The sequence below is a fragment of the Hemicordylus capensis genome, chromosome 4 (assembly GCF_027244095.1).
Source record: "Hemicordylus capensis ecotype Gifberg chromosome 4, rHemCap1.1.pri, whole genome shotgun sequence".
In the NCBI taxonomy this organism is placed as follows: domain Eukaryota; kingdom Metazoa; phylum Chordata; class Lepidosauria; order Squamata; family Cordylidae; genus Hemicordylus; species Hemicordylus capensis.
This window is the reverse complement of record NC_069660.1, coordinates 5,443,066-5,583,373: the sequence shown is the minus strand read 5'-3', so window position 1 is coordinate 5,583,373 and position 140,308 is coordinate 5,443,066. Positions and strand designations below refer to the sequence as shown.

Here is a 140,308-nt window from a genome sequence, read left to right as displayed (position 1 = left end):
CCACCTGCTCCCAAGGGTTTCCGCTGCCTGCTTGACGAAGTCATCGGAGGGGCTCAGCTCCACATGCAGACAGTGAAAGAAGCTTGGCTGTTGAGCATGTGTGACAGGGCCTTCTCAGCCATTGCCCCCAGGCTTTAGAATGCTTTCCCAGTTGGCATCCACTCCTCAGTCTCCAACACAGTTTTTAGAAAATAAGTTTAAAAAATGGTTCTTCCCCCAGACTTTTATATGGCAGAACTGGTTTTTGCTGCAGTTTTCTCTGTGGTCTGTGATTTACTGTTTTATTCAGTATAGGTTTTCAAACTTTTAAATAGAGCTGTATTATTTTTATACTTAAATGCATTACCTGTGCTTCTAATTGCAGCCCCTTTGTCCCAGCTGAAGTGGCCCCTCCCTCCCCCAACTGCCACCACAGAGCGACCAGGGGCCATCTTGCTCTGAGGGGAGGGAAGAAGTGAGACTAGTGGCCCACTTAAAGATGCAAAAGTGTGCTTGATAGAGTGTTCTTTTAAGTTTTTTTGTAAACCATTTTGGGAGATTCGCTTGAAAAGCAGCATCTAAATGCAAAAAACCCAAATGTTGTTTTAATCGTGCATTGTTTTAATTATACCGTAGACCGATTTGGGATTATTTTAATGAAAGGCAGTATACAAACTTAAACAACACACAAGCTGTAGTGCTGTGTGCTCCATCTTGCTGAGGGCCATTGCAGTTTCCTGCCTTAGGCAGAGGCCTGGTAGCCAAGATTCTTGAGTACACATCCAATCCCTTTCAGTGTTGCCTCTGACACAGATTCCCAGATGTTGTTGACTACAACTCCCAGAATCCCCAACTGTAATGGCTTGGAGATTATGGGAGTTGGGGTAAACAACATCTGGGAATCCCTGTTAGAGGGAACACTGATCCCTTTCCACGTCTGGCAAGGCAGCTGATTTATCTTATGATCTGCCACATTTTAAAGAGGTGTGTGGAGCTGCAGAACCGGCTGCAGGGGAGCCCATGTATGTCCACCCCGCCCAGGGGCAGTTCTTGGGCACCACCTTCCCCCTGTCCATACATGAGGAGGCTGGTGAAATGCCTAGAGGCAGCAAAGTGGCATCTGCTGCAGTAGAAGACAGCCAGAGACCTCCATGGAAGTTGAGCAAAATGCCGAAACCCTCCCCAAGGCCAGAAGGGGAGTGAAGATGAGGAGAGAAGACGGGGGGGGGCATTATTATTATTATCTATACCGCCCTTCCAAAAATGGCTCAGGGTGGTTTATACAGAGAAATAAATAAGATGGCATGATGGAGAGAGCCCCAAAGAGACTTGAGGGCCAGAGTGAGGTGCTGGTAACTGTTGCCGAAAACTGTCAAGGAGTCCAATAAACCAGACAATTGCATTCCAGAGTGCCTTCTTCTGATCCTCACGGATAGATCCCGCAGCCCCTTGGGGCTGTTTGACCTAGAACTAACCCCAAGGAAGGGAGGGAGGTGTGCCAAGAAGAGGTAATGAATCCAAAGTAGGGACGGCAGCAAGCATGCAGAATTTTGCAAGTGGCTGCACCTGAAGGGTGAAGGCTCTTGTCTCAGGGCTGGCTCTTCCATACAGTGACCAGAACAGAGCTGTGGCAGGTTTGGGGGGAGGCTGTGAATTTGGAAGTATCTCCCCTGCTGCACCTTCACAGCTGCCACTGCTAGCCTGGAAAGAGCAGAGAGACTGCATCTTTAAAAAAATCTGTACCATGCTCAGACACTTCTTCACAAGTACAGTAAATCAACACTTGACCTCCTGGACAAGACTGCTGCGAGGATTGCCGAGATCGCGTATGCGGAGCATTCTGTAACCATGCAGTACCCTGTTATGGTCACAGTATGCTTCTCCTCCTTGTTCTGCGCTTATCCTGGGCCTAGATTCGCGCAAGTGGCCAGGCTGGCTCAGGGCTGGGGAATGGCACTTTGCACTCGCACAGTGGAAGCCTCGGTGCCCTGCTTCACACATTCGGGCACCCCGAGGAGCAGCAGCCCGTCTGCTTTCACGGCCGGGAGAAGAATGCCGCCGGCCTCAGTCCAGACGGAAGTCCTGCCAGGAAGCGCGGGCCAAGTGTTCCTGCTGGGGCTTGGAAGGAAAGAAGGCAAAACCGGCCCGGGGGGCGGCGGCGGCGGCGGGGCAGAGAAGCACGTGCAGCCTCCTCCTCCCTGGCGGGCTGCTGCTGAGCTGCTCTGCGGCTGCGGCGCGGTGGCGGCCCCGAGAAACCCTCGCAGCCCAAGGCAGGCGCGGGCGAGGCGCCCAGGCAGGCGCGTCGTCACCGCCAACTCCTCTGGGGAGCCGCCGCCGCCGCCTCAGCAGAGCAGCCCGCGCCAGGCAAGCTCCCCGCGGCTCGCCCGCCCCTCCCGAGTCTCGCGACCTCCTCCGCAGCCCTCTTCAGACACAGAGCACACCCCTACCCCCCCACACCCCCCACACCCCCGCGCGCTACTTTCTGCAGAGTGAGCGCCCGCCAGCCCCGGCTCAGGCTGCAGATCCGGGCCAGGGGCTGGGGAGGCTGCTCGCTCGCCTCACCTACCTGGCGAGGCGAGGAGACGGGCGTCTTCGTGGCGCCCTCACCTGACCGCCCCGCCTCCCCCTCGTTCCGGCAGCAAGCAAGCAAGCAGGGCTCGCGCCACTTTCTGCTCTCTTCACAGCAAGCACGCAGCTGCCGGGCAAAAGATGAAGGGCGGCAGCAGGAAGCCGGGGGCGGGGCGGGGTGCCCGGGGTGGGGTGGGCGCGGTCCCGGCCCCGCCGCTAAGCAGGCGCGGCTTCTTCTTCCTGCGTCTTTGGCGGGGAAGAAGGACTCCCTGCGAGTGACACGCGCCAGCAGAGCCGCCGCCGCCCTCCTCCTCCTCCTCCTCCTCCTCAGCGAGGGGTGGGACCCGACGCGGGGGCCCGGCGGCCTGAGGGAGGGAGTGCCTGTTAGAGGCTGTGCCTCTCCAGAAGGCTGCAAGCAGGGTGGATGAAAATCAAGGTTTTAAAGAAATAAATAAAAATCGGATTTTTTAAAATTTAAATCGGATTTTTTAATTTAAATCAAAAAAAAATTCTAATAAGCTGCTTTTTGAGGGGGGAAATCTATCTAAAGATAGTTTTTCCATTTAAGATCCATTGTAGTCCAAAGGTATTCACCATGAAATAAGGATTAGTTTTTAATTATATAGCATGAGGCTGTATATAGGCAATGTTCAATTTTTTTGGTAAATGAATTCTATTAATCCATTCACAATGTCATGTCTGTAAGATTATTTTCTATCTAGAAGAGGACCAAAAATGAAACCTTCATCTGGTTGTGAATATTAAGATTATACTAGCAATAATGAGTCTTTATGTTAAAAAAAAATGATTTAAATCGATTTGATTTAAATCGAATCCACCCTGGCTGCAGGCCTGTGCAGGAGCCTGACCGGCATGGAGGCGGAGAGAGAGCAGCAAAAGACTCCATCCATCTCCTGGGCAAACCAAGCAAGCAAGCACCCAGGACAGCAATGCCTCTGAGTATGTGCAGAATGCAAGCCTTCCATGGCAATGCAGTCATAGCTGCGCAGATCTGGATAAGGAAGAGGCAGGGCCAGATTTAGACATGCTGAGAGACCCCAAGCGGTGTCACACTTTAAAAGGACCCATAGGACTACGAAACGGGTCGGGGTCCCATCCTGGAGCATCCCTCTCACGCACGCGTACACACACATCTCGCCACACTGCTCTTACAGCAGCATTCGGCTGAAGAGGTGGAGACGCCTGTGACAGGGATGGCAGGCCGTGGTGCTTGGTCTAACCTGGGCCCCACTTGGCCCAATGAAATTTCAGTATAACTGCAGTTCTTTCTGCACAGATTTATAAACTCAGTATGATAAATAATTGTGTAGCCATATGCATATATTCTTGTCTTGATTGATCAATTGAGTGCCATCAAGTCTGTGTCTATTCTTCATGACCACATCGATAGATTCTCTCCAAGATGATCTGTCTTCAACTTGGCCTTTAAGGTCTCTCAGTGGTGCATTCATTGCTGTTGTCATCGAGTCCATCCACCTTGCTGCTGGCCGTCCTCTTCTTCTCCTTCCTTCAACTTTCCCCAGCATTATGGACTTCTCAAGGGAGCTGGGTCTTGGCATAATGTTTTAGCCTGGTCATTTGTGCCTCAAGTAAATACTCCAGATAGATCTGTTCTATGATCCGTTTGTTTGTTTTCCTGGCTGTCCACGGTATCTTCAAAAGTCTTCTCCAGCACCAAAGCTCAGAAGCGTCAATGCTTTTTCTATCTTGCTTCTTCAAAGTCCAGCTTTCGCATCCATAGAGTGTCTCAGGGAAAAGCACTGTCCGAACGATTCTAACCTTTGTAGGTATAGACACGTCACAGCATCTAAATGTCTTTTGCAAGGCCTTGATTGCAACCCTACCAAGTGCTAGTCTGCGGCATATTTCTTGATTGCTGGATCCTTTACAGTTGACGGTCGATCCTAAAAGGCAGAAGCTCTCCACCACTTCAATGTCTTCATTATCAGTTCTGAGGCTGATTGCTGTACCCGTTGCCATTCGTTTAGTCTTGTCTTATCAGAACAATAATGTCTGTTTTAGAGTCTGTTTTTCCTTTATTTTACAACCAATTATGTAAAACTTGCAATTTAGTTAATTTTTGGTATTCAAAGACCTCTCACAATGTGAGGCCCAAGCTGTAGCATACTTAAAGTGTGCCCTTGAGTCGGTGTCAACTCCTGGCGACCACAGAGCCATGTGGCTATCTTTGGCAGAATACAGGAGGGGTTTCCCATTGTCCCCTCCCACACAGTATGAGATGATGCCTTTCAGCATCTTCCTCTATCGCTGCTGCCCGATAAAGGTCTTTCCCATAGTCTGGGAAACATACCAGCGGGGATTCAAACTGGCAGCCTCTGGCTTGCTAATCAAAGTCATTTCCCTGCTGTGCGAATAGGTGGCTCTGTAGCATACTTAGCTTATGCCTACATCTAGCCCTGGAAAGAGGGAAGCACCTCTACACGAAGCACCTCTAGGCACAGCTAGAAGGAGGTCTTGGGGTAGCAAGCATGAACTGTCCCCTTTGCTAAGCAGGGTCTACCCTGGTTAGCATTTGAATAGGAGACTACATATGAGCATTGTAAGATATTCCCCTTGCGGGATGGGGCCACTCTGGGAAGTCAGGCTTGCAGGCAGAAGGTTCCACGTTCCCTCCCTGCCATCTCCAAGATAGGCCTCCTGCCTGTAACCCTGGAGAAGCCACTGCCAGTCTGTGTAGACAGTACTGAGCAAGATGGACCAATGATGGAGAGCTGGTCTTGTGGTAGCAAACCATCCCCTTAGCTAAGCTGGATCCACCCTGGTTGCATATGAATGGGAGACTAGAAGTGTGAACACTGTGACATATTCCCCTGAGGGGATGGAGCCACTCTGGGAAGAGCACCTAGGTTCCAAATTCCCTCCCTGGCAGCATCTCCAAGATAGGGCTGAGAGAGAGACTCCTGCCTGCAACCTTGGAGAAGCTGCTGCCAGTCTGTGAAGACAATACTGAGCTAGATCAACCAAGGTCTGACTCAGTATATGGCAGCTTCCTACGTTCCTATGTAATGGCCTGACTCAGTAGAAGGCAGCTTCCTGTATTCCTATGAGGAGGCTATTATTGGCTAAGTGGGAGGCGGGTGCATTTCTGAGCTCACCTTTAATGCCGAGTGAGTGGGTTCATGCTGCAGCATCATCGTGTGTTTTTAGGAACTTCGTCTTAAAGCAGCTGTAGCCACACTTTTGTGTTTGCCATGAGGCTGTAGTTAAATTAAACAGCAAGGCACGAGAGCCTGAATAGAAGCCTTGCCTTCTCAACTGGGCATACTGTGCGGAGAGTGAGCAGGATAGCACCTGCTGCTGTCCGTGCTTCCGGCAGCTCTGTGCAGATCGGCGGAACCTGCGCTCCCACTTCTCACGTGTTTCCATCTGCACAAATCTGAAGGTCGGAGAAGGGCTCTACCTGCAAATGAGACGTATCTTCCTAGTGGCTACGCAAGTGCACTTTGCATGTGCTCAGAGGCCAGTGGTGTCAGCAGAAAAGAAGTGTCCTGCCTCTCCTACTGTCCTTGACCCCATGCAGCCCCACCTACCCACTCAACACTGCTTCCCTCTCCCCCTACCATGCCCCATACACTTTATTTAAAGAGAATTGGTCATAGTATACAATAAAGGGAAGTACCTTTAAGCATGTACAGAGTGCTTCCCTTCCCCAGTGAGCAACAGCAGCCTGTCCCCAGACACCTACCTTTAAGGAGCCAGGTTCCTTCCGGGGCTGATGGCAGGGTCTGCTCACACAGGCCTGGCCGCTCTCTTTTACAGAAGCAACAAGCTCTTCCCCACCACCCTTGACAGAGGATAGAACTACAGTGGGCCTCCTGATTTGGAACTGGGCCTCTTGACCGGGATTCACACCACATCCTGAATGCTTCAGGTGCTCTGTTCAACCTACTGGGCTAAAGAAATGTAGACTAGCAGGTTCTCTGCACAAGAACACAGACACCTGCTAGATCAGAGGTTCTCAACCCTGGATCCCCAGATGTTGTTGGATTGCAGCTCCTATCATCCCCAACCACATTGGATGATGGGTTTTGGAGTCCACCATCTGGGAACCCAGAGTTGAGAAACCCCATGCTAGATCAAACCAAAGATGCATCCAGTCTGGAATCCTGTTTTCAGTGACACCCAATTAGTTGCTTCTAGGAAGGAAGTCCACAAGCAAAGCATAAGGCAGGACCCCTTCCTCATTGGTTGTCCGCCGAGCAACAAAAATTCAGTGGTGTATTGCCTCTGAACGTGGAGGATCCATTTACCTGTCATGGCAATTAAATGACCATTGGTAGGCCTTCACCTCCTCTGTGAGTTTGTCTGATCCAGGGGTTCTCAAACTTGGGCCCCCAGATGTTGTTGGATGTCAGCAGGGGCGTAAACTTCATGCGGGTAGAAGGCTCCGGGATTTCCCGGAGGGGGAAATGACCCTGCCAGGCTGCCAGGTGGGGGTGACGGGGCTCAAGCCCACCTTCAGATTTCCGGAGGCAATCCCACCCCACCCACCCCGGCTGGCAGGTAGCATCAGCAAGCTCTCATGCTCAAGTTCATCGATCAGTTGAACAACACGGTCAGTCCTGTGTTGTCTTTGTAGCAGGTCAGCAATTCTTTGGAGGCACGGCTGCCTCTCTGGGCCCTTTCACTTTACAATTCTCTGATTAGATGGTATAACAAAGAGAAAAGCTAGTGGTGTTCTATGCCTGCAGGTGCTCTGCCCAGAGCAATCCCATCCCCTAAGAGGAATATCTTCCAGTGCTCATATGTAGTTTCCCATTCAAATACAAACCAGGGTGGACCCTGCTTAGCAAAGGGAACAATTCATGCTCACTACCACAAGACCTCTTCTCCCATGTGCCTGTGCCCCCCCCCAATTGAGAAGTCTACACCCCTGGATGTCAGCTCCCATAACCCCCTGCCTCAATGCCCTTTGGTCTAAGTGTTTTTAAAAGCTCTCTGGGCTAGTGGCCATCAACACATCTTGTGGCAGCAAACTCTATAAGTTAGTTTGTTTAGGAAATGTATGCACTGCCACCCTAACCCATTAAAAATCCCCTAGGTGGTTTGAAAAATTTCAAAACTAACTAATTCTTAAGAGTGATCATAAACACATAAAGAAATCAAAACATAAAGCAATATTAGAAGAATAAACATAACAAGACTTCACGCACCACACCAGCAGGTAAAGCAAACTTCTTAATAGCCCGAGCAAAGAAAAACATCTGGATTAATTATGCGTTGAGTGAAAAATCAGTTGCTTCCGCTCATCTTGAATAGCTGCCACTGGACGAGCCCAAATGCTAGAATCGTAGGAACATAGGAAGCTGCCTTCTACTGAGTCAGGCTATTGTTTTATCTAGCTCAGTATTGTCTTCACAGACTGGCAGCAGCTTCTCCAAGGCTGCAGGCAGGAATCTCTCTCAGCCCTCTCTTGGAGATGCTGCCAGGGAGGGAACTTGGAACCTTCTGCCCTTCCCAGAGCGGCTCCATCTCCTGAGGGGAATATCTTCCAGTGCTCACACTCCTAGTCTCCCTTTCATATGCAACCAGGGTGGACCCTGCTTAGCTAAGGGGACAAGTCATGCTTGCTACCACAAGACCAGCTCTCCTCCAATCATGATGAGAAGGGGGGGCAGGGGAGTCCACTTATCCAATATCCATACATTTTGTAAACTTCTATCATTTCATAAGTAGAGGACAGAAAGGATTTTGGGCCTGCAGGATATTAAGATAAACGAGGGAAGGTTCAAGAGGAGGGAGAGCTTTAGGATTTCTCATTTGCTACACGTTTATCACACCATTCATGCCAAGGAACTCGGGGCAGAAGCCAGCCGGTCTCCATCCACCGCTAGGTTCATGCTGAGAGAGAGAAACCCCTTACAGCAGAGCCTTGGGTCCCCAGATGTTGCTGGACTGCAGATGCAATAAGGAACTGTGGCTGGAAATGATGGGAATTGTAGTCCACCCACATCTGCGCTGGAGGCCAGGCTGAGAGAACCCCTGTCTTATGCTTCCAAGCATGCATGCCCAGGATTACTGGACAGAGCAGCTGTACCTCAGTTTTAGAAGAGTCTGAGTCTGCACTCCTGCTTTGTGCATTTAAAACACACCCATGCATCACAGCAGTCTAGCAAAGCAGGCCCTGCAAAGTTATCTCTTGGTGAATATTCCAGTCCCAAATGGCTGCCTTATGTTGCGTCAGACCCTGGGGTGCTTTAGCTCCGTATTGCCTACACGGCTAACCCCTTGCACTGAGTTAACCCCTGCTAACTGGGTAAAGAGGCACCACCTTTTAATGTGGTGATTCTCTTTATTTAGCAGGGGGAGAGTAACTGGCCCTATCCACCCCCAGCACAGGACCTCCCGTGACTGTTGCTGGTGTCTGTCTTACATTTCCTTTTAGATTGTGAGCCCTTTGGGGACAGGGAGCCATCTTATTTATTTATTGTTTCTCTGTGTAAAGCACCCTGAGCCATTTTTGGAAGGGCAGTATAGAAATAGAATAAATACAATTAAAACAAACACCACCACCACCACACTGGCGGGCAGTGGCTCTCCTAGGTTTCCGAGGCAGAAGTCTTCTCCAGCCGTACCTGGAGTGATATTGCCAATAACTGAACCGTGGGCCCTTCTGCATGCAAAGCAGATGCTCCAGCACTAAGCTACAACCTCACCCTCTAAGGGGAATCTCCCGCAGCACTCATTCGTAGTCATTTATTTATTTCCTTGGTACATTTCTCTACCGCCTCATACAAAGGTGTCCCTGGGCAGTTCACATCTGGATTTGGATGGGTCATCCATCCAAATGCAAAGCAGGAGAGAGACCCTGCTTAGCAAAGGGGACAGTTCATGCTCGCTACCCCAGGACCTGACCAGCCTTTCTGCCTTGTTTCATTCTACTCCACGCCACCATGGGTTAAATGGATGAAAAAGAATCCCATTTTGCAAAGTGACTCACCAGAACTAATTAATTATAGCGTGTGTGTGTGTGTGTGTGTGTTGGTGGGGGGCGGGGGGGGCGCATTGAGTCAGCAGCGCTTTGCTTTCCCAACTGGAGTCCCTTTCTGCATGACTCACAGGACTCCCACCCACCATTTCATTTCCACATCCAAGAGGACGGCCACCCACATGCCACAGTTCACTATGGTCCTGGGAGGGGTGAGGTTGGCCTGGAGGCCACACAGGAGCCCAGAAAGGTCAATGCTGGAGCTCTCCAAGCCTTCAGGCAGAGAGAGAGAGTTTTCTCCATAGCTCTCTCCCTGAGTCTTTTATTTGGAAATATCAGGGATTGAATCTGGACTTCTTGCATGTACACTGTACAGCACGTGTTCTTCTGCCACAGATAAATGGCTACTCAGTCTCTCCTGAGAATGAATTTGGAGAAAGGAGCTCCAGACATCAACAAAAGTCCTTTGAGGCCCAGTCTCCCAGCTACTTCTCCAGGTTACCTTCAAGAGCGCCTTCTTCTGCACAATCCCCACCGCACGTTAAGGTCATCTGAGGAGGTCCGTCTCCAGTTACCACCGGCACGTCTGGTGGCGACTCAGAGGCGGGCCTTCTCTGTAGCTGCCCCTGGGCTGTGGAATGCACTCCTGGCAGAAATCTGTAATCTGAGTTCATTGCTTCCCCTCAGGAGAGCCCTTAAAACCTATCAGTTTGGCCTGGCCTTCCAGGGTTTTTAATTTGTTGTAATTGTTTTTAACTTCTTGTCACCTAGTTTTCTGGGGTTTTAAACGGTTTTGAATTTTTATACTGATTGTTTTGTGGTGTTTTATAGTCTGATTTAAATTGTTTTGGTTTTTTTTTTTAATGTAAACCGCTCAGAGCCATTTCTGGAAGGGCAGTATAGAAATCAAATGAATGAATGAATGAATGAATACTGCCACTCCGCAATGGAAAACCCATTCTGGTTGCCTCAGAAGCTTTGCACTGCCAACATGCAAGCAGGCCTTACTCCCATCATTATCCCAGAGGCTGCTGGATACTGAGTCAGAGCCTTGGTCCATCTAATTCAGCACTGTCTACACTGACCAGCAGCAGCTTTCCAAGGTTTCAGGCAGGAAGGAGCCTTTCCCAGAAAATACCAGGAGATGCCAGAGACTGAACCTGGAACCTAGTTCTGCTTGCTGAGCAGAAGGTCTCCACTGAGACCTGAGCATACCTCTCCACTGAACTACACAGACCCCTGGAGATGATGAAGAGTAGTGACTTCTTGGTTCTGGCATCCACATGGTAGAACCCCATTGTCGAGGAACCACATGAATGATGGGAATTAGCCTCCATCATTTTGAAGCGAGAACATCACATCCACAGCATCTGCCAGACCTGCCCTTCGCCAGTCTTCTAATCCTGCCTAGCACAGGATAAATTGACATTGTGAGCCTCACCTGTCGAGGCAGTAATGGAGCACCCTTTGGCACTAGGGCATCTCCCCTCTTCATTGGCTGGGGAGCTGTCAACCTGGCCTACCTCTGATTGGTGGAAAGGGCTCAACACGCTTCCAGGTGCTTTGCCCAAGGCACTCTTTAAAAGCTGTGTGTTGCTTTTGTTATATGTCAGCTGTTTTCCATCTACTTGCTGGACCACCTTTCACCAAGATATGCAAGTGCTTTGCTTTAGACTTTATAACGTGTTAGGAGTAAGAGATGCATTTTGCTTTGTTTTCCTAATGCCTACCTGCTCCCCTACTCACCTTGGTTCCTGTAGATGAATCAAGTGATCTTTGAGAGAGAGAGAGAGAGAGACAGAGAGAGAGAGAGAGAGAGAGTTGACAATCTTGCCTCTTGTGTGCGTTGCTCAGAGACTCTGGAGTTGTGTGGCTCCCCACAAGCTGACCGCTGGGTGGAGCTACTTAAAGGGAAACCTACCCAAAGGGGTGAACTGAGCCTGGCTCCTGCTCTACAGAGACATCCTCCAGAGGTGGGTTCAGACCCAAACTTGAGTTCTCTCTGGAAGCAGAGAGTGGTGGCAGTGACTACACCAGACACTACACTGGAGCAGGGGTGAGTGAGTTACTGCTCAAACTCCTGTGGGTTCCTTTGCACCCAGTGTTGTGGGAGAGGGAGTAAAATTTCTCTCTCTCCACATCATGTCTCCCCTTAATCACCCTTAATCTAAGCTAAAAAACTCCAGATGTTGAAGTGTTGCCTCATAAGGAAGGTGCTCATGTAACCAAGTAGGCTAGCACTATTCCCATTCTGCAGATGACGGGCATTAGGCTTCACGGCTTGCTAGACGTCATCCAGTGATTTAATAGCTGAGTAAGTTGCCCACTTGGACTAAAGCAATTCCTGGAGATTCCTGCCTCAAAACTTTGAGGTTCCTCAATATTTTTCATCATATTAAGCCTTAATATTCCCAGGCTTCCTTTCAAGAATTTTAAGATCTCCTTTCAAGAGGAGATTGATTCGGATTCCAGGCAAGTTCTGTAGGATTGGTGACCTGATTCCAGACTGACGTGAGATCTGGAGCAAAGGTTTCTTGGCTTATTTCCCCAAAGCATCTTTAAAGGTAAGGCAAAGTGTGCAAGTCAATTTCGACTCCTGGCTCCCACAGAGCCCTGTGGTTGTCTTTGGTAGAATACAGGAGGGATTTACCATTGCCTCCTCCTGCACAGTATGAGATGATGATGCCTTTCAGCATCTTCCTTTATTGCTGCTGCCCAATATAGGACCAACGGGGATTCGAATCACCAACCTTCTGCTTGTTAGTCAAGCATTTCCCCCCTGCGCCACTTTACTCAGAAGTAAATCCCACTAAACTTGGCTTCCTCCCAAGCCAGGGTGTAGTGGAGGGGGGGCACGCAGGGGCAGAGGGTGTGTCTGCTTTCTCTGGCTGTTGGGCTGGGCATGGCCGTGGGGGTTGTCATGGAGAGCCCCTTCTGCACTTCCGAATTGGCAACGGCACCCTGTTCCCAAGTAAGTGGGAATGGGACTGCAGCCCGCTTAAACATGGCATGGCATGGCATGACATCATACCCGTGCTCAGTTTTAATGGGGCTGGCAAAAGGAACCAGGCGGTCTTCCTCCTCCCATTTCAGTATTTATCAGTGCTGGAGCCAGGTGTGTCTTGCACTTGGAGAGGAGAAACAACTTCCCAACAGGTCCCAAGGCAGCTCATCCTGCAAGAATGTGGGGTTGGAACTCCTCCAAGCAGGTCTAATTAAGCAGTTTCACTGTGGCCTCGGAGAGGCAGGCAAAGCCATCCGTTAGCACCAAGAACTTTGCCAACCGAAACACCCAGAGCCCAAAAGCTGCCATTTCTTGGCACAGAATTTCAAAACAGGCTGCCCCAAAGGTACCTGCTCACTCCTCCCTCTCACCTAAGCAGTTGGGGCCTCTGCATGCATTAAACAGACTCCAAGACCAACTCTCAACTAAGGATGGGAATATCCACAATATCCGCCTGGGGCGGCCATCCCCCTCCAGGGAGATTCTAAGCCCCCTCCCAAAATTTCCAGCTTGTATTTTAAACAAAGTAAGTTTCTAGTCCTTTTATTTGTGGAGGTGAAATGTGTAGAGTGTCCTTAAAAAAAAAAAAAAACAGACCTAGGGGAAGGGAGAGAGTGGGTGTGACACCCCCCCCCCAAGGCCCCTCCACATGTTGATCATCTACAGCAGCTCTCCAAGGTTTGAGGCAGGAGTCTTTCTCAGCCCTGCTTGGAGGAGATGCTGCCAGGAGTTGAACCTGGGACCTTCTGCATGCACAGACAGCAGAGGCTCCCCCTCAGAGCTACAGCCCCCCTTCCCCAATTCAATGCATTCCCCCATACCTTCTGTGACAGTCAATCATGTAAGACAGCAGCAGGCAAATAGACAGTGTGATGGCACCACACCATAATGTTTGGCTGGTTTGGCTCTGAGAAGGGCTGGCAGCCCCAGAGAGGAGTCAACCTGTGACAGGCGCCCCATGGCAAACCTGTGTTTCCCCCTACTACACATTGCTAGGTGTACTCTTAAAACATCTTGGGCACGATTCAGTCCAAGAGAAGCACTTTTAAGACCGTGAGTTCAGTGAAAGAGCGGCATGTGCTGACATCTCCATCACTGGCTGGAGAGATGGCTGAAGCTCCTGGGTGAACTTTAAAAAGTCCACGGAGGAGATGGGTCTACTCAAGGCCCCTGCTGGCCTCACTGTTCAGGAGCAATCTACCTGGGAAGATCATTTGCTGGGAGGCAACAACAGGGGAGGGCTCTTGCTTTCATAAAGTGCTTGTGAGCTTCCTGGAAGTATTTGGTTGGCCACTGTGGGAAGGAGGCGGCTGGACTTGGATAGGACTGCGCCCATGATGTATGCAACTCAGAAAAAGGCAAAGTGTAAGGGGCCCCCTTGGCACATTACTAGTTTCTGTGATAATAGCAAGATTAAAGGTAAAGTGTGCTGTCAAGTCGATTTCAACTCCTGGCGCCCACAGAGCCCTGTAGAACACAGGAGAGGTTTACCATTGCCTCCTCCCACGCAGTATGAGATGATGCCTTTCAGTTTCTTCCTATATCGCTGCTGCCCGATATAGTACCAGCGGGGATTCAAACTGGCAACTTTCTGCTTGTTGGTCAAGCATTTCCCCGCTGCGCCACTTAAGGTGACAATAGTGTGATAGGCCATCTTTATCTTATGAATAGCAGGGATTTTCCTAAGGAAAATTTAGAACTGCACACTGGGATGTAATATTTGTGCGTGAAGCAAACACTGCTACAACACAGCTGTGCATTTTCCTTCTGTGAGCACACACCTGACCTGATTGCTTTCTTATCACATTGCATGAGATCAGGAAGCCCATACAGAGTGGCCATGGGGGAATGCACAGAACTGGGAATTCGACAGCCCAAAAGTACCCACCTTTCTGTTGGGCTGAGGGATGCAACCAGGCCAGTCCAAGGGACAGCATTAGCCAGCAATGCAGGCCCTCCATTCCTCCAGTTGCTTCCCATGCATTCAGTCAGGGCCATGCCGCCTTGCTGCAGGGAGAGGTGGGGCAGGGCAGCCGTTCCCCACCTGCTGCTTCATTGCTCCCAAATGCTCTGTTGCCCCAGTGGCAACAGAAAAAGGCCACAAGGATTACTATTAACATGGGCTTGTGTGTGACGGGAGAGGAGAGTTGGTCTTGTGGTAGCAAGCATGACTTGTCCCCATAGCTAAGCAGGGTCTGCCCTGGTTGCATATGAAAGGGAGACTAGAAGTGTTTGCACTGGAAGAGATTCCCCTCTGGGGATGAAGCCGCTCTGGGAAGAGCAGAAGGTTCCAAGTTCCCTCCCTGGCAGCATCTCCAAGATGGGGCTGAGAGAGATTCCTGCCTGCAACCTTGGAGAAGCCACTACCAGCCTGTGAAGACAATACTGAGCTAGATAGACCTATGGTCTGACCAATGGCTGTTTCCTATGTTCCTAACGTGTTACTGGACACTCATTCAGCCTGCCTAAACCCGTCTATCAACCTGTCCTTTGCACACAAGATGTTCATGTATTTAAGCAAGATGTTATTGGGAAGGGTTAGGGTTTCTGAACTTAAAAACAACAGCTCTTATTCAGCTTAAAAAAATGTTTCTGATACTAACAGTCGATAGACATAAGGCACATGGACTTGGCGAAAAGAGGTCTCTGAGGAAGTTGGTGACTTTTCCATGGAAATTTTGTCAAAAGCATCGCCTGGAAATGTAGCGGGCCCCTGATAGCAAGGGAGGTGGACATTGGCTCTGCTGTTCCCACAGCCTTGTGGGTTTATCTTGGGGAGGTGGTAACACCAGGAGTTCTCAAATGTTTGCATGGGATTCGCCCTGGTGGTAAGTAAAGTTGTGCCGTTGAATCGGTGTTGACTCTTGGCGACCACAGAACCCTGTGCTTTGCTTGGTAGAATACAGGCGGGGTTTCCCATTGCCTCTTCCCAGGCAGTATGAGATGATGCCTTTCAGCATCTTCCTATATCACTACTGCCCAATATAGGAGTTTCCCATATCCTGGGAAACACACCAGCAGGGATTCGAACCAACAGCCTCCTGCTCTCTAGGCAGGTTGCTTCCCTGCTGTGCCATTAGGTGGCTTATTCTGACATTTTGTGTGTGCCGTTGAGTCGGTGTCGACTCCTGGCTCCCACAGAGCCCTGTAGTTGTCTCTGGTAGAATACAGGAGGGGTTTCCCATTGCCATCTCCCACGCAGTGTGAGATGATGCCTTTCAGCATCTTCTTCTATCGCTGCTGCCCGATATAGGTGTTTCCCATAGTCTGGGAAAGATACCAGCAGGGATTCGAACCGGCAACCTCTTGCTCCCTAGGCAAGTTATTTCCCTGCTGCACCTTAAAACAGACAAACTGGTAAGATTTTTAACAGACCAGCAACCCAATGGCCTGGCTGGGAAGTCTTGTTTCCATAGGACCCGTTGCAGAGAGTAACTGGGAAGCTCTACCCCACCCAAATCAGAACAAGCTCCATCCCTAGACCGGTCAAAGCCCACTGGGCTGGACCCCACCCCAGATCTACTTTGGTCTCCAGCCCAAGGCCTCGCCAGATAGCAGAATCATTGGGACATATGGAGCTGTTTTACACCGAGTCAGACCATTGGCCCGTCTAGCTTAGGGTTGCCTACAATGATGGGCAGCAACTCTCCAAGATTCCAGGCAGAGGTCTTCAGCAGCCCTGCTTGGAAATGCTGCCAGGGGTTGAACCTGGGACCTCCTGCATTCACATGCAGGAACAACATAGGACATAGGAAGCTGCCATATACTGAGTCAGACCATTGGTCTATCTAGCTCAGTATTGTCTTCACAGACTGGCAGCAGCTTCTCCAAGGTTGCAGGCAGGAATCTCTCTCTTAGCCCTATCTTGGAGATGGCAGGGAGGGAACTTGGAACCTAGATGTTCTTCCCAGAGCAGCTCCATCCCCTGAGGGGAATATCTTACAAAGCTCACACTCCTAGTTTCCCATTCATGTGCAACCAAGGCAGACCCTGCTTAGCTAAGGGGACAAGTCATGCTTGCTACCCCAAGACCAGCTCTCCTCCTCCAAGCAGATGCTTTGGCACACTGAGCTACTGCCCTGTGCCTTAAAGGGAATATCTTACAGAAGCCCGTGCTCCTATGTAGTGCACCCATCCAAATGAGAACCAAGGGTGACCCTGCTTAGCAAAGGGACCCCTTCTTGCTCACTGCTGCAAGACCAGCTTCTTTCCCCTAGCTGGGGATGCCAGAAACTGAAGTGGAGCTGATTCCCCCTGATTTAACAGATATGGGTTCCAGCCCTTTCCCAGCACAGCTCTGGAACCAGTTTGGCTCCAGAAGAGGCCTTGGTTGCTGCCGTTCAAGCACGAGACCATCAACAGAGGCGGTGTGGGACACTTCTGTCGGGGCTGTCCCACTTCAGATTAGGGACTCGTGACTGAATGCACCTCCATACAACCCAATCCTCCTGCACAGAGAAAGCTAGCGCACCAGGGAAGGAGGCGAGGCCAGAATCCTTCTTCGGATACACGCATTTTCTATGCATGTGTCCCCCCCCCACCCCCCAGCAGGCGCTTTTGACCATGCAAATCCCCACATGTAGTTATACAGGCCAGAAACAGGTAGTCCACCTAAGCAGCTGGAGATGTGGTCAAAGTCAGAGGTTCCTTCCCAACCTTGGAGCCCCAGATGTTGTTGGACTACCACCACTCCAGCTAGTGTTCTGCTCGTGAGAAGACCCTGTCCACAGGTGCAGCACTGGTCTGCAATCATGGACAGGATTGATAGCAGGGTGGAGCTTCTGCACCGCCGAGCACAGGAAAGAGGACTCGAGAGTGCACTCTCGGGGATGCCGGAGACGAGCACAGCAGCCCCCCTTCCTAGAACCGCAGGGCTGAATTGGTTTTCAGAAGTGGATTCTCTGTCTGTACATGGGGGTTTCCACCTAGCTGTCAGAATTAAAAGCCACCGACAGACCCTCTCTCATCGCCTCTGCGAATCCGTGCCATCTGCCCCCTGACCATCACCGCGATCATGTGGCAGCAAATTCCATAAATTAATTATGCATTGTACGGAAGAGTCCTTCCCCCATCTGTCCCATATACTTGGAATATCAATGCAGCAAAAAAAAAAAAAAATCCTGACCCATAGGAGGGATGAAGGGGAAGGGGAATCACATACCCTTTGCATCTCACAGAAGAAAACAGAGGCACTCTTGTGGAGGGGAACTTGGCACCAATGAGCGCATATGCCGGAAATCCCTTCCTCTGCACAAACACATGCCCTGCTTTGCATTGCTGAAGGCTCTTATCTCTCTGCTGCTCATTGACTCTGAATTGCCTGCCCTGGGCACAGGCTTCCAAAGCAGGGAATTTATCTGTCTGGAGAGGCAATTACGTTATGGGGGATGTAAGGGAAGAGTACCCAGGCATGACAAGTCCATGCTTCCACATTTACGTGCATAGGCAGCGCAGTCAATACAACTTCTAGAAACCTAGGAAGGGGCTGAAGTCTGAACTCCAGAAGCCACGTGAAGCAATTGTTTACAACAGTGCCCCCAGCATCTCCCCCAAGAGCAAAAGAGGGACACATCAGGGACTGTCCTTGCCAAGCAGAGGCCGTTGGAGCAGGGAAACTCTCCCCTTCGCAGTTTTCCTCCCCGGCAGCCCTGCCTCAATGCAGCAGCACCACCTTTGGGCAAAGATGGAGAAGAGCAAGCTACTGCTACCGAAGACGGCGGAGAAAGAGTTGCTGATGATTCCCTGTGGCCATTCTTAGTCCTTCCGCATGATGATGGAGGGCACAGTGCTTTCCCCAGCCCTGCCATGTGCCTTCCGAAAGAGAGGAAGAGACAGTGTATTTGGTGAGAGAACAGGGGGCTGGCAAGGAGGGGGCAACACCCCCCTCTGCCCCAAATGAGAAGCTTCCTCTCCCCATACTGGGTCTCCAGGTGTCATCGGTCAACAATTGCCATCACTCGCAGCCACAATGGGCAAATGTGGGTGATGGGAGTTGTGATCTGACGTCTGGGAAGGGACCCAACTTTGAGAATCCCAGTGGACTAAAGCTGGGGAGACCTGGGTTAAAATTCCCAGTCAGCTATACAGCTCACTGGATCACTATGGGCCTGGCTCATCCAAGCGGCAAACTTGTGACTGGGCAGAATCATTTCCAGAGTGTAGGTGCTGGCTTACATGTTGAAATACTCCTTCATTGGGCCAGGGGTGGGCTGGGGGGAGATATGAGTCTGCCAGGGACCTCCATCTCAGGCCCTGCTCATGACCCCGCCACTAACAGAGGTCCGGTTGGTGGGGACTAGAGACAGGGCCTTTTTGGTTGTGGCCCCTCGGCTTTGGAATGCCCTCCCTGAAGAACTTCGCCATGCTCCCTTCCTCAGTGTTTTTTTTTTTTTAAAAAAAATCTTAACACACACCTTTTTATTTATTTATCAAATTTGTACACCACCCCAAACTTTCATCTCTGGGCGGTTTACAAGGAGGCTTTTTAATGCTCCATTTTTATTATTTTGTAATATCTGGTAGGTTCTTTAGCGTTTTATAATTTTCAGTTTTAATTTGAACCTAATACTTGTGGTTTTTAATCTGACTTTAAAAAAATAGTTAATTTTATTACTTTTATTGTATCTTGTGTCTGTCTTATTGTTGTGAGCTGCCCCAAGCAGTAGTGCACTGGAGGGGCAGGGTATAAATATTGTAAATACATAATTAATAAGAAACTGCCTCCATGCAGATCATTAGTATATCAGGACAAGGACTAAGTTATTGTGGCTGGGATTATGGGAGTTGTAGTACAAAGTAAAGGTTGGGAGCCCGACTTAGCAAATGCACGTATGATGCTTCAGTGTCCAACATGTCCTCCCCACATATATCATTTCAGGGATGCTTCAACATTCAGCAGCAGGCAGCTCATTCTTATGCCCATATTGCAGATGTGGGAGTGAGGAAGAGAACGACTTACATGTCCACCAAGGCAGACACGGGCAGAAGGGAGGAACATCCCAACCTCCCCTTCCCCTGAAATCCCACCATCACATGGCCGCTGACACACTGAAGACAGCTGCACATCACCTTAGGAAGGGGCAAACAACAGTGTCCTGGGTTTGGTTTGGATGTTTAATACTCACAAACTTGTCACAATAATTTACAGAGTTCACCGCCCAACATACGGTGTGGACCCATTTAGCCATGAGAAATATCCACTCCTGGAGTTTCAAGAGCAATAATAACCCAAGGATTTCTGGATGTGGGATCAGCCTGGCTTGGATCCAGCCTCCCTTTCCCTGAAAACAGTCCCGCCTCCTGATGCAAGCGGCTTCTGCTCCCACTGAGAGAACAGCTCCCCCTCCCCAGCAGGGGTAGCCCGAGTGTCTGATCTCCCCAGTGGAAGCCACAGAAGAGGAGCAAAAGAACAGGCCCAAGCTGCAAAAATGGAAACGCTCTCACACCTACTTTCCCTGCAAGGCTTTCATTTCCAAGCAAGGAGAAAGCTCTTCAAGTAGTGCTTGCCTCAGGCATCCTCTGTTAAGGATGAGACAACAATGGCCTCTTTCCTGTTTTCTGAAAAAGCAGGGCCTCGAAGACAGAATTTAGAGCAGGCAGCTGAGGAATTCTTTTTTCTTTTCTTTTAAAAAGAAGTCAGGCACCTGGATCCCAAATTCAAGAAGTACCAGAGATTTCAACTGCAGGGATCTATAGAAAGCATTGAGGAGGAGGAAACTGAGTCACACATTCTGACCACACTCCTTCCTCACCCGTGGGTTTTAAAGCCTGCCACTCAAGTAATGGTCCAATTCATGGGTTCTCAAACTTGGATTCCCAGATGTTGTTGGACTACAACTCCCACCATCCTCAGTGACAATGGCCAAAGGATGATGGGAGGCATAGTCCTACATAATCTAGTTTGAGAACCCCTCTAGTTTTTTCCTTTTATGTCATGTGCCTTAAAAACAAATGGCCACTTCACGTGGGGGAGAGGGGAACACCCTTTAGATGCTGCCTGCACATATAGCATAACCAGTGTTTTTTTAGGGTCTGCTCGTCAGAGAAGCCCTGCTTCCACATGCTACCACACAGCCAAGCAGGGATGGAGAGAGAAGATGGTAAGGAGGCCGTGCTGGTGGTGGTAGGTAGGGGGAGATGTCGGGACATCTAAAGGAGAGCGAGCTTTGGACCCTCTGGTGCCCCACCTTCAATCCACACACAGCACACAAGTACCCACAGGGGCCTTGGTTGGCAACAAAGAACAGAGGCCCCAGCTCAGGGGTTCACTTTATTTAATACACTGAAAAGAGGGAACATTTTTTTGGGGGGGCGACCCCTGGAGCAGGAAATGAGTGTGTGCATGAGGGGAGAACCATGCACTCTTCACCCTCTCCCCCACCCTCCTGCTCAGGACAGCATGGCTATCTGCTCCACCAATTATCCAGTAGGGGTGTGTGGCAGACCCAACAGTATTTCCTTTCAACAGTTTGTGTCTGAGTTAACTTTCTTTGTTTTGTTTTTTTGTTTGTAAAGTCCATGGACCAGCACAAAAAAAGAAACGTGGGAAACGCAACTAAGGAGTCCAACTCAGGAGCTTGGAACCCAGCGCTACGACTTGGCCGTGGCACCACAGACTGCCCCGTGCACACACCCAGGAGTGCTACGCCACGTGGGCATACAAGCTCCGTTATATTCCCCGCTGGACAATGACAGCATTGAGTAGATTGGCTTCCTTCAGGGTCTGGTTGTCGTCCGACAGCTCTTTGTTCGGGAAGGTGGTCATGAGGACAAAGCTGGTGGCAGCCAGTGTGGGCCTGGCATCCACTATGAAGAGCCGGATATCACGGATCCTGCCCAGAGGAAATGAGACAACATGTTGGCCCCGTCGGCCTGATCCCCGGACAAATGGAGAAGGAACTCCCCTGTTTTGCAGAAGGAGCATCCACTCGGGCTTCCATGCACCTGCTCTGCCCTCTCCCATGCCCAACCCACACTTCCCTTCCACCACCCCGCCCCCCCCCACCGTACCTGTGACTGTGGTTGAATTTCTGGACAAGCCGCCCGCCATCTGCAAGCCGGATTTGGATGTTGGTGGTGGGCTCCGACTCATCGATGGTGACCAAGGAGCTGGCTTTGGCTTCGTTTTCAGCCTGCTGGGATGGAGAGCTTGCCCCCATCACTTGGGGGACAGTGCTGAGGACAAGTAGGGAAAAGATCGAAAACCACATCAAGTAAACTGAATAGCACCCCAGGGATATTCCTTTTTCTGCATGTAAACTCTCTTAAGTGAAGAGGCTCTCTCACAGGTCATTCCATCCATGCAGGACGAGAGGCAGAGAGCCTGGTTAACTGGCCAGAAAAACGTAGCCACACAGCTAGAGAAGGTAATTCCCACCAGAACAGCAGGCATTGGGAATGAGATCATCTTACTCTCTGCCTGGCCTGGTTTACTTTGGGCAAAGGCTTTCACAGCTGATGCCCAACCTGTGAGTGCAGCACAAGGGCTTCTCCTTAGTAAAACGTTACATGGAACTGGACAGTCTTATCTCAGTGGGCAGGTCCACACGACTGATCCAGTGCTGGCTCTGTGAGAATCTAGAGGTTCACACTCCTGGAGAGCAACCATATGCACACCTGGACATTCCCCCTGATCTCTGGTTGGCAACATGCCAGCCCGGCATGGAGCCAAAAGGCCCGTCATCTTAGATTTGAGCTCAGCCTGAAGTGGTCAGCTTCATGTCCAGTTGGCACAGTGCTAAGCAGAGAGGATGGGGGAACTTTCTGGGTTTACGTGATTGTTCTGTGGGAGCGCGCAGGCCGCAGGAATCTCTAGATTTCCGTGAAGTCACCATGATGTTGATGGTGTGAAGAGCCCCAGTATTTCAAACTCGGGATTCTCTCATTAAAAGCAAGGACAGCAGACTGGAGCAGGGGTGGAAGAAAAGGAAAACTAAGCAACACTGGTTGTGTAAGAGCAGCCCTGCTGAATCAGACCAAAAGGCCACCGAATCCAGAGTCCTGTTGCCCACAGTGGCCACCTAATGCCTCTGGAAAGCCCACAAGCAGAAGATGAACGCAACATCCCTCCCCTGCTGTTGCCCCTCGCCCCGGCTCAGTATTTAGTACAGACTGCCTCTAAACACGGAGGTTCTGCTTATCATGGCTCATAAGCTCCATGAATTTGTCTAATCCCTTTTTAAAGCCATCTAAGCCCATGGCCATCACATTCAATAGAGTAATGATACGTTGTGTCAAGTAGCCCTCTCTTCTGTCTACTTTTAACTTCCTGCTAATCCATTTCACTGGGTGACTGTAAAGTTCTAGGGGTGGGGCGGGGGGACCCCTCTCTCTCTTTCTACTTTCTCCACATGATGCATAATGGTATATAGAAGATTCACATATGGATTGGGCTTTTCTAACCCACAGGAAGCCACGCCTAGACCTATACGTAGCTGCTACACTCTGCCACAACATGGACTAGAGATGTGCTTTTTTATAATAATAGTAACAATAACTACCACTGCTACAAAAGCTGAAGATTCTCATGCATGCTGGCTGCTCACCTGCCCAGCTTCTGCCCTTCTCCAGTGAAAGCCCTGAAGGCACCTTTGGGTTTCATGAAATCCTCGTCACGGTGGTCCTCCAGATCCAAGTTCACCTGCCCTCCACGTGCCAGCCGACGAAGCTCTGCAGGGACCTCCCTAGCAAAAGAACGTCACGGACTGGATTATACGGGGAAAGGCCTGGCCAATCCATTGGCTCCTCTGCTCCAAGAACAGTGTCTAGCAGGAGGAGGAGGAGGAGGAGGAGGAGGAGGAAGACAGCTCTTTCCATTGGCCTGCCAAGGACCAACTGCCATTTCCTTTGTTAGATATTTCAAACCAAACTCACAACTGACCAGAATACAACACTTAAACATTAAACCCCCCAATAAAAACAAACAAAACTAAAATGTGAGATTTATATCCTGCTTTTTGCCCATCAGGTCCTCCAAGCAGGCTAGGTCTTGAAAGCACGCTCACCCTGGTGGCGCAGTGGTAAAACTGCTGCCCTGTAACCAGAAGGTTACAAGTTCGATCCTGACCAGGGGCTCAAGGTTGACTCAGCCTTCCATCCTTCCAAGGTCGGTAAAATGAGTACCCAGAATGTTGGGGGCAATATGCTAAATCATTGTAAACCGCTTAGAGAGCTCCGGCTATAAAGCGGTATATAAATGTAAGTGCTATTGCTATTGCTAAGACTTCTACGGTCCAGGGGCTGCTCTGCTTGGGGCACCTTCCATCTGGCGCCTATTCCCACCCTGGTCACCAAGGATGGCTCTGTCCTTGATTCTGCAACTACAGCTAAGTATGTGGCATCCAATCATTGAGATCCCTCCCCTTCCTCTTCCTTCCTCTGCTGTCTCTCTTGTGCCTCCTTTTCGCGTGAGGCCCTTGGGATAGTCAACTCTCTTCTCATTCTGTGTAAGCGCCAGGCACAAACGCCCCCATGATGGAAGAGAGTAGGGCTTGTCTGACACTGTGCCTCATCAAGGCCATGCAGGATCTTAGCAAGTGAACAGCCCTGCCTACAAGGCAAGATCCCAGCTGCTCCCAGGCACTGCCCAACATCCCTCTGCACCATCATTACCCTCTGCGGATAGATTCCAGGAACTGGGAGTTGGATGGATCTTGATAGCTCCTCAACTCTCCACTGTCCAGGCTGAACCCGCTCTTCCACAGCTTCAGGACCACATGCACCTGCAAAACACCCCACAGCAGAACTATTTCCACAACCTGCAGGGCCTCTCTGCCAGAAAGACGCTGCTACACTTCAGGGCCAATTCATACTAAGGAGAGAGACTACTCTCAGCACACTGCAGACACCCGGGCAACTCATCTTATCCCAAATCTCTTGCCAACGCAGCAGCCAAATCAATCTATTAAAAAGAAGGAAAAAGACTAAGTCTGTGTGGACTTGGTTATTATTATTATTATTACATTTATATCCTGCTCTTCCTCCAAGGAGCCCAGAGCGGTGTACTACATACTTAAGTTTCTCTTTCACAACAACCCTGTGAAGTAGGTTAGGCTGAGAGAGAAGTGACTGGCCCAGAGTCACCCAGCAAGTCTCCTGGCTGAATGGGGATTTGAACTCGGGTCTCCCCGGTCCTAGTCCAGCACTCTAACCACTACACCACGCTTGGTTAACTCTCATAGTTTGGATTCTACACCAGGCCAATGTACGTTTTAATTTGCAATGTGTTCAAATCACACTACATAGCATTTAGACTGTTATGACTAATGGGGAAAACTGAACTGAAAAACAAAACAGAAGAGAAGTCACACAGGCCATGAGGTTCTCTACCAGAAGCTTCCTCAGTGGCACTTGGACAATCCCCAACCCTGTTTTCTGGGCCTGAGGTCACCAATGCAAATCCTGTTGAAGGGGAGAGGGAGACGCTCTCTTTGGGGAAGGGCACACACTTTGCATGCTGAAGGTGCCCAGTTCAGTGCTCAGCATCTCCAGGGGAACAAGGCCCTTGGGTAACAGGGCTGGGAAAAGGACCTCTACCCAAGACCCTGAAGAGCCAAGTCAGGGCAGACAATGCTGGGCCCTGAACTCAAAGCCTCAAAGGACTCACATCTTGAGCAGCATTCTGTCTCATCTCTCCTGCGACATAAGCAGACTCCTCCTCAGGGGCAGCTCCCAGGCGGTACCCTCCGCCTGCAAAGGGCTGAAAGAGAAAAAGGACCCGTGACTCTTGGAAGCAGCCAGTAGAAGCCAAGTGGGTCACATCTATTCTCAACCCCAATCCAGTGGCACTGATCCGTTCAGGTTCTTTCCTAAAAACTTCCAAGGAAGGAGAGAGCTCCACACTGCCAGGACAGCTATGCTTGAATTCTTAAAGACAAGGGGTACTTTTATTTTTAAAGGGTAGGGGGGGAGAACGGGCATTTAAACTTGATCTGCCTTTTAATTACATCCGCTGCATCATACAATTTCCTCTCCCTCCCACGAAAAGCAGTTTTTTATGCAGGCTAGAACAAACTTTTCAGATCTACATGACAGACCCAAACAGTTAGGTATACTAGTGACTGAGGATTCTGCAGGCCCTAGTTAGTTAGAACTATTTATCTACACTAAACAATAAAAAGGTAGATGTAATTCATTTCTATTCAAAACTCATCTGAGGTGCCGATGTTATCATTCTGGCTCCAGTGTTGAAGCTACCACAGTTTTCTATATCTTTCCATCAGTGTTTCAGTGTTTGTGTGAATGACATCTAGAAGGAACAGGTTACAGGAGGCTAAATGCAGCCACCTTTCATCCAAGCCATCCCAAAGCTACTTTCTATGGACTCAGGACGCCTCAACTAAGTTCAGCTTTAAATTGCTCCCCACCCCTCCTTAAGTGTCCACACCTATACTCCATCTCTGTCAAGATTCTAGTCCTCATTTTCAACGTTTCCCCACTCTCTCCACCCTTTACTATTTCCCTCCCAACTCTTCCACCCATTGCTTTCTCCATGCCTTCAGCCATACTGGTCTCTGGAACCATCTTCCCAATCCACTCCTTGGTCTCCTCCTCCAAGTCCCCCTCCCGCTAAGTCTCATGTCTCTGCCCAGCCATGGTCTTGCTTCTCCACTGCCACTCTGTCTATCCGCACATTTCATTCATAGGTCCCCGACTTCACGCATCCCCATCTTGCTCATCCAGTGTGTAGGCAGTACTGGCTCAGCTCCTGTTTACCATGTCCTGCACAGCACTTCAGCAAGGGGGCCCCAAGTGGGAATAAACAGAAACAGGCATCATCATGAGTGGCTGGATCCACGCAAGACGGATCTCACCCACCCACTTACTTTTGGCCTGCTGGTTTCTCCGGGGCTCTTCGCGGCTCTGTCAACAGCCACCGCTCCGTGTTCTTTGGCCCCTCGGAACAAATCCTCCACCAGCTCGTTGGGACTCTTCTTTCTTGGAGGACCAACAATCTGCTGCCCACTTCGCTCTGAGCCCCCAGCATAGAATCTGAATGGAAGACCACAGACCCTCAGGATCACCCTTCTCCACAGGAGAAGCCATGAACAGCTCTGGCTGAGGCCTAGGCCCATACTTGCGTTTCACCAACACAGCACCGCTCTCCTCCCATGCAGCTACCAGACCACAGTCGTGAGTAGTTTAAAAAAACAAACAAACCAACATTAAAACACAACTAGTATCCCCTCACTTCTACTCTCTCCTGCAGCCACACCCAGCCCTGTGCTTCCACTGGTTCTTGTCCAAAAAACCACAAACCACCATCCACAGTCTGGGTCAAGAAACAGATTGGGCAAACCAGTGCACACACACTTGCGACTTTTAACCGGCCGTTGGCCCACCTGTGGCATCGATGCCAGAAGTAGAAAGGACACGAGAAATGTATGCCTCAGCTGGAGACCGACAGAAGAGCCTGCCTACAGCATACAGTGAGGCCCTCTCTCCAGCCTGCCTCTTCAGTGCTGCTCAGTGGACCAGAGGCAACACTGCAGCCAGAACCGCAGCACACACAAGAGTAGCAAGCGCTCCTCCCGGGGACTTGACTTGGGGTTCACTTGCCAAACCAGGTGGCCACCACCATCCCATCCACTGCGACAGTGTGGTGCCTCTGACTGACCAAGCCTCCCTTCTGGACTGCATGACCCAATGGCTGCATTTGGATGGCAGGTCAACATGGGACAGTAGAGAGCCAAATTCATGGGGGACCAGCCAATAGAGAGGTTTCATCCATTTCTCGGAAGGACTGCTCATATTAAATACAAACCACATTTCTACGACACTGAGGGTTGACACAATGGCCAAGAAGCTGACCTGTGAATCAGGAAACTCTGGTTTGAATCCCACTTCGGTCATGAAGTTAACAGGAGGCCTTAGGCAAGCCCACATCTTTCAGCAAACTGGCCCCCACACAGCGGGGATAATAATACTGATCTACCTTAGAGGTTGTTGGAAGGATTACAAGAAGATGAACATGGGAAGCTGCCTTATGCAGAGTCAGTCCATTGGTCCATCTAGTTCTGTAGTGCCTACAGCTGGTCTGATCAGCTTAAGCCCCCCAGTTGCTTTTGGACTAGAACTCCCATAACCCACAGACAATAGCCAGGGATTATGGGAGTTGTAGGCCAACATCCGCAGGAGGGCCCAGGTCTACAGTGACTGGCAGTTCTCCAAAACTGCAGAGAGGGGCTTCCCCAGCCTTGTCAGGAGATGTCTGGGACCTTCTGGATGTAAATCACATGCTCTACCACTGAATTATAGCCCTTGCCCAATAATGGATACAAAGCACTTTGAACACGTTAAAGCTCAACACACTTTAAAGCCCTGCAGCAATGTTGCTTAATGTTATTAATTTATTCATTCTCCCTTTTTGCAGCAGGACTATCTGAAAATTAGGAACTGACTTGATGTAAGCAAACCCACATGTACATGTTATTGTATATGCATCTACACAATGCACCAGATTTATAAGGACTTTTGCAATGCCCTGGATTATTTTTTTGTTTTGTTTTGGGGGTGGGAGCTCATACTCTACGCTGTTTCAGAATGTTAATGTTGCAGGTCATTCTTAGAGGTACTGTTAGTTCATAGGCAAGGGTGCAAAGAACCTAAAAGGTTCTAAATACCCACAGAAGGAGCCACTGAGCGTAGCTTCCCTAGAATTTCAGCTTTCTTGCTTTTTCTTTTGTATTAAAAGGGAGCACATTTTGAGCCTCTCTTTGCCAAGATCATTTCCGAAGTGTGTGTCAATCAAAGCCTGGTGACTCTGCTGATCCTTTTGGATCTCTCTATGGCTTTTGATACCATCGACCATGGTATCCTTCTGGACAGCCTGAGGGAGGTGGGATTGGGTGGCACTGTTATACAGTGGTTCCATTCCTACCTCTCTGGTAGATTTCAGATGGTGTCACATGGAGACTGCTGTTCTGCAAAGCGAGAACTAAATTGTGGAGTTCCACAAGGCTCCATACTGTCTCCAATGCTCTTTAACATCTACATGAAGCTGCTGGGAGAGATTATCAGGAGGTTTGGTGCTGGGTGTTATCAATATGCTGACGACGCCAAGATCTATTTCTCCATGTCAACCTCATCAGGAAATGGCATATCTTCTCTAAATGCCTGCTTGGAGGCGGTAATGGGTTGGATGAGGGATAACAAACTGAAGTTGAATCCAAATAAGATGGAAGTACTGACGGGGGGGACGGGACTCAAGAGATGGTTTTGGATGGGGTTACACTCCTCCTGAAAGATCAGGTACATAGCTTGAGAGTGCTCCTGACCCCAAAGTTCTCTCTGGTTTCTCAGGTTGAGGCAGTGGCCAGGAATGCTTTTTATCAGCTTCGGCTGATACGACAGCTACGTCCATTTCTGGAGGTGAATGACCTTAAAACAGTGGTACATATGCTGGTAACTTCCAGGCTTGACTACGGTAATGCACTCTATGTGGGGCTGACTTTGTACGTCTTCTGGAAACCACATTTGGTACAGAATGTGGCAGCCAGACTGGTCTCTGGGACAACTCGAAGGGACCACATAACACGTTTTAAGGGAACTGCACTGGCTGTTCTCATAAAGGATGCAGAATGGAGTTTTTCCTGGCACAGAACTTCTTGAAAAAAGAACTGATACATCCAACTCTGCTTAGGCTGGAACAATAAAGCAACGGTCTGTTCCCCGCAACAAAAATGAGTCACTTACTATGCAGGATCTGGGTGTGAATTTGCTTTGAACAAAGGCGGGTGAGGTCACGCCCTCACAAAGCATGAGTCCAGCAGCTGCCTCAACAGAAGGGGCCCTGCCCAGCACAGAGCTTTCTATGGCAGCCTGAGAGCATGAAAACATTTCCAGAGAGACTCTTACAATGCAGACCTTCCCACTCAGAACTCCTCCCCCACCTCCTCCATAAAGAGGAGAGTCAAACAGTCCAGGCATCCAGCCAGAGACAGACCTTTGTCCTTCTTCCTCTTCCTCCTCCTCCTCCTGAGCATGGACAAGGTCCCGGAATGACGTCACCCTGTGGTCACTAGAGGGACAAAGGAAAACACCATACACAAGAACATGAATCCACCCTCTCCAAATGTGTTACCTCTCTCTGCTGACATCTAAAGACCTGATCCTACAGTCTCCTATGCACTTGCAAAAGTGGGGAAAGACTGTGCAATTAGTGCAGCTCAGAGTTATGGAGCGCCAGCAGCAAGAGCATCTTGTACTAATGAGCTGGGGATGGGGGGGGGGTGCAGCAAAGGAGGCACAGCTGCCTCTGCTTCCTGGAGCTCCGTCTGGCCCTCTCAGTTTGCCCGAGAGCCACACTGCCTGCAGGCCTACCAGCTTGCAGGCAGCGCAGCTCTCAATAACACTGGGGTGGGGTGGGGTGGGGTGGGGTGAGGGAGAGAGAGAGAGAGAGAGAGAAGCAAACAGAGCTCCGGGAAAGAGAGGCAGCAGTGCTTCCTCTGACACTCACCCCCATATTGTTAGGATGAGCCGCTCCTGGGCACCAGCACAGCACAATGCTGTTGCAACATCACTGCAATTTGGGACAGCAAAACCACACCTTGCAAACTTTTGCAGGTATCAAATCAGGTCAGAAAGAGTCTAGGGAGAGGCAGGATGGGGGAGAGGCAACGCTGAATGCAATCCGTTCCATGCCAACAGGACCAACAGATAGCCCACCTTCCTTCCTCTTTGCATACTGCTGCAACAGTGTCAAGTATTATTAACCAGACAGACAACTAGAAACAAGATACCAACCAGCTGCTGTGGAGCAGCCTTTTGCAGGCACCCAAAGGATCAGGTTGTAATACACAAGCTGGTCTTGTGGTAGCAAGTACCTTTGTTAAGCAGGGTCCTACCTGGTTGCATATGACTGGAGACTACATGTATGAGCACTGTAAGTTATTCCCCCCAGGGGATGAGATTGCTCTGGGAAGGACAACTGAGGTTCCAAGTTCCCTCCCTGGCAGCATCTCCAAGAGAGGGCTGAGAGAGACTCCTGCCTGCAGCCTTGGAGGAGCTGCTGCCAGTCTGTGAAGACAATACTGAGTTAGATGGACCAAGAGTCTGACTCAGTATATGGCAGCTTCCTACGTTCCAAGTATATAAGTCAGGACACGACCCCTGTTTATGGCAACTGAGTAGCGAAACACCCCATCATTATGAAGGGCAGAGAATGTGCGGGGAGAGCTTCTCTTACAGGGAACATAAGAGCCCTGTCGGATCAGGTCCATTGGACTTGATCCACAGTGGCCAACCAGGTGCTTTCAGGAAGCCCACCAGAAAGGCACGAAGGCCACAGACCTCTCCTGCTGCTGCTTCCCACTAAATAGCATAGGATGGCAGACTGTCTCTGAATGTGGAGGTTGCCCCACCCCATTCAGCAAGCGATGATGAATTCACTGAGAAGTCTAACTAAATCTAAACTAGTGGACATCACATATTGTGTCAGTGAGTGCCATGAATTATTTTTATTTATTTATAAAATATTCCACATTTATATTCCACTCTTCTTCCAAGGTGCCCAGAGAGGTGTACATAGGTACGTTTCTCCACACAACAACTCTGTGAAGTGGGTTAGTCTGAGAGAGAAGTGACTGGCCCAGAGTCACCCAACAAGTATCATCAGGCTGAATGGGGTTTTGAACTCGGGTCTCCCAAGTCCTAGTCCAGCACTCTAACCACTACACCACGCTGGCTCCTAAGGTAAAGTGTGCCGCCGAGTTGATGTCGACTTCTGGCACCCACAGAGCCCTGTGGTTATCTTTGGTAGAATACAGGAGGGGTTTCCCATGGCCATCTCTCGTGCAGTATGAGATGATGCCTTTCAGCATTTTCCTACATCGCTGCTGCCCGATATAAGTGTTTCCCATAATCTGGGAAACACACCAGCGGGGATTCGAACCGGCAACCTCTGGCTTGCTATTCAAGTCATTTCCCCACTGCTCCATTAGGTGAAGCAGTATTTAAGAGCTTGCAGTAGCAAGCATGAATTGTCCCCTTTGCTAAGCAGGGTCCACACTGGTTTGCATTTGAATGGGAGACTACATGAGAACACTGTAAGAGATTCCCCTCAGGATAGGAACATAGGAAGCTCCCTTACACCGAGTCAGACCATTGGTCCCTCTAGCTCAGTATTGTCTACCCAGACTCGCAGTTTGTGTTTCTACTTCCTCCATAGTTCTGCAGCTTGGGATCATATAATACAATTGACTTGCAGCAGATTCAAGACAGACAAAAGGAAGCTAGCTTATTCTGAGTCAGACCACTGGTCCATCAGTATTGTCTTCACAGCCTGGCAGCAGCTTCTCCAAGGTTGCAGGCACGAGACCCTCCCAGCCCTATCTTTCTTGGAGATGCTGCCAGGGAGGGAACTTGGGACCTTCTGCATGCAGTGCTCTTCCCAGAGTGGCCCCATCTCCTAAGGGGAATGTCTTACAACACTCACATGTAGCTGCCCATTCAAATGCAAACCAAGGCAGACACTGCTTAGCAAAGGGGTCCATTCTTGCTTGCTACCACAAGACCAGCTCTCCTCCCATGGAGGATGGGGCCAGTGTTCCCTCTAACAGGGATTCTCAGATGTTGTTGACTACAACTCCCACAATCCCCAGCCAAAGGCCATTGCAACTGGGGATGCTGGAAACTGTAGTGAGAAACATCTGGGACATCCCAGATGTTAAAGGGAACATTGGATGGGGCCACTCTGGGAAGAGCACCTGCACGCTTGCACGTAGAATGTTCCACGTTCCTCCCTGGCATCTCCAGATAGGGCTGGGAGGGTCTCGTGCCTGCAACCTTGGAGAAACTGCTGCCAGTCTGTGCAGACAATACTGATGGACCAATGGTCTGACTCAGAATAAGGCAGCTTCCTTTTGTCTGTCTTGAATCTGCTGCAAGTCAATTGTAATGGATGATCCCAAGTTCCAGAACCACAGAGGAGGTAGAAATGCTTCTGTCTTTCCATTGTTTCCATACTACATATAATTTTATAAGCCTCTTTCATGTCCCCCACTTAAGTTGTCTTTCCCCCAAAAGTTACTTTAGCTTTTCTTTGAATGGGCTCCAACTCCCTGCAACGTGCTTCTGTGCACTTTCAGGATCCCTGCTGGTCAAGGCCAGGCTTCCTAGTGCTTCAGGGCTGGAGGACAGGCCCATCCATGTCCTAAAGGGCAGCACTTAGCTTATGAGGAAGGAGGTAAAGGGGTGAAGGACAACACGAGAGTGCAAGCTAAAGCAGTTCTCTGTCCCTGGTGCCTGCTGCAGCTCCATATAAGCTGCATGCAGGTGCTCTTCCCAGAGCACAGCTCATATAAGCATCGCTTCATCCTGGGTTTTGCTTCTTGGTCACACGAGAGTATGAATGTACTAGCAAACAGACCAACTGGGGCATGCAGTAGACTGTGGTCTACTCTGGGATGGAGACTGCCTTGGTCGGTCTGATGGATGATCTCCAATTGGCAATTGACAGAGGAAATGTGACTCTGTTGGTCATTTTGGACCTCTCAGTAGCTTTCGATACTATCGAAAGTATAGTATAGTACTAGCTTTCGATACTATACCATAGTATCCTTCTGGAACTTAGGGGGTTGGGGGTGGGAGGCACTGTTTTACAGTGGTTCTGCTCCTATCTCTCGGACAGGTTCCAGATGGTGTCGACTGGAGATTGTTGCTCTTCAAAATCTGAGCTTAAGAATTGTGTCCCTCAAGGCTCTGTACTCTCTCCAATGCTTTTCAACATCTACATGAAACCGCTGGGAGAGATCATCAGGGGATTTGGAGCTGGGTGTTATCAGTATGCTGATGACACCCAGATCTATTTCTCCATGTCAACCTCTTCAGGTGATGGCATATCTTCTCTAAATGCCTGCCTGGAAGCAGTAATGGGCTGGATGAGGGAGAATAAACTGAAGCTGAATCCAGATAAGATGGAGGTACTTATTGTGCGGGGTCAGAACTCCAGAGACGATTTTGATCTACCTGTTCTGGATGGGGTCACACTTCCCCAAAAGGAACAGGTCCACAGTCTGGGAGTACTCCTGGATCCACACCTCTCCTTGGTTTCTCAGGTTGAGGCGGTGGCCAGGGGCGCTTTCTATCAGCTTCGGCTGATACGCCAGCTGCGTCCGTTTCTCGAGATCAATGACCTCAAAACAGTGGTACATTTGTTGGTAACCTCCAGACTGGACTTCTGTAATGCGCTCTACATGGGGCTGCCTTTGTATGTAATCCGGAAACTTCAGTTGGTTCAGAACGCGGCAGCCAGGTTGGTCTCTGGGTCACCTTGGAGAGACCACGTTACTCCTTTGCTGATGGAGTTACACTGGCTGCCAATAGGTTTCCAGGCAAAATACAAAGTGCTAGTTATAACTTATAAAGCCCTAAACGGTTTAGGTCCTGGGTGTTAAGAGAGCGTCTTCTTCGCTACGAACCCTACCGCCCATTGAGGTGATCTGAGGAGGTCCGTCTCCAGTTGCCGCCAACTCGTTTAGTTGTCACACAGAGACGGGCCTTCTCAGCTGCTGCCCCGAGATTGTGGAATGCGCTCCCTGCTGAGTTACGATCGTCCCCATCTCTGGCTATTTTTAAAAAACATTTGAAAACCGTTTTTTTTACCCAAGCCTTCTCAGGTTTTTAATTAAAAATACTGTTTGTTAATTTTATGGTTTTTAAATTATTGTATTGTTTTAACTTTTATATATGTGTTATATGTTGCATTGTTGTAATTTTTATATATGTTTTAATTGTTAGCCGCCCAGAGACGTATGTTTGGGCGGGATATAAATTCCATAAATAAAATAAATAATACTCTGACCAACAGCAGCTCCTCAGGATCTCAGGCAGATGTTTTTCCAAGTCCTGTTACCAGAGCAGAGATGTGCCTATCTGAAAATTCCAGGGACTGAAGCTCAGAGGTTGTGCAAGCAAAGCATGTGCTCTGTCACTGATCTAGGACACATTCAATACATATTGAAGTGTGCAAAAGAACTCAAAGAGAGTTAAGCTCTATCATGCTGCTGCTTACAATTTTGCTCTAACATAAACATGTAAAATTTTCTTTTTTTAAAGTGACCTTATAACCACTCCTCCTGAAGTGGTTATTCACTTCAGGAGCATACAACCTCCTGAAAAGGTATGTCTACACCAGTGTTCCCTCTAAGGCATGCGCACATGTGCATGCACTCACAGGTTTTTTGATGTCCACTCAGTTAATTGTAGATCCCGCTCAGGTTGAATCAGGAAGACCCTACTCTGAATGAGTGTGCGCAAACACTGCCTTGATACTGCCATGCAGAACAAAACTCATTCTGCCCACAGATGAAAAAAATTAGAGAACACACTGGTCTACACCATACCATTCTGGCTTAGGATTACTTCCCCCATAAGCCCCAGATCTGGGGAACTGCATAAGGGGCTAGGGCTTTCTAGCTGAGTCAACTTCATACAGTTACAGTTTCCAAGCTTCTTTCTGGAGGAAGAAGCAATAGCAGTTTATACCAGCTTCTAACACTGACATGCCCAAAGGCAAGGCAGTTTGATCTCACCTGGGCGCAGTGCCTCTGGTAACGGAGCTAGCAGTTGGCTGTGGGAGTGTGATGATGTCTTCGTCACCTCCATCTTCATAAAAACTGGCCAAAGCAATCTGAAAGGAAAGATTCATAGCACTTTATGTGAGCTGGCAGAATCACCTAGTGCCATCCAGAAAGAAGGAACCCAACTTTTTAATTACCCTGTGAGAACTGGCAACTTCTGTACTACACACTATGCCAATAGGTAAAATATTACAGACATTCTCTTGGGAAAATCCTGGCCGAGAAAGAACTGAGGAGATTTCCAGTATTCTCACAGCTGCTTTGGTCAAAACTGTTACACCAGAGACTAACATTTTGAGGAAGACTGCAGTGAAGAACCGGCTGATCCAACGGTGGTATTGTAATTCAGCAGCAATGAGTTCTTGACAAACTACCAGTTCGAAAGTGAAAGGGCTTTCACTGGTCAAATATTTTTTAAGTGTTCTCAAGAGAGCAGAGACAAAAAATGATCACAATCACAGCATACAGCAGGCCTGCTCAACTTAGGCCCCCCAGCTATTTTTTGGAATAAAGGTGAAGTTGTGCCATCGAGTCGGTGTCGATTCCTGGCGACCACAGAGCCAATACAAGGTCTTGGTTATAACCTATAAAGCCCCAAACAGCTTGGGCCCTGGGTAATTAAGAGAACATCTTCTTTGCTATGAACCACACTGCCCACTGAGATCATCAGGAGGTTCATCTGCAGTTGCCACCAGCTCATCTGGTAGCTACTCAGGGATGGGCCTTCTCCATTGCTGCCCCAAGGCTTTGGGCTTATTTCACTTACTGCTGAAATAAGAGCCTCCAAATCTCTTATAACTTTCAAAAAGGCAGTCAAAACACATTTGTTCACACAGGCTTTTGATTAGATACTATTTTAATTGTGTTTTAATAGTTTTAATGTTGTAAATTTTAAATTGTTGTAATGTTTTAACCTTTTTATTTGTAGTTTTTATTGTTTTGTTGTAAACCACCCATTTTGTGTTTTGGGCAGTATACAAATGTGTTAAATAAATAAATACATGTGATTTTCTTTGGTAGAATACAGAAGCGGTTTACCATTGCCATCTCCCGCGCAGTGTGAGATGATGCCTTTCAGCATCTTCCTATATCACTGCTGCCTGATATAGGTGTTTCCCACAGTCTGGGAAACATACCAGTGGGGATTCGAAACAGCAACCTCTTGCTCCCTAGGCAAGTTACTTCCTTGCTGCATCCTCCCATAATCCCCAGCCACAGTGGCCAATAGCCAGGGATTATGGGAACTGTAAGCTGTACAGGAGGGCCGAAGTTGAGCAGCCCTGGCATACAGCAATCTTCATTCAAATTCTGGAGGGGCCGGTCCCCCTCCTAACCTGTTGCCTTAAAAGGCCATTACCACCCATGGTCATTATCATCTAATATCTATACAAGTGCCTACACTATTCTAGGTGTTGAACATTGATAAAACAGAGCAGATTCCTGCCTGCAATCTAAATAAAAAAGTACAAGGAAAAAGACTTGGAGGGAAAATGAAACTCTATCCTCATTGAAACTAAAAGAAATATTGCAGAGAATTAGTGTAAAAGACTAATAATCAAAACAGACAATGATCAAAACAGAATAGCAAAAGGGAAATGCAAGCACAAAAGAGGCAAGTTTTTAGTAACATCTTAAAGGAGGACAAAGCAGAGACCTGAAGAATACCAAGAGAGAGTTCCATACATTAGAAGCCAAGAGAGAGAAAGGACAGATGAGCATTAACAAAAGAGAGCTTTTGAAGGAAGATTAGTTTCTGATAAGCAGAAGGAGAGAGAAGAATGGAGAAAAAGCAACTATGACCACGGGAGAGATAAAAGTCAAAAGAAGCAACTTGACATGGAACAATGCTTGAAGTGCCTTTATTTAGGGTGAATGTTAATGCAAAAGTCCATTAATGCAAAAGTTGTTGTTTCCTCAGGATACACTGAGGTACCTGGCTGGGACTGAGGCACCAGCAGCCCCCTTGAACTGCAGAAAAACAGTACAAGGACCACCATGATCAAAGCAGAAACTTTGGAGAGCTGGTCAGAGATGGTCAGAAGGCCTGGTGTGGCTGACAGGCCAACAAGTGGGGGGGACGGGGAACCACATGTACTGGAATCAATTAGGGTCAAAAAGGCAGCTCAAGGCATAAATCCTTATCTCAAATTTAGACTGCTGAAAAGAGAGGCAGATGGTCCATTTCAAGACCTCTGCATTCTTGCATTCTCGTCTGTGCAATGCACAATTCTGGCAACTGTTAGAGACAAGATGCTGACTGGATATGGAAAAATTGGCCCGTATCAACAAGGGCTGATTGATACGATCGTATGTCAGTGGAGATGTCTACAGACTGACATTCTGGCAGGAATTCCAGTGTGATGGGAGAGTCTTGTGAATGCTTCAACCCACATAGATAATTCAGGATTCCCATGTCTTAATTCAACAAACTTTGCAGAAGTGTCCCCAGCCACAAGCCTTAATGGAAGAATTCACAAAACTGGCTGCACACATCAACATCAACATCAACAGAAGAAGCTAATTAAGTGAATGAATTGAGCTTTGAATTCAGTCTGTAGCTTCTTGTCATCATATTGGGAATTAATTGATTAAATGCTGTCAAGTCAGTGACAACTCTTAGCGACCACATAGATAGATTCTCTCCAGGATGATCTGTCTTCAACTTGGCCTTTAAGGTCTCTCAGTGTTGCATTCATTGCTGTCCTAATAACACTCCTATAACTTAGGCGTTATTTCCCCATTATTATTGTTGTTGTTGTTGTTGTTGTTTACACAGTCAGACAGGTGTTATTGACTGGTTTGTATTATTATTATTACTACTATTATTATTATTATTAATGTGTATGGTATGGGCACGTGCTGCATGGAACTCCCAAATGGCCACAGCTTTGTGGGGCATTTCCCTATGAAGGGAAATGGGAGCTGCTTGCTTCCTTAATGCAACGTATGAAATGGTCCCAAAATGCCGGAAAGAAGGAGAGTTCTTTCAAGGTGACAGAAGTTAACAAGTGCCAAGTTATTTCAGCCTTGCAGAAAAAATGTCAGCCACCCACTCACCTGAGGCAAGCAACACTTTTGCCCAGGCAAAGAGCTTGCCAAACTTGCTGCTCAAGCTACTGTATAGTACACTGAAGCACATGAGCAGACAAGTAGCTTCTCCAGCTTTCCTCGGTAGCTCAAGTTGTTGTAGTCTCCAAGACTGTAAGAGTTGTACATATTTTCTGAGTAATGGGTCTATGGCAGGGGCTCCCAGCCTTGGGCTCCCAATGCTGTCCAACTACAATTCCCATCATCCATGGCTGAAAGTGATTGTGGTTAGAGACAAGGAAAGTTATAGTCCAACATCATTTGGGGACCCAAGGTTGGGAATCCCAGATCTATGGAATTTTGCAAAAGGCATCACCAATGTGCAAGCACCTGGCTGGGTGACTCTTGCAGCCTGGCGAACTTGAATAACTGAAACAGTCCCAATCTCCCTGGAAGCTGCAGCACTGTGGATGGAAACCAGTTTTTCCTGAAACACAAGCCTCCACACTGCAACTAGCTGCAATTATAAGAACAGCCCTACTGGATCAAGCCCAAGGCCTATCTACCAGTAGCCACTGATAGATCTATCCTCCATGAATTCGTCTAAGCCCCTTTTAAAGACATACAAGCTAATGATCATCACCACATCCCATGGCAGAGAATTCCATAGATTAATTATGTACTGTGTGAAAAGGTATTTCCTCTTGTTGGTCCTAAATAAATTTCCCAGCCTTCAGTTTCATGGGATGACCCCTGGTTCTAGTGTTGTGAGAGAGGGAGAAAATTTTCTCTCTGTCCACTCTCTCTATTCCATGCATAATTTTATAGACCCCTATCATGTCTCCCTGTAGTTGCCCCTTTTCCAAACTAAAAAGCACCAGATGCTGTAGCCTTGCCTCATGCTCCAGACCCCTGATCATCTTGGTTGCCCTCTTCGACACCTTTTCCAGTTCTACTACAATGTCCTTTAGATGTGGTGACCAGAACTTCACATTGTAGTCCAAATGTGGCCATACCACAGATTTGTATAAGGGTATTATTATATTAGCACTTTTATTTTCAACCCCCTTCTTAGTGATCTCTAGCATGGAATTTGGCTTTTTCAGAGTGGCCACAGATGAGTTGACACTTTCAACAAGCTTTCCACTATGACCCCAAGATCTCTCTGCTGCTCAGTCACTGGCAGCTCAGACCCCATCAGTGTATATGTGAAGGCTGGGTTTCCCGCCCCCAATATGCATCACTTTACACTTGCTTACACTGAACCACATTTGCCATTTTGTCGCCCTCTCAGCCAGTTTGCAGAGATCCTTTTAGCGCTCCTAACAATCTTTTATGGATTCCACTAACCTAAACAGTTTAGCGTCATCTGCAAATTTGGCCACTTTGTTCGTTACCACAACTTCTAGATCATTTATAAACAAGTTAAATCAATGCTATATAGACTAGTGTTCCATCTCTGGCCAGCACCAGAGGACTTGAGGATTGGCAAGGGAACCCCTAAAAGACCAAGAACCAGTGTCCATCCTGCATCAAGACTTCTCTTGGCCCCTACCTTTTCTCTCTCAGGAAATCTGTGCACTAAATTTTCCTTGGGTCCTGATCTACTAGTTGGGAACTATGGTTTAGGTACTAGAATTATGAATTAGTATATTTACCCAAAAAGAAGATGACTCTGAATTAAAGCCATCGTGTCTCAAGGAGGCGGTGGTAAGACCACTATTAAAAAAGCCCTCCCTTGATCCCTCCAACCCGGACCACTATAGACCTGTGTCTAACCTTCCCTTTTTGGGCATGGTGATAGAGCGTGTGGTGGTGTCCCAGCTGCAGAGGGTCTTGGATGATACGGATTATCTGGACCCTTTTCAATCTGGCTTCCGCCCTAGATATGGGACTGAGACTGCCTTGGTCGCTCTAGTGGATGACCTTCGCCGGGAGCTAGACAGGGGGAGTGCGTCCCTGTTGGTTCTGCTGGACCTCTTGGCAGCGTTCGATACCACTGACCATGGTATCCTTCTGGGCCGCCTCTCGAGTATGGGAATCGGAGGTACTGCGTTGCAGAGGTTCCAATCCTTTCTTGGGGGGAGGGTCCAGAAGGTAGTGCTGGGGGACTACTGCTCGGCTCTGTGGCCATTGGCCTGAGGGGTCCCGCAGGGTTCGGTCTTGTCCCCCATGCTGTTTAACATCCACATGAAGACGCTGGGAGAGGTCAACCGGGGACTTGGACTGAGTTGTCAGCAATATGCGGATGACACTCAGCTCTATCTCTCCTTGTCACCTGCTCCTAGTGAGGCGATGGATGTCCTGAATCAGGGGCTGGAGGCCCTGATGGGTTGGATGTGGGTTAATAAACTGAGACTGGATCCAGACAAGATGGAGGTAATGTTGGTCAGTAGGAGAGCCAATCGGGATGAGGTTATTTTATCGGTTCTGGATGGGGTTGCACTCCCCTTGAAGGAGCAAGTACACAGCTTGGGGGTACTACTGGACCCGGCTCTGCTTTTGGAAGCTCAGGTGGAGGCGATGGCCAGGGGTGCCTTTGCACGGCTTCGGCTAGTGCGCCAACTGCGTCCCTTTCTCGAGAAGGCAGATCTGGCCACGGTTACCCATGCCTTAGTCATGTCAAGGCTGGATTACTGTAACGCGCTCTACATGGGGCTGCCCTTGAAGAATATCCAGAAACTGCAGCTAGTGCAAAACGTGGCAGCTAGGGTTTTATCTGGAGCTGCCCGTTGGGATCACATCACACCCATTCTGAAAGAGCTGCACTGGCTACCAGTTTGTTTCCAGGTCCAATTCAAGGTGCTGGTTTTGACCTTTAAAGTCCTTAACAGTTTAGGCCCGGGGTACTTGAGGGACCGCCTGCTCCCAAGGGTTGCTGCCCGCTTGACAAGGTCATCTGAGGAGGCCCTGCTCCAGGTGCCGACAATGAAGGAGGCTCAGCTGCCGTGCACTCGGGACAGGGCCTTCTCTGTTGCTGCCCCCAGACTTTGGAATGCTCTCCCGGTGGCCATTCGCTCCTCGGACTCCATCACAGTTTTTAGAAGGCTTCTTAAATTTTGGCTTTTTATCCAGGCTTTTACATGACTGTTTCTATTGCTGCTTCTATGTGTTTTTATCCATTTATAGTTTTTATGCATGTATTTTAAAGTTTTTAAATTAGATTTGTTTTATGTATTTTTAGCTTAATGTTTTTACTGTCATTTTATTGTATGTTTTTTAACTTTTGTAAACTGCCTTGGGGTTGTTTTTAATGAAAGGCGGTATATAAATTCAACAATCAATCAATCAATCAATCAAGACGACACCCTTAAAATAGGTTAAATTTCAGTTATACCTATATTTACACAAAGGAAGAGGAGTCTGAATTTAAGATGAACCCCCCAATTTCAAACAACAAAGAGCTTGGAAAAAATCTAGTTTGATTCAGGTAAATATGGTAGTTTTAGAGAAGACCAGAAATCCCTGTGTCTCCCATCCAGCATCCTAAACAAGAAGAATGACAGAAGTAACAGACATGCAAAGGGGCAAAAAGAAAAAAATGAACTAATATCTATCCCACACAAGCCTGCATTTCAGTGCACAATGAACGAAGAAACAGGGTTCCCTTTGTAGAATGGGGACAGTTTGCAAGAGCCTGGCCAAGAGCTGGAATCAAGCAAAGGGAAAGTCCCTTCTGAGTGCTGAGAGGGCAAGAACTGGAAAAGAGAAAAAAGAGTGATGGTTTCCACGGGATAGTGTCAGAGAGAGAATGAGTTTTCTGTAGGCAATACACTCAACCTCCAAGTTTGCAAAGGGGAAACTGAAAGGTGACTGGGGTGGGAGGAAAGATAAAGTCTGTTGTAGGCTGAGAAGAAGGCAGAAATAAGGAGAACATATACACCTAAAAGCCATGTGGGATCAGACTAAAAGGTTCACCCACATTCTCTTTCCTACAGTGGCCAGTCAGCTATCTCCAGGAAGCCAACAAGGTCAGCATGAAGGCAACAGCTTTCTCTCAATATTGCTATTCTGAGGTATACTGCTACTGAATACAGAGGCCCTATAGAGCTATCAATGCTAATAGGCCTCGATAAACCTCTCCTCCTCCATGTTTTTTTCTAACCGCCTTTTAGAGCCATCTGAGCCAAAGACCAGAATCAAAGCTGGGGCAACAGATTCCTTACATTAATTCTGCATCTGTCTCGTCTCGCCTGCCCAGCAGCTTCATGAGGAGATCCCACATTACCACAGCAGGGGTGGTCAACCTGAGATTCTCCAATGGCTGCTGGACCACAACTGGGGTTTCCAAACTTGGGTCCACAGATGAGGCTGAACGACAACTGGCCTCTGGCCACTGTGGCTGGGGATGATGGGAGCTGCAGTCCACCAACATCTGGGGACCCAAGCTGGAGAACCCCTGGGACTACGACTGCCAGCAACTGCAGCTGGGGATGATGGGAGCTGTAGTCCAACTGCAGCTGGAGAGCCTCACGTTGGCTACCTTTGCTGTAGTAATTTGGAGACTAGAGAGACCTGGCAGAGAGGGGGAAGGTTCATGAAGGAAGGAGGGAGACACAGAGTTCCCCCTGGGTGGGGGGCAGAGAAATAAGGGGGAGGGGTGGGGGAGGAGCAGCCGGCGGGGGGGGCGGAGGCGGAGCCTGGGGGAGGGTCCCCCTTGGCTCCAGTGGGGAGGAGCCTCTCCCCCCCGCGCGCCATAACATAAAGTGTGGGGGGCATTTCTTCTCTCTCCGTCGCCCCCTCCGCCCGAGTACCTGCAGGTCCCCGCCAGCCGACTCCAGGAAGAAGCGCGCTCGCTCCTCCTCGGCTCCAGTCACGGCTACGAACTCCCTCAGCGCCTCCTCCCGATCCGCCATCTTGCCCGGTGCAACCGCCAAACCGCTCCGGCCGGCCCCCGATGCCGTCTCAGCCTCGAGACGCAGCTTCCGGCCGCAGCGCCAGGAGGAGGGCACAGGCTTCGCTGGCTCCTCTTGGGCGCGTGCTTCACTGAAGCTGCTCCGGGCAGAAACAAAGGCCGAGACCACGCCACCTGCGGGCCTGTAGCAGGGTTGCCGTAGTGAGAATGGTGGGTTGGCGTTGCCTGCTGCCTGGAGGGAAGAGTCCTCTGAGCCGGCTCCACTCCGGGACACGCGTTACGCCCGCCAAGTAACGTGCGTGAGGGCCTCCAAGGCGCTTTAAAAAAATGAAAGATAATAATAATAATAATAATGAAAAAACCGCATTATTTTATTTGCTTGCTTGGGCATTTCCCAAACTTTATTCTATTCTAGTTCTAGCCTGGAAAAACACATAAAGGCATACAAGTACACACGCAGCATTTTGTATTTTTTGAAATTAAGCTTTATTGTTTTTAATGGCGTTTTGTCATGGTTATTGTAAGTGCATTTTACTTGGGGGGGGGGGGTTAACATAGAAAGGCAGTGTAGAAATCATTTACATTAAAACTGATAACCGGACAATTGACTAATTAGATACACAAGATAAAATAATAGCGTTTATAAATTATATCATCCCTGCTCCAAGGAACTCAGGGTGGCAGTATACTGTCTTCTGCCATTTTATAGCAATAGCAATAGCACTTACATTTATATACCGCTTTATAGCTGGAGCTCTCTAAGTGGTTTACAATGATTTAGCATATTGCCCCCAGCATTCTGGGAACTCATTTTACCGACCTCGGAAGGATGGAAGGCTGAGTCAACCTTGAGCCCCTGGTCAGGATCGAACTTGTAACCTGGTTACAGGGCGGCAGTTTTTTACCACTGCGCCACCAGGGGCTCATTTTATCCTGATAACAGCCTTGTGAAGTAGGTCAGGCTGAGACTGACTGCTCCAAAGTCACCCTGTGAGCTTTGTGGCTGCAGCAGTGGTCAGGGGAGCAGGGGAGAACCTGGTCTTCGAGGCAGAAGCCTACCCCACTCCTTGCCCTCGTGCCAGCGGGCTTGGGTGTTCACCCAAGCCAGACAGCATTGAGGGAAACAGAAGGAGCAGAAAAGCAGGACAAAAGTAGAAAACAGAAAGGTTTTGTGGGATGATGGGAAGGCAGGAAGAAGAGGGGAAATGTATTAAAATATACTCCCTGAAGCAAGCAGGAGTGCATTTTAACCCATTATTTTAGTTTTTCCTGGGGGCAGTGCCAAAAGGAGCCCCCTATGAATCAGATTGGCTGGAGCAGCTTGAGTAGCAGCTGTTCCAGCCAGTAAGACCAAAACAAGTTACAGGCAGGGAGGAAAGCCTGGAAGAAGCTCCCTGCTCTGAAGGTTTCCCTGGCTGATGGTAAGTCTGATCCTTTAGCTTTGTTTGTTTGTTTGTTTGTTTGTTTGTTTGTTTGTTGGGGGCGGGAGGCACTGCTCCTCCTGCCCAACCACCACTGGGCTGCTGAGTAATGATTTGGACCCAGGTCTCCACAGTTCTAGTTTAACACTGTCATTCAAACAAATCAATGTAGAATCTTCTTCTGAAGGTGAAAAAAATCTTACCGTGTATCCTAACCCATAACCTCTTTGAACTGCAGCACCATTAACTCCAGCTGCATCAGAAAATCAAAGTCATGTTATCTGCCGCAAGTGCAGCATTTATACACACAGCCCATTAACCTTTGTAAAAGGCTCGTTCACCTGAAAGTGAGCTGGCCAGTTTCACCAGGCATGGACATCATGATCACCTCACTCCCAAGCAGCTAACTCCATCTCCTCCTCCCAATTTCCTGTGCAGCAGTGTGAGCTGCAGAGACAGGGGGCTGTTGGGCAAGACACCCTAAGTGAAAGCCCCTTCCTTCCTAGGTCTGCCTCCTGCTTCTTGCCATGCCTCCTGCTGTCACTCGGGGTCCCATCCACCAATGTGGCCTGCTCACTTGCCAGGGAGGCAAGCAAATGATTAAGCAGGGTGCAGTAAGTCCTTCTCATTGCTTTCAGCCACCTGTTGGGCCAAAGAGTGGGGAAGCAAGCAAGCAAGCAGCTGGAGGGTTGGTGGTAGGCTCCCTGCAGGGGTATGTACCTCAGCAGCTGCCCAATAATGCCAATCAGACACCAGCTCTTGCAAATGGTATACAACAGCCCTCCAATATAGTCCAGCACTGAGGTTCTTATGCACCATCAGCCAGCTGCTGAATCCACCTGCAGCTCCTTTTGTGCCTTCCATCTGGAGGAAAGGGCACGAAACCTGGATTTCATCAATTGCTAGGGACTATTATAACTGGAGCTTTGTATCCATTTTAATTGTGGAAGCCAATTCAGAATTTGGAAGCCAACCTTGGTGGGAAAGTGGGATATGAATTTAGAAGCATATCATTCTAGAGCTGGACGTGACCTTAGTCCAACACAACCACCACCACCCCTGCTCAGGAAACTGCTACAGCATTGCTGGCAGAAAGCCATCCAGCTGGTCTGAAAGTCCCTTGAGAAGGAAAGGCCATTGTCACTGCATGAGGTAACTTCAGGCAAGACATTCTTCCTAATGTGTAGTCTAAATCTGCCTCCTTGTCATTTAAACCCCTTGGTTGTAGTCTGCAGGAGCAACAGAGAACAAGTCCACTCTTCTGTTACAGCCCTTTAGATATAAATGGTTGTAGGCAAGAGATTTAACTCTCAGACCTACTATAAAGATAGGATGATGTCACCAATAGGGGACAGCTTGTTTTTTGTTTTGAGTTGCTGAAATAAAACACTGAGAAAACACTGACCTGTTTCCACTCTCTTTCTCCTGAAAAACACAATAGTAAATATTTAGGAAAACCAAGTACATTGTCACGCTTGCATGCAGAAGGTTCCAAGTTCCCTCCCTGGCAGCATCTCCAAGATAGGGTGGAGAGGGACTCCTGCCTGTAACCTTGGAGAAGCCGCTGCCAGTCTATGAAGACAATACTGAGCTAGATGGACCAAGGGTCTGACTCGGTATATGGCAGCTGCCTATGTTCCTATGTACATAGCCACTCTTATCACTCCGGCAGGGACCAGGTGCCACTTGGTCCTTCATCTCCAGAACTATCTCACACAGTAGCTATTCCACCTGGTCCAACTATCACATCACTTTATACAAGAAATTGGTAACTGAACTGGCTTGTTCTCTTCTTCCTTCCCCATCTGGTTTTCCTGTGTGTCATGCCTTAAGTGGTGCAGTAGGGAAATGCTTGTCTAACAAGCAGGAAGTCGCTGGTTGGAATCCTCACTGGTACTATATCGAGCAGCAGCAATATAGGAAGATGCTGAAAGGCATCATCTCACACTGCAATGGTCAACCTCTCCTGTTTTCTAACAATGAAGACATTGAAGTGGTGGATAGCTTCTGCCTTTTAGGATCGACCATCAACAGTAAAGGAGCCAGAAGTCAAGAAATACGCTGCAGACTAGCACTTGGTAGGATTGCAATGAAGGCCTTGGAAAGGATAGTTAGATGCCGTGATGTGTCTTTACCTACAAAGATTAGAATTGTTCAGACAATGGTTTTTCCTGTGACACTCTATGGATGCGAAAGCTGAACTTTGAAGAAGCAAGATAGAAAAAGCTTTTGAACTTTGGTGCTGGAGAAGACCTTTGAGGATACCATGGACAGCCAGGAAAACAAACCAATGGATCATAGAACAAATCAATCCAGAATTTTCACTCGAGGCACAAATGACCAGGCTCAAACTCTCATACTTCGGGCACATGATGCGAAGATCCAGCTCCCTTCAGAAGTCTATAATGCAGGGTAAAGTTGAAGGAAAGAGAAGAAGAGGACAACCAGCAGCAAAGTGGATGGACTTGATTACAACAGCAATGAATGCACCACTGAGGGACCTTAAAGGCCAAGTTGGACAGATCATCCTGGAGAGAATCTTTCTATGTGGTCGCTAAGAGTCGACACAGACTTGACATGACACTTACTCAATCATCAATCAATTCTACAAAAGAAAACCACAGGGCTCTGCGGCAGCCAGGAGTCGAAATCTACGGCACACTTTCCCTTACTATGCAGATGATGGCCTCCAACACCCATCATCTCCAACTATTGGCCATTGTGGCTGGGTTCAGAGGTGCACCTAGTAGGTAATTTTGGAGCCTGGACCTAAAGATCTTTGGAGCCCGCCCGCAAGTTAAGCATCATACACACACCATGACAAACACAGCATTTTTAACATGTGGGTTCTGGAGGGCACAAACAGCAACTGAACTCACAAGAATGTAAGAATATAAAACAGGCATATTTATGTAAATATGCATTAGCAGAAACATTTCAACCGCAACTTCACATATTCCCATCCCACATATTTCTTTCTCCACTCCCTGCTCTGTCTCTAAAGCACCCGTCTCAAGTCACAATCACACTTGGCCGCCCGGTGCAGTGTGGGTCAGCAGTGACTACACCACCTGGGAAGGTTAAAGAGGATTTGCAGGGGTGGGCAGGGGGTGTGGAGGCCCTGGAGTTTGGCTCCCAAGTCCAGGGGTAAGAGTGCCACTCGCTGGGTTAGGCTTTAAATCTGTAGGGAGAACTTGCATGGCTTCTTCTACACAGTGCCTAGCAAATAAATAAACAGAAATGTGAAGCTTTTCAGCCCATACCCTACAGTTACTATATCTAAGCATGTGTAACTCTCTGTGTGCTTCTGGAATCACAATTCTTCCTATTTACCCCGACTTCAGTTTCTTTCCCTGTTCCTTCGTCTCCCTGTTGTCTATTTTCAAAACCACAAATCTCGGGGATCGAGGCCTGTTACCCCCCACTTAAAAAAAAAAAAAGATTATGCCCTGTAAACAAATCACCACCATGCCTTAGGGATGCTGCAGTGGAAGATATAAAACAAAAAAAGAACCCTACAAAACAGACCTCGTTTTATTTATTATTCATTTATTTAGTTAGATTTATTTTTATTTTTATTTATTTTATTTGTTCGATTTTTAGACCGCCCTTATAAAATAGCTAAGGGCGGTTAACAAACATCAAAGACCCTTTAAAACACTTTAAGAGCACTGGAAGGCCAGGCCGAACAGGTAGGTCTTTAGGGCTCTCCTAAATTCCAATAAAGAATTCAAATTACGGATGTCTTCAGGGAGCGCATTCCACAGTCCAGGAGCGGCTACAGAGAAGGCCCACCTCTGAGTCGCCACCAGACAAGCTGGTGGCAACTGGAGCCGGACCTCCTCAGATGATCTTAGTGCGCGGTGGGGATCAGACCGAAGAAGGCGCTCTCTAAGGTAACCTGGACCTAAGCCGTTCAGGGCTTTAACCAGCACTTTGTATTTTGCTCGGATATATATCGGCAGCCAGTGCAGCTGTTCCAAAACAGGCATAATATGGTCTCTCCGGGTTGCCCCGGAGACCAGCCTTGCTGCCGCATTTTGAACTAACTGAAGTTTCCGAACTATGTACAAAGGCAGCCCCACGTAGAGCGCATTACAGTAGTCGAGCCTGGAGGTTACCAACTGGTGCGCCACTGTTCTGTCATAGGAACATAGGAAGCTGCCATATACTGAGTCAGACCATAGGTCCATCTAGCTCAGTATTGTCTTCACAGACTGGCAGCAGCTTTCCCAAGATTGCAGGCAGGAATCTCTCTCAGCCCTAGCTTGGAGAAGCCAGAGAGGGAACTTGGAACCTTTTGCTCTTTCCAGAGCACCAGCTCCATCCCCTGAGGGGAATATCTTCCAGTGCTCACACTTCTAGTCTCCCTTCCATATGCAACCAGGGTGGACCCTGCTTAGCTAAGGGGACAAGTCATGCTCGCTACCACAAGACCAGCTCTCCTCTCCATGTCACCCTACTCCCATAGGACTCAGGGTGGCTTACAAGTAATAACATACACAGCAACACAATTCCATAAAAATATATCTTACATAACCTCATAAACCATAAACCCCATACAATACTCATTCCACATGACATAAAAAACGTGGATTACAGAATCACTCTATGACCAGCTATCTCAGCGATGGAATGCCCGGCGGAACATTTCAGTCTTACATGCCTTACGAAAGGCCAACAGATCATGGAGAGCTCTGATATTATCCGGGAGACCGTTCCATAGAGCCAGAGCCACCACTGTGAAGGCCCTGGCTCTCGTTGATTGCAGTTTAATATCCCTAGGGCCCAGGATCACCAAGGCATTACTTGTGGCTGATCTCAGGACCTGGCGAGGGACATATCATACAAGGTGGTCTTGGAGGTATGGAGGGCCCATACCATGTAGGGCTTTAAATGTTAAGGTTAATACCTTAAACTTAACCCAGAACTCAAACAGCAACCAGTGCAACAAGGGGCAGAGTCGCCACTGGGCCAACGGGTTCAAAGAACCTGGGCCGCTGCCCAATCAGGGGCCGTGTCCTGCGGCCCCGACATGCCCCCCCCACATCTGACATCAGACGCGGGGGTGCTAGTTTAGCTCCCGAGCAGGGGCCGTGCTGCCCCTTTGGGTGCTAAACTAAGGCTGGCGCTGCATTAGCAGCACCAGCCTAACGGGCTCCTGAAGGGGCCGCGCGGCCCCTTCAGGAGTTAAAAGGCGGGCGCTGCTTTTGCAGCACAGTCCAGGAGCAGCCTGTCTTTTGCAGGGAAGAGCCGCTCCACTGCCGAAGGGGCTACGTGGCCCCTTCGGGAGTTAAACTGCACTCCCGGTCCCGAACGGAGCCTCGAGGCTCCGTTCGGGAACCAGACCACGGCCCCGCACCTGACGTCAGATGTGGGGGCGTGGCTATTCCAGCGTCTGATGTCAGACACAGGGGCGGGGTGAGCAGGGCCGCAGCGGCAGCTGCACAGGCTGCCGGCGGTCCCGCTCCGCCACTGAGTGCAACTGAACGAGCAAAGGTGTCACATGTGTTCGCCAAGGCACCTTAGTAAGGACCTTGGCTGCTGCAGTCTGCAGCTGTTGCAGTCTCCGAGTTAGGCGCAATGGCAGCCCCACGTAAAGCGAGTTGCAATAATCTAACCTGGGAGTGACCGTCGCATGGATCACAGTGGCCAAATCTGGAGGGAACAGTTAGGGGGCCAGCCGCCATATTTGGCGTAACTGAAAAAAGGCCTTTTGAATGAGCTCCATGATCTGAGCCTCCATATTCAAAGAGGCATCAAGAATCACGCCAGGCTCTTCACGGTAGGCTGAGGTATCAAACAAGCACTATCAAGGGTCGGTAATTGAGAACTCCCCCCTGACCTCTTCAGGCCCAGCCACAGGACTTCAGTCTTATCCGGATTAAGCCGTAGACGACTTTGCCTCAGCCAGTCTGCGTCCGCTTCCAAGCACCTGGTCAGCTGAGCTATAGCGTCCTCGGCCCTGCCTTCCATCAGCAGAAAAAGCTGCGTGTCATCCGCATATTGATGGCACCCTAGCCCCAAACTCCTCACCAGCTTTGCTAACGGCCGCATATAATTATTGAACAGCAAGGGCGAGAGAATAACCCCCTGGGGAATGCCACATGTACTTAGTACCTCTCATCGCCCATTGCCACTCTATATCCCTGGTCTTGTAGGAAAGCATGCAGCCACAACAAGGCCACGCCTTGAATCCCAGCATCAGCTACGCGGTGGACCAGAATATCATGGTCCACAGTGTCAAATGCTGCTGTGAGATCTAACAGTAACAGCAGCACCGACCCTCCCCTATCAAGCTGGCGACGGAGATAATCAGCCAGGGCGACAAGGACCGTTTCCACCCCACGCCCAGGCCGAAACCCAGACTGGAAGGGATCGAGAACGGCTGCATCCTCCAAAAACACCTGAAGTTGTACTGCTACCACTCGTTCTATCACTTTACCTAAAAAAGGCAAATGCCGTAATGGGCGGTAGTTAGCTGGCTCCGAGGCATCCAACGATGGCTTCTTCAAAAGTGGCCTAATCAATGCCTCCTTCAGCTCTCCTGGGAAAATCCCCGTCTCCAGGGAAAGATTGATAATATTCCCAAGGGAGGTCTGCAACCCCTCCCGGGCGGCCTTCACCAGCCAGGAGGGGCAAGGATCTAGGGGACATGTGGTAGGCCTCGTAGCCGTCAGAATTTTTTCAACATCAGCTTCTGAAAGTTGGTTAAAATTCCCGAAAATTGGCCCGGTAGGCAACCATGGAGGAGCCTCCAATTCCTCAATTGCATCAAGAGTAAGGGGGAGGTCCCGGTGGAGCAGTGAGATTTTATCTGCAAAAAAGCCCTTAAAAATCTCACAGCCAATACCCAATTCCCTAACTTCATGATCTCTACTAGAAAAACTTGTCAGGGATCAAACTATCTCAAATACTTTAGCCAGCCCTGAGCTTGCGGATACAACGGCAACCCCCCCAAACTCTCTTTTTTCACATCCTTCACCCTAGGACCTCATAAATGATCTATAAGATGATCTCAGCGCTTCGTCCTGGGTGCTCTCCCAGCCCGGCTCTTGTTCTTTCATCTCCCTCCACTCCGGAGTATGCCAGTTTTACTTCAGTTGCCCCCTCCTCCCAAGCCAAAGCCAGCCTTCAGCTCCATTCGGGCTCTAGGTCCTCTCCCCGTGTTCAGCGAAGACTCCCAATTCAACAAAAAGCAGCGGGGACCTGTGTGACTCTCTCTCTTTCTTACTCTATGAAGTTTTCCCTGGAAATCCACACTGTGCACCCCTCTAGCCTCTCAACCGCTCTCTATCTCTATGGTGGAGGTGGCCTGTCCTGCGAGCAGAGCGCGCAGGCGCAATCGGCTGTTTACTGCTCTGGCTTGCGTTCGAGGCGGTTGGTGGCCGTGACGTATCAGCGGGAGGCGCGAGCCCAGGTGGGGCAAGGGAGAGAGGAAGGGGCGGGGCAAGGGAGAGAGGGGGCGGGGCCAGAAGCGGGTGAAGCCCACAACGAAGCCTGTGAGTCCCGGCCGGGATGCTCTTCGGCGCCCGGACACCATGGCCCTGCGGAGGCCGCCGCCGAACGACAAAGGGAGGCGAGGTACGCGCACCCGGAGGCCCTGAGGCTCCGGCAAGGGGTGAACCGTGACGGGGGGGTATCGAGAAGGTGTGGAGGCCTCCGCCGGGCGACGCGGCCCTAAGGAGGGGGGGCAGGGCGGGGCTGGTGAGAGACACGCCCCCGCACCCCTCTCCCCGGGGCAGCAGGAGCCAATCGGGGGCGGCAACTTCGGAGTGGGCGGGGCCATCAGTGATGTGTCCGGTTTCCCTCTTGACTTGCCAGAAGTGGCAGAAGCTGCTGCTGATGGCAGGCAGGCATTCACCAGGTGAAGCCTTCCTCCATACCATCTCTCAGATTTCTCTGAGCTATATCATTAGTACACCTACTGCCAGAAAGAGCCTCAACCTTACTAATTAAATTACTAACTAGTTAAAATAAAAAGTAAATGTTAAATAAACAAAATAATTCCAATCCTAATGATAATTGAGACCATGATGATTGAGGAAAGAAAGAGCAAAGAAAAAGATGTCATCCTTTATCTTCTTTTGGGGAGTGAATTCCAGGATTATTTTGTAGTATTACAACAAAAATCCTGTATAATTGAAAGGAGGAGACGATTGTCCCTTCCTGTTTGTCACTTGAGTGGGGGTAGGCCTATGTGTCTGTTTGTCTCTCCTGCCCCCCCCCGCCCTGTTCACTCTCAAGAATACAGGTTTTTGCAGGCTTATCTGTCACTGGACATTAATTCCATGAACTAGGAATGGGCTAAACAGCATGCTGTTATTTTCTAACTTTCTAAATATATATTTTCTCCATTGACACACTGCAGAAAAGTGCTTGAGGCAATGCATAATGTATTCAAAATATAAATCGAAGCCAGATAAATGTTGATTGAGTGCCATCAGGTCGGTGTCGACTCTTAGCGACCACATAGATAGATTCTCTCCAGGATGATCTGTCTTCAACTTGGCCTTTAAGGTCTCTCAGTGGTGCATTCATTGTAATCGAGCCCATCCACCTTGCTGCTGGTCGTCCTCTTCTTCTCTTTCCTTCAACTTTCCCCAGCATTATGGACTTCTCAAAGGAGCTGGGTCTGTGCATCATGTGTCCGAAGTATGATAGTTTGAGCCTGGTCATTTGTGCCTCGAGTGAAAATTCTGGATTGATTTGTTCTATGATCCATTGGTTTGTTTTCCTGGCTGTCCATGGTATCTTCAAAAGTCTTCTCCAGCACCAAAGTTCAGAAGCATCAATGCTTTTTCTGTCTGGCTTCTTCAAAATCCAGCTTTCACTTCCATAGAGTGTCTCGGGGAAAACCATTGTCCAAACAATTCTTATCTTTGTAGGAATTGACACGTCACGGCATCTAACTATCCTTTCCACGGCCTTCATTGCAACCCTACCAAGTGCTAGTCTGTGGCGTATTTCTTGACTGCTGTATTTTTTTCTGTTGATGGTCAATCCTAAAAGGTCGGTCCTAAAAGGCAGAAGCTATGCACCACTTCAGTGTCTTCATTGTCAATTCTGATTGCTGTACCTATTGTCATTAGTTTAGTCTTCTTTACATTTAATTGTAAAGAAGACTAAAAAATGTTCACTGTGCTCCTGATAAATGTAGTGTGTGTGTATGTGTGTGTGTATAAAGTTATTGGGGGCAGGGGGAGGAACAGTAGTATATGAAAAGCAACGATCAACGATCAAATCCCTCCCCAGTTATGCACCTCAGGGTGACCTGCTGGAACTGATACAGTATAGGATAATGATGAAAATGTCACAGTGGAGTAGAAAGACAAACTTCTCTAGGGAGGGCAGTCCACATCTGGAGCAGCATTGCTGAGAAGTTGTACATGTCTTGTTGCACACACATGATAAGTGGGGACTGAAGAGTTTTCATTATAAGACCAAACTCAATTCTGTTCTATTTAGGCTGAGAATTTTCCTGCTATTCCTCATGTATCCTTTCCCTCTGATTCCTGTGCAACCAAATGTATACTTTAAGGGGAGAAATGGCATTTTATTCTATCCACTGATTCTGCATAGTGCAGTACAAGTCAGGATAGTATTCCCTCTCCTCCCCTTCTGAGGAGTGAGAGAGAGAGAGTTTGCCCTTGCTGTTGCTGGGCCATTGAAGGACCTGTCTTCTGACACCCACGCAATCCAGTAGTAAGGAGGAGAAAATGAAAGAGAGAAACTGTGCTGAAGTTATTTTAAAGTGTGACCCTACTAGCATCTCTTCTGACTAAGTAGCCTAAGCTGAAGTTTGTTGGCTGGGCTTCGTGTGTTGTCATAACTTCAGTGTTTCCTGGTGTGTGTCTGCTCTGATTACACTTTCAATTTCTGAGTCTTTGCTCAAAACAGCTTAGCTCTTTACGGTCTGAACATGCATATGTGTTTCTGGATCTTATATAGCCATTACAGCCATCCAGTTTCCCTTTCCATTGCTTTTTAAAGTTGCATGGGAACCTGCTAAAACAAGTGGAAATATAGTTGTGCTTCATGACTTCATTAGGAGTCTCTCATTAGGAGGCCAGAGATTGTGCCTGACTGCTCATCGACTCTTCTGGCACTATGCAAATGTTAGCATCCTTCTTTGTAATGTGGACTCCTTGGCAGCAGTTTTGTGATGGTGGTGAACTTTCCACTTGCTCTGTCTAACAAGTGCTAAGTGCCATCAACCATCCAATGCATCTTCCATTTCTATTACTGGAATTGCTGGGGTCCACATGACTACTGGAATGCCAGAGCAGCACGTGTTATAGTTACAGCTGAGCCCTCCACAGCCCCTTAGCAATCAGCTGAGCCCTTCACTTGAGAACTAGTGAAAGAGGCCCACTTTAATGCAAAAATCACTTGCATTCTGCCCTGCAGTGGCTTACTTTCAAAAGGACCAGACAGTAAACGCTGACAAGGTCCACCATAACTCTCTGGCTGCCCCTTCTCTTGGAAGCAGCTGGTGTCTGGAAATTGCTTGAAGACTGAGCTGTAACTGTCACTTGAGAAAAGGCTTGAAATCCCTCATTTTCCCCATATTTCTTTTCACATGGGTGCTAAAGTCTCATGTGAAGTTTCTGTGCATTTGGTAGGACGAGCATGCTTGTGGCCCATGGATTTTCCCTCTGGGTAACTGGTTCCTCAGTCCCAAATCTGGTATGGTGATGCAGGGAGCCCTCACTTCATATCTTGGCTTGACATGCACTCCCTAGTTGGCTTCAGGCAAGCCACTTGGTCAGTCTTGGCCTTGCACCCTTATAATAGAGGGGTAACACCATTGTAAGGACTGTTGAAGTAATGCCCAGTAAGCCTAGGAAGCTTTTTGAGCACTTTGGAAATGCACTGAAGTGACTGGCCCCTGCCTAGGGCATTTAAATATATGCTTGAGCTGTGGTTGTTCATTTGCTGGTAGCCATAGGCAGTGCCAGAGGGGGATGAGGGAGGGGTCAAGTCCCCTTCTGCTGAATAGCTTGCCACTCCCATTGCTGAATCATAAACTGGAAATTTAAACTTGGGTGGCAGTTCTAAGCATGCATACTTGAAAGTTAACACCATCAACCAATAGGACTTGCTTTAGAGAAAATATGTTTAGAATGGAATCATTAAAGCAAAATATAGAGTTATTTCTCTTTCAGAAATCTAACATGTGAGCCAATGCTCCCCTTCCAGTGCTCAGCATGAGCTGTAGAGGGAAGTGAGTCTTGCCTGGAGGAGGCCGTTCTCTCCTGCTGTAAGCAGCTGTCACCAAATTGTAAAGCACTTTTTAGAGTGACCAGAGTCTGTAGAATTGAAACAGCAGCTTCAGTGCCCTTGTTTGAATCTCTCAATCCTCCTCCTCCTTCTTGCTCAGCCTACTTATTTTGGCATGTATTTGTGTAGGTTAGTTTAGTGCTCTCTTTCCAAGTTCCAGCATTGTTCTCTTCTCAACGATCAAAACAGCCCTACCATAAATGATTAGAAATGAAGGGTGTGTGTAAGGTCAGTTGTGCTTGTGTGTTTAAGGCCTTTGTGTTTAAAGTCAGTCAGTGTTCTCCAGAATTCCAACCAGAATGATAAGTAGTCCTGCAGAGTTGCCCTTCAAACTGGGATGGCTCCAGTTTGAATTTTAAGAGTGGGCGTTATGATGATGCCAATAGAATGAATGGGGCCTTATGAAAGAGCCCTTTAAATGCAAAGTGGTCATGCTCCCTCATGCTTGGCTCACTGAGACTGTCTCCTGCAGCTTCCTACAGAAACAGCAGCTTGTTGTCATGTGCAAAAAGACCCAGCTGATTATCACCACCCTCTTCGTACATATGATCAGGTTTATAGCAGCAATCACAATGTGCTGTTCGGAACATATTTTGCCAGTATTAAAAGGCCTTCATTGCCTTTCACCTTTGTTTCCAGGTATAATTCAAGGATGGGTGTGTGTTTCTTTAAAAGTTATAAAGCACGATATGGCTTGGGACTAGAGCATATGAAAGAGTGCCTCCTCCCTTATGAAGCTGCCTGTCCATTAAGATCAGAGATCCTGCCAGCTTCAAACATGAGAAGTGCAGACTAGAGACAATTGCCAGTGGTGGGGTCATCCTGTGTGGAGAATGGGCCCGCTTGTCCAAAGTTTGGTTAACCAACTATTGTTTTATATTATTAGGCCCAAAAGCCTTCTGTTGAACCTTGACTAGAGTCAACCATTTTCTCCTGTAAGACTCAATTTCTTGAGAACCAGGGAATCATATTTGCTATTCTTATATCTGTCGGTAATTCACTCCTGGGCAATGGTTGCCAAGGAGGCATCCTGGGGAGACATCCAATTAATTGGTGCAGATTAGCTAACCCCAGCCAAGGGCTTTGTTTCCATACTGAAAGTAAGGAGAGATCCTGGTTGAAACTTTTCAGCCATGTTTGTGTCTCAGAATGCTTTACACATGAACAGAACAGAACCTCCAAATCAAGAGGATTTATCCAGCAGTCTCCCTTCATGTTTTGACTATAAGAAAATTGACTCTGACAAATGGAGCTTTGGCTCTTTCTTCTTGAAGAGGAGGGACTTCAAGGGGACTCTTATGCCAGAGACTACTTTGTTGCTGGTAGGGATGTGCACGAACTGGTTCGGAGGCCCTTTTAGGTTTGAACACTGGGTGGGTTTGAGGTTCAAAGGCGGGTGGGGTCTCGCTTTAAGGGCTGGGGAGTGTGCACTTACCCCTCTCCCCCCACTTTTCCCCCGCCAGCATTCGGTTTTGGTAAAAGCCTTTGGGGTGGCAGTGTATCTCCCTGCCACCCCTTCTTCCTCTTCAGCTGGAAGTAGGGATGTGCACGGTCCGGAGAAGTCCGGACCGGCACCGAAGGGGGGCCTTGTTTTTAGGGCGGGGAGGGCTTGCTTAGCCCTCCCGCCTCCTTGCCCCCGCCAGCGCCCGTATTGTACTGTATAGGGGCGCTGGAAACCAGCCGCCCCCCCCGCCGCCGCGGCGAAATAACCCCTAAAACCAGCCAGCCCTCCCTCCCTCCCAGCTACCTGCCCGCCCGCCCGCCCACCCACTCACCCAGTCGCTCACCCCGGTGAGTCACCCGGTCGCTGGATAAAAAGCGAGAGGAGCTCCGGCACAGAGCTCCTCTCGCTTGGAAGGCCTCCAGCAGAATGGTGGCTTGCGCGCGCCGCAAACCACGCCGTTCTCCGGAGGCCCGGTCTACCCGCCGGGAAAGGGCCGGGTAGACCGGGCCTCCGATCGCTGGGTAGACCGGGCCTCCGATCGCCGGAGGCCCGGTCTACCCAGCGATCGGAGCCCCGGTCTACCCGGCCCTTTCCCGGAGGGTAGAACGGGCCTCCGATCGCTGGGTAGACCGGGCCTCCGGCGATCGGAGGCCCGGTCTACCCAGCGATCGGAGGCCCGGTCTACCCAGCGATCGGAGGCCCAGTCTACCCGCCGGGAAAGGGCCGGGTAGACCGGGGCTCCGATCGCTGGGTAGACCGGGCCTCCGGCGATTGGAGGCCCGGTCTACCCAGCGATCGGAGGCCCGGTCTACCCGGCCCTTTCCCGGCGGGTAGACCGGGCCTCCGGAGAACGGCGTGGTTTGCGGCGCGCGCATGCGCGCGTGCGCAAGCCACCATTCTGCTGGAGGCCTTCCAAGCGAGAGGAGCTCTGTGCCGGAGCTCCTCTCGCTTTTTATCCAGCGACCGGGTGACTCACCGGGGTGAGCGACTGGGTGAGTGGGTGGGCGGGCGGGCGGGCAGGTAGCTGGGAGGGAGGGAGGGCTGGCTGGTTTTAGGGGTTATTTCGCCGCGGCGGGGGGGGGCTGGTTTCCAGCGCCCCTATACAGTACAATACGGGCGCTGGCGGGGGCAAGGAGGCGGGAGGGCTAAGCAAGTCCTCCCCTCCCTTAAAGACATACCCCCCACCCGGACCCGAACCAGGCAGGGCCGGACCGGTCCGGCAGTTCGGCCATTCTTTGGAATGGCTGCCGGACCGGTTCGGACACACCACTAGCTGGAAGTGGCCGGAAGTATCAGACATGCACGCCCATGATGTTTGCATGCGCGCCCGATACTTCTGGCCGAAGAGGAGAAATGAGCGGCAGTGAGGTAACACTGCTGCCCCAAAGGCTTTTACCAAAACCGAGGGCTGGTGGGGGGAGAGCGGGGGGAGGGGTAAGTGCACCCTCCCCCTCCCTTAAATCGAGACCCCCACCCCCTCGAGCCACTCCTGCCCGGTTCCGTGCACCTCTCTAGCTCCTGGTGCGGGACAAGGACAGCAGCTGTGCTTCTTAGGATTTAGACTTTCTTTTTTCAATGTTGAGGTATCTGCCCCTTGATCCAACCACAGCCAGTCCACGTAGGATGCTAGAAATGTATCTTGCTGCTTTGTGCTATTTTCCCTATCTTCATCCTGAACCCTTACTGCCTGTAAACCTTTTCTTTTTTAACGTAAAACCATCATTTTAGCTTTATACTATAATTAGACTGCACTTGAAATTTTATACACTGTGCTAGGCCTGCTTGTGTCCTGCTTAGTTATAAATTATGTCAAGGAGCTTGTTTGGAATCTTCCTTTGGCTCCAGGAGATTCCTGTTCCAGCAGCTGAACACTGCACAGCTGTTTGGGGGGTTCTGGCCTGAGGAGGCATCTAGCCTGCCTGAAAGAGCTGCTGGTGGCAATAAAAAGGTCGTGTTAGAGCAGTGATTCTCAAACTTGGGTCCTCAGGTGTTATTGGACTTCAACTCCCATAATCCCCAACCAAAGGCCACTAAGGCTGGGGATTATGGGAGTTGAAGTCCAATAACACCTGAGGACCCAAGTTTGAGAATCCCTGTGTTAGAGGTTTTAGAGCACACCTGGCATGGACTGGGCCTTGGAGGTGCACGTTGGGTACCTAGGTGGCGGCGGCAGCAGCAGCAGCAGCAAAGCACCCAGCAACCGGGCTGTGGGCAGCATCCCAGTCGGGGGCTGCTCTTTCAAGGGGCATGCAGTTGGTGCTGGGGTTAGGCTGCAATGGCTTTTATTCTCCTGGGCTGAATAATGAATAATTATTCATAAAATGAATAATTTTATGCACTGAATAAAATGATGTGTCTCCTTTTTGTTGCTGTCGTTTTTTTTGTTTTGGGGTTTTTTGTTTTGTTTGCATTAAATGGTTTAAAGAGTTACACTGTTTTAAATTGCTTTTATTTTTCCTTAGCTGCCTTTAGAAGCTTCCGTTGAAAGGTGACCTAGATATAAGAAATATCCGGGGAGCGGGGTGGCGGCGTGACACAGTGGCAGAGCATTTGCTTGCATGCAGAAGGACCCAGGTTAGGTCCCTGGTGGCATCTGCAGGTCGAGCTGGGAAAGGCTCTTGCCCGGAACCTCAGAGAACAATTGCCAGTCAAGGCAGACAGCTGGATGGACCAAGGTTCAGAACTGGTATAAGGCAGCCCCGTATGTTCAATAAAATGCAAATGCAAAAGGTTTAGGCTATTTGGGCTGTCTGCTGTACTGTGTACAGTGCAGTAGTCTGTTAACAACTCTCTGTGTTATTTTACATGTCAGATCACCTTAAGGGTGTGCTGGGTGAAATGCTGCTGGATCTTTGCACAAACCTTTAAAAGAACAAGTTGGCTAATTCTTAGCAACAGTGAAGTTCCAGTAGCTACTGATGCAAGCATTGCCTCCAGTGTGACTCACTGGACTGGGTTTGTGTGTTAGGTTTTGCTAGTCTGCCTGATGCTTGTTGTGTCCAGGTTGCCTTTGTGGTGAGCTGCTTCTTTCAGAAGAACCAGTATTGTTGCTGTACTCTGCAATGTAGGATTGGTGGATGGCACAGGTGTTCCAGGATTCCCAGATATTGACTAGAACTCCCAGCATCCCCAGCTGAAATGGCTCTTGGCTGGGAATTGTAGTCAGCTGTATCTGGGAATCCCGGTTCCAGGGAACCCTGGATGGGCCTCGTGCTAGACAATAATTTCAGTCTCTGCCCCCTGGGCTGCCCCCTTCTTCCACATGTTCCAGCCTGTCTTTGCTGTTTTTAGCTTGACATTTGACTCAAAGCAGAGGCCACAACACAAGGGAGAATAGCGTTAGACTGATTCACTGTTGGGTTTTGTTTCTCTTGCAGACTGTGATTCAAAGAAGAAAAGGAAAGAAGCCGAAATCTACCAGGCCCTGAACAGCAACCCTGTTGATGTTGCTGCCCTCAGACGCATGGCTATCAGTGAAGGGGGTCTTTTGATGGACGAGATCCGATGCAGAGTGTGGCCAAAGCTACTGAACGTGAACACAGAAGACCTGCCACCTCGTCCAGGTGAAGACGCCTGGCTCTTGTTGCTCAGGAAGGCTCAGATAAAGTTCTTCCTTCTGGATGCCCTTGCCTTCCGAGGTGTGGTAGGCATCCAGTAGGAGCAGGGCCTTGTTGTGGTGGCACCACCCTTAGAGAATGCTCTCCCCACAGAAGCACTGTTGACCCCTGTGTTGCTCTGCTTCAGGCATTGTGTTATAATCTGACTTTTTTGTTGTGCATGTAGGGGTAGCTGATGCTTGCTAGCTGCTGTTTTGGTGCTTTAGTTGTGGATTGCGGTTTTAATTGTAGTTGACTTTTCATTCACTGTGGCTTTCATCATGTTTCTGTGTTTTGGAGAAAGGCCATAGCTGAAATTCTGGTTGTCTCCTGATTCCACTTGGATCATTGTAGCTTCTTCGGCCTTGGAACAGAGCAGGAAGGGTTCATTTCGGCATGTGTTGCTCACCTCCTCTCATCAGCCTCTTGCCTGGATGGCTGGGCCTCCCCACTTGACTCCCTCGTGGCCCTTACCTCCCCCTGTGGCGACTGCTCTTCTCCTCCCTTCGCCATCCCTGCTCTCTCCATAGGCCAGTCCAACTCATTCATGCCCTATAGAGAGAACTCTCCAGAGTTCTCAGTCACGCGAATCCTCCGAGCAAGATGCCACCTGGTCGTCCTGTGCCAGCCCCTCCGCCTCAGTGGGCCATTCCTCTTCCTCGTACCTGTCCAGGGAGCCCCTTGGCTGCTTCCGCATCTTTCCGTCTGTCCCTGCACCCTCTGCTGCATCAGTTTGGTATTACTCTCTAAGGACAGTTCTGTTCCCTCAGAACAACCCCTAGCATCTGGATACTGTGCAAAACCAAAACTATATTGAATTCAACTCTGAAGGGCAAAAGGACTGTTTGGGTAGGTGGCCTTGCTGTGCCATGTATTTTGCTCTAAATACTTCAAGGACAGCCAGGCCATATACTGTGTTTCCCCGAAAATAAGACAGTGTCTTATATTAATTTTAGCCCCAAAAAATGCACTAGGGCAATTAGCAGTACATCAGAAATTACTGCTAGGTCTTACTTTCAGGGTAGGTCTTACTTTCGGGGAAACAGGGTATTTTATTTATATATGAAATATAGCTTTCCTTGTGTGCTATATTCAGATTTTAAGGCACAGATGGGCAAAAGCAGTGCAAACTTCTTTCTTTCCTCTCAGTTGGTCAGAGATTCAGGATAGCCCTTATGAATCAGTTTCCATTGGAGGAGAGACCATCAGAAGCTTGTGATATCTTTATCTATTTTGTTTACAGATATGTGAGCCAGTGTGCTTGTATGGCTGCAGCAGCAAGCACACAGGTGGTGCTATTTACAAAGAAGCCTAAATGCTTTCACAAGTATTTCTTAGCAACTACCCTTGGGCCAGATGGATGTGAGTGCCCCACTCTTTGTGGGTGGATGCAGGGCTTCTGTGCAGATATCTGGGTGCATTCCCTTTAAGGGTTCCTTGCTAGAACTAACAGCCCACTTAATATAGACTGTTCTTGTCAGTCAGCAGGTTCTACCATGGCTGAGAGAAAAAGTGGTTCTTGTTTTGCATGATGGCAAAACATGGCATTACAATATCCTTGCCTGGGCAATGCCTCTGCTAACTGGGAAAAGAGGCACCTTTTAAAAGTGGCGAGTCTCTTTATTTAGCAGGGGGAGAGCAACTGGCCCTCTCCATCCCCAGCACAGCATCCTTCCAGTGACTGTTGCTGGGGTCTATCTTACATTTCTTTTCTAGATTGTGAGCCTTTGGGGGACAGGGATCCATCTTTTTTAATTTATTATTTCTCTGTGTAAACCACTTTGGAAACTTTTGTTGAAAAGTGGTGTATAAATTGTTGTTGTTGTTGTAGAGTTGCTGTGATGTTTTCTAGTTGCTAAGAATGAGCATCGTCTGTGTCGCAATGCATCCAGCAAGCCGTGTCTTGAGGAGGGATGAATACTTAAGTACGACTCCAGTCTCTCTGGCTGTGTTGTGTCTCTTCTCGGTTCCTTTGGGGCAGAACCCCTCTCTTGCTTGTGACTAGAATCAGTTTGTAACACTCTTCTGTCTCTGCCAGGAGAGGAGCTCCGGGAAGACAACAAAGACTACCAGCAAGTGTTGTTAGATGTGAGGCGATCCCTTCGGCGCTTCCCTCCAGGTAACAGTCATAAGGGAAGCACTGGGAGTGCACTGCAGAACTAGTTTGGACCGAAAGGCACTTCCTTGTTGTAGCGCCTTCCAAAGATGCTGGTGGCTGCAGTTTTGCAAGGGGTCTGAGCATTTTCTGCCAGATACCCTTGTTCTGTAGAAGGAAGCTAGGGCAGTTGAACTGGCTTATGTGGATGGCTTAGACACGTGTCTTGAGTTGGCCGTAGCAACGCCTCCATGGCCTGGTGCAAGCGGGTCCCCGAGAAAGTCCTCTCCTGTTCCATCTGTAATGCATTTGCTCCACTTCCTCCAGCTGTTGCTTGAATTACGACCTGCTACTATTCAGCCACAAGCGAGAGAGCAGGTGGTTTTTGCCCTCACTCTGTGGAGTCACTTTGCTGAGAACCTCTCTTTACAGAGGGAGGTAAAGCATCCAACAACATGTGGCAGTCCCACTGTTTTTCATGATGCAGGAAAGCATTTTGCATGCTGACAGACTAGGGATGTACACAAATTGCGATTCGAAGAGTGATTCACGGTGCATCCCCAGCACCTTTTTAAAAGGGAGGAGAGCAGGTCCATCCCTGCTCCTTCACCGCTTACCACCGCTTCCCGTTCAGGCTGCGTGCCCCCCAGCTGCCATAGCGTGTACCAGTGGCCACTCTCCCAAGCTGCCCTTGCACGACGGCGGCACGCACATGGCCTCCGAGCATATTTTGTGCACCTTCTCGATAGGAAGGTCATGGGGGTGCAGAGGCAGGTAAAGTCGGTAACTCCATTCAGGAGACCATCCTCAGCCCTGCCTTTCCAGAAGCCATGCAGCTGTGGTTCTTTATGCACGACTTGAGGTGACTGATGCAATGGGGCTGCTGCCCCACTGACCCTCTCCTGCTGCTCTCCTTGCAGGCATGCCCGATGAGCAGAGGGAGGGGCTGCAGGAAGAGTTGATTGACAGCATCCTGCACGTCCTGCAGCGTAACCCGCAGCTGCACTACTACCAGGGCTACCATGACATCGTGGTCACCTTCCTGCTTGTTGTGGGAGAGAGACTGGCAACGGCCCTCGTGGAAAGGCTGTCGACCCATCACCTCAGGTACTCTCGTCTGTGTAGTCAGGCAGCCATTCTGCACAGGGCTGAAAGAGCGTCTGGCTGTCTGGGGCTCTGCCTGGCTTGCAGGGGCCAGATATTGGTTGGCTTTCAGTCCCACGACTAGGGATGTGCAAGCTCCAGCGTGCGGCCAGTCCAGCGGTGGGGGGGATTACCTTAAGGAGCAGGGAGGGTGTGCTTACCACACACCCTGCCGTGTTTCCCCCTGCCGGCGCTCTTGCCCAAACTGTTGGCATGGGGCGGCAGCATACCTCCTTGCCGCCCCGGTCAGCAGCAAACCGGAAGTGTCCGATGTGCGTGTGGGCACTTCCAGTTTGCCGCTGACTGGGGTGGCAAGGAGGTACGCTGCCACCCTGTGCCAGCGGTTTGGGTGAGAGCTCCAGCGGGGGAAACGTGGCGGGGGTGGTGGTAAGGACACCCTCGCTGCTCCTTAAAGGTAACCCTGCCCCCCCCCCCCCGCAGGACTGGCCAAACACCGGACCAGTTCATAGGTTTGGAAAAGGACCTCCGAACTGGTTTGTGCACATCCCTACCCACTAAAGAATGCTGCCTCTGCCTGTAAAATAATAATCATAATAATAATGAGTGGATTGGAAAGAAAGAAGAGCAGCTCCCTGACAGGTCTCCTCTCTAGACAGGTGTGGTGGGGTTTCTGGGCTGCCCCCTAGCAGTGTTCCTTTCCCCTTCCCTCTGCTCCAGTTCACAGCCTGCTGGCACGGGCTAAGCTGTCGGTTCTCTCCTCCCAGCGTCTGCTGGCTGTTCCCCCTGCCTGAAATGAGCAATGAGCCTTTCCAGGTGGAAGCCAGGCCCTCTGCATGCCTCCCACACCTCTTCTGCCAGCTCTGCCTCTCTTGGACTGAGGGCCTGAGAAGTAGCCCCAGGAGCTGAGCTGGGCCAAGCCAGCAGTTCCCCAGAGGGGCCGTGGGTGGGTTTGCTTCAGCTCCTCCTCTTCCCTCTCGTTAGTGCAGCATCTGGATGTTCCTCAGCTGGATGGTAGGTTGCTCCACCCAGGGCCTGGGGTAGGATTGATGCTGTCCTGCCACAGTCTGGCTGGCCAGGGAGCACCACTTATACATGCTCAGGCAGAGAGAAGCATTAGGAACTGGGCACAGGGGGCCTCGAAATGAGCCGCGGGGGGGGGGGGCGGCAGCGGGGAGAGGCTTCTCTTCTTGTGAGCTGCATGCTCAGACTGTGGAGACCAGCAGGCAACAGCTGCTTCCGAGTGACATCCTGACTCCGTACCATGCTTCCCTGTCCCTTTGATATCCGCCATCTCCACTGGATTCTTGTGAAAGAGGATGGTTGAAATCCAGCTCTTGGGCGGTAGACGCTGCCATCCTCCTTGTTGCTTTCTAGACTGTTTAACCTGCAGTGCCGGCCGTGGCAAGAACGACGGTTCTGGGCAAGGATCTGCCGTTTTTGTTGCTTCTCATGGAGTAGGATGTGTTCTGTGGGTCCTTATCCAAAGACAGCAGAAACAGTGCAAGTCATGCAGGGGAAGTGGGATTGGAGAGGAGACTGGATGGATTAGAGATGTGATGCATCTTCTGGGCAGAAGAAAGAGAATAGAGTGGAGCACGGAGCAAAAAGCCCTTTGCTGTGAGAGCGATAGGAAGCCCTCTCACCACTGGGACGGAAAATGATCCCATTTCCCTGACAAGGACAAGATGGGCGACTTTGTGGCTTTTTCCTAAGCAGCCGGCTGGCCGGGCATGTGACTTCATCAGTGGTGTGTTGCACAGGGAGTTTGCTCATTCTACCTCTGTTGTCCGGCAGGGATTTCATGGACCCGACAATGGACAACACCAAGCACATCTTAAACTACCTAATGCCCATCATCGACCAGGTGAATCCCGAATTGCATGACTTCATGCAGAGGTACGTAAAGGTGCGGTGTATTCTTCAAAGGGTTTTTCTTTAGTGGCTCCAATGTAAGTCTCGACCTGGAGAAGCCTCCTTGACTCTAATCCAGCTCTGCTGCTGTGCCCAGGTGGGCAGTGCCTTCTTCAGGGTCCTAAGAACAGCCCTGCTGGGTCGGGCCCAAGGCCCATCCAGTCCAGCATTCTGCTTCACACAGTGGCCCACGGGATGAGAAGTTAAATTTCAGTTAAAATGCCTTGTTTTATTTGGAAGCTATAACCCGATCCCTCTTTCACCCTCCAGAGGGGTGAGAGACTAAGAGAAAGAAGAGTGAGCTAGCAGGAGGCTTTGCTTCATGTCCCAGAACAAGAGGGAAGGTGGCCAGGGTGGGGGGTGTCAGCTTGCCTGTTCGGAAAAGAACGCCCAGAGGAGGTGCCAGTCCACTATTATCCCCCATGTTCCCCCTCATTCTCTAGATCTCTGAATGTTGCCAAGATTTGTTAGTGGCTTTTAAAAAAAAGAAAATTGCTCCCAGGGAATGCTAGAGAAATCCACTGCCTCCTGAGAACTTCGTCGGGGTGCTGAGTGAGAAGTCTGGCTTCCCTCTAGAGAAGGGGAGGCTGGAGAAAGATCGCCAGGCCCTCTTTACCCGTTCTGAACTCCGTTTGCTTGCAGACTGAATCTTCTGAGTCTGCTCAGCCTGCCTAGAAGGACCCTGGGAAATCCGATGACTGGGCTGGCCTTGTTTGTTGGCGATTGGTCAGAATAGGGGCCTGTCAGCTTTTCGGATGATTTATTTGGGGCAGGGCTAGCTGCTGCTCACCCTTGTGGGTGGGGGAGAAAAGAAAGGCTGGTCCTGATTGGTGCTGGGGCACTAAATATGCAACTTGAGCAGTGAGTAAGTTTGTCAATTAGTTCATTTGGGGGCAACTGATCCCACTGAACACTCTAATAGGGAGGAAAGGAATTTAGAAAGAAGACCAACAGCCAGGGCCATCTGCTGGCAAGCGGTAGAAATGCAAGAGCAACATTCAAGCAAGGGACACAGAGAGAAAGACAGAGAGGACGAGACGGTATGTGTGGTGAGAGAATGAGAGGGTGGCATTCTCTACCCTCTTCCCCACTGACAAGAATGTGGGGCTGGCAAGGAGGGGGTCAGTAAGGAGCCTCTATTGCCTGCTGTGGTGCATTCCAGGGCCTCTGCTGGTGGCAGCCAGTCTTCATAGAGTGGAGACAGGGATGCATTCTCTCCATGTGGTGCTGCTGTGGCAAGTGGCCATAGGCATTCTAGACAGGAGGATAACTTGCCCGCACCAGCCTTGTGGCAAATGTAGCAGGGTGGCTCAGAGGTAGAGCATCTGCTTTGGAGGCAGAGGGGCCCAGTTTCCCTCCCTGGCAGCATCTCCAGGTTGTGCTGGGATCAACCCCTGCCTGAGGCCTTGGAGAGCTACTGCCAGTCCGTGCAGACCATACTGAGCTCGGTGGCCCAAGGGTCTGACTTGGGGAATGCCCCCTAGTGAGCTCATGACTGAGCAAGGATCTAGAGTTAGATCTCTGGCATCTAGCAAATAACGTATTGCACCACACTAGTAGAGCAGATGGTGTGCAGGGGCTGGCTGGCAGGCTTCTCCTTGTGGGCCCTCAGTAAAGCTTCCCAGTGTTCTGCCTGAAATATCTTGAGGGCTGAGAGAGCTTCCCTTGCTCTGTTTGAGAAACGTCTCTGTCACAACTTTGCACTGCCATGTGGGCTGCATTATCTTTGCTTTTAAAGGCAAACCGGCTCACATCGCGCTTTGTGGGCAACAGTGGCCGCTGTCCAGCACTCCTTCCCTTGTCTTGGGCAGTATAATTTGCCTGCTTAGCTCTCTTCCAGCAGATTGACATGTGACGCATCCGAGACTTCTTGCTCTCTTTCCCCAAAGCTGAAGCAGAACTGTGGAGAAGGGATGGGGAGGGAGAGATCACAGTCTGCTGCTTGGATAAAATGCTCTGCTTGGCCGGTGGGATGTCCTTTGCAAAGCCCCAGCCCGTGGAATGGTGTGACTGAGTGCTTTTGGCGGAGCAAGCTGTCAGGATTTGGAGTCTGGAAGGAAGGGAGCCTCTGTGGCTTGTCTAGTGCAATCCCGCTTCCCCAGAGAAGCACTTCCTGTACATGAGCTAACTATGAGAAGAGGTTTGCTGGATCAGGCCTAACCTCTCTAGTCCAGCACCCTCTTCCCCACGGTGGCCAGCCAAACTTTTATTTATTTATTTATTCTATCCTACTCTTCCTCCAAGGAGCTCAGAGAGGTGTACATGCTTATTTTTACCCTCACAACAACCCTGTGAGGTAGGTTAGGCTGAGAGATACATGACTGGCCCAGAGTCACCCAGTGAGTTTCATGGTGGAATGGGGATGCAAACTGGGGTCTTCCCAGTCCTATACCAACACTCTAACCACTATGCTGTGCTGGCTCTCAAAGGCCTCTGGGAAGCCCCCCCGCAGCAGATGAAGGCAAGCCCCCTCTCACACCATTGCTCTCCTGCAATAGGGTTCAGGGGCATTCTGCCTCTAAACATGGAGGTAGCATGTAACCATCAGGACTATTAACTGTTCTCTGAGGACTTCTTGTTTTGAAGACATTAGGCTAGCGGCTATTGCCACAGCCTGTGGCAGCTACAATGTGAAACTGTACTTAAGTTCCTTATGTCTGTCCTGAATCTCCTGCCAATCGGTTTCACAGGATGATGCCCTTCTATAGTGTTGTGACAGAGGGAGAAAAACTCTCTCTCCACTTCCTCCTCCTCCAGTATCCCTGCAGGTGCTTGCCTGACCTGTCACTGAAAACAACCTGTATAGAAGATTCGGCGGCCTCTGGGTTGGGAGAAGGTTGATCAAGTATTGGTAGGCGATATCTCAAGTGCAGAACATCCTGTTTCTGCTGGATCAATGGATCTGCCTTCCAGAAAATCCTTGGAGCTCTGAAATCCACAGCTGGCAATGAACTTATAAGCAAGGCCACATTTGCATTGAGCCAGGGTAGGGATGTGCGTGGTCCATGCAGAGGCATGGTCTGCCAGGGGGGTGTGCCGCTTTAAGGGCAGCGGGGGTTGTACTTGCCCCTCCCGCCATTCCCCCCCCCTCGGGCGCTCAATTGTTTAGTGAAATTTTCGGGGTGGCAACGTTCCTCCCTGCCGCTCCTGCCCCCTTGTTGACTGCGAAAAGCTGAAGTAACTTCCGCGCAGGTGCCCGCTGCTGATATGCACACACACCGGACACGTCATATGCTGTGCAGCGTGCACCTGTGCGGAAGTTACTTCCGCTTTTTGCGGTCAACAAGGGGGCAGGGGCGGCAGGGAGGAACGCTGCCGCCCCGAAAATTTCACTAAACAATTGAGCGCCCGAGGGGATAAAGCGCCAGGAGGGGTAAGTACAACCCCCGCCCTTAAAGCAACATACACCCTGGCGTCGAACCAGTTCGCAGGCCTCTAACATAGTCTGCAGACTGGTTCGTGCACATCCCTAAGCCAGGGCTGAGGGCTTCACCTAGAGATTCCTCATTTCCTCCTACAGAAGGATTTTCCTGCAGTGGGGAGCAAGTGCCAGCTCCCTGGTGCCTGAGGCCGCGTGGCAAGCCGTTGCTGCCGCTTCTGCAGTGCACATAGCACACGGTTCAGCAGCTTCCCTCCACTTCATCTCCCCAGCTGATCGCCCCTCCCTCCCTGCCCAAATATTTCAGCCATGGCACATCCATCTCTCTCTCCCTTCCTGAGAGCAGCCGTGCCCTTCTCTTCCTGTCTGACAGTCCCATTCCCTGCCAACTGAAGAAACAGGCTGGGACTCCACACTTCTTCTTCTTCTCGGGGTCTCCCCCTCGGTCATTAAATGGCAGGGAGGAGGACTCTTCCCACTGCCACTTGCTGAGTCTGGGGCAGCTAATGAGATGGTCATTGAGAGGGTGGGCTGGTGGAGGCTGCTGATGGGTTGCCTCTGCCAGTTGAGGCTGCTGCCCCACCGTGCCCCATTAGTGGGCTGGCCACAAGTGAGTGGTGTGTGTGTGTGTAGCGCCCTCTCTTGTGTGTGGTGTGTTCCTTTCCTAATAGGGAATCGTTTTGCTCTCGTTAAGTCTGCATTTTGGTGCTTTCTGTGTTTTGCACAGGGCGGAAGTGGGGACCATCTTTGCTCTCAGCTGGCTGATCACCTGGTTTGGACACGTCCTTTCCGACTTCAGACACGTCGTGCGGCTCTATGACTTCTTCCTGGCATGCCACCCACTGATGCCTATTTACTTTGCGGCAGAGGTGGGTGTCGTGCTGAAAAGCGGATTCCACAGGGATGTGGCTCTTAGGGACGGGCAGCTGGTCCTCCTTGCAGAATTCCAGTCTCAGGCCTCGTGTGAAAAGAGCTGTAGCAGAGCTCATCCTGCCCCCCCCCCCTCCTTGGTCCTTTGAATGGCTTTGCTGTGCCCATGCAGAATGGGGACAGCCGAGGATCAAGGGGGCTTGCAGAAAGCCCTGGCCAGAAGCCCAGACTGGGGGCGGGGGGAGCGCCTGTTGGAGGATCGGGCTGCTGCTTGTCTGAGTGAGCGGACGCATTGCTAAGGGGCTCTCTGTACAGGGCGGGGGCTCTCTGCTCTGTGTCCCTGCATTTTCTTGCGACAGAAGAGTGCCCTTGCGCAGTCATGAGAGGGCTGCATCTAGTTTTCTGGGGACCATTTACTTACCACAGGCGGCTCCTCAAATACAGAACTCCCAGGCTGACACACAGGCTACATGCTGCATCCAGAAAACGATGCCACTCCCAAGCTAAGCATCTCCATGGACAGACATGCCCTTTAGAGAGGAACCCTCCATGTGGCATGATTTGGCAGAGGTATTTGGGTTCCCTGCCATGGCACGCCTGGCTGGGGGCCATGGGGAGAGGCAGTGGCAGTGCCTTCGTCCACCCAAGCCAGGTATCCGCTTGCTTCCTTCCTTCCTTCCCTCTGCAGATCGTGCTCTACCGAGCGCAGGAGGTTCTGGCCTGTGAGTGCGACATGGCCTCCGTCCACCACCTCTTGTCCCAGATCCCACAAGACCTCCCTTACGAGACCCTGATCAGTCGAGCTGGGGACCTCTTTGTCCAGTTCCCGCCGTCGGAACTCGCCCGGGAGGCTGCTCAGCAGCAAGCCGAAAGGTGAGTAGTGCAAGCCTGTGTGGGCAAGCCGTGCCTGATGTGCACACACCCCTAAACCTGCTCCAGTTCTCTGTGGGTGTGTGGCTGGCGATGAGTCTCCCCAGGACCGTCGCAGAAGGAAAGGAGAGTGGCCAGCTCCATGTGATCAGTGGTCCTGTGCACTCGAGCTGTGGCTCGTAACGTGATCTGGGGACTGCTGGTGGTAGAGAGACGCTTCTGCGGCATACAGAAGCAGCAGCAGCAGCAGCCGCCCATTCTTCAGTTCAGGCCTTAAAATGTCAACTGGAAAGGAAACGAACTCCTTTCAAGCTGAAGCCTTTTAAGAGACCTCCTGCAATGTGAGAGAGGCCAAGAACAGACAAACCGGAACAGCAGTCCCCAATACACCCAAGATTTAAAGCACCACTGCATGCTGGGAGTGCTGCTATCCAGTTCTGGGCATCCTGCGTATTCAGTAGTCTCTTTGCCTGCTGGGCAGGGCAGGGCAGGGTTACGCAAGGTTTTGACATGCAGCTGCAGAGTAGCTTGCTCATGTTTGCTGAGCATCATGGCTGCTTCATTGCTGCCATGAACGCATGAAGCTGCCTCTTAACTGGAGCAGACCCTTGGTCAGTATTGCTGACACTGACTAGCAGCATCTGGAAATCTCCAGGCAAGGGACTTCCCCAGGATGCTGGGAATTGAGACTGGGGGCAGCTGCAAGCCAAACAGGTGCTCTGCCACTAAGCGGCAGCCCTTCGCCCGTCTCCGATTTCGGTGGGGACAGTTCTCTAGACCTGTGTGGGAGAAGTAAGATGCATCCAGGAGGACTTGCAGTGGTCTGGCCTGCTCCTCCATGGAATGGATTCTCATGCCCTTGTCTGGGGAGGCCTAATGCCCAAGAAGTGACCTTCCAGTTGTAGAAAACAAAAATGGAGCATGGGTGTGCTTCCACAAGACCACTTCACCAGGTGTATGGAAGCAAAGCAGGTCCTTGGGTTGGTTCTTCATCCCCCCAAGGGCTTCTCAGTCTTGGGGGTCCCCAGCTGTTGTTGGCCTCCTTCAGCCATTGAGGCTGGGGGTGATCAGAGTGGCCGTTGCAGCTCTGTTCTCCCCGGCAGAAAAGCCGCCTCTGTTCTGGGCACAGAGTGCTGATACCCCCTGCCTCCTTTTCTTGTCCCCATCCAGAACCGCTGCTTCCACCTTCAAGGACTTTGAGCTGGCTTCAGCCCAGCAGCGGCCCGACACGGTTCTGCGGCAGCGCTTCCGAGAGCGACTCCGCGCAGAGGAGCGGGCCAACTCCCTCTTGGCGACGAAACCAAGGACCAACCGCTTTGTCAAGCTGGCCGTGATGGGGCTGACCGTGGCCCTGGGCGCAGCAGCCTTGGCCGTGGTGAAGAGTGCCCTGGAGTGGGCCCCCAAATTTGAATTGCAAATATTTCCCTGAGCTCCCTTGGGGAGGGGAGTGAGGAAGACGAGGACGCTCCTCTCCCGCTTGGGGTGGCAGGAGTGGACAGCTGTGCCTGCAGAAGGCAAATCGGTTTCTAACCCCTCTGCTCTCCTCTCTGCCCCCACATCCAGGCAGCCCTGCTGTGAAGCTGCCACGGAAGCACCCAGAGCTTCTTGGGGAAAGCTCTTCCTCCAGGAAAGCTGGCCGTGACTGCTCTGTGTCACCCGAAGGCCAGAGGACTTCCGTTCTGTGGTGCTTCCACAATTCCCAGCCCAGGTGCTGGGCCTGTGTGCCTGGAAAGTAGTTGGGGAGGTGTTGCGCTTTGGAATTCCCTTGTCGCTGCTGGGGGCAGCGGGGAACAAGAGAGGAATCCACTGTGGATGTGTTCAAGAATGACGTTGGTTCCTTCTGCAATATGAACTCAAAAGGAGGCAGAGGGAGGCATGTCGGGGAGAAGTGTCCAGAGACCTCCTTTCCCTGTGGAAAGAGGACAGGCAGTTGTGGGCAGGTCAAAGCACGAGGACCTCCTTAGATTCCTGCTCACTTCTGCTTCTACCTTCTGCAGCCAACTGACCAGTGCTGTCTTGCAGCGGGAGCCGAGACCTGTCCTGGGGGAGGAGTAGCTGTGCTCTAGCCGCCCGGCCAGGATTCTGCAAGAAGGCTGGGGCCTGGCCCACGAGCGCTTGCCCTTCAGATTTCCAGCTGTGAAATCTTACCTGCTGCAGGACCAAAGTTTGTGGTGTGGAGAATGGGCCTTAAGAGTTCCCTTCCACAGCCAGAAACAGAAGCACTGGTCGTGGTGAGTGAAGGATTCTCCCAGTAAACAACTGCATATGAAACCCAAAGTCCCATGCACCCCACAGAGAATCCCCCACACACACACCTCTACCTCCTCCCTCTTCCAAGAAGCCCTTTCACAAGTGCCCTTACCTAACACACACCACCATTGCTCTGATGATAGCAAACCACTCTTGCCCCTCTCTGACCCAAGACAGCCTCTTCAGGCGGCTAGGAATCCTGGGGGTGAAACGAAGGATCAACAGCTCCAACCAGGTCACTGGCCATGATGAAGTGTGTGCTTGTGTAGGCACCTAAATTCCAGCAGTGACTAGCCAGCCGGGCTGTGGGAGCAATAGCTTTGTTTTGACTCCAGTGAGCTCATTCCTACAGCAACAGTTTTGAGTCCGATTCCTACTCCATGTTCGGGACTGGAGGACGAGGAAGAGTGTATTTTGCCATTGAAACGCAGCTTCCAGAGGAAGCCGCCACTGTGCCTGGCGCCCATAAGGACCTGTCCAGTAGAAAGACCTGCAGCTAACCTATGCATGCATTTCTTTGAAACAATTGTCTTGCTTTTACGAGTGCTGAGCCCTGTGGTGCATTGCAAGTTGCATACACAAGAAGCAAGGTGAGAGGAATGGAGAGAACTCTTCCCATGCTGTTTGCTGGGCCCCTCATCTCGACAGCCCTAGTGTTGACCCTAGAAGTGGCTGTTCCTCTGGCTGAATTGTGCCTACTTGTCACTCCCTGCCCCCCAGAAAATATGTATGGCTTCAGCTGGTGGTGGCTCTTGGAGCCCCTGCTCTTGAGATGGAGCAGTGCAGTCCAGCTGTGTTCTGGGGCGGCTCAGCCCACCCTCGCCCCCGGCTTGGGGCACCAACAGCTGCCCCAGGCCATGTGCCCTTGCTGCTAGCAGCCCCGTCCCAGCTGCCAAGTGCTGGGAATGAGGTGCCAGCCATGGCCATGTGTGTCGGAGGCGGGGGGAGGGTACCGGCACACATGCACACACACACACCCACACACATGTCCTCCTCTGGCCTCTTGTAGAGCAGGTGCCTGGAACCAGCAGCCTCTGCAGAGATGGCCCGGGCTCCTCTGTTAACGGGAAGGCACTGGCAGGAAGCCTGTGAAGTATGGCTGTACTTAGCACTTTATCGAAATCTGGGTTAAAGAGGAAGGCCTTCCAGGAGGCCCACCTGCTCCTTAGCGCTTCCCTTTTCTTGCCTTGGTAGGAAGTGGCCTCTGCCCAGAAATCTGGCTCACCTTTTTGCAGGAGGCCCCTCTGAAGAGTGGGTTCTGGCCACTGCCTCCTGACCCGGAGCCTTTTTATAGCATTCGTCTGGGTGGTGGGCAACAGACAGCCGAGAAAGAGAGAGGTTCGGACCGGAGGCCCTCGCCTTTGTAGCTGGCTGCCTGCAGAAGGGCTGGACTTAACAGATACGTTAATGATACAGTTTGTCATGCTGAAATGGAACAGTCATTTCCTTCCCCTTCACCAGCATCTGCCACAACAGAAGCAAATTGTAGCAGACTTAGAAATGATTTGTCGGCAGCATGCAAGTAAATCTATTTATCACACTTGTATACCGCCCAATATTAAATTCTCAAGGCAGTTTACAATGAAACGCTTGCAGCTGCAAGGAGGGGGAAATCTACTTCCTGGCTGATGTTTGCTACTGTATAACGAAGCCTTTTAGGCTGGTTTGTGCAACTGGTAGAATCCAGAGGGAAAGCGTGTGTGAGATGGCTGTGCTGCCGGCTGAATGCTCCTGCCTGTGTGTTTAAATGTAGATAAAAATCCCTGCATGTCGAAAATGAGCATACTCGGGAGACGTTGGCATGCTCTTTTTCTGTCTTTAGGAAGACCCACACACCCATGGAGGGGAATCAAGGCAGAGGGTCCCTTACAGCCTAGAGTGGCAACAGTTGATGACCTTTCTCAGGTGATTCTGCTGCTTGTTCCAACTGGCTCTTATTGCCCCAGAGGAAACGTCAGTCCAGTTTGACTCCTGTCTGCATTTGCTAGAAGGCTGGGGAAAGCTCTTCTTAGAAGCAAAGATGGGAGGAAGACTATGACCGAAGTGAAGGCAGGGGCAAGGGAAGGAAGGGCCTTGCTCCATGCATGTGATGAGATGAACACCACTCCCCCTTCACATGGCTGAATGTGATGGCCGTGTGTCATCCAGTCTTTGTCTTGTGCTCCAAAGTGAGCTGCCAGTGTCCATGGCAGTGAAGCAGGGTGCCCATTGCCTCTTGCCAGGATTGCCAGTCATGGGCGGCGGCTGTAGCTGCGCCACCCACCAAGCCAAATGCAACCTGGCAGGCTTGTAGGGTGACCAGTGAGCTGCTTCGCCACTCCCCTGGATTTGCAGTCCCAGGCAGGTGACAGACCCAGGAAGTTTATTGAGTCCCTTGTGTGGCACCACACAGCCAGGGAGGGCATCAGAGGAGGGGCAGCTGCCTCCCCTGCCCAGCAGCAACTCGGGCTGCTCCTCTCTCTCTCTCACCCAAGACCCCTGCTGCCTGCAGGCTAGCCATTCATCAGGTAGAGCTGCACGGTTAACCAGGCAGCACAGCTCCTAGGCAGGGTGGGAGAGGAGCAACCCAAGGTGCTGCCGGGAAGCAGAGGCAGCTGCACCTCCTTGGGTGCCCTCCTGGCTTGTTAGAAGAGCTGCTATTGCATACAGCCGATGGGATGGTGAATTGCAGGCTATACAAACACGACCGTTACCAGCCTTGAATCAGCACAGTGACAAATGGTGTTCCAGATCACTGAAGTCAGACTTGCAGTAGCCAGAAGAGATTTTGCCACCCTTGCTGTATCGCAGTCTTCCTGGGGTAAAGGCAGCCAGGGGTGTGGCCACACGCTGCCCCCCCCTCCTCTTCAGTAGGGAAGCCAGGGGTTCCCTCCCCCTCACAGAAAGAGATCTCTGGTTGTCTCGCCACTCTGTATAAAGGTTATACATATGTATGTAAGATGCAGATTTGTACAGGGCCTGCCATTGTGTAAAAATAAATGCTATACCCACTTACTAAAGCAGGTGTTTGCAGCACACACTCTCTCTCTCACACTCTCTCTCTCTCAGGGCAGCAGCTTTCCTCCCTGCGTAGGGCGACTCTCGCTTTCGTCTCCTCCCTTCAGCCTTTGGTGCTGGCTGCACATGGTGTGCAGTCCAGTTTGTGTCCATGAGAGCTCTTCCAAGCAAGCCCCCCCCCCCCCGGTGGGGACACATAGTTGGATGAGTCTCCATTGCTATCTTCAGGACCTAAGACGGGGATTCCCAGCTGATGTGGGGCTACAACTCCCCTCGTGCCCAGGCCAAAGGCTCTTGTGCTTGGGTCTGCTGGGCATTGGAGTCCAGCATTGGCTGGGAAGGTGAGAGCAGCTGCACTGAGTCAGAGGAATGCGTGATCTGGTGTCTCACGTGGGCACCTCCTCCAAGGTGGTGCTTCAAGCAGGGAGGTAATACTCCAGACAAGCCACTCTCTTCTCCAAAACTGGGAAAAGTCAGGGCTGCACTCTTTGCCTGTCCAAACAAAGGACTTGTTAGAAATCCATCGGCCCTAGTGCAACGGAGCTGAAGGTGGCACTCCCTGTACCAAACACTTCAAAAACTTAGCTAATTCTCAGCCGAGAGGCAAAAGTGAAGCTACTTCTTAAATGCAATACATAAGAGAGACTGACCACTTTAATGCCATTTATATGTAGGGTTTTGTGGTCAGTGTTCCCTCTTAAGGCGTGGGCATGTGGATGCACTCGCAAGTTTTTTGATGTCTGCTCAGTAAATGTTAGATCCCACTCAGGTTGAATCAGGAAAGCCCCACTCTGAATGCATATGTGTGCCATGATACTGCTGCCCAGAACACAACTCATTCTGCACACAGATGAAAAAAATTAGAGGGAACACTGTTTGTGGTCCCTGTCCAAATGGGTCAACAGAAGGTGTTCCAGTTGTTTTACTCTAAAGTCCTGCACTAATGCCAGCTTTGTGTTTTCAGAAGCTTGTTGGGACTTGTGTGCCTTATATACAAGTTCATGGTCCATAGTACAGGACTGCATTTCACTCTCACATCAATTCTGAGGCAGGTTTGGCTGGATCTCTGAAGCCAGATATTCTGCCAAAGGCTCACTGCAGCAACCTAGCCTTGAAAAATACAGGAGAAGTTGCTTTACTAATCAGCTGTCTGCACAAAAGTATAACAGCAGCAAATAAGCTTATAAATATCTATTTATTGGCGCGCACACAAAAAGATTTGACATGCACCAAGCCAGTATATTTTGTAGTGGAACTGGAGCCAAGTAGGCTGGCTGTAATGCACGGGAGGCAATGCAAATTCTGTGATAGGAGTCAAAAGACCTTGGCTAGGCATCCAATGCCTTATCCAGGGCTTCTCAAACTTTGGGGCCCCAGATGTTGGACTGCAACTCATCCCCAGCCACAGTGGCCAGAGGTCCCACATCTGGGGACCCAAGTTTGAAGAGCCCTGCCTTGACCAGAGCACCCCTGGCTCCTAGCCAACAACCTCAACGGAGGCCTCTAATGCATATGCTGAAGGGGCATAAGGAAGAAATGTTTGTTCTGTGGGCAAAACATCTCCACTGACACCAGGACAAGCCTGGCTGCTCAGAGGAGTGACACTCCTATACAAAGTACAAAATATACGCACATCCAGGGAGAGGAGGGCGGGGGAGTCAGCAAGGCCATTCTTCCCTTATTCAATCCTCCTGTGTTGAAACAGGAAGTTACATAGTCGTTCTGCAGAGAATCTGTCCGCAGGCATAGAGTCCAGAGCACCAGTTCCACAGGCTTCACGGTCACAAATGCAGAGAAGCCCAGAGGCCCCAAATCCAACTGGGCTACAATCCCAGCTTTTGCCCCCGAGAAGCAGACATCCAGATCCTTCCTTGTTCCCTCTTGCTTAATGGCAGTTCTGACAATTTGGGTGGCAGAGGGCTCCTCTGTTCAGCTTGCAACGGCAGCCACCACTCGTATCACCGGAGCCCTGGAAAAAAAAGAAGAGGAGTCAAAAGGTGGGTGACCAAGATGCAGGGAAGCAGGGGAAAGAGAGTGAGGGGGTGATTTCAGCACTTCCTAATCAGGAAACCAGGAAGATCAGGGCGGGGAGCTGCTGGTTAGAGCCAAAGGGTGATGAATGTGCTTAGAAAAGCCACTATCGGCAAGAGGAAAGGAAAGAGAACTCCAAAGACTGGGAGGCAAAGCGACAGGAGGGGAACTCATGCTATAGATTGCAACTCAGATTTGTCATTCTAAAAATACGTGGATTGGTTTGTATAAGAGAGACAAAATCAATTTTAAGAAGAGAATCCACATCCATTCACAGCCAAGCTGCAGCAAGTCTTCTATTTTCCACGAGGTTTATCTTACTGAGTTTCAAGTTCACAGTGCAGCTCCCGTCCAGAGAGACTGGCCGGCCGGCCGATGGGGCCCCTGAGTGACAGGCTCACCCCCGGCCACCTGCTCAGTCAACACGTACCCCGGGTCCCCAGCGTGGGCCCTTGGTCACCCAGCAGATCTCAGTGTGGCAGACGGTGCATCGGATCCAGTCACAGCCATCTTTCTTCTGGATGATGATCCTGCATGAGGGGCAGAACATGGCGTCCCCTTTCTGCACCAAGGACTGAAAGGAAAGGAGAGGAGAGCTCGCTGAGAAGAGGTGTGGGCGGACCTTTGCTGTTTCCCAAGCAGACAGAGATGTGGCAGACAGACCAGCCAACAGCCCAGCGATACATGCAGCAGATTTGCCCGGACCGTACCACTTGACAGGGTCATGCCATTCATCTTTAGAACCCAAGCCAAACTGAAGAGTCTTCATTCAGTTCGGTTTCTAGGCATGCAAACTGAATCCAAAACAAATGAGTACTAGGAGGGTTCGTTTCCCAAATCCCCGTGCATTTTTGTGGGTTTGTTTTCAAACTATTTCTAAATCTTCTGGGAATTTTCCTTCTGCACCAATGTCAGTAGGCACTACCACACACAGCCACCTCCTGGCAGGCTCCATCTCCGGGACACAGGAAGCTGCCGTCTATTGCGTCAGACCCTTGGTCCAGCTAGCTCAGTACTGTCTTACCCAGACTGGCAGTCGCTTCTCAAAACTTGCAGGCAGGAGCCCCTCTCAGGCCTATCTTGGAGAAGCTGCCAGGGAGGGAACCTGGGACCTTCTTATTTATTTATCATATTACTTCATGCAAAGCAGATGCTCTAAAATGAATGACAGGGAATGCTCACGGAAAAGCCCTGGTTCCTACCAAAGGGCCATAGGAATAAATGGAATTTCCGAAAATGTATTCCATGACCATCTGGGAACATAAACCAGGGAACAGAGGAAGCTGCCATATAGTGAGTCAGACAATTGGTCCATCTACTCAGTATTGTCTACACAGACTGGCAGCAGCTTCTCCAAGGTTGCAGGCAGGAGTCTTTCTCTGCTCTATCAGAAGATGCCTGGGAGGGAACTTGGAACCTTTTGCATGCAAGCAGGCAGGTGCTCTTCCCAGAGTGGTCCCATCTCCTAAGGGGAATATCTTCCAGTGCTCACACATGTAGTCTCCATTCAAATGCAAACCAGGGTAGACCCTGCTTAGCAACAGGGACAGTTCATGCTTGCTACCGCAAGACCACCTCTCCTCCTCCTGGTATCTTGAAGAGCAAACTGCCCCACAGCCTAAGAAACTGCCAATTTTTTCATGGCAGCAACCACTTCTGTTCAGAACAATGCCTCAGAACCAACATGAATGGATTCTAAATGAACGGGAGAGTCCGAATGGGTTGTGAAATGAATGGCACAGGATTCAGACAGTCCTAGGGTGAAGGGAGCAGTAAACACAAAAGCAAATCGAGTTCTGAAACCAATCCCTCTTTACATGCACACCCCTGCTGTTTAGAATTCAGGGGAGGTTGGATGTCTGAATAATCCCTCTGCCAAAACACACACACAGCGCCAGTTTTGTAGGGAACTGGGATTGTCAGAAATTTGAACAACTGCCATGTCACACATGCATGTACAGTTCTCTTGAAATCTGCCAGCCGAATGTATGAATTGGCTCCACTGAAAAGCCCCGTACTGTAGGTGATATTAAAAAAGAAATCCCTCTGTGCTTCTTAATCTGCAGCAGCTCACTCCCACATGGGACTCTTCGCTTTATGGACTATTGCCTCCAGGCTTCCCCGCACGCACACACCATCCGTGGAGCTCTGTGCGGTGGGGCGGGCAGGCAGGAATACAACACTGTTCCATAATTGCTTCACAACAAGGCAGGGTAGGCAGAGTGAGCTGAGCAAGGATTTGAACCCAGGTCTCTCTAGTACAACTCCACCACACCGCCACCGGTTCCTCACTGGCTCTCAATGCCTGCAGTTCAGACAGACAGACAGACAGACACACACACACACACACACACACACACACAGTGCATGACCCAGCTCTCAGGCACAGCTGTTTCGTGGATCAAGGTCCCTGCTAAATGGCAACTCTGTGAGCCTGAACCTGGGTAGAGGCCGGCTACCTCCCCATGGCAGGGCTGGCCAGCCAGCCTCTCTCACCAGCAACGTCTCCGTGGTTTGCTGTGCAGCCTGGTCATTCTGAGCTCGGATTCGGAGATCATCCTGGTACTCTTTGCAGTTCATGTTTTCATGAATAGCCTGTGGACAAGACGTTATTTAATTTATTGGTTTGATTTCTATACTGCCTTTCCAAGAATGGCACAGGGCGGTTTACACAGAGAAATAACAAAGATGGATTATTTGGAAACTATAAATAAATATGATCTATAGTTATAAATATATTAGACAGCTTTTAGAGTTTTAACCTTGTGTTAGGTTTTAAACTGTTTTAGTGTTTTAATTTTGTTTTAATTTGTATTGTTTTTATTGTAAACCCCTCAGAGACATAAGTTTTGGGCCATATAGAAATAGGATAATAAATAAAAATATTTTTTATCGAACAAGCTTATGAAACTGACTCCCCTCTTTTTCAGGGTCCCATATAATTATGAGTTTATGAAATATGTGTTTGCAAGCATGTTCTTTAGTTCTCTTCTATCTTAATATGTGTTATTGTATTATCTATTCCTAGTTTTCCTGCATTTATTATTTATTTATGTTAGTGCATTTATATACCACCCCATACAAAAAGGTCCCTGGGCGGTTCACAATATAGCACCAATTAAGATATTAACATAATTAAAACTATTTAAAATACAATAAAAACTCCAAAACTGAAGCTTTAAAACTAAAAACTAAAAACCTGACTAAGCAGGTATGTTTTTAGATCAGCCTTAAAAACATTCAGAGAAGGGGAAACTCTAATTTCATTAGGAAGCGAGTTCCAAGTCCTGGGGCAACTCTAGAAAAGGCCCGGTTTCGAGTCACCACCAACTAAGCTGGTGGCAACTGCAACTGGACCTCTTATATTTATAAAAATAAAATTTATTATATAATCTCTCTTCCATAAGTTTTGAAACTTTTCTCCAAGGCCAATAAAAAAAAATTCAAGAAACTTAATGCTTCACACAAAATGAGGTTCTAAATCTGGAACAAAGTATAAGATTCCATGCTTGGGAAGGAAATTTATTTTGGTGCAATTCTAACCCAACTTGCCACCCATTTCTAGCAACCATAGTCTAAAATGGATGAATAATAATAATAATAATACCACATTTTTAATATCGCCCCATACACAAGTCCCTGGGCAGTTCACAATCTAAAAACACAGCAATTAAAATATTAACACAATTTTAAAAAGTTTAATACACACTGATAAAAACTCTAAAACGTAAAACCTGACTAAACAGCTATGTATTCAGGTCCTTATTAAAAACATCTAGAGAAAGGGACGCTCTAATTTCATTAGGAAGTGTGTTCCAAAGTCCTGGGGCAACCCTAGGAAAGGCCCGGTTTCAAGACGCCACAAACCGAGTCAGTGGCAAGCACAACCAGACCTCCCCAGATGACCTTAATAGGCAGTGGGGATCATGAAGACGAAAGTGTTCTCTGAAATACTTTGGACCCAAGCCATTCAAGGATTTATAGGTAATAACTAGCACTTACTATTTTGCCCGGAAATTTATTGGAAGCCAACGCTGTTCTTTTAAAATGGGTGTAATATGGGTAACCCCAGAGATCAACCTGGCTGCTGCATTCTGTACAGCTGCAGTTTCTGGACTACATACAAAGGCAGCCCCACGTAGAGTGCATTGCAATAGTCAAGTTTGGATGATACCAGCACATGCAACAGTGCATTAATAGCAATAGCAATAGCACTTACATTTATATACCGCTCTACAGCCGAAGCTCTCTAAGCGGTTTACAATGATTTAGCATATTGCCCCCAACATTCTGGGTACTCATTTTACCGACCTCGGAAGGATGGAAGGCTGAGTCAACCTTGAGCCCCTGGTCAGGATCGAACTTGTAACCTTCTGGTTACAGGGCGGCAGTTTTACCACTGCGCCACCAGGGGCTCTTTAAGACATTTATCTCCAGAAATGGATGTATTTGGTGTATCAGGTGGAGCTGATAAAAAGCCCTCTTGGCCACTGCCTCAACCTGAAAGATTAGGGAGAGGTTTGGGTCCAGAAGTACTTGCTCTTTCTGGGGGAATGTAACCTCATCCAGAACAGGCAGATTTAAGCCACTTCCGTCCTCCCACAATGAGTACCTCAGCCTTACTTGGATTCAGCCTCAGTTTGTTGTCCTTCATCCAGCCCATTACCACCTCCAGGCCGGCATTTAGGGAAGTTAGGCCATTTTCTGATGAAGCTGGCATGGAGAAATAGATTTGGGTGTAGAGGTAGGTTCCTACCGAGAGATAGGAGAGGAACCACTGCAAAGCAGTGCCTCCCACTCCCAACCCCTTCAGGCACTCCAGAGGGATACCATGGTCAATGGTATGGAAAGCCTCCAAGAGTTCCAAAAGGATCAACAGAGTCACATTCCTAATTAGAGATCATCCAACAGGCCAACCACGGCCATCTCAACCTCATAGTCTGCCCGAACGCCAGTTTGAAATGGGTCCAGATATCTTCCAAGACTGCCTGGAGCTGAGATGCCACCCCCCTCTGGTCACCTTACCCAACTATGGGAGGGTAGAAACAGGCTTATAACTGCCTAATTTAAAATAACCAAGTATTCTGAGCTCCTCGGAGGAAGAGTGGGATATAAGTGTAATTAGTTAATAAATGAATGAATGAATGAATGAATGAATGAATGAAATAATTCTGAGGGATCCAATGCAGGTTTCTTCAACAGTGGTCTAATAATTGCCTCCTTGAGACAAGGAGGCATCTTGCCCTCCCTCAGAGAAGCATTCATGATCATAACAAAGCCCTCTCCAATGACCTCCCTGCTAGATCTTATAAGCCATGACGGGCAAGAGTCAAGAGGACAGGTAGTAAGACGAGGTGTCCCAAGCAGCTTATCCACATCCTCGAAAGCCACAAACTAGAACTGATCCAATTTAACCATGCAAGGGAAGCTGCTGGACATTGGAGATCACCTGGGCTCAGGGTGGTCATCGGCAGTGCGAGGGTCGACCCTGGCACAGCCAGCAACTCCCTGGATGAGCCTTTGGTTCCTGCCCAGGTGGGGACCAAATGCAAGCAGGGGAAGGTCCAGACCAGTGTGCCCTGTAAGAGGATTCCCAGACGTTGTTGAATACAGCTCCCCAAATCCCCAGCTAGCCAAAGACCATTGCAGCTAGGGATTATGGGAGCTGTACTTATCATCATCTGGTGATCCCTCTTGCAGGGAAATGTGTGTTCCGACAGTGGGTGAAGATGTGTGCGTCTCCATCCCCAGTGCAAAGGGGCCAGTCTCACAAGGATTTGCAAGATCAGAGGTCTCACAGCAGGAGGAATACCTGCAAGATGAGAGAGACTGTGAGATTTGTCAGGCCCTATTTAATCCTGAAAGGGCAGACGAGGGGGGCCCTAGGACCCCACTAGTGCATCATGAACCGGAAGGAGATAGCGGGAGTTGGGAAAATCTCCCTGCATTCTACTAAGGGGCCACTAGAGGGAGTCGCATGCAGGGGGCTCCACATGGCTCTCACTTTCAGTTATAGAAAAATAGCAGAAAAGCTAAAACGTTGATACCTACAATGCTGGATTCAAGGGAAAGGAATCCAGCTGACGTCTGGAAGACACACAAATCTGCTGGCAGTTAGTTTCCAGCTCCCCACCATGCAGGGGTTCAGGCTCCGATTCACATTCACTGCACTGCATTCTCTCTCTCTCGACAGGCAGGCAGTATCTCACCTGGCAAAGCAGGCAGTTCACCTTGCCGCACACGGGACATGGGAACTCATTCACGTCATCCTCAAATTCGCACCAGCCCCGGCAGTCGGCGGTCTTGCAGTGGTAGCTGGAGTGGCTGCGGATCTCGGCCACAGAAACGCCCAGGTCCAGGAAGCGCTGATACTCGTCGTCACTCAAGAGCTGCGGATCAAACCAAAGCAGGCCAGGGAAGACCTCAGAAGGGGCACTGCGTTGCTGCCCCAGCTGCCCCATTGTGATTTCTGGCGGAGGGTCTGCCCCCCAAAGCATCTTGGGAATATAAGAACCTAAGAACAGCCCTGCTGGATCAGGCCCAATGAAGCCCATCCAGCATCCTGTTTCACACAGTGGCCCTCCAGATGCCGCTGGAAGCCACAGGCAGGAGTTGAGGGCATGCCTTCTCCTCTGCTGTTACTCCCCTGCAACTGGTACTCAGAGGCATCCTGCCTTTGAGGCTGGAGGTGGGACATAAGAGGAACATAAGAAGTGTCCTTATTCTGAGTCAGACCACTGGTCCATCTAGCTCAGTATTGTCCACACTGACTGACAGCAGCTCCCCAGAGTTTCAGGTGAGAGTCCTTCTCAGCCCTCCCAGCCAGGGGTTGAACCCAAGACCTCTGCATGCAAGCAGATGCTCTGCTCCCTGAGTCACAGACCCATCCCCAAAACTAAGGCTAAGTGAGAACAACATTAGCATCCATTGCTCTAGGACAGGGGCTCCCAAGCTTGGATCCTCAGGTGATGTTGGACTACAACTCCCATCATCCCCAGCCCTGGCCAAAAGGCTAAAATGACACCAGGCCCCACGGAATAAAATGTGCCTCCAAATTAACAACTAAAGCTTTGTTTGATTACCTACCCATTCAAGCTGGCAGCCCAATGCCCTGCCCTACTAATGACCAGACAGAGGTCTTAGCAATGCTACATTCGAAAGACCGAATGCTAAATCAGATGGCCGTTCTCCATGGCAGCTTGCCCTTCCACCCAACAGCCCCAGGCACTCTCTCTCGTTCTCTGCTCAGCAACTAATTTCTCCCACAGGAGGACATATTTGGAGTTGATTGAACAAGGGCTGGCAGGATTGACTCCACTCCACGACTCCTCCTCCACCCACGAGGCAAGACATGGGCAAAGGGCTCTTGATTCCCTCCTCCCCAGGGCAACGAGGCCTTGGCAGAGGCCTCTCCTTGTGTTGCACCCCAGCTGCTGACTCTGGTCCATGAACCAAGAGTGAGGCAAGTGGGAGCGAGTGATGGAGGGACCGAAGAAGCAGCTCTGCCCAAGCCTCACGTGCTGCCAACGCTGGGGAGCGGGGAGGAGAGCCTTTGCCCGTCTCAGCTGCTGGGATGGGGGGCTTGTCTTGCAGTCCAGTGCCCCTCACTGTACGGAGGCCTGTTGGATGCGTACAGCTTTGATCTCACGCTCCAGCAGCTGCTCTAGGCAAGAGTAATTCTCATCCATGTAGGGGCAACACACTTCCGGTTCCTGGCAGTTGAGGATGGTCCCTCTCAAGCAGTCCCTGGAAGGAGGACAGAGAGAGAAAGGAGAGAGAGAAATGGTAAAGCGCACGGAGGCACCGTTTTCTTTTATAACTAGACCACAATCCAGAGGCTCCATGCAAGCTTGATATAATTGATTAACTTATAAAACTAATCTAGTCATGCTGAAAGGTTTAAAACACACAATATGAGAAAAAGTTAAGAAGGAATTTCCTCCCCAGCTGAAATTGTTACTTAAGTAGGAACAGAGTACAATTAAGTTTACACAGGAAATGAAATGAGAAAATACTGTTATCATGTATTAAAGAGATTACTTGCCTATGTGATCTGTAATGTATAAAAATCTTTTGTAAATGATGATCGGGGTTCTGGAATTTGGGCACTAGCCAGCCAGAACCTTTGCTTCTGCAGAGCAAATAAAGCCTTTTAAAACTTCTCCGCTGGTGATGTTCTTTGGTTCGCTGACCCAGTAAAAGAACCATTTGGATGGTAGAGCAAGCTCATGCTGCCCAGTTCACTGGCATAGCACCAAGAGTTCTGGCACAGACATCGAAGCTGCTTCAGGTTCCAGGAGAGCTGTGCCCCTGATAAGAGTATCCCCCTGAACGGTGGATGCTGGGCATGGGCATCCACTAGTCTCCCAAGGAGGATCAACTCCTCTTGAGGCGGGGATGGAGGCCAAGGGTCTTCTGGGAAACTGACCTGCAGAAGGAATGCAGACATTCGCGCAAGGTCACGCCCTCCCCAGGCTGCAAGGCCACAAAGCAGATCGGACACTCCAGGGCCTCCTCAGACGGCACCAGGCTCTGCCCATCCAGCTGCAGGAACTGCTGGAAATTCTTCTGTTTCTGTTGCTCTTCCACCTACATCCATGGGGGAGGGGAGGGGAGGGGAGGGGAGAGAGTGAGTAGCTGGGCACATCCAAGGGGCCGGTTTCCAAGTTACCGTTTACAACAAGAATTACAACTGGATTCTAGACTGGAGTGGACCCCACTTCACAGTCACCAAGGGGCCACACACGAGCAGCCCCATTTGTCACCCAGCATGTCCCCGGAAACAAAGCAGCAGCCACTACGGACACTGATCAATCTGACTTTCAGTTCCAGAAGAACAAGAGGAGAGCAGATCTGAAGAATCTAAGAACGGCCCTGCTGGATCAGGCCCATGAAGGCCCACCCAGTCCAACGTCCTGTTTCACACCCACCAGATGCCTCTGGGGAGCCCACAGGCAAGATGCCCCCTCTGCTGCTGTTGCTCCCCTGCAACTGGTATTCAGAGGCATCTTTCCTCTGAGGCTGGAGGTAAGCAGCAAGCATGTAATAGCCAGCATGAATAGTCCTCTTTGCTAAGCAGGGTCTATCCTAGTTTGAATGGGAGACCACATGTGAGCATTGTAAGATCTTCCCCTTAGCGGCCGCTCTGGGAAGAACACCTGCTTGCTTGCTTGCTTGCATGCAGAAGGTCCCAAGTTCCCTCCCTAGCAGCATCTCCAAGACAGGGCTGGGAGAGATTCCTGCCTACAACCTTGGAGAAGCTGCTGCCAGTCTGGGTAGACAATACTGAGCGAGATGGACCAAGGGTCTGACTCAGTAGAAAGTAGCTGCTTCCTAGGTTTGCTGCTTCCTAGGTTTGCACATGAGAGGCCACATGTCCTTGTTAGAATTGATGGGGAAGAACTCAGAAGCAAGACTAAGCAAGTCAGGCTTCAGTCTGGCATCCACCACACAACAGGTCAAAAAGAGTCTCTTGCTACACACAAGTGGCAATGTGTGAATATCTTCCTTGCTACATACATATGGCAACACATCTGTATTCTGATCAAACATAGTAAGTTTAAGCAGTTATATGGGATTTGGCAATCTATATATAAGGTTTGGGATCTGGACAATCCAGGGCAAGCCAAAAAACCAGCAAACAAAAGAAAAATGAATTAAGGAAAAATGTTGCACAAGAAACATATAATAACAGCATCCTAACTCATACTCTGACCTTGGCAATTATGTTAAACACCACAGAGTTACAAATAACTATAGTTATCCAGAGTTTAAGATAATGTATTTTTAAGCTTTTGGTTTAAAAAAAAAATATGCAACACAGAATACCCGAGTTCTTGAAGAGTAAGAATAAAATTACAATAAAATGAATCATTACAGATAAAGGAGTACTAAAAATGAGGAAGGGGGTGAAAAAGCTTGGAAGAATAAAATGGGTCTTTTCTTCCCACAGGTGGGACATTGAGCTTCCATGGAGAGAGAAGTCCCACCACTTCTCCCCAGTCACCACCTGTCCCAACTCTTTGAGTGAGACAGAATATCTTAAAAGATGAAGTAATGTCCCAGTCTCTCAAAGAGGAACGTCTCCACATGTTTAGAGGAGTCTAACTTTCTCAGGAGGGAAACAATTACAGTGTAATAATCAAATATATCATTTACGATGTCCCAACATCAGGCAACTCAAAGGCATGGCAGAAATGGGAAAAGATGTTTAATGCACATCTCAGGACTCAAGGGCCAGAAATAGTATAAGGTGCACCTATTGCAGTTTTATCAATAGGTTTCAGGTCTGGTCCCTAGCAAACATCCTCTCTAGGAAGGACTGGATTGTTCTCCTGTATCAGGCTACAGTTAACAAAGCATGATAAGTATTGTGGGTTGTGTGTGGGGTTTTTTGTTTTTTTATAATGACACCCTTAGTATGATGATAGACAACATTAAAAAACCATTTAATGTATTTTAAAACCATTTAATGTCATTTGGCTTTTGAAGTCCAGCATCAACTTTTAATATTTTAAAATCCAAAATTAGAGGGCTTGGGTGTTTTTCTTTCCACTTCTTCAAGGGGATCTTCCTCGATTGCTTGGCCAAAATTAGTGCAGATGTGTGAACCTGCCCGCTGCCTTCCCAAGTCTTTCTCAGCCCTTGAGAAAGATCCTTTTCCCTGGAGATGTCTGGGATTGATCCATGGACCTTCTGGATGAGAAGCATGTGCTTTGTGTAGGATTCTGCTGAACGCTGGTCAGCCCTGAAAAGTCTGTGCATGTCAAATGCTGATGTTGGATGTGAAATATCCACCAAATATTTGCACATGCAGGCATGGTGGAATAGTTGCTTTGCATGTAGAAGATCCCAGATTCCTCCCTCTGCCCGAGGTCTTGGAGAGTCACTGTATAAGAAGCATTGTTGAATAAGGCAGCTTCATACATGAGTGTGACTCCAGTACAGGTCTGCATCTGTATTTCTTTTTTACAAATATGACAAACATTTATATACTGTTTTTGAACAAAAGTTCCCAAAGCAATTCACATGCATGCATACAATGGCTACCCTGTCCCCAAAGGGCTCATAATCTAAAAAAGAAACATGAGAGGGACACCAGCAACCGCCTCAGGAGGGATGCTGTGCTGGGGATGGATAGGGCCAGTTGCTCTCCCCCTGCTCAACGAAGAGAATCGCGACTTTGGCGATTCAAACTCTGGGGAAACGCTTTGGAAATGCAGCCCTGGATGCATGGCACTGCCACGCTGCCTGCAAGAGCCAATGCTCCACACAGCCCCCTCCGACCACGGCCCAGCGCCTCACCTGCTGATACTGGCGCATGGATTCTTCCTCCTTCTGCAGCCGCACCAGCTCCTCCTCATCCGGCTGATAGGCTTCGGGCACATGGTAGTCCTGGGGCCGATCAGCACAGCACATTTCGCAGCCGGGTCGTGTGGGCTTGTTGAGATAGGTACAACTTGGGCACTCCCAGCTGACCTAGGAAGCCCCCCCAGAGAGAAGGAAGAGCAGTGGGCGCCTCCTCGGAGAGGAACAAGGGCTCTCTTCACAGTGCCGGGCGCCTCCCAGCCCCTTACCTGGGGGGGCAGGGCAGGGCGGGGAGCAACCAAGGCGCTCCTCTCCTCCAGGGTATCCAAGGGCTCCCTTGGAGCTGGGGCTGCCGTTTCCGCCGTCCCCCGCGCCAGCAGGGTCTCCTCTTTAATGCCCAACTCTAATGGGGTTGCAAAGGGAGAAAAGGAAGGCATCGGTCAAAACAAGAGCCAACCCACTGCATCCGGGTGCAGGACAGGAACGCACTGACTAGGTCATCCGCTGGTACTCATATGCCACAGACAGTATCCTGCCCACATTTCACATCCCAGCCATGATCCATCCAAACCCCTATTAATTCAGACCGGCTTTCTTTTTCTTTTTCTTTTTTTACTTTAGCATTTCTTGTCCTGCCTTTCTTTTTAAAGAAATCTTGGGATCACCACCAGCTAGGCCTGCACTCCCATAACTCTACAGCAGGGCTGCTCAACTTCGGCCCTCCTGAAGATGTTGGCCTACAGTTCCCATAATCCCTAGCTATTGGCCACTGTGCCTGGGGATTATGGGAGTTGTAGTCCAAAATCAGCGGGCAGTGGGGGGAGCTAAGTGGAGCAGGCCTGCTCTACAGCCTTGGATACTCTCAGACCTTTCTTCAAGTGTGGTCCACACTGCGCTTTCGGCTGGCCTATCAAGAGAATCACAGAAGGTTCTCATGGGAGAAGAGCTGGTCTTGTGGTCACAAGCATGACTTGTCTCCTTTGCTATGCAGGCTCCACCCTGGTTTGCATCTGAATGGGAGACTCCATGTGTGAGCACTGTAAAGGTCTTCTTCATCCCTCAGGGGATGGAGCCACTCTGGGAAGAGCATCTGCATGCTTACACGCAGAAGGTCCCAAATTCCCTCCCTGGCATCTATCTCCTAGACAGGGCTGGGAGAGACTCCTGCCTGCAACCTTGGAGATGCCGCTGCCAGTCTGGGTAGACAATGCTGAGCTAGGGGCAACAAGGGTCTGACTCAGTAGAAGGCAGCTTCCTATGTTCCTAGAGCCAAGCAGTTCTCTGAAGTTACTACAGCAGCAGCTTGTACCACCAAAGAGGCTAGCTGCTTCTCAGTTTAAAGTTTTCTATATCAAAATTGCAAAACAGAGAATTGAATTATCTCCCCAAAGGCACACATGGATGAGGTGGACACTTCAAACAGAAGCCCCTAGTTGCACCTGCACCATCCTCATGGATGCTTTCCCTCAGCTGGCCATGGCCATGTGCTGCTTCAATTTATTGAGGTTTAAAATATTGATATCCTTCCGGTGTAACACGCAGGGCTGCTCTGGGCAGCTCACAAGAAAAATAGAGCACCAATAAAACATGAAAAATGGATGGAAATAAGACTAAGCAGGCAATTGGGCTAAAACAATTGGGCTAAAAACTGAAACCCAATCAAAGACAAGTTTAAAACCCAGCAGTTGCAGACCAAATTAGGCTAGAACCTGGCAATTAGTTTCAGTTGGACTTGCAGAGGAGAATTTCCTGAGCGATTGTGCCATTTGTTGATTGCGTAATGTGAAATCCATCAATTAAAGCTTGAGGCCCAACTGAAAACGTCTCCTGGGGCTGAGCCCTGGCTTAGAGGAAGCTCTGCAGGTAGCATTCCCCCTTCAAACCCTGCTGGGCTTGCTGTGGAAAGTCAGCTAAGTCAACAGGGAAGCACACGCTAGTCCTTGGTCAGGTGTGTGGACCAGCACATCACCACAGGACCATGAGGACTCATTGAACTAAAGCAATGAGCCATTTCCCCCATGATCGCCAGATCTGATGAGTTTTCTCTGCTTTTATCAGGAGTAATTTATAACCAAAAGAGTAGCAAATACTCTTTGAGAGGATAGGAGTACATCTGCTGGTCACCTCCAGACTTGACTACTGCAATGTGGGGCAGCCTTTGTACATAGACCTGAAACTGCAGTTGGTCCAGAATGTGGCAGCCAGGTTGGTCTCTGGGTCATCTCGGAGAGACCATATCATTCCTATCTTAAAAGACCTACACTGGCTGCCAATAAGTTTCTGGGCAAAGTACAGGGTTTTGGTTATAACCTATAAAGCCCTAAACAGGTTGGGCCCTGGGTATTTAAGAGAACGCCTTCCTTGCTATGAACCACACCGCCCAATTGAGATCATCTGAAGAAGTCCGTTTGCAGTTGCCACCAGCTTGCAACTGGTGGCTACACAGGGCCTTCCTTGTTGCCACCCCACAACTCTGGAATGTGCTCCCTGCTGAAATAAGAGTCTCCCCAACTCTGACAATTTTGAAAAAGTCTGAGTGATAAATCCATGCAGTTTGTGTGTCAGGACCATTTTCAGTGTTCGTACAAATAAGCTATACAATGTTGACCCTTCTCCTCCAATATTTTATATTTTTCTGCCCCCTTTTTTAAAATAAAGGAGCAAGTAGAAAGGCAGAGGGGGGTGAACAGTTTCATAGGTGTGGAGATGAGGCTAGTATTAGAGCTAGTTTTATTAGCTCTAGGTTAGTATTAGAGCTAGGTTAATTAATACTAGGTTATTTATTTATTTGATTGATAAACCACCCTTCCAAAAATGGCTCAGGCTGGCGGTTAGTATTAGAGCGGGAACCCCGAGGCTGTTAGTTTTGGGGGACTTGGATAATGTCTCCATAACAAGAGGACCCCCAAGTCACGGACCAGCTCCTTCAGGGGCAGCGTAACCCCGTCCAGAGAGAGACTAAACTTGGCAATTGGCTAGATAGAGAAGCAAGCAAAAGCAACTCAGTCTTGGTGGGATTCAGTCCGAGATCTAGGAGACATCCCCATTGTGTTTAGCCTCAGCCATGTTTTATGTTCCGTATGACTGTTTTGAGGGTTTGGGTGCTTCTCTGAGCCATGTTTTTTAATGCCTTTGTTTTTTTCGAGTTGGAAAAAAAGTTTTACTTGTATTTATTCTGCTGGTTTATTGGCCTCATGTGGAAGGCACCTTGTACTTTGCTGGTCATTAGACCATAATAAAAATTCTGTTCTTTTCCAAAGCAGCCAACCCAATTTGCAAAGTGAGATATGCACAGGGACCCTCAGAGCCTTCAGGCATATGGCTCCATCCATTCTGTCCTGCCTCCTCAGGCAGCCTCTTCAGCAGAAGTTCCCCATCTTGGGTCCTCAGATGTTGTTGGACTACAGCTCCCACTCATCCTCATTCATAATGGCTGAAGAGAGCTGTAATGGATGGTGGGAGTTGTAGTCCAACAACATCTGGGGTCCCTGCTCTGGAGGATGCGTCTGGACTACTTCCAGCCCGCAGTGGAACCTGCATCCTAACAAGCCAGAGGGGTACCAAATAAGATGCCCGTTTCCCCCACCCCACACTGCCTCTATGTTGACAAGAGCTGGGCTGCCTGCAGGCTGTTCATTCATCAGGTAGAGCTGTGTGGCCTAAGCCCGCACACCTGATGAATGGACAGCCTGCAGGCAGCATAGCTCTCATTAACACGGGGGTGGAAAGAGGCACAATCGGGCTTCCGGGAACCAGAGGCTGCTGCATCTCATTTGGCAACACACACACACTCTCCCCCCCCCCCAGCTTCTAAGGACAAACTGCTGCTTCCTCCAAGTTGCCCTGCAGGCTCACCCTTCAGCTGCCTGCGCTCATGGTCCCGCTGGAAGGACTCTTTGCTCAGCTTGGCTGCCCTGGCGGAGCGGAGGTAGAGATAAGCAGCGTCACCGTCTCTCTGGATGCCGTGATAGTGGAGGGTCTCATGGTCTCGAGGCAGCCTCTGGCCTATCACCCACTGCTGCACACTAGGAGGAAAGCCGTAGAGGAGGAACACCTGTGCGGGAGAAAGGATCAGGTGGCAGTAAACCCGAAGGGAGGGTCCGTGGCGATCCCAGAGCCTAGACAGCAAGCAGGAGGAGCGGGAGGAACCTGCTGCTTTGCACCAGGACAGAGCTGGGTGAAAAATGGATCCAGTTTATCCAAGAAGGAGTTCTGTGCAATGCAAATACTTTTGTTTTCTTTTAAGGGAACAAGCAATTGCCTCAATAAAATGTACCGACTCTGCTACACTCTTCTAAGCCAACAGTTCAAGGATGAAACAGAGGAAGCTGCCATAGACTGAGTCAGATCCTTGGTCTATCTAGCTCAGTATTGTCTTCACAGACTGGCAGTGGCTTCTCCAAGGTTGCAGGCAGGAATCTCTCTCAGCCCTATCTTGGAGAAGCCAGGGAGGGAACTTGAAACCTTCTACTCTTCCCAGAGCGACTTCATCCCCTGAGGGGAATATCTTGCAGTGCTCACACATCGTCTCCCATTCATATGCAACCAGGGCAGACTCTGCTTAGCTATGGGGACAAGTTGCTTGCTACCACAAGACCAGCTCTGCTCTCCTATGAATCCCAAGCTATTCTCGACCCCCCTTCAACACACCCAGCATTTCCTAGCAGGAGAGGAGAGCTGCTCTTGTGGTAGCGAGCATGACTTGTCCCGTTAGCTAAGCAGGGTCTGCCCTGGTTGCATCTGAAAGGGAGACTAGAAGTATGAGCCCTGTAAGATCTTCCCCTGAGGGGATGGAGCCGCTCTGGGAAGAGCAGATGGTTCCAAGTTCCCTCCCTGGCAGCATCTCCAAGAGTCGGCTGGGAGAGACTCCTGCCTCCAGCCCTGTCTGTGAAGGCAATACTGAGCTAGAGAGACCAATGGCAGCTTCCTATGTTCCTATCTGATGTGCCCTCAGTCAACGGCCATGCTCGCTCCATCCACTTGCAGCATCACTGCACATATTCAGTCTGTTATCAGGCAAACTCTTCTTCATGAGAACCAAGAATTTGATTTATTTATTTATTTTAAGTTAAGGTTCATATACAGAGAAACCTCCATTTTCTGGACTAACTGGGGCAGGGAGAGAGAAGGACAGTCCGGATTCGGCAACTGTCTGAAAAATCGAGGCAAAAAGCACGTGGTCACAAGAGTTGTGAAAATATGTTTTCACATCACAAAACATGCAGTTTCTGGGACACGGAAGGCAACGGACAACTAAAAAAGGTTTGTACACTACTACGCCAAACAAAGGTGACTTTTTCTGCATCAGGTGACCCACACAGCATATGCCCAGGAGAGCAGAAAGACCAGAAGGAGGAAGCAAAATGGCCGAAGTTCCAGTTCTACAAATACTGTCCAGAAAACCCGAAATGAGGGTCCAGAAATTCAAGGTTTCTCCGGACAGCCATATTCTGTGCTACATGAGCATTTCACACGCCCAGAGACTGCACTCGGGGGCACTCAGATCATGAACCCCAATTTGCAGGGAGGAGGGGGAAACGCCCAGCTCACCCACCCGCCCAGAACACCACCAACATGCCTCGCTGCACGCAGCACCCTTCCCTTCCCCAGCTGCCTGCTTGCCCCCAGCCTCCGGATCCACGATTGCCCTGCAGCTTGCAATGAGGCTGGGGGTTCGCCTCTGCAGAGACCCGCCACAGCCCGTACCATGTCTTTGAGGGAAGCCAAGGTCATGCAAGGTTGAACCTTCAGGTAAATGGGTACCGTGCTCATCAGGGCGTCTTCCACACCCACCCACAGTCTAAGAGAAGAAAGGAAATGAGCCGTTAGGGGGCGACCCACCCTGCCTGCTGGAAGCACACCCCACCACCCCACATCCACACCCATCCTCCATGGAAAGCCGTTACTTTCCAGAAGGGCGGCCTAGGTCTTTAAGAGCGTGAAGGCAGCGCCTGACAGTGACCGCGATAACAGACAGTGTTCCCTGTAACAAGGATTCCCAGATGTTGCTGACTACAACTCCCATCACCCCAGCCAAAAGTCACTGCAGCCAGGGATGATGGGAGTTGTGGTTTTCAGTGCTCCCTGTAACTGAGGTTTCTGGATGGTGTTGACTATTTCTCATCCTCTGCAGCTGCAGTGACCTTTGGCTGGGGTGATGGGATGCCAACATCTGGAAGCCCACTACAGGAAACACTGATAACCTCCCTGTCAACGTGAGCAGACCCGTTTTATCCAGACCTTGTTGTGTCCTGTTCACTGCACTTCCTCCAAGAACTCCATCACTTTTTGCAGGGTCACTTCATCCCAGGGCTGCGTAACTTCCGCTGTTGTTGGACTACAACTCCCATCATCCCCGGCCACATTGGCCAATATTCGGGAATGATGGGAGTTGCAGTCTACTGCCTGCAAGAGGGCTGAAGCAAGTCAAGATCCCTCTGCTTGCCCCCACTGGAACTTCCAGTGTTACCTCTTGAACATCTAAACAGTTCAGAGGTCGGAGAGCAAGGGGGTTATCATGCCACAGTAATGGAGCACATGGAATATGCTCTCGAGGTATTCACCAGCTATTATGCAACCACCTGATGTCTCTCTTGGGGTAGGCCTCTTCTTTCACCTGCACCGTGACTGGGACATGCCGCTCAGCCAGCCAGACGGCACACTGTTGGGCTCCCTCCTCGTCCCCTCCTTGGATGGCTTCTGCCAGCCTTAGGGCCTGCTGCTCTGTTAGAAACAAGAAAGGGACCGGGTAGCCAATTAATCTGCGGAACTCACTGCCACAGGACAGTGCAATGAGCATCAATAGAAATGTTTATTAATTTATTATTTACTCATTGCTTCTCAGTGAACAAAGTGAAGTGCTATCCTATATAAAACTGCCATTTTTAAACAAAGCAACAGTACCACAATTATCACAATAAAACCAGTTTAATAAAAACTACTTAAACCCACATACACACACAGCAGCACACCGATACTTACATCACAAATTGCCTGAAGCACCTGGTGCAACAGAAGGGGTTCGACTACTCTTCTAAAAGGTCAGCAAAGGGGATGCATGGTGGTAGTAGAACGTATCATGGTGTAGCTGCAGAAAAGGCCCTGCTCCAGGCTCTCACTGGCTACACCTCTCCAAAATATTTAATTTCTTATATTTATTTAGTTTTCAGTTAATTGGTCACATTTTGACCACAAGGGCTCTCAGAAGCAGCTTACGATAAAGACAAATAAAACACCAAAATCAGAAAATGCGGCAAAAAGGTTCAGAACAAGCACACAAGTACATTAGTTCACCTCTTCTTTTAAAAAATGTTAAGATAAACTCAAAACAAAATATTTGTTCTCAGAAGGCCTAGCATAGGGGTTGGGTCCCCAGATGTTGCTGGACTACAACTCCCATCGTCCCCTGCCACAATGACTTAACGGCCATTGACGGAAGTTGTAGCGCAACAAATTTCGGGAACCCAAAGGTTGAGAATATCCTATGCTAGCAGAATAAAAAACATCTGTAAGGCTGGCGGCAGGCTCACACACTTGGGGCTTTTTAACTGAGAAAGAGAACGAAGAGTGGCCATGACTGCGGTTAACAAAACTCTGCACAGTGTGCGGAATGCGGAGACAGACAGAGTTTCTTTCTCTTCTGCGATTATGATACTAGAACTGAGAGGGTCACCCAGTAAAATGGACTGGCAGTCAACTCAGCAGAGACAAAAGAAAGTCCCTCACCCAGCACAACATGGCCAGAAGATGCAGTTTGGCCTCTAGCTTAGACAGCATTTAAAAGAGGATTAGACAGATTCATGGAGGGATAGAGCAGTCCAATCTTTTATGCATTTATTCAAAAGTAAGCGGGGCATTTTACGAAGCATGCACGCATGGGATTGCAGCCTATATCTATCATGGTATGCCCCACGCCTGGATTCTCACACTTCCCCGAGCAGCGAGAAGTTTGAGCTGCACACTTTGAATTCTGGTTTCCTTTGGAAGGAGAATCATAGCAGACCTTACACAAATATACAGGCTGTGTTTTGGAAGCAGCTGCGAAGATTATTGATCATGCTCAGAAACCACAACAGATGAGTTCAGACGGGCCAAATCCTCAGAGTTCAGTTTCACAAGCTGTTTTTAATGTGCATCCCTATCGGACCAAAATGCAGCATACACTCTCTCAATTGCATTGTGTATTTTTGTAAGTTTGCCTGCATCAGTGTGGCTTCAGATGAACGCACCTTCACCATGTTGAAGCAGACAAAGAACTATCACCAATCAGCAATGGGACAAGAGCTCACCATGCTTAATATCAACTGGGAAAGAAGTGCAAGAAAGCTAGATTTTTCTCTCAATAATTAGTGCATTTGCTAAATAAAGAATATCCAAAGTATGGTGCTTTACTTTGGTTTAATGTGTTGTCTTATAAAATATTTTTATTATGGCTAGAGGCCTTAGAAGCTGGAAGCGGCCCGCCCCGGGGCCTCTCTGGACCTCTGAGAGGGCCTGCTCTCACTCACTAACAGCTTGCCTGTCCTGGGCACACTGCCTTCACACACACACGATCACGTAGGGAAGGGGACACCACGATGCCACCTTCACCCCCTTCTTTCAGCGGGGCCGTGCAACGCTTACCAGACCAGACTCAAGAGGGCATTGTTCATTCAGAACAGTCACTAGCTAGACATCCTCTCGGTCTCTTGGCCCATCACCCAGGGATCAACCCACAGAATAATTTCCAGCCAGCTAACTGCCCGCAACTCACAACCACTGGTTATCAGCTAGGCTAGCTGAATGGAGCCTTTCCATTCGGAGGTGGTGTACCTCGGAATCCCAGTTCCCTGGTAGGGATGTGCGCAGAACCGGCGGGGGGCCGGTTCGACAGGGGGGTGGGGGGTTGCTTTAAGGGCGGGGGAGGATGCACTCCCTGTCGCGTTTCCCCCGCCGGGGGAACACATCTCGCTAAAAGCCCCTCGGGGCGGCAGGATACCTCTCTGCCACCCCACTCCAACGTTATCCAGAAGTAGCAACTGTGACTGCGTGTGTCGCTTGCACGCGCATGTCACTTATGTAGTGCGTGCACACCCAAAATACACGCGAGCGAGCGACGCGTGTGGAGTTGCAGCTGCTACTTCCGGATAACATCGGAGTGGGGTGGCAGGGAGGTACGCTGCCGCCCCAACGGGCTTTTAATGAGACATGCACTTGCGGGGGAAACGCGGCAGTGGGGGGTAAGTGCATCCTCCCCTGCCCTTAAAGCCACCCCCCGGTCAAATCCTCGAGCTGGGCAACGTTTGAACCAGTTTGGAGGCCCGTAAAAGGGCCTTTGAACCTGTTCATGGACATAGGAGAGGAGAGCTGGTCTTGTGGTAGCAAGCAGGACTTGTCCCCTTAGCTAAGCAGGGTCCACCCTGGCTGCATGTGAATGGGAGACTTGATGTGTGTGAGCACTGCAAGATATTCCCCTCAGGGAATGGAGCCGCTCTGGGAAGAGCAGAAGGTTCCAAGTTCCCTCCCTGGCTTCTCCAAGATAGGGCTGAGAGAGATTCCTGCCTGCAACCTTGGAGAAGCCGCTGCCAGTCTGTGAAGACAATACTGAGCTAGATAGACCAGTGGTCTGACTCAGTATATGGCAGTTTCCTATGTTCCTATCCCTATTCCCTAGGGCAAACAGTGGAGAAGGGCTATTGTATGCCTTCTAGAAGCATTTGGCTGGCCACTGTCCAAAAGAGGAGGTTACACTAGCTAGACCTTGGGGTCTGATGCAGAATTTCTGTATTTGCTCAAATGGCTTTTTAAAAGAGGTCAGCCAATGTGGCAGTCGATGGCGCTAACAGTAGCTACTAGCTCTGGCAGCCAAAACCTCCAGATTTAAACGTATAAAGCAGGAACGAAATCCACCCCCCTCCCCGACTTCTCATCTGAACTGCCCTCTAGGGCATGGCCCCCTCCTCTCCACCTCTTTTCTCCACCCAAGGTCCCTCTGCCCATCTTGAAAGTGAAATGAGATAAAAACTGAACAGGGTATTAACCACCCACTTTGCATTTGAAGCACATTCTGTCTTAACACAGCAAGTGGACAGCACAGAAGCGGATCACAGAAGCTCACAAGATCAAAATGCATTGAACACATGACAATATATGAAAAGAAACATCCATAAGCTCACAAGCAGCAAATCCACAACCCCCAAGCATCACGCCAAGATCCATGCAATCACATCAGCAGCTATTTCATAGTCAGAAGTCATGCAAATGTCTTCAGAAGTCTCCCGACAGGACTCTACATTTAAGACACTTATGCTGAACCGGGACTTCCCCAGTTTGAATCTCACCACTGCCATGAACTCAACCTGGCAACGTCCCTAGATGTTGTTGGACTACAACTCCCATCAGCCTCAGCCAGAATGGCCAAAGGCTTAGGTGGATGTAGGCAAACCACTTGCTCACTTCTACAGGGACAACATGGCTAATGACACTTCCTTACCGACCTTATAGGGTTGTTTTAAAGATTACAACAAGGTAATAATACGTGTGAAGCACTTTGAACTACTCCAAAAGTGCAATAGAGATCCTAAATAGTATTATATTCGTTTGGTCTTGATGATATGCACTTGTGCAGCTCCCACACATTCAGTGCAGCTTGTGCACTGCAGGTTGTGTCTTAACACAGGAAGGAGCCCCTCGTCTTCCTCCAGGGCAAAAATCAGCAACAAGGTCACTGAGAATCAGGCTCCAAAGGGACATCTTGCATTCCTTTGAATGCCCCCCTCTACCACCTAATGGCGCAGCAGGGAAATGACTCGACTAGCAAGTCAGAGGTTGCTGGTTCAAATTCCCGCTGGTATGTTTCCCAGACTATGGGAAACACCTATATTGGGCGGCAGCGATATCGGAAGATGCTGAAAGGCATCATCTCAGACTGTGCGGGAGGAGGCAATGGTCAACCCCTCCTGTATTCTACCAAAGAAAAACCACAGGGCTCTGTGGGCGCCAGGAGTCAACACCGACTTGACGGCACACTTTACCTTTACTCCAAAATACCCGCCTCATTCCCCATCCAATCTCACCTTTTCTGGGTGTCTCCTCCATCAAGGTTGCCTCTTCCAGCACGACAGAATTCAGAGACTGTTTAAAACAAAAATAAAAAGAAATTTGAGGCTTCACGTGTGATGGATTGAACAGGGCTTGCAACATGGCTAGTGACAAGCAACACAACTGTTCTCCCACACCTGTCTGTTTTTATATATAAGACTTTATTTTCAGCCAGTTTCCACACACACACACACCCCCCGAAATTATCTTTCACAACAATTTCTACAATTGCTATTTTAATTGGTCGGTTGTAATTTGTTAATTTGCAAGGATGTTGTAAGTTTTTATATTATTTGTGTTGTGATGCTACTGTTTATTTTGTGAATTTCCTTGGCCGCTGTGGTAGAAATAAAATGAAATAGTTCTTTGCTTTGCCTCTTTTTCCAAGTTTAAATTTGGCGTTTGCTAGTTTTTGGAAACAGAACACTCAGCTCCTCGCGCTCACGTTGCCGTTGTCCCAGACGGCTCGTGTTGCTCCGCCTTTGTTTTTAAGGAACATGAATTACAGGCAAGACTTTCTCCCTCCATATTGCATATTTTGCCATTTTGCATTAAAAAAAAAATTTAAAAAAATCTAGTTCTTTAAAGGATGCGCCCCTCATCCCCAATACTCAAGCGCAGATTTCTTACAATTGAAACAAAGTTATGAACAAAAACACTGCTTCACCCCACCAGTCTGTTACTATTATTCATCCGCACACTGACCTTCGGACGCAAGTTCAGCTGCCAACCTCCTCTCAGCCTAGAGTCGCCCTGTAACTTATGTGGCTTAGTAGATTTGAACCCTGGTCTCTGGTCACCATGCCACACTCGCTCTGGATCAGGGCGGGTGCAATTACAGGGATAAAGGGAAGAAAATATATGTGTTGCATAAAACACTCAAGTCCCATTCGCACGTTATGTAGAAGTATACAATGTACACAGGTAAAGATCTGTGCACAGGTATCTTCATTCACATGTTATGCTGAATGCAGGCACACTTCCTATCTGCATCATGGATTTGAACACAGGAAGTTGCCTTCTACTGAGTCAGACCCTTGGTCCATCTAGCTCAGTATTGTCTACACAGACTGGCAGCGGCATCTCCAAGATTGCAGGCAGGCGTCTCTCTCAGCCCTATCTTGCAGATGCCAGGGAGGGAACTTGGAACCTTCTGCATGCAAGGGCCTACTATATCCGGGTTCACTTTTAAAATGAGCACAAGTACAGTCATTCACACAAATATGTGCATGATTGGACAGGCATCTGTACACTCATACAGCATAAATCATTCATTCATTCATTCATTCATTCATTCAATTTCTATACCAGCCTTCCAAAAATGGCTCAGGGTGGTTTACACAGAGAAATAACAAATAAATAAGATGGATCCCTGTCCCCAAAGGGCTCACAGTCTAAAAAGAAACACAAGATAGACACCAGCAACAGTCACTGGAGGGGTGCTGTGCTGGGGCTGGATAGGGCCAGTTACTCTCCCCCTGCTAAATAAAGAGAATCACCATGTTAAAAGGTGCCTGTTTGCCAAGTTAGCAAGAGTGAATCAGTCTGAATCAGGTTTCCGAAAGGCCTGCACACTGCACAGCATTAGAATTCTCATTCTAACTGGTTTACGCTTACAACCTGGAGATTGCAATGAGAGAGGTAGAAAGTACAGGTGAAACTCGGAAAATTAGAATATTGTGCAAAAGTCCATTAATTTCAGTAATGCAAATTAAAAGGTGAAACTGATATATGAGACAGACGCATTACATGCAAAGCGAGATAAGTCAAGCCTTAATTTGTTATAATTGTGATGATCATGGCATACAGCTCATGAAAACCCCAAATCCACAATCTCAGAAAATTAGAATATTACATGGAACCAAGAAGACAAGGATTGAAGAATAGAACAATATCGGACCTCTGAAAAGTATACAGTGTACTGTGCTTGATTGGCCAGCAAACTCGCCTGACCTGACCCCATAGAGAATCTATGGGGCATTGCCGAGAGAAGGATGAGAGACATGAGACCAAACAATGCAGAATTGCTGAAGGCCGCTAATGAAGCATCCTGGTCTTCCATAATACCTCATCAGTGCCACAGGCTGATAGCATCCATGCCACGCCGCATTGAGGCAGTAATTGCTGCAAAAGGGGCCCAAACCAAGTACTGAATACATATGCATGCTTATACTTTTCAGAGGTCCGATATTGTTCTATTCTTCAATCCTTGTCTTCTTGGTTCCATGTAATATTCTAATTTTCTGAGATTGTGGATTTGGGGTTGTCATGAGCTGTACGCCATGATCATCACAATTATAACAAATTAAGGCTTGACTTATCTCGCTTTGCATGTAATGCGTCTGTCTCATATATCAGTTTCACCTTTTAATTTGCATTACTGAAATTAATGGACTTTTGCACGATATTCTAATTTTCCGAGTTTCACCTGTACGTAGATCTGTGTCGGCTCTTGTTGGCAAAAAGGCCCTGCCAGCTTTGGCACTGTTTTGATTAACACCAAGAGGCAAGCCTCAAGCTAGCCCCAGTTAAGATTTGCTCCTGAAGAAGCATAAACTAAGGATGATGCGACGCATCTTTACACGTGTGCACAGACACACGCTCATCTCTCTTCCGATGTATCTGTTGTGAGCCTCTTACCCCAGGGGGTTCTTAGTGTGGGCAGGACAGACTGGACACAAATATTTGGCACCACGTTCCTCAATCAACGGACCAATTCGCAGGTCCAGCCCAAGACATTCTGCTGCCTGTCCCAGGGGACTACTGCACGGCGGGCCCTCTGAACTCGGGGCCTGAAGGTTGCCAGCGTTTTAACTGGCCCTTCTTCCTAAACCTTCAACAGCAGCTTGATTTGCAGTCGCAAGTGATTTTCTTTATTTCCACCACCACCACAAATTCTGCTGATTTCTGCAGATCAAACTGTTGTTGAAGACCCCACAGCAGGGCAGACAAGGCAGGGGAGTTTCTGGTCTGCTGGCACTCCCACCAGCAACCCCTCACCCCACTCCCATGCCTGCATGCACGCACACACACACAAAAATTCACACTGAGGTGGTGGCGTGCAAGGGCAGCATCACGGTGTCCAATTCTGGACCCCACATTTTGAGGACATTATATATAGGAACAAAGGCAGCGGCCTTCTACCAAGTCCAGCCATGGGCCCCTCTAGCTCAGTCTTGTCTACCCAGACTGGCAGCGGCTTCTCCAAGGTTGCAGAGGCAGGAGTCTCTCCCAGCCCTCTCTTGGAGATGCTGCTGCCAGGGAGGGAACTGGGAACCTCAGATGCTCTTCCCAGAGCGGCCCCATCCTTACAGTGGCATATCTTACAGGGCTCACATGGAGTCTCCCATTCAAATAGAAAACTGGGCAAGTTCAGAAGAGGGAAACAAAGATGGGGGGGGGGTCTGGAAAGCAGATCCTATGAGGAATGGTTGAAGGAGCTGGGTAGCTTTAGCCTAGAGAAGAGAAGACCGAGGGGGGGGGCGTGACAGCCCTCTCCAAGTAGCTGAAGGGCTGTTACACAGAAGAAGGCACACCCACTTGGGCTCTGCTGCTCCTGAGGGCAGGATGACTCACTAGACCCAATGCGCTGCAACTGCAAAGCAGCAGATTCAGGCTAGGAAGAGTGTCTTAACTGTAAAAGCTGTAAAAACTGTAAAAGGACGGTGGAACCGCCTGCCTCATGCAATGGTGGGTTCTGCTCCTCTAGAGGTTTTCAAACAGAGGCTGGATGGCCACCTCTCGGGGATGCTGTGGCAGTTCCCTGCACTGAGCAGAGGTTGGTCTAAAAGAGCTCCAAGGCCCCGCCCAACACTGACGTTCTATGAATTCAAGTCCCATGATCAGCACTTAACAAACAGGAAATCTGCGTGGGAAGAAGAAGAAGAAAAAGAAGGGACGAAGAAGATGAAAGAGCCACACAAAGTTTAAGTGCCCCCTCACAGACCAAAGAAGCCCACGGGGGGGGGGACGGGAACGGGGACACAAAGCCAATTGCAGTTAACTTAGGAATTCCTGAGCTTGGGTTGCCAGTTACTGTTGGACTACCATGTCCATCATCCCCAGCCACAATGGCCTGGGGATGATGGAATCTGCACTCCAACAATATTTGAGGAGCCAAGATTGAGAAGCCCTCATGGTAACCATGAGAGCCAGCATGGTGTAGTGGTTAGAGTGCTGGACTAGAACCGGGGAGACCCGAGTTCAAATCCCCATTCAGCCTCATGAGACTCACTGGGTGACTCTGGGCCAGTCATGTATCTCTCAGCCTGATCTACTTCACAGGGTTGATGTGAGGGCAAACATAACTATGGGCTCCTTGGAAGAAGAGCAGGAGATAAGTATTTATAACTGATTAATTGCAACCTGTGCTTTTAGAGGTGAACAGCTGCTCCCTGAAGAGTTCTGTGCCACTCAAAAGCTGACAGAGTGCTACTACTACTTTGTCAGGTTTTAGATCTCTCATTGTTTTACAAACAGGTGTTGGTTTCCCCCTCGATCTCAGGGACAGGCAACCGTGGCTCTCCATTGGGGCTGGGAATGATAGGAGTTGTAGTTCAACAACAGCTGGAGAGCAACAATTGCCCGCCCTGCTCTTTATCCTTTGCTCTCTTTCCTGTTTTTCTTTTCATCAAAGATAACAATTATCCAGGGGATTCAATGTACAACAGTCTATCCAAGAGGTTCATTTTTCTTTTCTGCATTATTTGCCTTAGTTTAACCTAACATTTGGCCCTTTGACAATGTTGCTAAATGCAGAAAAAAGATAGAAATCTTTTTATTTCTCTAAGACGTTCCCGTGGCTAATCCCACGCGTGGCAGCTCTCGTGAGAGTTCGTGAGCAGCTGCCAATTAGCCACAGGGATGGGGGAGGAAAGGGTGATGGCCGGGAAAGAAAACGGTGGTGGAGGCTGGCCGGCTGATGGAGAAAATGGCAGCAGGCGGAAAGAGGCGGGGGCGGAGGGCAAGTGGCGGCCAGGCCAGCCAGCTGCGGAGGGAGAATGAGCTGGGGCGGAGGGCAGAATAAAATGGGGCTGAAGGCGTGGGCGGGGCAGATAGGGAGAACTAGGGGCACAGATGCCCTGCGCCAGGTCAGCTAGTTAAATATTATTCTTGAAGAAAAATCACATGCATTAAAAAAACCAAAAAACAAATACTGTTATATAACTCAGTCAGCAGAGACAAACGGAAGCTTTTGCAAGGCTGAACTTTGGCAGGGAGGCAACAAGAAGTCACAGCAGAAGCCAGCAGGCCCCACCTGTGCATTGCTGATGGGTGTTGCCGGAGCACAGAGTGTTTCAGCTTACCATCCTATTTACAACATCTGCGCCTGGCTTTTCTGCTAAGGCAGGGGTTCTCAAACTTGCCCCCCCCAGCTGCTGTTGGGCTACAAATCCCATCACCCCCAACCACAAAGACCACTGTGGCTGAGGATGATGGGAGTTGTAGTCCAACAGCATCTGGGGACCCCTGGTCTAAGGGGCTCAGAGGAGCTTACTTCTCTGAAAGCTGCACCCTCAGCCCTGCTTCTCCATTTGAAGGGGTGAAGTCTTGTGGTAGCAACAACAACAAATATTTATATACCACTTTTCAACAAAAGTTTCCAAAGCGGTTTACAGAGAAATAAGAAAGAAAGAAAGAAAGAAAGAAAGAAAGATGGCTCCCTGTCTCAAAAGGGCTCACAATTGAAAAAGAAATGTAAGATAGACACCAGCCACAGCCACTTGAGGGATGCTGTGCTGGGGGTGGATAAGGCCAGTTGCTCTCCCCTTGCTAAACAGAAGAGAATCACCACGTTTGAAAGGTGTCTCTTTGCCCAGTTAGCAAGCATGAATTGACTCCTTCGCTAAGCAGGGCCCACCCTGGTTTGCATTTGAATGGGAGACTTGAAGTGTGAGCACTGTAAGATATTCCGCTTAGGAGATGGAGCTGCTCTGGGAAGAGCACCTGCAAGTTCCCTCCCTGGCAGCATCTCCAAGAGAGGGCTGAGAGAGACTCCTGCCTGCCACCTTGGAGACGCCACTGCCAGTCTAGGTAGACAATACTGAGCTAGATGGACCAAGGGTCTGACTGGGTAGAAGGCAGCTTCCTATGACAAAGGTAGGGGCCTGTTGGTATACTGCCCACCCTGCTTTCTAACAGTCTCCCTGCCTGAGCTGCTTGAGATTGACTCGGATGTAGCATTGAGGACGCCGAGGCTGTTAGTCTTGGGGGACATTTCCATGCTAAGGCCACCTTGTCTGGGTTAGCTGGGGGCGTCATGTCCTCCATGATGACCATGGGCTTGTCTCAACTGATTTCTGGCCCCACACATGTGGCAGGCCATATGCTTGACTTGGTCTTTGGGTCAATGGTGGATAGTGGTGCTCTGCGGATAACCCAGGAGGCCTTAATATTTTTGTCATGGATGGATCACTATCTGGTGAAGACTGGGCTGAGGGTGGACTCAATACACCTATGCAGGGGTGGGGGACCACTTAGGTTGGTCCGCCCTCAGAGGTTGGCGGATCCTAATGGATTCCTGATGGCTCTGGGGGATTTTCCTGATGAGAGAGTGGACGATCCCCTGTTGACGTCTGGTCTCCCTCTGGTAGGAGGAGATGTGTCGTTCAGTTGACACGGTCGCGCCTAGGCGTCCTCTCCCAACTTGCCAAATCCAAGTGACTCCCTGGTATACAGGTGAGCTGCACTCAATGAAGCAGACTGGTAGACGGCTTAAGTGTTGTTGGCAGAAAATTCAGAACGACCTCCAAATGACCGAACACAGATTAGAGCCCATATTAGGGCCTATGCTATGGAGGCAAAGAAATCTTACTTTTCTGCCACCATCGGGTCTGCTCAGTGTCATCCAGCAGAGCTTTTTTTGAGCAGTTCGGGGCCTCCTATGTGAGGGTCCCAAGGACCACCAAACAGAACCCTCGGCAGCCCACTGTGATCAATTTGCGTTACATTTTGAAGGTACAATCGCCCGTATCTGTTCTGACTTGGATGCTAAAGTTTTAGTGGCACCAGAACTGGATGTTAGGGATGTGCACAAACCTGTTCAAAGGCCCCTTTAAGGGCCTCCAAACTGGTTCAAACGACTGGCTGTTCAGCTGGTTTGAAGGTGGGGGGAGGCATACCTTTAAGGGCGGGGGAGATACCCTTACCCCTCCCGCCGCATTTCCCCCGCCGGCGCTCCATTTTAAAAGTGTCCGTCAAGACGGCTGCATACCTCCCTGCCGCCCCGTATCCTCTTCGGCTAGAAGTAGCCAGCATGCATGTGCAACCGGGCACATGGACAAACACCTCGTGGGGGGACAGTTATATGGTGGCCTCGTTCCCACCTAAAGGATCATACTCAGAAGGTGGTGCTGTGGGACGCCTGCTCCACCCTTTGGCCTATGGGGTGCCATAGGGATCTGTTCTGTCCCCCATGCTGTTTAACATCTACCTGAAACCTCTGGGAGGGGTCATCTGTGGGCGTGGGCTGCAGTGCCATCAATATGCTGATGACACCCAGCCCTGCCTGTCTTTTAAGTCAGCGGACACCAGGGAGGCAGTGGATGCTCTGAACCAGGGCTTGGAGGCTGTTCTGGACTAGATGGGGGCAAACAAGCGGAAACTTAATCCAGACAAGTTGGGAGTGCTCTGGGTTGGTGGAACTGATCATCTGAGTAGTGAAGTAAATCTACTTTTGGACAAGGTCACATTTCCTCCAAAAGACAAAGTCCACAGTTTGAGGGTGTTTCTGAGCCGACACTGTTTTTAGAACCATTGGGGGGGGGTGCAAAGGTGCCCTTTACCAGCTATGGCTTATAAGTCAGCTGCAAACCTACCTGGAAAAGTCAGATCTGACCTCTCAGTTACTCATGCTTTGGTAACATCCAGATAGGACTACTGATATGCGCTCTACGTGGGGCTGCCCTTGAAGACGGTTCGGAGCTTCAGCTGGTCCAGGATGCTGCTACAAGGATGATCCTGGGTACAAGTCACTTCATGAGTGTCACACGCATCCTGCGGCAGCTTCATTGGTTAACAGTCCACTTCTGGGCTAGATTCAAGGTGCTGGTCTTGACCTTTAAAGCTCTACGCAGCTTGGAGATGGGGATGGGGTACCTGTCGGATCACATATTTACCAGGTTCATGAGATGGCTCCACTCAGCATCTCAGGCCCTGCTCATGGCCTCAACACAAACAGAGATCTGGCTGGCGGGGACTAGAGTCAGGGCCTTTTTGGTTGTGGTCCCTTAGCTTTGGAACGCCCTCCCCGAGGAGCTTCGCTGCCCATGCTCCCTCCCTCAGTGTTTTAAAAAAACTAAACCTAATTTTAAAGAGACTTTTTAATGTTTTATCTGCTGCTTATATCTGGTACTTTCTTTAGTTTTTATAGTTCTCCGTTTTTAGCATTCTATTAATAACAATTTGAAACTTTTTATTTAAAAATGTAATTCTAAGTGTGGTTTTAGCCTGGTCTTTTAAGTTGTTTAACTTTATTAGTCTTTAATTTTACATTATATCAATTTTATTAATATTGTGAGCTGCTCCGAGCAGTAGTGTACTGGAGGGGTGGGGTATAAATATTTTAAACAAGTAATTAAAGTGCATCATGGGCTAAGCTCATGCAATCTTGGGCTGCATTAACAAAAATAAGAGTGTCCTGATCATGAGAAGTAGTAGTTCCACTCCATTCTGCGCAGCTCAGGCCTGGCTTGGAATACTGCGTCCGGTTCTGGCCACCGCATTTTAAGGAGGCCACGGTTAAAGCGACGCGGATTCAGAGGATGACAACGAAGATGAGGCAGGGTCTAAAACCCAAGTCGTATGTAGAACCGTTGAAGGACCTGGAGGTTTTTCACACATGGCTTTAAGCCTCGGGGTATCTGAAGAGCGATTCGCAAGATGTTTACTTTGGCAGGGGGATTAGTCTGACAGTTCACATAGCTGCCGGGGCCCTTTCACATACGCCCTGGCAGATCTTTTCCCTGTGCGTTCACATCTACCTGGTCCGGGTTTTCCCTCCAACACAGAGGAAGAGGGGAGAGAGCTTCTTTTTAAAATAGTTAAGAGCAAGAACGAGTTGTCAATCAGCACGACACTTAACCCTTGCCTTTGCGAGTGACTGCCTTCATCACATCATGCTTCACCCCCCCCCCACACACACACCCCGAATGGAATCAGCTTAGACAAAAAAGGGCTCAGGTTACATCCATTCTGCATATCTAAAGCCTATGTAAAACATAGCAAGACAGACATTTTGCAGTCTGTGCTTGTGTTTGACTCAGGAATTTCTCCCTCCCTCAACAGAGTATCACCAATCTACAACACACACACACACCCACCAGCACTTGCAATTGCAAAGCACTTAGAGCAGACCATACCCAAAATATTGAGTTTTGTTTTAAAAAAAAAACCAATATACTGGCATGGCCACCCCAAACATAATAGAGAATATTGCAGGGCATAATACATGCCCTGGGTTATTTTTCAAAAGCCTCTGAAACAGGAGGTTTTTAAAAAACCAGACATACTTCAGGCTAAGCCAGAATTCGCAGCCTCTATTGGGGGTGTGTGTGTGTGTGGAATCAAAGTCCTGTCTGTCCTGGTCCCTGATAGCCCACAGGAAGGTTGGGGTAAATCCAGCAAACATGTGCACTGGCACACTCCAATCAGGAGTGGATTCGCAATAAAAGCCCTGTGTGAAAAGCCTCCTGGGTAGGTTTAGGCGAGAGAAGAGATGGATAAGGTATGGCAATGCCCTTCAAAGATCTGAATGGCTGTCACAGAGGAGGAGAAACAGACTTGGTTGCTCCAGAGGGTAGGACTGGAACCAAGGGGCTGAACTTAGGAGGAAGAAGATTTAGGCTAGACATTAAACAGTGTTTCGGAACTGTAAGAGCAATTTTGGTGCTGGAGAAGACTTCTGAGGATACCCTGGACAGCCAGGAAAACAAACCAATGGATCATAGAGCAAATCAATCCAGAATTTTCACTTGAGGCACAAATGATCAGGCTTGAACTATCATACTTCGGACACATGATGCGAAGACCCAGCTCCCTTGCGAAGTCCATAATGCTGGGGAAAGTTGAAGGAAAGAGAAGAAGAGGACGACCAGCAGCAAGGTGGACGGACTCGATGACGACAGCACTGAATGCACCACTGAGAGACCTTCAAAGCCAAGTGGAAGACAGATCATCCTGGAGAGAATCGATCTATGTGGCTGCTAAGAGTCAACACTGACTTGATGGCACTTAATCAATCAATCAACATTTATCTGGCTTCGATTTATATTTTGAATACATTATGCATTGCCTCAAGCACTTTTCTGCAGAGTGTCAATGATTTATTTATTTTTAAGTTAGAAAATAATAGCATGCTGTTTACGGCACTTCATCCATCCATTCATCCAGATTTCACAGTGGGACAGTTTGCCCAGTGGCAGAGCCAGGGAACAGAGGCACAAGTTCTGCCCCATCCCCGGTGGCCCCACTGTGCACGCACCAGTGACACCACACACTCATGGGTGTGGCCTGATGTGCATCTCCATTCCAGCCAGTGCTTGCTGGCTGGGTGCATTTATTTCCCTTTCTCTCCTCGTCATGCGCAAAAGGGTGACCCACATGAGCCCTCCAGAGTTCATTCTGGCTGGGTGCATTTATTATTTCCCCCCCTCTCCCACGCTGGAGAGAGAGAGAGAGGGCAATAAATGCACCTAGCCAGCCAACTTGGGCTGGAAATCAGCTCTGCCCCGGAGGTTGCCTTGAGCAGTAGTGAGCTCTCTTTTGCTGGAGCTGTTCAAACAGAGGCTGGATGGCCCGCGGTGGTGGCAGAATAACATCTGGGGACTCGACTGTTCCTGGGCTCGACCTTCAAGGTCCCGGATGGCCCAACTCTACCGTTTTCAGGCCACGCTGGCGCCCCAGGGGACTCAGGGCATGGTGCTTTGGATTATTGCAGCGTGAACTGCCTGGTTTTTACAGAGAATGAACCACTGAGATGGGAGGCAAAGGAAGCGACAGGAGGAGGCCATATCCGTGCCACCACCGCCGCCTGTGGCTGGTTCGGCTCGCCAAGGCTGCCCGTTAGTCCTGTTCTTACCGTTGAGGTTTTGGAGTAGAAAAGAAACTTCGTTTCCCCAAGGGAGGGAGGAAGGAAAGGGCCGAGTTGAACTAGCAGCCTGACGGGGGGGAGGAGCAGGCTTTCAGGGGCAAATGGACAGAACTTGGAGGTGATGGCGCCGCGTGGGGCGGGGTGGATCAAAGACTCCTTTGACCGCCCTGCCGCCGCCTGCCCTGCTCCTTCTGCAGCAGAGGAAGCTTCCGCATCAGGCAGGCGAAACAGCAAGCCCCGCCCAGGCTGAGCGCAAAGTATCCTCTGAGCATGGGCAAAGCGGCAGAGCCCCAGCTAGTGCAGGGGAAAGAGATGAGCAGAAAGCGGGGTCAGTAGAGCGCGGCAGCTCCACCTGACGAATGGCTAGCCTGCAGGCAGCGCGGCTGGTCTCGGGCGGGGCGAGAGAGGGGGGGGGAGAGAGAGAGAGAGGAGCCCCCCCCCGCGTTATCTCCTTGGGCGCCCCGCTGGCTCCGCTCCTGGAAGGGGAGGCGGGGACGGGGTTCCCAGCAGAGAGCCTGGGCTGCTGCGGCCCTTTGCGCGAAAGGAGCCCGCTCCCAAGAAGAGAGCGTTTCGTGTCGAAGTGCTGCTGTCGGAGGCTCCGGGGCGGGCTGGAAAGAAAGCGCCTCAACACTCGGTTGCGGGGGGAGAAGCGAAAGGGAAACCGAAGAAGCGCGCCCCTTCCCGCCCGGGATGGTGGTGGCCCCGCGCGAACGCTCCCTCAAGGCTGCGGCGCGCACTCACTTGCAGGCGAGCCGGATGGTGAGCCGCATGCCATGTGCTGCGCTGCCCGGGGGCTGCTGCGAGCCGCCTCCCTCTCCGCCGCGGGGCTTCAGCAGCGCTGGCTGGATGGCGCGCACCGCAAAGCTGCGCGGGGCTCCTGCTGCTGCTGCTGCTGGCCGCCCGGCACTGACCTGCAGGCGGAACCACCCCAGCCGCTGCCGAGAAAGCGAAAGTGAAGGCGGCGGCGGCACCACCGTCGAGCACGCGCCTTCCCTCCGTCCGCGGGGCTGAGCCTGCTCCCTGGGGAAGGCAGCAGGGCACTCGCCCGAGCGGCCCCCTCGCTGGCGGCAGGCGACTCCGGTGCAGCCGGGGACTCCTCGACCTTGACCGGTGTGGTCACAGCGGGATCGTCCTCTGGGGTAGGCAGCAACCGGGGGCTCGCCAGCTGTGGTCGAACTACAACTCCCATCAACAGCAGGGAAATTGTATTGCGGCTGAGGATGATGGGAGTTGTAGTTCAACAACAGCTGGCCAGCCAAGGGTTGCCTAATCTGTAGCCAAGCTGAGCCTCTCCAGGGATGGGGATCGTAGTCCAGCCATAAATGGAGAGTCTCAGAGGGGCCACCCGGGATAAATACCTCTCGTCTTTCCGTGTTAGCTTTACAACAACCATGTGAAGTAGGCTAGGGTCAGAATAAGACTTCGTACTTTCAAGGACTTGGGCACTTCACGCCCCTACAACCTTGTATATGTAGATGGCTATGATTGTCTGCATTCGGCAGATGAGGGGTTGAAGAGGCAAGGGGTGGCTCAGCACCTGCCTGCAGAAGGCCCAGCCAGGTTCAGTCCCAGCTGGGGACATTTCCAGGTAGGGCTGTGAAAAGATCCCCTGAGAAACCCTGGAGGACCTCCGCCCACTAGTAGGTGCAGTTGCATGCAGCTTTAAGAACAGCCCTGTTGGATCAGGCCCAAGGGCCATCTAGTCCAGCATCCTGTTTCCCACAATGGCCCACCAGATGCCACTGGAAGCCACAGGCAGGAGTTGAGGGCATGCCCTCCCTCCTGCTATGACTCCCCTGCAGCTGGTACTCAGAGGCATCCTTTCTACTTCTTGCACATTGGACAGCCCCGCCTAAGATTACCTGTTTGTGGCAGGCTTCAAATTTGAATCCAGGATTTCCTGGTTCATGCTCAGAGACTCAAGCTTAACTCCATTATTTGTGTGGAGCTACTGTGGCATAAGCCACCTAATGGCACCGCGGGAAATGACTTGCCTAGGGAGCAAGAGGTTGTCAGTTCGAATCTCTGCTGGTATGTTTTCCAGACTATGGGAAACACCTATATCAGGCAGCAGTGATATAGGAAGGTGCTGAAAGGCATCATCTCATACTGCACGGGAGGAGGCAATGGTAAACCTCTCCTGTATTCTACCAAAGACAACCACAGGGCTCTGTGGGTGCCAGGAGTCGACACCAACTTGATGGCACACTTTACCTTCCCCCTCAAGTTCAGAAGTAGCCTGGCTGAGATTTGCTTTGCTAGTGTGATGGGCTGTGAGAAACCCCCCACTTATCAGGACGGTCTCATACCTGGAACAATCCTCTCTCTTATTGTGCAGCAACACATAGAAATAGATGTAGCAATAAATCCTCCTTTGATCTGAAGCCGCCTGAAGGTGGACATGGCATTCCGGAGCCTGCAATCAGGACGGATTTCCTGTGAAAGCCACTAGCATCACTCTCTCTATCTGGGGGAGAACTGCTCCACTTCCCGAGCTTAACTTGAGAAAAGCAACTGAAGGTTATTGGGAAGCTACAGCTCCTGCCCCAGATGCTCTGTTGCCTGCATCACAGATGCTTGGGGCCTGACTGAGCCCCACAAGCATCTGTGATGCAGGCAACAGAGCATCTGGGGCAGGAGCTATAGCTTCCCAATAACCTTCAATTGCTTTTCTCAAGTTAAGTAGTCCAACAACGTCTGGGGACCCAAGTCGGGGCATAGCTAGGGAAGAAGTGAGTCTTTATACAAAGGACCCAAATAAGGGCTCTCCCATCTCTAATTGGAGGATGCACTCTTCTGCTATGTGTGTGTGTGGACCAGGTCCAAATCACTCCAGCAGGGGAACAATCTGTAGCGAGAATGGATTCTACTCTGTTTCCAGAGTTGTGCATATTCTGCAATAGCACTGTGCACAGGTAGACTGAAGTTGCAACCCAGGACAGATTTTAGCATCGAGAAACATCGTGCTCTCTCTCTCTCTCTCTCTCTCTCTCTCTCAATGTGCCCCAAGTTTCTGTCTCTTCAGGCTGCAAAGGCTGCCTTGTAAAAAGTGTGAGTAGTGTTCTCCAGTTCAGTTGCTCATGAGTTTGCCCTTTGCCTGTCCCAGCAACGGCAAATGACTGGAAATCAGATGAGCAATTGTGTAATTCATTTCATTGGATAAACATCCCTTTTCTTCATGCACATCTGAAGAATAAATCCCTCCAGGGTTCAGCACTTATTCATTTATGGTTTGGATGCCTCCCTCTCCAGATGGGTCTTGCAGACAGAGAGACTCTCGGACGGCGGATCTTAACACTGGGCCCCAGATGTTTGACTACTACTCCCGTCATCCCCAGCCACAATGGCCTTCAGGATGATGGGAAATGTAGTCCAGCCACATCAGGAGACCCAAGGTTGAGAACTCCTGCTCTAGGCATCCTCTCCGTGGCTTTTGACATTGATAGGAAGCATGAACTGTCCCCTTTGCTAAGCAGGGTCTGCCCTGGTTTGCATTTGATTGGGATACTACATATGAACACTGGAAGATATTCCCCTTAGGGGATGGGACCACTCTGGGAAGAGCACCTGCATGTTTGCATGCAGAAGATTCCAGGTTCCCTCCCTGGCATCTCCAAGACAGGGCTGAGAGAGACTTCTGCCTGCAACCTCGGAGAAGCCACTGCCAGTCTGTGCAGACGATACTGAGCTAGAGGGACCAAGGGTCTGACTCAGTAGAAGGCAGCTTCCTGTGTCCCTACAGCAGCTGGAGAGGCTCCAAGTCCCATGCGTGCTCCTGAGAAATGCTCAGGCATTGGCAAACATCGAAGGGAGGGGAGGGAAAAGTGAAGGTGTGCTAGCTGTGATATGGGCAGGGCAGGGCAGGATGTGTTATTCCTCCTCCGCCCTTCATGCAGTGCTGGGTACACAACGCGGGCTGGCTGCTGCCATCCCATCCAGGCTGCCGCTGGCACACTCACTTCCCCCTCGCACTCGGGGCTTGGAACCTGGCTGGACACTCCCTCCCCCTCCCCAGCTGTCGGTCGTGAGAACAAGCTCAGTATAAATTCATGGGTTCAGCAGAAGATGCACCCATAAGCAGTGCAGACGTGCTTTGAATGTGCATGAGGTCCGGACTCCAGGGCTGAGAGAGAGCGGCTGCCAGTCAGAGCAGGGAGCAATGGGTGAGAGGCGCGAAGGGTCTGACTCAGCAGCATAAGGCAGCTTCAGGTACCTTTCACAGAATGGGAGCTGCTCCAAGTTCCCGCCATGGCTGGAATCACAAGGCACTCAATGATACTCCAAGAGCAAATCAACACATCTTTTACTGTCCCAAAGGCAGAAAAATAAGCAAACCCACTCTGTACAAAAAGAGAGAGAGAGAGAGAGAAATGGCCTCTCACGGTAGTGTCAATATTTGGTCAGGTTTGAAAAGGCACAGAAAGAGAGGCTGTGCTGCAAAGGAGTCGGTGTTGACTCCTTGCGCATATAAAGGCTGCGCGTGCACACACAGTCCCCTGCTGGATGCATCAAGGCATCAACCCCCTCCTCCTCCTCCTCCTCCTCCTCCTCTTCAAGCCACATTCCTGAAGGTTTGACACAAAGGGCGAAGAGCCCGTAGCCAAAGCTGGCTTTCTGCCAGGAGCCTGTTTGCACTGGCCTCCACATGCCCTCTCCTGGCCATCAAAAAGCAGCCCGCAGGGCAGAACCACCACACTGCTGATTGAACTGCCAACGCCCCTCCCCGAGAATCCTGGGAAATGGAGTTCGGGGAGGGTGCCCACAGGGATCTCCCAGAGAGCCCAACCTCTCCTCTCCCAACTGCAGTTCCCTCTTGAGCCAACCAGACTGCACCACCTTGAGAGCGGCGATCCAGGGAGGGCCAAGCTGAGGATCTCCAGTTCACTGCTTCGTGTCTTTATGCCCGGAAGCGGCACTCAAAAGGAACCTACTATTTGGTTAGCCCAAGGAGTAGGGAGTGCATCAGAGCACAGCCAGCCTGACCCAGGGAACCCACACAGGGACATTGCTTTGGAGGGCAGCTATTAAGGGCTGAAGCAGCTGGGTGGAGCCAACAACTGCCCCTCTGGACCGAAAAGCGGCTGCCCTTGGCCTCAAGGGTGCTGGCGGCCCGGCTCTGCCACGGAACAGCCGCCACCCGCTTCTAATGCTACATCTTCACAAGGTCCGCGGTTCAAACCGGCAGGAATGGAGACCCAATGGGCACTGAACGGCACGGGGCAGGAGGGAGAATCCCGACTGAAGGCAGGGAGGTTAGAGATGTGGCCAGGCTTTGTGGCAGTTCTGGGGGGGAACGCAGGATCCAATTCTGTCACTGGACTTCATGCAAGGACTCCAACCCACCGAGCAGAGTTATGGAGTGCAGGGGGGGAAGGCACGATGGAGGGTGCTTTCAGTTGGGAGCCCCACAGCCCAGCCCCCAGAACATGTCAAGTACCAAGGAAAATTCAAGTAAAAAACAACAACAGCGGCCCTCCCTAGTCACCTGGAGTCTCCTTTAAGGCAGGGCGGGTGGGAATTGGAGGCACTAAGATTAAAAATAAAATAAAATCGGGGTGGGGAGGGGGTCAGGAGACAGATACCCCAAACACAACAAGTAAGGAAGAAGGTCTAAGGCCACACATTTTCTAGAAAGGAGGGGAGACCCACACAAAGCTGCCCCACACACCAGCCCCTTCCTTCCACTCTGTTCTCCATCACAAGATGCCAGTCCCAGTACGCCTTGCAACCGAGGTGAACCTAGGTAATTTTGGCCCCTAGGCCTAAAGGTCTTTGGAGCCCCCCCCCCCCCCCCGCTGCAAGTTAAGCATCCTTTTTTAACACGTTGGTTCTTGAGAGCACAAACCACACCACCCAGGACAGACTAGAGAGGCTTTGGGGGCCCCCAGGGGGTGTGGAGGCCCTGGACCTCAGCCCCCAAGTCCAGGGGTAAGAGCACCTCTGCTTGCAACCTTTTGCTGGGTACTAGGGGAAAGGAATGCATCTCCTGCAGGCTGGTTCATACAAGCCGCTGCCTACAGCCTCTCACTCAAAAGTCCCAATTGGGAGTCCATCACTTCAGCCGAGACCGGTCCCTGGCAATAGGAAGAGAGGCCGTGTGTTGCATAACCCAGACTGTGCAATGCCAGCCCCCTTCCCCAGCAATCCCGAGTCCCCAGTGCATTTTGCAAAGCCACTGTGGGTCAGCAGCATGGAGCCAGGAGCCCTGATTTAGGAGTGGCGGAGGGAGGACAGTGTGTAAGGCACCCCTTTCTTAAGGCAGGAGGTTTTGCTGGTGATGCAGACAGAGTTCAAGGAGGTTTCTTTGGCACAGGCAAACGCGTGCTCTGTAGAGCAGCGCATCTGGGGGGGGGGCATTGCCTCCCTTCTTTTCCCTGATCTGGATGCAAACGCACCTTCTTCACAGTCTGCGTCACAATTTGCTGGCAAAAGCGACTCCCGTCCCTCTCGAAGGCACTTCTTGAGCCTGTCCCAACTCCGGGATCCAGGGCGGGAGAGGACGGGCTTCCGCTGCAGGAGGCCAGCCGGGGCCAGCTCTCTCCTTCCCCAGCCGTCTTGCCCTTGTTGCCGACTCAGCCGTACAGGCCTTCCTCCTCCTCGCCCCTCAAGTTCACTGCTTCTGGCACCACCTGCTCCAGTCTCTGCTGCTCGCCGGCAGGGCTGCTCCCGGAGCCCTCGGGGACGCTTGCAGTGGCCAGCCACGGATGCAGCAGGACCCCGCTGGCCGTCAGCCTCTCAGACGGGTCTTTTCGGAGGAGGCAGCGGATGAGGCAGCGAGCTTTGGGCGAGAGGTCCTCGGGGACAGCAAAGCGCCCTCGCCGGATCTTGCCAAAGAGCAAGGCGGGCTTGGTGTCCTGGAAGGGGTAGCACCCCACCAGCAGGGTGTAGAGCACCACCCCCAGGCTCCAGATATCAGCCGCCTTCCCGGAGTAGGAGCTCTTGGAGCTGAGGATCTCGGGCCCCACGTAGGCTGGGCAGCCATGCTTGTCCTCCAGGGAGTCGTCGGGACCCGTCAGCACCCAGGAATCCTCCAGATTCTCCAGCAGCAATCTAGATCTATGCAAGGGGGCAAAAGTCAGAGATCAGCAGATGAAGGCAAGGTCTAATCGTCGTTCTACTGTTACCAATCTTTGTCTACTACTTTTCAACACAGAGCAGAGAAATAATAAGCAATGAGGATTAATAAAGAAGATGGTCCCCTGTCCCCAAAGCGCTCACAATCTAAAAAGAAACCCAAGTTAGACACCTGGAGGGGTGCTGTGCTGGGGTTTGGATCCAGTTGCTCTTCCCTGGCTAAATAAAAGAGAATCACCACTTTGAAAGGTGCCTCTTTGCTCAGGGGGAAAGCAGAAGCCACCAGGAATGCGGCACTAAAAGTGTCCCTAACCCTAATTCTGCCACCAGGAAACTGTAATTCGGCAATTTGAGTTGCATAATTAGCAAGGGGTGCTTTTCTGGATTCTCCCATTGGAAAAAGGGAGGGCTTATCTTCGGAAGGAGTGCACAAGTCCAGAACTTTGTTGCACACACAATTTATCACAAGCCTTTTCTTTGCATCAGTCCAGTCCAACTCTGGCTTGCAGGACTCTTAATCACAACCATTTAGAATCACCTTCTTCCCATCCATGTGAAGAGAACTAGAGAAACCCCCCCAACACACACACACACCCGCATTTGCCATTCACTACTCAGAGAGCGGAGTTAGGGAGAGGCAGAAGATTTATGTGGTACAAGCCAACTCTTGAGGGACTGTATCGTTCCAGGCTGCAGGTGAAGAAGTTGCAGGCTTGAACACCTCACCATATAAAAAGTCTCCATTGAAAAAACTACACACATTTAAAGCAAAAACAAAGAACCTAGTTTCTCAAGGAGAAGGCTTGACAACCAGAAAAGGACGACCAAGATGATCAGGGGCCTAGAGCACCTTCCTTATGAGGCAAGGCTACAACACCTGGAGCTTTTTAGTTTTTTAAAAAAAGATGGCTGCAGGGAGACAGAGGTCTATAAAATCATGCATGGTGTGGAGAAAGGGGATAGAGAGAAATTCTTCTCCCTCTTACATCACGAGAAACAGGGGTCATCCCATGAAATTGATTGCCAGGAACAAGATGCGGTGACAGCCAACAACCTGGATGGTTTTAAGAGGGGTTTGGATAACTTCATGGAGGAGAGGTCTATCAACGGCTACTAGTTGGAGGGCTAAAGGCCATTTCCAGCCTCAAAGGCAGGATGCCTCTCCATACCAGTTGCAGGGGAGCAACAGCAGCAGGAGAGAGGGCATGCCCTCAACTCCTGCCTGTAGGCTTCCAGCGGCATCTGGTGGGCCACTGTGTGAAACAGGATGCTGGACTAGATGAGCCTCCTTGGGCCTGATCCGGCAGGGCTGTTCTTGTGTTCTTAAAACTAGACTAGAATCCATCTCCCTGACATGCTAGCTTGCTACATGCAGTGAGCCTTTCCTGTGGATCCTGCAGATCTTCCACTAGCAGTCAGAAGGGATACAGCCCAGCAAGACACTCTTCTCCAGAACAAATTTCTCATCCTTCTTTCAAAGTTCGCTGTGGCCTTGCCCTCTCCATCTCCGCCAGTCTCAGCTATCCAAATAACTCCTGCCCCCTTAACCGACCCCACCTTCTCTTCCTTACAGCCCCTTATACCTGGAGCTCCTGCCCAGTTCAAATCCCCCTTCAGCCATGAAGCACACTCAGCCTAGCCTACCTCACTGGGTTGTTGTGAGGATAAACATAACCATGTTTTAACTCTGGGCTCCTTGGAGGAAGTGCGGAATATACATGTAAGAAGAAAACCCCATATTTCCTCCAAGGAAGCCCATCTAGTCCAGCTTCCTGTTTCACACAGTGGCCCACCAGATGCCGCTGGAAGCCACTGGCAGGAGTTGAGAGCATGCCCAGTATCCCTGCAACTGGTACTCTGAGGCATCCTGCCTTTGAGGCTGGAGGTGGCATTTAGCCCTCCAACTAGTAGCCGATGATAGACCTCTCCTCCATGGAGTTATCCAAACCCCTCTTAAAGCCATCCAGGTTGCTGGCTGTCACCACATCTTGTAGCAGAGAATTCCACAAGTTGATTATGTGTTGTGTGAATAAGTACTTCCGTTTGTTGGTCCTAGATTTCCTGGCAACCAGTTTCATGGGATGACCCCTGGTTCTAGTGTTATGGGAGAGGGAGAAGATTTTCTCTCTGTCCACTTTCTCCACACCATGCATGATTTTATAGACCTCTATCATGTCTCCCCGCAGTCATCTTTTAAAGCCCCAGGTGTTGTAGTCTTGCCTCATAAGGAAGGTGCTCTAGGCCCCTGATCATCTTGGTTGCCCACTTCTGCACCTGTCTGTGTAGACAATACTGAGCTAGATGGACCAAGGGTCTGACTCTGATACAAAGGAAGCTGCCTTATACCAGCTAATGGATAATGCTCTCCGAAATACTAAAGAATGCTAAAGAAGACCACCTGGTTCTGCTGACCCCCTACACGAGGGTAAAAGGAAGGGCTGAACAGTGTTACAAAGAAAGGGATCCAGGAACGGAGGAGGGGATGGGTGGATTCATATGCCTTCTTGCCACTTACCTCTCTCGGTCGGCGAAGACAAACTTCCTCAGCTTGAGGTCCCGGAGGACAATGCCATGCTGATGACAGTGGGCAACTGCCTCTGCCATCTGTTGGAAGAGAGCAGCTGCTTCTCTCTCGGGCAGGCGCTTACGCTGGCGCACGTAATTGTGCATGTCACCTCGGCCTGGCTGGAAGAAGATGTAGACGTTCTGGTCCCCAACGATCACCTCGGCCACACAGGCAACGTTGGGATGCGAGGGAAGGGTGCTGTAAGGGGTCATCACCTCTGGGTAACTCTTGGCTGGATAAACCTAGAATGGACCAAGTTAAGGAGAAGCAGAACATGAGCAAAAGTACCCAAAGATACACCCAGCCAACCGGCATGCATTCTCAAGGTGGTCAAGCGGGGGTCTGGGATGTACCATTTCAACCTGCAAGCTCACAAGAATTTCACCGCACACAGCCCACATTTACTGCAGCTTCTGATCTGAACCTGAATGTCTCTTTTTCCCAATTTTTCCAAATATGGACCACTGTAAACTGTGTGCATCAACTCTATGAAGCCTATCCATGGAAAATCTCTAGTATTTTCTGTAGTCAGACATTAGAACACTTGACAGTTTGTAAAATAGAAATAATTCTTAAAATGTGATCCACCCCCCGGAAAAAATCTAAATGCACAGCAGCAAGAAAATATCGAGCCCTGCCTGTTTCTGAAGATGTTGTGTTTTGAAAGGCCCCAGTGCCTTTGGCCCTTGTGGCTGGGGATGATGGCAGTTGTAGTCCAACAACATTTGGAGAGCCAAGGTTGGGAACTTCTGCCTTTTAACATACAGGGATGGTGCCAACCATGTTTTTATATTAATTTTCAGAAGGACATGTCTATATATGGTGACATGTTTATACAAGCGGTGACTGTACTGCTTCCATTGCTATTGCAGACCAAAATGAAGACACACTCAGAATTTATGCAGAAACAGAGGTTCCCTTGAGGCACGTCAGTCTTGCACTTCACAAACACACTCACACTGCTTCTTGGATGTAGAACTGAAGTGTGCCTCTAGTTTTCATTCAGAAAACCAGTGCAGTGTTAGCTTAAAAGGTACATGAAATTCCACGTACAGCCAGCAGGTGTCAGAACCGCATAAGAGCTGGAAGTTACACTAACAATGTCATAACAAAAGGAAGCCTATTTGGAGAACGAGGGAACTCGGGAAGCTAAGAACATAAGAGCAACTCTGCTGGATCAGGCCCAAGGCCTCGCTAGTCCAGCATCCTGTTTCACACAGTGGCCCACCAGATGCCTCCAAGGAGCCAGCAGGCAGAGGGTGAGGGCATGCCTCTCTCCTGCTGTTGCTTCCCTGCAACTGGTATTGAGAGGCATCTTGCCTCTGAGGCTGGAGATGGCCCACAGCCACCAGACTAGTAGCCATTGATAGACCTGGACTCCATGAATTTGTCCAAGCCCCTGTTAATCCCATCCAAGCTAGAGGCCATCACCACATCCTGTGGCAGAGAATTCCATAGATTAATTATGCACTGTGTGAGAAAGTACTTCCTTGTGTCGGCCCTAGATTTCCTGGCCTTCAATTTCACGGGATGAGCCCTGGTTCTAGTGTTGTGAAAGAGGCAGAAGAATCTCTGTCCACTCTCTCTGGTCCATGCATCATTTTATACACTTTGATCATGTCTCCTCTTAGTCACCTCTTTTCCAAACTAAAAAGCCTCAGGTGTTGTAGCCCTGCCTCATAAAGAAGCTGCTCCAGGCCCCTGATCATCTCCTGCACTTTTTCCAGTTCTACAATGTCCTTCTTAAGATATGGTGACCAGAACGGTACACAGTACTCCAAATGTGGCCACACCATAGATTTGTATAAAGGCATTAGAATACTAGCATTCTTGTTTTCAACCCCCTTCCTAATGATCCCTAGCATGGAATTTGAGTTTTTTCACAGCTGCCGCCCACTGAGTGGACACTTTCAATGAGCTGTCCACCAAGACCCTAAGATCTCTCTTCTGGTCAGTCACTGACAGCTCAGACCCCATCAATGTATGTGTGAATTTGGGGTCGTCCCCACAATACACATCACTTTACACTTGTTTACACTGAACCACATTTGCCATTTTGTCACCCACTCCCTAAAGGAGAGCTCCTTTTGGAGCTCCTCACGATCTGTTTTGGATTTCACTTCCCTAAATAGTTTAGTGTCAACTGCAAGTTTGGCCACTTCGCTGCTTAAGCAGCTAGCTTTCCACCTATTTTTGCTGCAAACCTAGAACTGCACTATGAACCAAAAGGACTTTCTAAAGGACTCTCAATTTATTTTTAATAATACAAGGTGCATTTCTGGCAAATCAGGCAGGAGCAGCACCTGATCACAGCAATGAAAAACACAAAAGCTTCCCCCGTCCATCCCCCCCCCAAAAAAAACCCACCTTTCTCCAGGGGCATCTTACCTTACAGGTATATTCTGCCTCTGTGTGTCTGTGCACAGCCCGGTAACAGCGCCCACCTTCTGTGGCCTCCAGAAGGATGTAAGACCCAATCTGAGAGACCCCTGAATCCTGTTCTGTGGGAGGTGGGAAGTGAGGAAGAGGTTGGAGGCAGGGGGTGGGGCCGGGCAGCGGGCCGCTGAGACGCAGGCGCTTGGGCTGCGGAGAATTCGTTTCCGAGGCATCATCCAAGTCCAAGCTTTTCTTCCGTGGAATTGCCACCATGGGACACTCCTGCGTGAGCAGACTCATCTAGGGAAGAGAAAGCAAAGGGTTAGCGCAAACTGAAGGGCAGAGTCCATGCCAGAAGGGCATCATAGCTAGACCCCCTCAGGAGGGTCTTGCAGAGCAAGAAGGGGGTGCCCATCCTTCTCACCCACCTTGCTAGTCCTCGGCATCTGGTAAATCAGTGACACACACTCTCTAAACTTGCAGGTTGCGAAAAGAGAAACTGGCAGATAATTCTCTTTCCGTGTTCAGGGTCCATGCACACTGACCCTTTTTCTCATTTTAATGAATTCTAATGTTTACAGGTTTCTGGGGTCACCTTAAGTGGCGCAGTGGGGAAATGCTTGACTAACAAGCAGAAGGTTGCCAGTTCGAATCCCCACTGGTACTATAACGGGCAGCAGTGATATAGGAAGATGCTGAAAGGCATCATCTCATACTGTGAGGGAGGAGGCAATGGTAAACCCCTCCTGTATACTACCAAAGACAACCACAGGGCTCTGTGGGCGCCAGGAGTCGAAATTGACTTGACGGCACACTTTACCTGTAATGTTTACAGACAACCTCAAAAGTAAAACAAACAACAGTGTACTTTATGTGCAACAATTCCTTAAAAACTCACACAGACATCAATTCAAAACAGTTTTTAAAGAAGTGTATCAGCATTAAACCACAACCGTTTTTAGGTACAGATCTCCTCCTGCAAGAGCATAGGGAAGTTGCCAGGCCAGGCCTCTCTGGGTAGGGCTGTTCCATACCTGTAGCTCCACTGCAGAAAACAACCTGCTCCATCCAATGAGGAGGCCTAACGGATGGGCCCCAACACAGAGGGCCTGCAGCTGCAGCTGCAGCAGATGCTCCCTCCCTCACCTCAGAGACCCCAGACCCAGATGCCTTATGCCCTTGCCTTGACCTCCTCACTATCTCATGCACCATCTGGCACTTTCCGACTGGCGGACTCCCAGCATCACACCCACCCACTACCAGCAGACGGCAGGCGGCTTCTGCCTGTGATGGGAAGGACCAAGTAGCCTTGACCCCTGACTTGGAAATCTTTCTGAGGCTCCCCAGCTTTGAAATATTACCAGATATTGCCTGCACACTTTTAAGTTACCTTCTCATTCATGCAACCTAGAAACTGAAGCCAAGACTCACGGGATGCTGAATTTTGTATCCAGTACTCAGTTCCACACTTTTTCAGCAGTTGTGCAGACTCCTAGAACATAGACACAGCCCTAGCAAGACCACGATGGCATCATGTGGCAATGAGTTCTGTAAGCTATTCAGTCATTTCTTCATACAAGGCGCATCCAAATACAAGGACATTAAAACTTCTGTGCTGTGACTGATCAATGCCACCTACATGCCATGGAAAAAGTCAGCCAACCAGACCACAGAGTAATACCCACCCTCTCTCTGTCCCCAACGGCTTGGCAGTCAGTGCCTGTGAACAAGGTAGTGTCATTTCTGGCTGCCCCAGCTGATGCAGATGCAGATGCAAACAATAGTCCAACTCTGCAATGCATGATGAGACACAAGCCCAAAGAGGGTGTGTGCCTCAAAAGCCTGAATCACATGCTGAGTGATAGCGAATAAGTAGCAAACAACAAAGAGATCATTGTGCGTGTCTCTTGATGTTGTTTTGAGATCTTGAGGAAGCCAGAGAGGTAGGGAGGATCGCAACGTCCAGCCTCTCTCCACTCGGAGGCTTCAGCTGCATGCCTAGAGAGAAGATACCTGGCCATCACAGGCCAGGTCGCCTCCACAGGCAAGAAGCACCTCCCACCACACAGCCCAAGCTGGCAAGAAGAGCTGAGGGGGAGGCTAGAGATGAAAGACGAAAGGTGCAGGGTCTTCTCCTGCATGCTCTGTGGCAGTGAGAGGGCTGAGGAGGTAGAGACCTACAAGCACCCACATTTTGCAAAACCTGAGGAAGAGTGGAAGATTTTGATCTTTGAAGAGGGGTGAGAGACTCCTCTCTAGCTCTCAGCATCTTGCCTCCCCCAATTCAAACAAGTCATAATAATGGAGTATTGGAGCTGGAAGGGTCCTTAGAGGTCCTCTAGTCAACACTCCTCCCCCCGCCCACCGGCAGAAGCCTGCCCAGTCTCTGTTTGAAAACTTCCAGCAAAGGAAAGCCCACCACAGCACAGAGCAGACTGATCCACCATCAACAGCTCTAGAAGTTCGAGAGGAGAGCTGGCCTTGTGGTAGCAAGCATGACTTGTCCCCAAAGCTAAGCAGGGTCTGCCCTGGTTGCATCTGAATGGGAGACTTGATGTGTGAGCACTGCAAGAGATTCCCCTCAGGGGATGAAACTGCTCTGGGAAGAGCAGAAGGTTCCCAGTTCCCTTCCTGGCAACTTCTTGAAGATAGGGCTAAGAGAGATTCCTGCCTGCAACCTTGGAGAAGCTGCTGCTGCCAGTCTGTGAAGACAATACTGAGCTAGATAGACCAATGGTCTGACTCAGTATATGGCAGTTTCCTATGTTCCTCAGTTAGGAAATCCTTCCTAATGTCTAGCCTGAATCTGCTTCCTCATTGTTTCAAGCCATTCATTCAATGCACATACAGTCCACATACAGTGTACACACAGCAGTCATCACTGACTCATGCATGTGTGCAGTTATCCAAGTAAATTAGTTAAGTTTCGCTTATTGCGGTCATAGGGCGGCAAAATGTACATACAGCAGTTTGTATGATCTGCACTCTACATTTTCCGAGGGCTCCATTCGGCAAGTTCAGCCTTTATACGAGTGCTTCAGAGGTCTTTCCTATGAAACCTGTGTGTGTACACATACCTCGCTGTGTGTGCAACATGGTTCTTGAAGGAGTCCCTGATCCTCCTGCCAAAGGAAGGAAGTGGGAACCCTCCTCAGACCTACTTATGTGCAAGAAACAAATACCACCTCTGTGCCGCAGCCTACCCATATTTACCCGAACAGAAGAGGACTCCGTATTCAAGACAACTCCCTTAAAAATAAACATTTCGTACAGGTTATACCTGCATTTACTCAAAAGGAAGAGGACTTTGAATTTAAGACCACCACCCCCAGCTTCTAAAATCAAAGAACCTGGAAATGACCTAGTCTTGGATTCAGGTAAATACATCCAGTCAGAGCACAGCCTGCCTCCCCAGACCCTGGTGAGGGGGGGGGGCGGGTTGCACAGGATACACCACAGCCGGTGGGGCAGGGGGCTGGCTGCTGATCTCAGCAAGCAGGCAAAGCACCCTCCAGACCCCATCTCAGCAAGGGGGGCGGTGCTGCTGCCGCCGCCTCGGCATAGGCTGGCTTCTTCCCACCACAAGCCAGCAGCCTCAAAATGCCAAGCAAACAGTAGCACATTCGCCCACACTGTCAACAAGCGGAAGCCTGCGGAAGAGGCCAGCGTCCTGAGCCTGCTCCAGCAAAGCGGGCCTAGTCTGGCAGCGGGGCGGGAGATCTGGAGTGATGCCAGAGGCTGGGACTGCGGGCCAACCTTTGGGGAGGAGCCTGCTAGCGGAGCAGAAGTGGATGATGCAAGTGCAGGGCAAACCCCGGGTGCTTCTTCAGAGGCTCACGCTGGTGCCAGGGTGCCGACTTGCCTGGAAGCCACGCCATTCCCCCACGGGAACCTTCCCTCTCCATTCCTAACCCAGAGTTCTGAGGGGCAGCTGGGGCTTCTCGCTGGTGAGGAGAAAGATGCTCTGTGCATGCTCAGAGGGCCTCTCGGTTCCTTTTTAACTACTAACCCCTGTATTCAAAGACTGTGTTTTAACACTAAAGAAATGCTTTTGGAGCTCAGCGGCAATCTTGGGTTGGCTCTTCATCAGCGCAGAACCCCCTCAAACATCTCCCCAAGGAGCAGGTTCAGCCACATGCACTTGTACCATGAATTATTCATGTACATACAGTGCACCTTTTCCAAAGCACTTTTGCAAAGCATTTCTGTCAGTAAGCTTTACAGCATTCCTGCAAGGTCGGCCAGAGTTATCACTAAATTACATACGTGAGCTAAGGATACCTAGTGATACCACAGCTGCAGTAAGATTTGAACCAGGGACGTCCTAAACCCAGCAGAGGCCTTTTCTAGGGAAGGACAACTTCAGAAGAAGGCGATTTTCATCAGAGAGTTGGCAAAGGGAGTAGGGGAGGGTTAGGGTTAGGATTCATAACCCTCCCGCCCCTCGCCCAGGGCTGTGCTGCTGCTTCCTCTGCAGAATCCAAACACACGTTTGCAAGGGCAAACACACACCAGGGATCCTGGGGCCCCAGCATGAAGGGCAGGCAGTACACAGAAGTGAATGATACATGCATCAAGGAGAGGAGTAGCCAGCATGACTTGTGGTAGCCAGCATGACTTGTCCCCATAGCTAAGCAGGGTCTGCCCTGGTTGCATCTGAATGGGAGACTTGATGTGTGAGAGCACTGCAAGATATTCCCCTCAGGGGATGAAGCCGCTCTGGGAAGAGCATCAAGGTTCCAAGTTTCCTCCCTGGCAGCATCTCCAAGATAGGGCTGAGAGAGATTCCTGCCTGCAACCTTGGAGAAGCTGCTGCCAGTCTGTGAAGACAATAGTGACCTAGATAGACCAATGGTCTGACTCAGTAGATGGCAGCTTCCTATGTCCCTATGAATAATAATTCTGTAGGAGAAAAAGCAGTTTGGCTCCATTCAGAGCGGAGTGGAAGGGGGCAGCTGGAATAGGGGCAGGCAATCGCTCTCCCCCACCTCTGCTGAAAGTCAACCCCCCCCAGCAGCTTTTTTCTCTCTGGGGTCCAAATACATGCATTTGCAACCAGTCCTTAGCAACTGTGCTATGCCAATTCTCGCTCCGCCAGCTTCCAACTCTGTTCCTCATTACGGGGACCCAATCCAGGGGTGTAGCTATAATTTAGCGGGGGTGGGGGGCAAATGTCCCTGGGTCCCTGAGGGAGGGCCCCCGCCAGCTGGGTGACAGTTCATTCCCCTGCAGCAAAGATATGGGGGGTGGGGAGAGAGAAAGAAGGCAGGGGGGCAGAGTCCCATCTTCACTTCAGAGTCCCAGAGCCCACTACAACCCAATGTAGGGCCCAATCCCTGGAAGTTTGCTTCCGATCTCCATGCAGTCCAGTTCTGTGGGCTTCTAGCCAACAGTACTGGATGGCTGTCTGTGTGTGTTCAGCTGTTTTCCTACTCAGACCCCACAGTTCTTACACACACACACACACACACACACACACACACACACCCTTCTCTCTCCCAATTTCGCTTCCAGACAAAACACTCTCCAGAAAACATCCCTCAAGTATTATGGCCTCCAATGTGGACACCCTGAAGAGCAACCACCTCAGTGAACCATAGAGGGGGCAAGACATTTAGAGGCTTGATACTCCTCTAATCACGGGGGGGGGGCACGCTAAAAATCCCTCCAGGTGATCAGAAGGGCAGGCAGCTGCTGGTCAGGCAGACTTGTGTCTTTCCATTTCCGGCTCCCCGGGTTTCTATAATGACTAACCCAGAGACACTACTAAAGTGGTCTACTGGCTCTCCACAGACGGCTTCCCTCCCTCCCGTTACAGCAGGCAGGCGTTCAAAACTTGGGTGCCTCTCATTCCAAGGGATCTGGTCCCAGATTTGGGTGCCATTCGCACCCCTGCAGTCATCCAGTGCAACATCGAGGGATGACTCAGAGATGTGACGCAACCACCCCAGGTCAGCGCTGCTCCCAGCCAGTCAGCACTTCCGCACCACCTTGCCTCACACCTCGGCCACAACTGAAATTGCCTTCAGTCGTGGAGGAAATGAGCGATTCAACCGCTAGTCATTCAGTGACAAGCGACTCCTCCGTGAGTGATGCCGGGGCTTGCATTAATCAGCTCGCTGGCGGCCTCAACTCCTTATTTATAGATCCTGAGGTTGGCACGGCTTAGCCTCTCGCCTGGGGATCAAGATGCAGCCCCAGGGGCACAATCCACCAGGGACAGTTCTCTTGCACAAGTCTCATGGAAGTGGGCAGGGCCTCTGTACGCGCACAGGAGTCCTCTTATGCACCGCATATAACCCTTTCAGTGCTTTGTAGGATAACCGTTCCTGGTGGATTAGATTCCCTTCCCGTTAATCAGCTCTTCCATGCCTGGGTGTTATAACCAGTGAGTAAACTCCACCAGCCTTTTGCTCATCCAGGCACAGGAGGGGAGGGGAGGGGAGGGTTCTCAATTGGGTCCTCAGATGCTGTTGGACCACAAACCCCATGATCCTCAAACACAATAGCGGGATGCTGGGAGGTGCAGTCCAACAATGTCTGGGCACCCGTGTTTGAGAACTCCTGACCTAATTATTTCCAATAGGTGCTGGGGCTGCAGACTGCCCAAAATCGATGCCTTTTGTCTAGCAGTCTATTCCTAGACTGCGGGAGGGGTGTCATTTTGGTTGCTCAAGTGATGAGGGGAAGGACAGGCTGAATGATGAGAGTGCCTCTGTGCATGGGCAGAGAGGGGCCACATCAGTTTTGCAGCAAAAGCTATGTTTAAGAGGCCCCCAGAAGGCTTCACCGCTTTGCCATGCCCTCAGATTCCGGGAGCCCACCCCAGAGAGGCATGATGGGGCTTGACAAAACGGAGGGTGCCGAGGAAACGGGGGGAGAAACCCCCACTCTCCGTGACGGTGGTTTCCAGGAGCTGAAAATCAGCCTCGGGGGCCAAGCCCCGATGAACACCCAGCGCCTAGTGCCTCTGAGGATGAGCAGAGCGGAGCGCTCGATTAACCGCGATCCAGGCCGGCTCGCTCCGTGCCTCCTCCCTGACCCTCAGTCAGCCCCCCAGGAGGTCCGTGCTGCTGCTGCTGCTCCTCCTCTCCTCCAGCCCCTCAGTCGGTCCTTCTCACCTCCAGCCGTACCTCTGGCGACGTCGTCCGCTGAAGCCACCCGGCCAGCGAGGCGTCCGTTTCGGCAGTGCAGAGAGCCCGTCTTCTCCTTTCCCCTTCTCTACTCCCAACTCGGGGCTTCCTTGGCTGTTGCCCGGAGGGACGGATCCTGCAGGATAAAGTAGATCCTGGATCGCGGGGCCAAGCTGGGGGGGGAGGGGGGCGGGGAGAGCTCCGCCCGGGGGGTGCCACCCGCGGGGGGCGTCTCAGGCGCAGCCCGAAGCCATCCCGCTGAGGCGGCGGAGAGACGCGCGCACCGCAGCGGCTGCAGCCTTTGTCTCTGCGCTCCGCCGAGGCACCTCCTGCCCGCGCCGTCGGGGGATGATGTAACCCGAGCGGCGGCAGCGGCGGCCCCTCCCTCGCCTCGCCTCGGCTCCGCCTCGCTTCCCCGGGCCAGGCTGATGCGGCAGCCGGCGCGGATTGCACCAGGCGCTCGCCCGACCCCGGCTCCGCCCCGTCCATGATGACACGCGCCGCGCCTCGCTGCAATCGCGCTCGCTCCGCCTGCTCGCCCGCCAGCGGCTCGGCCCCCGGAGTCGGAGGAAGGATTGCGGCCGGATTGCACCAGGACCGCCCCCGCCCCCCGCCTCTGGAGTCCGGCCCTCCCTCAGAACCACGGCTTTCCAAGACCGGGGGGGGGGCGGCGGGCGGGGGCGCGCAATCCTACGCCACCGTCACGCGCGCCTCCCCCTTGAAACCGAGAAAAGTCTCGCACCTTCGGAAAGACTGGAGAGGAGAAGGGTGGACGCGGGGGCAGGTTTCCAGGCAGCTTGAGCCCCGGCACCTGTTATAATATTTGCCAGTAGTACCCTTAATCCTAAAGACGAGGGAGGGATCCCAAGACGAATCCCTCTCCCGGGAGGGCCGGCTGGGGAAGATCTCTGCCTCTGAAACTTTGGAGAGCTGCTGCCAATCCGTGTGGTCAGTACTGAGCTAGATGGACCAATGCTTGACTCAGTAAAAGGCAGATTCTTGACAAGGAAAGCCTATCATTCCGTGGTAAAGATGTCTGTATATACATTAGGTGCGTATGCAAATTAGGCAATTGGGTGTTTGTTAGATCAGAACTTAAGAACAGCCCTGCTGGATCAGGCCCGTCTATGGGAATCGTGCTTATTTATTTGCTGTGCCTATTCATCTGCAGTGAGTCACGCCCCTGCTAACAATTGCTCCCTTTAGCTCCCATTCATGTCTATGGGGTTTGCACAGGAGAACTGCTCTGCAGATGATGCCCTAAGCTGGTTCCCAGGGGTGGCTCAAGGTACGGAGCTGCCTGAGGTGAGGCGCCAAAATGCTGCCTTGCGCCACACAACCCTGGTGGGGGCCAGCCGGGCCCCTTTCAAAACCAACCCTTCCTTGTATTGGAGGAAGTGGCATGGGGAGCGGGGAGGTGGGGCAGGTTGCTTGCCAGCAGCCTCCTCTTCTTTCCTGGTGCTTCCTGCAAGCTTTGCAAGGAGTGTGAGGAGAGGCATTCCCAAGGAATGCCTCACCTCACACTCCTTGCAAAGCTTGCCAGGGTCAAATCATCCCCCAGGGGCTGCTCTAATGGCAGCATGGCGAGGGGGGTGTCTTGCTGCCCTGTTGGGGCCACAGCCATCTGCCACCCGAGGCAAAGGTTACCCCTTGCCCCATGAAAGGGCCGCCCTTGCTTGTTCCCCCACTTCCTGGGGGGAAGAACTCCCGCGTCCGTTGCCCTGTTACTGCAGAAGCAAGGAGGTGGAGAGCTGGTTGTGTGGCAACAAGCATGAATTGTCCCCTTTGCTAAGCAGGGTCTGCCCTGGTTTGCATTTGGATGAGAGACTGCGTGTGTGAGCACTGTAAGATATTCCCCTTCGGGGATGGGACTGCTTTGGAAAGAACGTCTTCATGCCTGCATGCAGAAGATTCCAGAAGGTTCCAAGGCCCCTCCCTGGCAGCATCTCCAGGATAGGGCTCTGTGAGAGATTCCTGCCTGCAACCTGGCAGAAGCCACTGCCAGTTTTTGTGTAGACAATACTGAGCTAGATGGACCAAGGGTCTGACTCAGTAGGAGGCAGTTTCCTATGTTCCTAGGACATGCTGACCTTTGCTACTGTCCAGAGGCCACGGAGAGGCTGCATCTCCTCCTGGGAAGCAGACCAGCCTGGCCCCAGCCATCTGCTGGAGAAGAAGAAGCTGTCACAGGCTTGCTGACCCCCTCCCCGGCTCTTTGCAAGGACCCCCCGTCTAGCTGTTAGTTGCCAAGTGGTAGCCAAGGTGGGGGGAAGGGCGCACTGGCCCCTTTCTCCAGCCGGAAGACCGGGCCCTCCTTGCTCAGTGAGAGATCAGGTTTGGGGTCCCCGGCTCCATCCCCAGCAACTCCATCCAGGAATGAAAGACCAGTGGACAATTCTGTTGCCAGGCAAAGGACTATGGAGGGCAAGCTCCTTGGAAAACGATCCGTCGGAGCCGGGGTTCCCAGCCCTGGGCCCCCAGATGCCGTTGGACTGTCTCCAGCCACAAAGGCCACTGTGGTTGGAGACAGTCCCATGACACCTGGGGCCCAAGGTTAGGAACCCCTGGGCAAGAGGAACCTGGGCTGCTGGACTGGATGTGTGTAAACGTGGCTTCCTGTTAGGGCAGCCTCTTGCCAGCCTCCTCCAGGATCACTTGCTCAAAAGGCAAGCGGTAAAATCATCACAATAAATGCCAACTATCCTATTTACCTGAATCCAAGACTAGGTTCTTTTGAAGGTCTTTGATTTCAGCGTTTGGGGGGTCGTCTTAAATTCAGAGTCCTCTGCCTTTTGGGTAAATACAGGTATGCAGGTAAAGTTGTGCCATCGAGTCAGTGTCGACTCCTGGCGATCACAGAGCCCTGTGGTTGTCTTTGGTAGAATACAGGAGGGGTTGACCATTGCCTTCTCCCGCGCAGTATGAGATGATGCCTTTCAGCATCTTCCTCTATCACTGCTGCCCAATAAAACGTACCATCAGGGATTCAAGCCAGCAACCTCTTGCTCCCTAGGTGTGCCATTTAGGTACCCAAATACACCTGTATTTAATCTGTGTTTATAAGGGGATCCTTTTAAACTTTATAGTCTTCTATTCAGGTAGATACGGTGCAGGTCTAGAGACACCAGTATTCTGACCCGGTATAAGGTGGTGGCTTCTGGTCTTCACATAGGAAGTTGCACGTCATGCATCCCAGCAAGGGAAAAGCAGCCTGATTCCAGCCAGATGCAAACACCTGTGAAGAACTCAGGCTTAAGTCCTAAATGCTCTTACTAGGGAGCAAGCCTTGACTGGACACAGAGTGATGTCATTGCCAATTCAGAACTGCAGGCGCTTTCCATGACAGCCTCCATAGCCACACCCACCTGACAGTCACATCCCAGGGCCCCGCCCCTTCCATTAGCCACACCCCTCACTGAGAAGCAACAATTTGTGGGGATGGGGGTTCAGTTACAAGAAGTCAAGGATCATGTCAATTCCAGGGAATGCACCAGAATGAATGACAGGGAATGCCCGCTGAAATGCACTGGTTCCTTCCCAATGGCCAGGGAATCTGTTGAATTTCTGAATGGCCAATGTCCATTCAGAAATTCCATGCCTTCCTATGGCCATTTGGAAGAAACCAGTGCATTTCAGCAGGCATTCTCTGTCGTTTGTGTTGGAATGTCCTGCTACTAATCCACCATAGGACTTGCCTGCTGATGGTCCCAGGTTCAGTCCCCCTGGCAGCATCTCCAGGAAGGGCTGGGAAAGACTCCTGCCTGGAACCCTGGAGGAGCCGCTGAAAATCTGTGTAGGCAATCCTGAGCTAGATGGACCAAGCGTCTGACTCCGGATAAGGCAGCTCCCTGGGCTCCTGTGACAGGAAGAATAGTAATAAATCAAAAGAGTCAGCACGGTGTAGTGGTTAGAGTGCTGGACTAGGACCGGGGAGACCCGGGTTCAAATCCCCATTCAGCCTCATGAGACTTGCTGGGTGACTCTGGGCCAGTCACTTCTCTCTCCGCCTAACCTACTTCACAGGGTTGTTGTGAGGCGAAACTTAAGTATGTAGTACTCTGGGCTCCTTGGAGGAAGAGCGGATTATAAAATATAATAAATGAATGAATGAATGGTTGGAATAGCCAGAGCAGCCCACGATTTCCATGGAGAAAGCCCAGGGTGGCTCTGCACCCCTGCTGAGACCCTGGAGGGTGGAAAGCACTGAGACTGCATCCCACCCGTCTCTGCAGCACGACACCACTGCTCACTAGGGCTGCTTCCACAACGATCACTAGGATAGGAGAAGCCTCCTTCCCATGTTCAGGAGCCGTGCACGCTCCTGAGCAGCTATCGTGAGAATCCTCCAAGCCAGGTAGGAGGAGGGGGAAAGGCCTGCCCTACAAGTGGGGCACGGAGGCTGGGGCGGGGGGGGGGAGCAGGAAGTGCCTTCCCTCTGCCCTCGCTCTGGAGCTGGGTACAAGTTCCTGGTTCACCCCTGTTGCCTGCCTCCGTCCCCAGCACTGTTCCCTCTAAGGTGTGAGCACGTACGCACACTCACACGTTTTCTGATGTCTGCTCAGTTCCTGCTCAGGCTGAATCAGGAAGGCCCCGCTCTGAAGGCACATACGCACACAGTGCCTTGATACTGCCGTCCAGAACAAAATTCATTCTGCACAGAGATGGGGGGGGGAGAAATAGAGGGACCACTGGTCCCCAGCTCCTCGCAGGCAAGCATTTTCCCCTCCTCCTACCTTGCGTGTAGAATTCTCATAATGGCCAATCAGAAGCGTGCATGGCTCCCACACTAAGGCCAAAGGCTTCTCCTATCCTAGGCATCATTGTGAAAACTGCCCTACTGTCAAGCAAAGGTGCATAGGGTTGCTTTGTCACCTGTTTGCTGCAGCCTTGTTCGACTGGCCCCTTGTCTCATTAACGTGCAGACCTGAAGGCCATGTCACTTCAGGGGCAGGATGTGTTCGATTTTGGTTGCCCTGAGCCCCCTGGGTTGTTTTTTAAAATTTTATTTGATTTCTATACCACTCTTCCAAAAATGGCAGTTTACATCAACTATGTCTGTGCTACTGGTGTGTCAGTGTCATTTCCTCCCACCTTCCTTATACAGAAATAAATTTAGATATTTTGGTCATGCAAAAGTCCTAAGCTGAAGGCGTGAGATGATTTCAGAGTGCATTAACCTTTAGAGGGGAAAATGCCCGGCTGCTCCTTCAGTCCCCACATCCTGTCCTGTCCTCAGCCCACAATGCCACGGTGGCTGCTGTTCCTCTCTCCCCTGGCTAACATTTGGCCCTTGAAACCTGGCAAGGATGTGCAGCCTGCTGCTGTTGCCCAGGGGACGAGTCGTCTTCCTGCTGATGCAGTGAAGGTGCTTTCGGTCTTGCACGGAGTTTCATAATGACCCAGCAACTTGCAACCTGGTTGCTTGGGCGGGTTTGACCTTTCAGAGCTCCGAGCATCGGCTGCGACATCACCCATCTGCTTGAAAAATCTTCCTGCGCGGCTTTGCTGATGATGATGTTCCCAACCTGAAATAGCAGGAGGATTGATGGGGCCCCAGGCAAGGAAGAAATGTCTGTTTCTGAGTGCTGCTCTAATGGTTCTTGAACTCTCTTCTAGCATTATGACCTGACTAAGGAAAATGTAGGTGGGGGATATGCTTGCCTATCTGTCTGTCTGTCCGTCCATCCATCCACCTGTTCCCTTTGTGGCATTTTCTTTCCTGTGTCAGAACTGCATTGCATAGGGGCATAGGAAGCTGCCATATACTGAGTCAGACCATTGGTCTATCTAGCTCAGTATTGTCTTCACAGACCGGCAGCAGCTTCTCCAAGGTTGCAGGCAGGAATCTCTCCCTTCTTGGAGATGCTGCCAGGGAAGGAACTTGGAATCTAAATGCTTTTCCCAGAGCAGCTCCATCCCCTGAGGGGAAGATCGTACAGTGCTCATACTTCTAGTCTCCCATTCATTTGCAACCACGGTGGGCCCTGCTTAGCTAAGGGGACAAGTCATGCTGGCTACCACAAGGCCAGCTCTCCTTTCCCACCCATTGTCCCCTCTAACAGGGATTCCCCGATGTTGTTGACTATAGCTCCCATAATCCCTAAGCAAAAGCCATTGCCCCTGGGGGTTCTGGGAGTTGTAGTCAACAACATCGGGGAATCCCTGTTAGAGGGGACCCTGCTCCCAACCCTGTGATTTCCTTGTACGACTACTGCCGAGGGGCAGGGGGGAGGCATTTGTAGGAGAGAATCAATGGGCGAGAGGAGTGCCTAACCCTTCCCCTGCCCACCAATTCCAATGCCCACTCTCCTGCAGGGATCGCCCTTCCATGAGGCAGGTTGAGGTGATCACCTCACCCATGGGTTCAGGGAAGGGCGTAGGGGACGGCAAATGCTGCCCCCCACAGGGGCCACCAGTTAATTAGCAGAGCACTAAAGAAGCTACCCACTCCAGTTACAGAGTAGTTGCAGAGTTTAATTGTCACAGCTATTTAGAGAAGACACATGGAGATTCTTGTAGAACTAAATACTAGGTATTTATTGGTGAAGTACACTTTGGATAGGAAAGACCTAACCCTAATCTATAGAACTACATAATGAATCGGTAGGGTGGGGGGGGGAGATGCCCCCATCTGCTCTCCAAGAGGAAAGGAAGGGATTGTGACTCAGCACAGGGAAGTGTGGAAGAATCAGATCAAGGGTCATAGAGTTGAGACAGGTTGTACAGTTAGGGAGACCCTTACTCACTATCTCTACTACTCCCAGTGCCCTGAGTGGTCATTAGGATAGTTGGTGCAAAAGGTTGATGCACTGGAAGTCCATGTCCAACATTAAGGATGTTAAAGAACGCCTTTAAATAATCTTTGGGGACAAAATGTTCCTTGTAGGCATTTTTCCTGGTGAAGTTCCCACTGCCATGTGGAACTGAAATGAACCTGTCCCCCTGCACCCTACCTGGGCAGAGTTGGGCTTCTTCCCCTTCCAAGCCTCCGCCCTGCTTATTCCAAGAACTTAACCCCAGCCCAGCTGTAAGTTTCACTGATGACACTTTGAAGGATCGCGACACTGTGGTAAACTATTGCTGGGTGTGGGAAAGAATTTGCCATTTGTCACATGTTCTGCTGCTAACCTGGAAGTCACCATTTGACAACAAAAGAACTTCAAAGGGAGACTCCAGCGAGAGAAACGGCTGGACTAGAATATATGGGGAGGTTTGATTCTGTTTGCTTTGGCTTGCACGTTGGTTCTGCCAGGAAGAGGGCAGGATCACCGATGATTGCTGATGTAAATCCACCGTGCACTGATCTGCTGCATCCACCATTCAGGCTCTAACAGGAAGAAACCCTGGCTCCTCTCTCAATACTTCATTCACTATCACAGCCAGGAAGACTGCTTAGTTCCCGCCGCTATTGTGAACTGGTGCTGTACTTCTCTCTTCAGGGGCACAGCGAGGTCAGAGTGGGCCCAGAGACAAGATTTTAAAATGGTGCCCCCCTCACTGAAGCTCAGCTCATGAAGAAAAGAAATCTGAAATGAGGCTGAATCGTAGTCACAACAAGCAGAGTAAAATTTATATATACCGTGTTTCCCTGAAAATAAGACAGTGTCTTATATTAATTTTAGCCCCCCAAAATGCACTAGGGCAATTAGCGGTACATCAGAAATTACTGCTAGGTCTTACTTTCGGGGTAGGTCTTACTTTCGGGGAAACAGGGCATGTGCCACAATCGAACATCATCCTAAATTACTTTTTAAAAGGTTTTGTAAATTGTGGACGCTGCAAGTCATTGAATGGTCCTAGAGAAAGACCTGCTGTTCTGGTAGCTCCCGGTCTTAAAACTCACATCCATTTCGGAGGATGCATACAACTGAGGGAAGCCCGGGCGGGTGCACGGCTGGGGGAGTCAGTCATGTGAATTGCCTCTGGGGGCCCCCCCCAAAGGCAGTGGGCCCCCAGACAACGGTCTCCCCTGGCCCTCTGATAGTTACGCCCCTGTCTCTCTTACACTTTAACTGTGCACAATCATGCTTGCTGACTCCACAGTTTGCACCCCCGAGCCCTTTGACCCCCCCTTTTTCAGGGCTTTCGCTTTCTCTGTCCGCGTAGATGTTTATACACCTGCCAACTGAAGATGCTGCCACCATATGCATGATGAAGTGGTGTGTTGGAGTTCATGAAAGCCTGTGCTGCTGTAATGTTTGTCTTTCAGGCGCAGCAAGGCTGCGTTTGGGGGCTGCTACTGACCAACATAGTCTTCCCTTTGGAAATTGTTATCATAGATATCATCAAACAGAAATGAGGGTTGGTTTTTCTGCTGTGGGATGAGTTCTGCTCCCCACGCCCCACACAACCTTTGCTCCAGTAAGGGCTCATGTACAGCCTCCAGATGAAACCCTGGCCCCCTCCACTGCTTCCGGAGTGCTGTCCATCTCCCCCTCCCCCAAATACCTGACAACATTAACTGTTGGAAAGTTTGTTTGGAACTTTAGGGGGGGGGGCATGTTATACTCTGTCTCTTAGAAAAGAGGCTCCCACAGAGCTCGGTTAATATTTAAGGGGCCCAACTGAGGGGCGGGAAATCAGGGCTGCTTGTGTGCAGCACCCGTTAGAAATTAGGTTCAAATTAAGTGTGTCCTTCACTTTTTGAAGCATTTGAGAACTCGGTCTGCAAGCCTTCCCTTCTACTTCCCACTGCTGCTCAGGGAAGGTGGGGTGGGGTGGGGTGGGCAGGGGCTGTGGCAGTCAGGAAGCTCAGGGTGTGGAAAAGGTGGGCCACTTCCCCATCTGCCTCCTGCCAGCTCCATGTGGCAGTGCCAAGGTCCTGGGTCTGCTGTTGCCCTTCTCCAGCTGATGTCTAGCTTGCTGCTGGCAAAATGCACACGCCCAGCTTGGGGGGTGGGGGGCGCAGGGAGGAGATGATCCTTCCTGAACAGCTGTCAGCTCCGGGAAACAGATGGTTTCCAGTCAGAACGGGAAAGGGCATCACAGTGGCTCTTAGAACATCAGAACAGCCCTGCTGGATCAGGCCCAAGAGGGCCCATCTAGTCCAACATCCTGTTTCACACAGTGGCCCACCAGATGCCACTGAGGGCATGCCCTCTCTCCTGCTGTTACTCCCCTGCAACTGGTACTCAGAAGCATCCTGCCTTTGAGGCTGCAGGTGGCCTATAGCCCTCCGACTAGTAGCCAATGATAGACCTCTCCTCCATGAAGTGATCCAAACCCCTCTTCAAGCCATCCAGGTTGTGGGCTGTCAGCACATCTTGTGGCAGAGAATTCCACAAGTTGATTATGAGTTGTATGAAAAAGTACTTCCATTTCTTGGGCCTAAATTTCATGGCAATCAATTTAATGGGATGACCCCTGATTCTAGTGATATGTGAGAGGGAGGAGAATTTCTCTCTCTCCACTTTCTCCACACCATGCATGATTGTATTGACCTCGGTTATGTCT

General features: G+C 50.3%; 4 protein-coding genes across 12 annotated transcripts; 1 reads left to right on the top strand and 3 right to left on the bottom strand.

Moving 5' to 3' along the window:
- Window positions 1-19,616: 19,616 nt before the first annotated feature.
- Window positions 19,617-43,120, bottom strand: NSFL1C (NSFL1 cofactor). Its single transcript, XM_053244774.1, has 9 exons — window positions 42,880-43,120; window positions 35,051-35,148; window positions 29,464-29,538; window positions 26,345-26,510; window positions 25,126-25,218; window positions 24,132-24,241; window positions 23,066-23,203; window positions 21,531-21,695; window positions 19,617-21,352 (listed from the first exon to the last, which is right to left on the bottom strand). Exons 1-9 carry the CDS (start codon window positions 42,979-42,981, stop codon window positions 21,190-21,192), a joined length of 1,110 nt encoding a protein of 369 aa, XP_053100749.1. The 5' UTR covers window positions 42,982-43,120; the 3' UTR covers window positions 19,617-21,189.
- A 1,143-nt stretch (window positions 43,121-44,263) lies between these two features.
- On the top strand, window positions 44,264-76,202 carry TBC1D20 (TBC1 domain family member 20). 2 transcript variants are annotated; one of them, XM_053244773.1, is made up of 8 exons: window positions 44,264-44,401; window positions 60,506-60,691; window positions 62,763-62,843; window positions 63,740-63,926; window positions 65,718-65,819; window positions 69,941-70,082; window positions 70,772-70,956; window positions 72,124-76,202. In XM_053244773.1, exons 2-8 carry the CDS (start codon window positions 60,592-60,594, stop codon window positions 72,380-72,382), a joined length of 1,056 nt encoding a protein of 351 aa, XP_053100748.1. In that variant the 5' UTR covers window positions 44,264-44,401; window positions 60,506-60,591; the 3' UTR covers window positions 72,383-76,202. The 2 variants fall into 2 exon arrangements, with proteins under 2 accessions (XP_053100748.1, XP_053100747.1); XM_053244772.1 differs by lacking the exon at window positions 44,264-44,401 and adding an exon at window positions 51,852-51,985.
- Window positions 76,203-77,376: 1,174 nt separating this feature from the next.
- Window positions 77,377-112,824, bottom strand: RBCK1 (RANBP2-type and C3HC4-type zinc finger containing 1). 5 transcript variants are annotated; one of them, XM_053313415.1, is made up of 15 exons: window positions 112,448-112,820; window positions 108,435-108,714; window positions 101,323-101,432; window positions 100,593-100,650; window positions 96,120-96,261; window positions 95,245-95,338; window positions 93,394-93,592; window positions 89,808-89,941; window positions 89,536-89,709; window positions 86,660-86,820; window positions 85,866-85,977; window positions 84,441-84,620; window positions 80,728-80,826; window positions 78,662-78,805; window positions 77,377-78,169 (listed from the first exon to the last, which is right to left on the bottom strand). In XM_053313415.1, exons 4-15 carry the CDS (start codon window positions 100,612-100,614, stop codon window positions 78,086-78,088), a joined length of 1,545 nt encoding a protein of 514 aa, XP_053169390.1. In that variant the 5' UTR covers window positions 100,615-100,650; window positions 101,323-101,432; window positions 108,435-108,714; window positions 112,448-112,820; the 3' UTR covers window positions 77,377-78,085. The 5 variants fall into 5 exon arrangements, 4 of the variants coding, with proteins under 4 accessions (XP_053169390.1, XP_053169391.1, XP_053169392.1 ...); XR_008320674.1 differs by lacking the exon at window positions 77,377-78,169 and adding an exon at window positions 82,855-82,944 and having other exon boundaries at window positions 78,772-78,805; window positions 112,448-112,824; XM_053313416.1 differs by lacking the exon at window positions 101,323-101,432.
- A 3,168-nt stretch (window positions 112,825-115,992) lies between these two features.
- Window positions 115,993-131,663, bottom strand: TRIB3 (tribbles pseudokinase 3). Of its 4 annotated transcripts, none has more exons than XM_053251099.1 (5): window positions 131,598-131,663; window positions 130,844-130,991; window positions 123,735-124,022; window positions 121,296-121,588; window positions 115,993-118,762 (listed from the first exon to the last, which is right to left on the bottom strand). In XM_053251099.1, exons 3-5 carry the CDS (start codon window positions 124,020-124,022, stop codon window positions 118,279-118,281), a joined length of 1,065 nt encoding a protein of 354 aa, XP_053107074.1. In that variant the 5' UTR covers window positions 130,844-130,991; window positions 131,598-131,663; the 3' UTR covers window positions 115,993-118,278. The 4 variants fall into 4 exon arrangements, with proteins under 4 accessions (XP_053107074.1, XP_053107073.1, XP_053107071.1 ...); XM_053251098.1 differs by lacking the exon at window positions 131,598-131,663 and adding an exon at window positions 131,140-131,256; XM_053251096.1 differs by lacking the exon at window positions 131,598-131,663 and having other exon boundaries at window positions 130,844-131,363.
- Between the last annotated feature and the right edge of the window lie 8,645 nt (window positions 131,664-140,308).

What these genes read in the sequence shown, in the direction of transcription:
- NSFL1C (XM_053244774.1), bottom strand. Translation starts at nt 42,981, where the DNA reads ATGGCGGATCGGGAGGAGGCGCTGAGGGAGTTCGTAGCCGTGACTGGA. An exon ending in GAAGGGCAGAAGCTGGGCAG is followed by an intron (nt 21,696 to 23,065) that starts GTGAGCAGCCAG and finishes ACTTGTCCTCAG; the next exon opens with CACTGTCCCCCAAGTGATGG. An exon ending in AAATTCAACCACAGTCACAG is followed by an intron (nt 21,353 to 21,530) that starts GTACGGTGGGGG and finishes TCCTCTGGGCAG; the next exon opens with GATCCGTGATATCCGGCTCT.
- TBC1D20 (XM_053244772.1), top strand. Translation starts at nt 51,943, where the DNA reads ATGGCCCTGCGGAGGCCGCCGCCGAACGACAAAGGGAGGCGAG. An exon ending in CCTTCGGCGCTTCCCTCCAG is followed by an intron (nt 62,844 to 63,739) that starts GTAACAGTCATA and finishes CTCTCCTTGCAG; the next exon opens with GCATGCCCGATGAGCAGAGG. An exon ending in TTGCATGACTTCATGCAGAG is followed by an intron (nt 65,820 to 69,940) that starts GTACGTAAAGGT and finishes TGTTTTGCACAG; the next exon opens with GGCGGAAGTGGGGACCATCT.
- RBCK1 (XM_053313415.1), bottom strand. Translation starts at nt 100,614, where the DNA reads ATGGAGGAGACACCCAGAAAAG. An exon ending in TGGAGCGTGAGATCAAAGCT is followed by an intron (nt 84,621 to 85,865) that starts GTACGCATCCAA and finishes TTTGATCCGCAG; the next exon opens with CTCTTGAGTGACGACGAGTA. An exon ending in AAACCACGGAGACGTTGCTG is followed by an intron (nt 78,806 to 80,727) that starts GTGAGAGAGGCT and finishes CTTTCCTTTCAG; the next exon opens with TCCTTGGTGCAGAAAGGGGA.
- TRIB3 (XM_053251096.1), bottom strand. Translation starts at nt 131,344, where the DNA reads ATGGACGGGGCGGAGCCGGGGTCGGGCGAGCGCCTGGTGCAATCCGCG. An exon ending in CGCCAGAGGTACGGCTGGAG is followed by an intron (nt 124,023 to 130,843) that starts GTGAGAAGGACC and finishes TCTCTTCCCTAG; the next exon opens with ATGAGTCTGCTCACGCAGGA. An exon ending in AGGCAGAATATACCTGTAAG is followed by an intron (nt 121,589 to 123,734) that starts GTAAGATGCCCC and finishes GGTCCATTCTAG; the next exon opens with GTTTATCCAGCCAAGAGTTA.